General features: G+C 35.7%; 1 protein-coding gene across 4 annotated transcripts; it reads right to left on the reverse strand.

Moving 5' to 3' along the window:
* Positions 1-14824: 14824 nt before the first annotated feature.
* Positions 14825-116339, reverse strand: Hibadh (3-hydroxyisobutyrate dehydrogenase). 4 transcript variants are annotated; one of them, XM_026407476.2, is made up of 8 exons: positions 116153-116339; positions 106735-106895; positions 94662-94771; positions 91771-91892; positions 26520-26653; positions 24770-24846; positions 17718-17874; positions 14825-15793 (listed from the first exon to the last, which is right to left on the reverse strand). In XM_026407476.2, exons 1-8 carry the CDS (start codon positions 116241-116243, stop codon positions 15635-15637), a joined length of 1011 nt encoding a protein of 336 aa, XP_026263261.1. In that variant the 5' UTR covers positions 116244-116339; the 3' UTR covers positions 14825-15634. The 4 variants fall into 4 exon arrangements, with proteins under 4 accessions (XP_026263261.1, XP_026263262.1, XP_077652110.1 ...); XM_026407477.2 differs by having other exon boundaries at positions 106735-106885; positions 116153-116233; XM_077795984.1 differs by lacking the exon at positions 116153-116339 and adding an exon at positions 104535-104639 and having other exon boundaries at positions 94662-94767; positions 106735-106823.
* Positions 116340-144179: the final 27840 nt, after the last annotated feature.

Raw genomic sequence — 144179 nt, forward strand, 5'->3', positions numbered from 1 at the left:
AAGATCCTGAAGACTATGCCCACTATTTAAACCAGGTCATTCAAATCTGGGACATAAAATGTTTAAGAGATGTCACGGGGATCATGCTTTCTGAATTTGAAATCAACACCCCTTATGCAATACATAGTGTCCTTAAGGAGACAACAGGAAAAAAAATATTTGAAAATGGAACTCACTTTTAGTGAGCACCTTCCACAGCTCAGATGCTTTACGTGGACTCTGATTTCATTTGATTTCCCAGTATAAGTTCTATGAATTGCTTCTCAATTTCATAGCTAAGAAAGCCAAGCTACAGAAATTTTTCTTTTTATTGGCAATGCTATTATTCACACATAAGTCTGCTGTATTCCAAAGCCCTGATTCTTTTCCTTGTCTCCCAAGATACTATCCCAAATGATGGAGGTTCTCTCTCTAATCATCTATCCTTCTCCTTTCACTCCCCTCTCCTTCCCCTCCTGGATACACACAGTAGCTCTATTTTATTTTCTGTGGCTCTGTTATTTTAGAACCATGTTTGGTTGCCTATATGCAATTATTTGTATTCCTTGTCTAACAACTAGGAGAGCTGGAGGTGGCTACAATGAGGCTGATAGATAATCACTAGCCACGTCATGACTCCATCGACAATTTTTAGCAGATGTAGGGAACATTCCATAGCTCCTAGAATTCCAACTTCACTGCTTTGTCAGAAAAAAAAACTTCATTCTGAACCTGATAAAGCTCAGTTAGAAAGAGCCTGATAAGAAGCCCAAAGTATGGAAAAGAATCTGTCAATATTATAAAACAAGTTAAGATAAAAAATAATTTGAAATTATAAACAAGTCTTTATTTCTTTAATCTACTAGCAAATTGCTCTCCAGAAAAGTTTTGTTTTTTTAAAAAAAAATACACACACACACACTCACACTTGCAGTACACAAACTGTGGCAATACATTTGCTAACATTTTGCTAGCAATCTTGAAACTGTCTTAGAAAAAGGTCTGCTTGACTGGCAGCTCCAGAATTTCTAGATGGGAAAGACTCGGTGGGGGGGTGGGAAGCAATCTCATTGGATGGAGATGGGAGTGTGTGTTGACACCACATTTGCATAGCACTTTACATAAGATTGAGAAAATATCCATTTTCCACATCAAAGAATGGAGAAGGGGAGGGTCAGGCAGGGGACTAAGATGACAAGTCACCATTTGCCCCCCTGGGTTGACCATTTACAGACCTGATATGTGCCCAAGATCCAGCTGTGAGGTTGGACTCCATTCACAAGATTTATCTCCCAGGGCACGAACTTGTCAACCATTTTGTCTGTCTTAGCAGATGTAGCCAGGGAGTCTAGCACATTTCTGGCTGATTCTCTTCTGCCAGGTTTTGAGAGAACCAGGCTTCCTCTCACTGTCTCCACTGCGACCCATAGGTACGTCCTGTTATCATCCCTACTTTAAGATGAGAAGACTAACACTGAAAGAGGTTAAGTCACTTGCTCAAGACCCAGACTAGGAAATGGCACAAAACTGGAATTAAAACTCAGGCATGACCCCTTCATGGCTTGACTTTTATTTATTTATCTATTTATTCATCGAGGTGCTGGGGATGAACCCACCATCCTGCACATGCTAAACACCCACTTGACAACTTAGCTAAGCTCCCAACCCCCACCTGATTTTTAATAGTGCCTTAATGTTTCCACATTAAAAGATGCAGGAGAACAGCAGTAGATGATTTTCAGCATTATTCTCAAAAGTTTAATGACAAGTTTCTGAAATAAAGGAGGATTTTAAAATGTATTCCACTCATACATATTAACTCAAGAAAACAAGATGAAGCAAAGATTCTGGCCTCTTGACACAGTGGGTTTGTGTATCTTCTGAGCATGAGGATCACAGCAGCATTTCAATGTGATAAGAGGTTTGTGAGTCCTGTCAAAGATTCTACCTGCCAGCATCCAGTGCAGTCCCACTGGGAGCAGGGACAGGAACATATATTGAGCATCTTCTACAGATAAGTGATTGTCCTAGCAGCCTGTGCATGCAACCGTGTTTACAGGGGCATTTCCTGATGCTCTGGAATTGTTATGGGGTCCATAATAAGAGGCATGGTTCTAACTGAAGAACAACTTCCAAACTTTGGAGCCAGGCTTCCTAAGATTGGCAAACTCCTACTTCCTAAAAATGGGTAAAGCTACTTTGTCACAATCAGTTCTCCTTTCTTCCAGTCCCACCCCAGTGCCATGGCTTTGGATCTGTTTCTGATGAGCCAAAGAAAGTAGAGTGTCAAGAGAATTACTAATAAAAATTAGGGGTGCATATCAGAGAAAATGGTTATCCCATTCATTTCTTAATCTATTCATTCATTCACCCAACAAATGCAGTATTTGGTGATCCCAGGCACTGTACTGGATGCTTGCAATCCCTCAGTGACAAAGCTGTGCTCCCTCCCATCATGGAGCTCAATTTGGACAACTCTAGGTCTTGCTGATTTGCCTCATGCCAGCCTGTGGTGAAGGTAAAGACTTGGGTACTATCGCACGTCAAGAGTGGTTGGTTTGGGTCTTTTTGTCAGTGACCATCTAGAGGGCTGCGCCCAGGCAAGGACCCCTGTCTGCATATGTTCAGAAAGATATATGACACTAAGTTGAGACAGAAGTGGAAAGGGCTAGCTGGAGGAGATCTCCCCATCAGGAAATAGTGGGCCTGGAGGGAGGTGCTGGAAAGAGAGCTGCTTAGTCCCAGGCCTCATATATGTCCCCTGATGGACCAAGATTCCTGTGACCCAGTCCACCTATGGATAGGTGCAGGTGTCTTACTTGGTCTTAAATGGATTTTACTAGAACCATCTCCTAAGGAGGCAACCTAAGGAGTCTCCTCTTCCTCCTCAGCCTAATCAAATCCATCTAGAGAAGCAGAGGGCACGGCCTCCCTGACACCCCCATCCATCTGAATTACCTGGACAGGACCTGGAGTCCTGCTAGAGTCAGTATGAAATTGTCCTCAGTCTCTCTTCTAACACTTTCCAGGACTGCAATGTGTCCTCTCAAGTGGAATGCATCCAAGGTGACATTTATAGGAGTGTGCTGATTGGATCTCGCTTCTAGGAAGCAGGGTAAGGCTGGGGTCCTTGGCCTTGAGAAGACAGGACACAAAAGCCAAAGGTTGTTATTTCAACCCAAGTTCAGAACTGAGCAGGTCAGTGTCACCAGTGCTAACAATATTTAAAAACATTGTGTGTCAGTGGGACACTGCCAACAACAAAGAAGCGTACCACTACCACCTTCGCCTCCCTGAACTTCTGGCAGTCAGAGTTGAAAACTTCAGATATCGTTTCATTTTACTTAGAATTACCCCCTGACTCCACTGAGCTGCGCTATTTGTTATTTTCAGTGATCAGAATAAGAAAAGATTTTCTTTTGACTTTTCACTCCAAAATTTAAGGAGAAGACATTTTTCCTGGTTACTGATGGAAGACGATTACTAGTTATTCTGAAAGTAACAAAAACTAAAGTGCAGGGCTAGGGGTACAGCTCTATGGTAGATTGTTTGCCTAGCATTCATGAGTAGATTTGATCCCTAGCACACTAAAAAAAAAAAAAAAAAAAAAAAAAAAAAAAGATTCAACCAGTTTACCAGATTAACAAGAAGATCCATTTCCTCTAGAAAAGCTATTTCTGCTGTCTCTCAAGCCAATGGCTGCTACCTGGTGGAGATTTCAGAACCTGTGCTTACACAGGCTGAACTCTTTTGTCCTCTGTTCCAGCTTCTCCCTTTGGTAGGGTCTGCAAAAACAGCCTTTGGTAGGTTCCGAGGCCAGAGGCTTTGCCTGCCTTGAGCACCAGGATCCCTGGCCTAGAGCACAGCTTAGCTCCAGGGCCCTCAACAAGCATCTGTGAATAAATATATTTCTGGTCTGCCTCTGCAGTCATTTACCTTTTCTCTTATAATCCAGATTAATCTCCCTTTAGTTCTCAAACAATGGAAAACCTTGTTTGTAACCTAATCTTACACTCATAACTTATTTCCTCCACCATTTAGAGCAAACAAAGCAAACCTTAGGTCATCATTTTCCCATTAGCTGAGGAGGAGAGGGTTCATTTTATATGAATATTCTCTCCCTTTGCTGCAAAAATAATTATCTAAGATTTCTAGCTAAAGTGAAAAAAAAAATAATAAATAAATAAATAATGGTTTTTGTTTTTTTTTTTTCCCAACCTGGAAATGGTATTGCTCATTAAGGTTGAAAAAGTGACTGGGGCTCCCTGAATCCTATGCAAATCAGTCCTGATGAGCCCTTAACTAATCTGTTTACAAACCAGACCTGCTAGACAGGCCTCAGTGATTTTCTATCAAAGCAAAGCACTGCTCTTTATGGGCATCTGGCTGTTCCTGAATGGGTAGTTTAAACATAGACTCTTTCCTTCAAAGTAAGATCAAAGGCTTTATTACTCCTAAATGAGTGCATTATTTCCACTTACTACCTTCTTGTTTGCAATTTGTGTTTATTAACAGCACTGTCTCAGGTTTACTTTGTGAATTACTAGTTTCTGAAAACAGTATGGCAGTTTTATGGACCGCAGTATACATTTGTGGAGATTATGTAGCATATAATACACAGAATGGCCCATCAGATAGGACATTAGGCAAAGAAAATTCTCTGCAAAGATGACAATACCTGACCATGCAGAATGCATTTATGATTTTTTTTAAAAGGAAACCATCTGGCATAACAGGGCTAACACAAGAAAAAATTCCTCAACTCTGAAGAGCTGGAGATTTGATAACTCTTTGACTGCCTTGGGAAGAATTTTCTTTGAAGTTTTCTTTTTATTTTTTCAGAAGAGGTTAAGTATGTAAAGCTATGCTATAGAAGAGGGTGCCACCAGTTCCGTTCAAGAAACAAAATCAGAGAACAAGCAGATGGTTTAAAAAGACAAGAATTTCTGTGCAACCAATGCTACTTACTGTAGCCTTCTTTCCTGGTCTTTTGGTCAGCGGTTTTCCCGGATGGGGACGCTGAAGACCTCCCTCCCTGATCCTAACACTGAGATTAGAACCCTGTCCTTCACGCCCACCCTCCAATTCATTTTAGGAGGATGAAGCTGCCAAGAAAATTGCATCTTTTTAAGATTTGTGGTGACACAGGTATACAAGCTTCCGGGTGTCAGTGACCTATAAAAGGAGCTAGACTAAACTGCTATGAGTACAGTGCCACGCAGGGAACACCCAGCCTTGGAAGGGGCAGCTTTTAATGTCACTAGATGGTCCTGTCAGAAATTAAATGGGATGGCCAGGAAGGGCCATAATCAGGGATCAAGCCACTGTTCAAAGTCATATCAGTTTTTTATAGTTTTTTTTTTTTTGACACTGAAGCAAGCATAAATTTCACAAGGATAAAGACACATTTGTCAGAACCCTGTGGACAGACCAATCCAAAACGAATTGGGCTGAAAGTCTCAAGCTGGACAACAGGGAATCCAAACCTATCATAAATCTTCCCTTTAAGAGTCTCTTCCTGCTTATTACCTTCTAAGTGTCCTTGATGGCCCAGTTCTACTACTGTAACTTAGGGAGAAGAAAAAAACATGAGATACTCTGTATTAAATGCACATGAAAAGAAAGCATCCCCGCACACACTGACAGTATCAGAAAAATAAAGACTTTCAGATGATAAAGTCTCAAACACAAAAAAAGAACTCGGAGATAGGATGATTCCTAGAACCTCCAAGAGGAAAAGAGGCCTGCAGCAGGCCGGGCATTTCTGCTACATCTCTCACACTAATGTCACATGGGATGCACCCACACTCTGCTTCTCCTAAAAGCTGCCTTATCTTTCATTCAAGGTAGTTGTCTGCTCTTGACTCTCTTGTTTACCTGAACTGTTTGCAGCTCTTTGTTTAAAATATGGACCTGTCATCTCACAGACAAAGGGTCAATTCTAGGCAAAAGTAAAAGCCAAATAAATGAGTTAGGAGTTAACTAGCAGAGCATACTTACATTAGCACAAATAAGCTATCAGGTCTCCCTAGCCATCTTGGCTCATTAAAGGAACAAAACTAAACCAAGCAAGGAGCATGAATCAAGTTTGGCACTTATAGAGAGCAGGCCTCAGGTCAGGGTTAAGGTTATTAAGAGGAGACAGAGAGACAGACAAGAGATTAAAGCTACATTTGCTCTCAGGGTCTCTGAGATGGAAACTCTGAGGTGAAATTTCTGGAAAAAGGTCTCAAATAGTCTAAAAGGACCAAAGAATACTTCAAATTCTACCCATAATTGGAATGAAAATGAAGTTCAAGAGGCTCAAAACAAATGTAAAAGAAAGGTGAACTTGATATCATCTGAACTCTGCTCACGGGGCTGGAAAGCTCCATCTGAAAGTGGATTAACTCTTTCAGGGCACGAGGCTATCTCTTAATGAAGCTGGGAGGAGAAATTCACTTGCAAAGAGCCCAGACCATTAGTTTTCCCAAGGAGAATAAATTACAATTATGTCTAATTTCAAATGATTAAAGGAAAGTAGGGAAAGATTTTTAATTTTCTGACCTGACAACTTCAGTGAGAAGTTTTCTACTCTGAAATAGTGTTTAGTATTGAAACAATATTTGCTCTAGCCTCCAGTAATCCAAATGCTAAAGTATTTTAGGCATTTATCATTTTTAATGACTATGGCAAATGCCAAATTTTGTCCTTTTGAAGATAAAATGCTATACTCAAAAAGTCACAGGATTTGCATATACAGCCAGCGCTGAGAAACACACCCCAAACCTGCCCTTTGATTTTATGAGTCTGGCTGTGAGGAAGGTTTCCATAGCCTCCCCCTCTGCCAATGTCATTATTTTATAGAGAGGCCTGCCAAAATGCAGCTCGTAGCTAAGCTTGTGTGTCAGGTTTATTCAAGTGGCTCATTCTAGATGAGCTCTCTTGCCATCTCTTTACCAGGCATGACGGACTATCATTAATAAAAATGTATTGATCTCTGAATCTATTCCTGGCTATAAAAAAACCCTAATAAATGAGATGGCTATATGAGCAATAAATAATACCTAACAAGAGAGAGTCCAAAACCTGTCAGAAGAACATGCCTCACATTTTCTCAAACCCTTAACTAAAACGAATCAGAATTTTAAAGTTAAAACAACCTTAGATATCAGTGCAATGCCCTCATTGTCAAGAGAGGGAAACATACCCACCATATCGTGCATCTCAGTGCTGCCTGGGGTGAGAACTTAGGTCTCCAGTTCCCCAGCCCAGGGACAGATCTTAAAACCAAGACATTTAAAAGCACTCCCTGCAGGCTAGTGGCAAGGTGCTTCTGCTTTCCTGTATTTCCTATTAACATTCTGAAAGTGTCTAATTCTAGTCTGAATGAAGAAGTCTTCATCCCTTTTAGGTATTCTTGAATTATTAAATGATGAATACAATTAAATAGTAAAAGGTCATCTTCAATCTGTCTGTCGCCAACGGGAGACGATTGCATGCGTGCATAGCACGATGGACACGCAAGTTTACGGGTCTGACACCTTGCATGGAACGTTACAAATCCCTATGATGTCCTTAAGCTCCCTCTTCAATTGAACTGAAAGATGGCTAAAAACCTCACTCGGGCGGAGGACTCCCCATTGGCTGGCCATTTGAGAATGCTCAAGGGTACAGTTACTGCAGCTAAGGCTGGTAGTAACTCGGGATGTTTTCCTGAGCAGCAGCTGCCTTCTGACAGTAGCCTGGGGAGAATTTATGCCCATGGATAAAGTTGCCTCATTCTCTGCTCAGGTTTGCCTTTCTCCCCTCTACAATGTGGACAGATCATACACATTTTTGATTGCTTAGAAAACAAGATAAAGATCTTCCCGAGAATAGTCAAGGCATAGGACCAGTCCATTTGGTGTTTACTTAAATTTGGACTGTGCTGTGGCTGAGTCAGATCATAATGGTGCCAGATCAGCAGGACAGCAAACAGTCTCTCCAACACGGAACTACTTACAGACTCCCTGGAGCAGGTCAAACCTGTGCTGTTGTGAGATGCACCTTATGCATGTTTTAAAAGCTCACATTTGGAACTATTGTGCTCCATAAAGGAAATAGGTGCAGGCTTCACCTGTATGCAAGTAGATGATTAAAGCACATCAAGGTTAGATGGAGCTTCTACTAACAACACCTACTCTCCTGCCCTCAAAACTTTCTTCAGTTTTCAGAGCATTACACCAAAATTTTGATCAAAAAAACTTCATAAAATGTTCATGTTCTACAAGATTTGGGGGGTAGCTATGTGTAACAAACCGCATTCATTTGAGGCTGAAACCCTAAGTAAAATAAACTCAGTCTGCTTAGCAAGAATCTTAAAGAACAAAAATTTATGCAGTTAGTAATTTCACCTAACACAAATGTTACACTCTAACTTCTACCCATCTATAAATTCACTTATTGAACTCTTACTCAATGCCAGTTTCTGAACTCAATGTGGATATTCAAGGCTGGTATGACACATTCTGTGCCCTCAAGTGCTCTCAGCCTGGTGTGGAAGACAGATGAGCAAAGCAGTAAATATAAGGTAACAGGGTAAGTCCTGCAATGTGAGAGATCAACAAGGAGGTATGAAACAGAGGGAAAATGACTCAGCCTGAAGCAGCTGAGGAAGGCTGTTTAGAAGATAAGGTGCCTGAGCCAGCCAGTCAGTTAGAGGAGGTGAATACTCAGGTGAAGAAATGGCATGTGCAAAGGAACTGGGGTGTGAGAAACATGGCAAATTTGGAAAATGGCAAGAACTATAGACAGAGGTGCTGGTGGAGTAAAATAGAAGCCAGAGCACAAAGAGACTTGAATACCATGCTTAGGAGTTCAGTCTGCATTGCAGACTAAAGTATTTTAAGTAGGGGAACCACTGGATTAAATTTCTGTCTTAGAAGGACCTCTCTTGAGGCAGTGTGAAGGGTGAATTGTGAAAGATCCATGGCTAAGAAGAAGCTGTGAATATAGACAGAAAGATTATTGGTTGTCCATGACGGGAGCAGAGAAGGAGAAAGAATAGGGAGTGACTGCAGATGAACCCAAGGGATTTTAGAGGGTCGATGGAAATATTCTAAAACTGGATTGTGGTGATGGTTGTATAATTCTAAACTTACTAAAAGCCATAAAGTTGTATAAAAGGAGAACATTTTACTATATAAAGATAACAACAACAAAACTATTTAAGAATTTAAAAAGAACAGTTACAGATACCGAAGTAGCCTACATTAATACAAGGAAAGGCCTGCAATAGACATTGAAGATTTAGAATTAGCTGTGGAGAGAGGATGAAGGAGAGGGAGGATTTGGAGATGGTTCCTGGCAATCTGGATGAACAGGGTCCAGGAGGAGAAGCGGGTCTGCTAGTGAAGCTGGCGACCAAAATGTTTTAATATGCAGGTTTGGGACAGGGGTCAATGCAAAACCTTAGAAAAGGGTTTCTAGAATCCTGCATTACTGACATTTTGGACAGGATAATTCTGGTTGTGGGTGTTGTTCTGGATTATGGGATGTTTAGCAGATTCCTTGGCCTCTTATCCACTAAATTTCAATAGAGTGTGACCACAAAAATGTCTCTAGACATTGCCATGTATGTCCTGCGGGTGGGGGGATGCTGAGACAAGTTGAGAAAGACTTACCAAGACACAGAACATAACTTGTGATTTTTTCCCCTCAAATAATAAATATATATTTTAAAATTGTACAACCCACTGTTTTAAAAATACACTTGCAAAGCTGTGCAACCACCACTACTAATTCCAGAATCTTTTCATCACCCCGGAAAGAAACATTATACCCATTAGCAGTCATCCCCATAGCCCCTCCCTTCAGTCCCTGGGAACCACCCATCTACCACAAAAATCTATGAATTTGCCTTTTCTGACACTTTGTGTAAATACAAACATAGAATATGTAGTCTTTTGTGTCTATCTTCTTCAGTTGGCATGCTTTCAGAGTTCACCCATGTTGTAGCATGTATCAGCACTTTCTTTTTTAGTTTTATTGAATTTATTTTTTAAAAATACACGACAGTGGAATGCATTACAGTTCTTATTACACATATAGAGTACAATTTTTCATATCTTTGTATATACAGTATGTTCACGCCAATTCATGCCTTTATACATTTTTTTGTATTATAATTCTTATTACACATATATACCAAAATTTTTCGTATCTGTTTTTATATAAAGTATGATGACACCCAATTTGAGTCTTCATACATGTACTTTGGATAATGATGTCCATCACTTCCACCGCCCTTGCTAATCCCCTGCCCACTCCTTATCCTTCCACCCCTCTTCCTTATCTAGAATTCATCTATTCCTCCCAAGCTCCCCCTCCCTACCCAGTTATGAGCCAGCCTCCTTATATCAAAGAAAATATTCGGCATTTGTTTTTTGGGGATTGGCTAATTTCGCTTAATGTTACCTTCTCCAACGCCATCCATTTACCTGCAAATGCCATGATTTTATTCTCTTTTAATGCTGAGTAATATTCCATTGTGTATATATGCCACATTTTTTTAATCCATTCATCCACTGAAGGGCATCTAGGTTGGCTCCACAGTTTAGCTATTGTGAATTGTGCTGCTGAGTCCCTGTAGTATGTTGTTTTTAAGTCCTTTGGGTATAGTCCAAGGACAGGGATAGCTGGGTCAAATGGTTATTCCATTCCCAGATTTCCAAGGAATCTCCATACTGCTTTCATATTGGCTGTACCAATTTGTAGTCCCACCAGCTATATCCTCACCAACACTTATTGTTGTTTGTCTTCGTAATAACTGCCATTCTGACTGGAGTGAGATAATATCTGATTTGCATCTCTGATTGCTAGAGATGATGATCATTTTTTCATATATTTGTTGATTGATTGTATATCCTCTTCTGAGAAGTGTCTGTTCTTGTCCTTGACCCGTTTATTGATTGGGTCATTTGTTTTTTTGGTGCTTAGCTTTTTGAGTTCTTTACATATCCTAGGGATTAGTGCTCTGATATGTGAGGGGTAAAAATTTGCTCCCAGGATGTAGGCTCTCTGTTCACCTCACAGATTGTTTCTTTTGCTGAGAAGAAACTTTTTAGTTTGATTCCATCTCATTTATTGATTCTTGGTTTTAATTCTTGCGCTATAGGAGTCCTATTAAGGAAGCTGGGGCCTAATCCCACATGATGAAGATTAGGAACTACTTTTTCTTCTATTAGACACAGAGTCTCTGGTGTAATTCCTAGGTCCTTGATCCATTTTGAGTTAAATTTTGGCAGCACTTTCTTTTTATAGCCAAATAATCTTTCATTGCATGGCTATACCACAGTTCATCTAATTGTAAGTTGAAAGATATATGGGATTGTTTCCATTTGTCATCTGTTATGAATGATGCTTCTATGACTACTTGATTACATTTTTGTGTGTGGATATATGTTTTCATTTTGCGAGTACACACATGGGACAGAAGTATTGGATCACTTGTCAACTCTAATGTTTAACCACTTGAGAAGCCACCAAACTACTTTTCAGAAACACCATCTAAGGGTTCCAATTTTGCCACATGCCCACCATCACTTGTGACTGTCTGTTATCTGATATCTGTTGGACTTTCAAGTTTCTAACCAAGCACTTCATGTTAGGTTACATGGTTTATGACAATTTTATGGATGAGAAAATGAACGGTGAAAGGAGGGTGACTTGCACAAGATCACACTTAGAGGTCACTAAATTCCTTTCCAGAATGAATATTCATTGTTCTATGTTAAAAGCTGTATAATTAATTACAATTCTATACTTCATGCAGGATGCTCACAGTCTGACATGTAATCTGTTTTTGCTGGCTTTTTAATTTTAAAAGATCCAGCCACGATTATACCCCTCCCCTCTCAACAACTTGAGATCACATAGCAGGTGTCCTCTCTCATTATCATTGCTTTTCTTTCTTTATTAGACCATTCCTCTCCCAACAGTATAATCCTGAAATATTTTCCATATATATATATATATATATATATATATATATATATATACACACACACACACACACACTAAAACTTTCCTTGGTCCCTATTCCCTGTTTTTATACTTTTATTTTTATGCAGTGCCGATGAACCCAGTGCCTCACACGTGCTAGGCCAGCACTCTACCACTGAGGGACACCCCAGTCCCCATCCTTATTCTCTTTTGCATCCAACTCCTGAAGAGTTGTCTCTAAACCTATCATTTCCAATTCCTCTCTTCCCATCCTGTCATTCTCAATCACCCTCATTTCCAAGACTTTTCAAAAACTTACCAATGACCTCTCATTTGCCAAATTCAAATGATCAGTGTTCAGCCTTAGTATTACTCATCAATGGCTTTTGAAACCATCATTGCCTCCTTAAAACAGTTTTCATTTGGCTTTTAGGACAATGCTCCCATATTCCCAGCCCCTGCCCCTCTATTTTACTGGTCACCCTCAGTTGCATTTGCTTGTTCTACCTTATTTTCTCAACTATTAAAAGTTTGAATGCTGCAGGGCTTGGTTCCTGGAAACTTAATTCTTCTCTTAGGTGTCTATTGAACATCTCGGGTAAACTCCTGTATTTTCTACCATCCTCCCCAAATGTTCCTCCCATAATGACAACTCCTTTCTTCCAATTTCTCAGCCACTAACCATGGTGTGTCATCCTTGACTCTTCCCTTTCTCCCTGGCCCCATTTGTTAGTCAGTGGTTCTATCTTTTATGTTTAGAATCTGAGTACTTTTTTTTTTGGGGGGGGGTGTTGGCTTTTCAGACTAGGGGTGGAACCCAAGGGTGCTTTACCACTGAAGCTATACCCCTGGTCTTTTCTTTCCTTTTTTGGTGCTGGGGATTGAGCCCAGGGTTCTAAACCACTAAGCCATATCTCCCACCCTTTCTTTATTTAGAGACAGGTCTCACTTAGTTGCTTAGGGCCCTGCTAAATTGCTCACTGGCCTTTAACTTGAGATCCTCCTGTCTCAGCCTCTTGAGTGGCTGGGATTACAGGCATGTGCCACCATGCCAAGCTACCCCTGGTTCTTTCTGTTTTTATTTTGACATATGGTCTTGCTAAGTTGCTGAGGCTGACCTCAAACCTGTGATCCTCCTGCCTCAGCCTTCTGAGTAGCTAGTATCACAGGTGTGTGCTAGTACACCAGAGTTCTGATGGCTTCTTGCTCCCTGTTATAATACTTTGGTCCCAATTACCATTCTCTCTCATTTGGATTGTTACACTCACCTCCTAACTGGACCCTTTGTTTCCCTTTGTGCTCCTGTCAACTATTCTCCATGTGGCATCCAGTGGGATTCTTTTAAAAAGTAGATCAGATCATTGTTCTGAACAAAACCCTCCACCCACATAGGTTGTTTGAAGAATGGCTGCCATCATGCCTCCCTGTGTCCACATGCTCACTTCCTATGCTAACTCAGGGCTTGGCCGTGTGACTTACTTTAGCCAACAGGACAGTACAAATACAAAGCAAGCCAAGAGTTGAAAAGTGCTTGTTCATCGTGGCTTGTCCTATGTTGCTGCAGGGAATGCCACCATGTGAACAAACTCAGGCTGTCTTCCTGCTGGGGTAAGTGACCATGTGGAGAGAAGTCCCAACCATTCCAGCTGTCCAGCAGAGTGAGACCCTTCAGTTCCAGATGAATTAACCTGCTCCAGAATATGAAAGCAAACCTAGAGGATCTTCAAAAAATAATAAATGTGTTGTTTGAGCCACTAAATATTGGGGTGGTTTGTCACCCAGCAAAAGCTAACTGATAAACTACTCATCTCAATGTATCAGAATAAAAGCCAATATCTTACCGTAACCTACAAGGCCCAACACAGACTCCTTCAACCTGAGTCACTTCCCTCACAGGCCCCTTGTTATTCCTCATGTCTAGCATTATCTTGCTTCTTAGCTTCTGTACTTTGTTAGCTTTTGTACTTTGCCTGGAATATTCTTTCTCAGATACCTGCATGGCTTGTTCTCTGACTTCTTTCTTTTGGTGGTGCTGGGGATCAAGGGCCTCACAGATGCTAGGCAAGCACTCTATCACTGAGCTATAGTGGTATAGCTATATACCACTATATAGTGGTATATAGTGGTATAGTCCATTCCTTTTTTTTTTTTTTTTTTTTGAGACAGGGACTTACTAAATTGCCCATCCTGACTTTGAACTTGAGATCCTCCTGCTTCAGTCTCTCAAGTAGCTATGATTAGAGGTATGTGCCACCATGCCCAGCTCCCTGACTTCTTATTTCTGCTCAAATGCCAACTTATCAGAAAGAGCTTTGCTTACCACCCTAACAAATACACCTGGAACTTCTTATCCATGCCCTTTATCCTGTTTTATTATTCATTTTGTCCTTATTATCACCTGACATATAAACATTTACTTCTTGTTTATTAGAATATGCACACACCAGGATTTATGGTCCATAAGAGCAGGAATTCTGTCTTGTTCATCACTGTATCCCTAGGACTTATAGTAGTGCCTGGAACTTTTTATCACCAGGAAAACGATGGAAGTAGTAATACTTTTGCCAATTTGATATCTAGGTCTATCACCTGGAATGTTTCTCGGGGCTGAGATAGGAAAAGTGGGGACTGTTCTCCATAATGGGGCGTGCATGTTACACTTAAGGCAGGCTGAATTTCTACAGCTTCTTGATACGGGGAAAAAAAAATTCAAACCAATGACAACAAAGGATTCAGGCAGAGCAGCAGGAGGCTGGCCTGCTGCTGTCCAAGATGTTCCCTTCACCCTCCCTTCCTTCCTCATTCTTACCTTCCTTTTCCCATTAGTCTATAAAGCCAGCCTTTTTTTTTTTTTAAAGAAGAAACAAAAACTCCAAGAAGATATTATCAGCATATAAATTTATTTAAATTCAAAATAATATGGTTATTTTTAGAATAATGTAATAATTTCTAAAGCAAATATCATCATTGGCTCTGAAACAGTCTAAAGATATCATTCTTTGAAGTCAAAAAATATGTAATAAGAATGTATACAGAAGCAAAAAAATATAGAAATAAATCTGCTGAGTACTAGGAGTTGTGACAAGAGGGGAACACTGAGACATTGTAACAGAGTCCAAATTATAAAACAAGCAGCAACAAGTCCTCTGGCTTTATTAACTCCCTGGAAAATAAATCTGTAACCTCAGGAATGCAAGATACCAGCTCGTGGTTAACAGGACAAACTTCCTGAGGAACACAGGTAGTAATTCACTATACTTCCTTTCTCTAACACCTTTCCTCACAGCAATTTCTTTTCTTTCCTTTAAGATGGGTTTCATCCTATTAACAAAACATTTGGCAATATTTTATTTTATTTGCTAAGTATATTTCCTGTTCAAAGTATTCAACGATTTAGTAGAAGATACTCAAAGATCAAACTTTTTTAAAAAGGTTAATTCAGCTACTTAGCGGAAACCATCAGTGGCCAGCAGAAAAAAAAAAAAAAATGTTTTCCCCCCAATAATATGTTTGCTAAATAGACAAAAAGAATAAGCAGTTAAAAATGGGTGGAAAATCCTAGGGAGTACTTAACACAGATAATCAAAAAAGACTGATGACCTTTGATTAAACCCATTTACTTGTGGAGTGAGCTAGGAGGTGGCTCTAAGATAGTCTGGTTCCCAACAGTGTCCACAGCCAAAGGGCATGTTCAGAAGTTCTCCTCCTCCCGTAGAAACTGGAACACAGATGAGAAGTCTTTTTTGGAATAGCCCTTTGCACACATCATTCTGTAGATCTGATGGGCTAGACTGCCCAGAAGGATTGGGCTCTTTGTGCTGGTAGCAGAGTCTTGTGCCAATCCCAGATCCTAAATCAAACAAGGGCAGGAGGGAATACAGAATACATTAGGACTGGTGGTAAAGGCGCACTTTGAACTGTGGTTCCTAATGCTTTGGTTTCAGAGAAGGAAAAACAGATTCTGAAAAACTGTTTCTTACAAACATTGTTTCCTCTCTATATATCCATACATATGTATGTATGTATACCTATATATATCTACACATATACATATAATATGTAATAAATATAAATATATACATATAATATATATGTATATATTTTTTTCTTTTCTTCCACCCCCTCCACCCCACAATTTGGTAAGCTGGGAATTGAGCCCAGGGCTTTGCATATACCAGGCAAGCACTCTACCACAATATTTTTATATATTTTTATAAGTACTGGCACATAGCTGCAAAGCTGTTCCAAACAGAAACCTTGATTTCTGAGTGTCTCCTTCATTACCCCATCCTCTATAAGACCTGTTTATTTCTGGATAAGAGTTACTATGCAAATAGGACTACACAAAGAAATGATTTTCAAATCTGTAGAAGTCTGTAAGATTGCCATACAAAAATTCTAACACAAACGAAAATAAACTGCAAAATAGGAAACAGAGTTTCAAATATTACTTCTTCGAATAAATACTGAAAGTGTACTTACAATGTACAAGAAGCTGGGATTCAATAATGAACAAGATAGCCACAGCCCACCCAAACTCAGTCTACCGAGGAATAACAACAACTAAATAAACATTTATATGATTTGGAGAAGTACCCACCATGGGAGCCTGGGAGGCATAGTGTGTGGGTGCTGGATCAAGTCTTCCAGAGGAAGAAATGGCTAAGCAAAGATCTGAAGGAGGATTGGTGTAAGCCAGGTAAAAGGGGGAAGGGGCAAGGAAGAATGATCTTGGCAGTGGGAACAGCAAACAGGAAGGTTTCAGAGTGAGAACCCAGGTGGAAATGAGTTCAGCATGGCTGAAGCAAAGAGAGGGAATGAGAAAGCAAAAATGAGTCTAGTGAGGCATGCAGTCCAAATCACCAAGGGGCTTATTTGAAAATTGTGGAGATGGACTTTAATCTGTAAGTTACAGAAACTCTTAAAGGAAATTTATGGGAGAAGTGACACAATCAGGTCTATACATTTGAGAAAGTCCATTTTTGCTATGGTATAAAAAATGAATTGGAAAAGATGAGGTCAAAAAGCAAGGAGACCAGCTAAGGACACCTGTGGTATAGCTAAATGAGCTGCAGCCAAGATACCAGTGGAAGAAGAAAAGGGAAGTGGATGAATTCAAGGTATATTCAAGAAGTCCAATGGACAAATGCCACGAGGCATGAGGGAGAGTAAGCCAAGTGTGGCATCCAGGCGTGCCTGTTATTATTTTTGTAATCAGAAAAAAAAATCAATTGGCGAAAAATAAGCTTTATACAGAAATCTGAAAGTCTGCTGGTCTAAAGAGTATTTTCTACAGTTAAGATCACAAATGAAAGGAAGCCCAAAACTTGCTTTGCAAATGACTTAACTAATTTACACATAAATCTATATATATTCTTAAACAGGAAGATGTATTTAGAAACCATGGGAAAGATTCCCTGGCACTGTGTATGTACAGTGTTAACTATCAGGAAAGTCACTGCTCCCACTCTAGGGAGTTGGTAAATTATCATAAATGTATGATGAAGAACAAAACTGTACCAGCTCATGTTACAAACAAACCCAAGGACAAAAGAAAAATCCTTGCTTATTCTTCTGAAAGCCCAGGAATAAAGATAAGGATTTTTTTTAATATAAATTTTTACTAATTTCTGGTGGGAAAGTAAACCACTATTCTACTAATTTTACATTCTAGCATAGACATATTTTGTTAGAAGGAGGAAGAGAAATCAGACCACTAAGCATCCCCCCGCCCTCCCTGCCACCCCATGGGTTAGCCTCAGCATTTACCATACCTTAGCCATGAGTGTTGTTCCAAATCCACCCTGATAGTTATTAGCGGAGGGAACTCCATCCATCACTCCAGGAACAGGATTATAAGTGTCACTTGACCAACACCGTCCTGAACTCATATTTAGGATTTTAGCCAATAGTTTTGGGTCAAGCCCTAACCTGTCAAAGGTCAAAGAAAAAAGTGTTAAATGTCAAAATGTACAAGTCATGCATGACTTATTTACACATGAGGATGCTCCATCTTCTCTCTCCATTTATTACATGTCTTTTAAAATCAAAGCAGATTGATTTGAGAGTGAAGAATTTAATCTTGAATTATAGGATATTAAAAGCTATTGATTGATTAAACATGATCATTTCTGAGCCAAGACATTTCATATTTAGAGAAAACCTGTACTACTGTACAATTGACAAGAAATAATAATACATAATTGCATGAAAATGTGGTTGGTTTGTCACACTAGGGGTTTTCTAGTTTTTTGAACATTACTGCTTTTATGTGTTACTTATGAACTTTAAACCAATATGAAAATCTAAATGCTACATTCTTTACACACAAATGATATATCAGAAATACTAACAGATAAATGATACATCATGGGAGTCCTTGTGGATGCATTCATATATGTGTTTATTACTTTTGTGAGAATAAATGCAAGAGGTCAGCTTTGAGTAGTACAATGAGCTTTAGAGAAGTTATCTTTATAAGGAAGACATTTCTTGCTGCAAACTTTTCTTTATTTATTAAATCTTCATTAGATAATGTTGCTTATGAAGCAAGTCTGCCCAGAGCTGTGACATATGCTATCTATTTAGAGACATGCATTATAGTTCTGGGTCAACTGCTGATAAGGTTACTGATCCTGATAAAACAAAGCTTGCCCAAGCGGAAACATCATTTGTTCTACCACTGGGCTGATGGCATAGTGGCTGTTCAATATAGACCCTAGAAAAATATCAAAATGTTGTATTACTTTGATTTTAGAGATCTTAACAGTTTGAGAAGCATAGTTTTGTCAAGTATCACTGAATAAAGTTTCAAATAAAACTTTATACCCAGCAATTTATTGGTTTCTTTCATGCAAAGGGCCATTATAAAACAATTTTCATAAAAGCTTTCTATGTTTTGTTAAAATCAATCTCTTTTAGAAAATAAAGAATTGAAAAAAGACACTTAAGGTTAAACAAACTGTGCATTCTGGCATGCTTAAGTTCTTGCTTATTCTGTGTTTGAAATATGTTTTGCTCATTTCAAAATCTGAATATCATGAACAGTAAAACATTTTTCTGATGCTAGAGCAAGGGCTACCGCCAACAGGATATGTATGGAATATATAATCTGGCTTTTAAGGGGTAGCAGTGGTTCATGGAAGGCTATGTGGCATGCTACATATCTGAATTCATATGGTGGCCCCTTTTAAAATGATGGGTTTTTACTAAAGAGTATAGATACAGAAGATTCCATCTAAATCAGCTATCATACATTGTTCAGTGGTAGACTACCAAAGAGAAACCCAACAGTTTCATTAATTCTTTTATAAAGAACAAAGTTTGTTTCATGTGTAATTTGCTGTGTAATTTTCTTTCCCCTTTTAAATAAAATTAGACTATCAGTATGATGTTGTGCACATGACTTAGGAAAAGATAAAGCCAATGTGCTTAGGAAATAACTGTGAAAAGAAAAATCACAATTATTAACAACCAGTTAATTTGCTGTAACTGAAAATCTAGTCTCTAAGCATAAATGTCCAAGAACATATACATCTGATGTGTTCCATAAAGACAGAATGTTTTTAAAGACCCCCAAACACTGCTTTTCCTACCCATTGAAATATGTATGGGCTTCCTATCTTAGATTTTTCTTTAAGATGATTCATCATCTAAAGCAGCAGAGTTACATCCTTCTTTATAATCTACCAGATTATACTTGGCAGTATTTCCTAAGAATCTTTACTGCTAAGGAAACTTACACTCTATAACCCACCAAAATGGTGAGTAAAGCTTATTATCTAACTTTGTGAAATCCTTCATTTTTTTTTTTTGAACATTCAAGGAAAAATACTGGCACTGATTTGTGGAAACCCGTTTTGGTGAACACAGTACTATTTAGGAGCATCCTGAGGGGCACACACATTAAAAAAAAAAAAAAATCAGGTGGCAGTTGTTCCAAGCTCACTTTTCAAATCTGAAGCTTCCCCTGCTGTGCAGATTCCCTTCAGGAAATGGCTACTCCCTCCCGGCTTTTACTCCCCTGCCCCCCACTCTGCAGCAAAGTGTATCATTAAAAAGAGCAAGTGAGAAGTGTTTTGCATTTCATCTTTCGGAGGATTCTTTCCCTGGCACATACATAACTGACAGTTAGAATTAGACATGATATTAAAATCAGTTACTGAAGTCCTCTGTCTTCCACTGTGCCCAAGGCTTGTAATGGTCTGAAACCAGCTAGAATACACAGTAATTGTCATTCAGAGAGTCTATCCTAGAACGTCATGCTTCACTGGAGAAGACTGAGTTTCCATTTGAAATCAACAAATTAATCCAAGACAGGTATCTGAAAGGGCAAGTTTAATAGGAAGCAGCTACTGGGCTCTCAACCATGATAAAATGTTATTGCTGTTTCCCTGTAAATTGGCTGGGAACATATGATACTTTCTGCATAAGAGCCCCATTGCTGTTCAGGAGATATACAGCTCAAGCCATCAAAAGGATGACAGTCTGTCAGTCCCCATAATAACTTGCCACTGGATATGGTTCGAGAGTACGTGTGTGCATGCATGTGCCTTTACAGTTGCTGGAATGTTCTCTGATATAAACAGAGAATGAATTCATTGCTCTGATTGCATATATAATGCAATTCAAACATCACAGTGTCAAATCTACTCACCTCTAAAACACAAGAATGTTAAATGAACTTTTGAGACAAATAAAAATGATTCATAAATTCTAAAAACAAAAATTAAAAAGAATCCAAACCTTTTGCCTTCACTGTAATCATAGTTTTAAGGATCAAAAAAGTTTTATTCTCTTAAGTGTTTTTACTACTCAGTTTAATATAAGAACAACAACTGGGAAGTTTGTATCACAGGAACTGATCTGGAAACAAAACATCTAAAACCATGTCAATCTTAATCAGTCGTTCATTTATTCACCAAGGGTTACTCAGATTGTCCATGTGGGAGAAAAGCATAGAGCGGAGGAGACAATAAAGAAGTTAAGGAGAAGCAGTGCCTGCAAGTCAGGAGGGTGTGAGTTAAGACACATGCCCAGATAACTGTGACTGAGGCAGAGGTGCCATATCCTGTCCCCTCACTCACCCCTCCCTCCTCTCCTCATTCATTTAATTTGGTCTTCATTGAGTGCATGTTATCTGCCAGGAATGTTCTTAAGATACAGCCATGAGTAAATAGTCATTCTCTTTCGTGGAGCTTACTTTCTAGATGGAAAGACAAGCAATAAACAAACAAATAAATGTATAGTGCCAGGTAGTGAGAAGTGTTAGGAAGAAAAAAACCATTCACTTCAAATACCCCCTCACAACAACCACAAATAGCAATGACTACCATACCCAGAGTACCAACTGTGCCAATAACTGTTTTAAAAGATTTACATGAATTAACTCACTTAATCTTCAGTACAACACAGTAAATACATACTATTCCCATATAAATGAGAAAATTGAAGTCTGTAGCACAACTGAAATGCAGAACTGGACAGATACCCTCTAACCAGCTTGAGGCTCACTGAGTATCATGTGGTTCGTGAATTGGCCAATACGATGGCATTTTATCAGATTATTTAGAAATCTGTTTGAATTTTTATTACAACTGTCTATATTACAAATAGAAAAAATGGCAAAGAGGCTTTAGTCATCACATAAAAGAAAAGACAACCATTAAGGGTGTCTTTTTGCTGTTCAGGAGATATACAGCTCCTGAAAAATTATGCTTATGGAAAAGTTCGCATCTTGAACAGCTTTCAATTGTTCAAAATGTCTACTACTTCAGCTTCCCTGGGTAGAAGAAGACAAGATGGTGGTTGTTGGAGGGGCTTGGGACCTTACTGGAAATGCAAAGAACATATTACACTACTAATATTTAAGAAGAAATCCATTCTCAATGGGGCAAAAATAAAAACAAAACAAAAAAACTCACATTAAAATGTTGTTTCTAGGTGATGCATAAGAACAAATCTTTGTAATGCAAGCAGAGGACTCTCAGGCCATAAAACTACTTCTAAGGCCTAACTAGGAACCCAATTAGAAAGTGGAAAGGTCTAATAAAAAAGAATTTCAAAATATATTATATACCAATATTTTTCACTCTTTACTTTTTTTTTTTTACAACATTTTAAAATTTCACTAACATCCATAAAGGCTCACTGTAAAAGAATATAGGGTCAATAAGAATTTTAAATGGTAAGATTTTATTCTTCTATTAAAAAAACAAAGTCCCAGAAAAAACACTGACTTACAAGAATGAAATTAATCAGAAATGATCACTTCTCAGGAATAGGTAACTCAATTTATAAATACTGACACTAAATACTCTAAAAGAATTCACTTCAAAGTGAACAGAATATAAATGTGGCTGAACCACTTTGATGCTATACTACTTCGTGGGAATTTACTACTTGGGAATTTATGCTTGCTGATGCCAATTTTCTCTTTCACCTTGCAAAGCTCAATAAATCGTGGTCACTCTCTATACTCTATTAGAGAACAATCCTGTCATTTTAAACCATGTCTGTAAACCATGGAGAAAAGACAATAGCAGAAGCACTCACTTTTAGGGCTTTCAAACCACCGACAATTTTGTAAGATAAAGTGCTAAAATCCTAATGTTATGAAAATGAGTAATTTATTAGTTGTAACACTAGAAACATAAATTATTTTAACAGTTAAATAAAATGAGTAAGTTTTTGTCTTGTGTTCAGACTTTTAGTATATATTTTATGTGTCTGTATGTATTGGAACATATGTAGAATTTTGGAAAAATTACATATTTTAAAGTTTCATATTTCTAAATACTATTTGTGATAGTGTATCAAGGCCACAAGTCAGGGAAACACTAAACTCTATTTATTACTTCTGCTCTTAAATGTCTGTATTTGGAATTATATTACTTTTCATTTTTTTCCTTGAAAACACACACTATTAGTAACCAAAGTTTTTCATTTCATTATATACATTTTATTTAATTGATTTTCTACTCTTCTTTCTTAGCTGATACTTGGAGGAAAACATCCACAAGCACTTTCCTATACAAAACTTCATTTAAGAAGGGCATCTAATCAGAGTTCTAACAGGAAAATTATTCAAGGAATTCCAGAAGATGCCCCACTGTGCCTAAGGAACACCCTAACCCAGTGATGCTGCAGGTACTAAATAAAGACTAAATGGCAGAGACAAGGGCATATGTCATATTATGGTATAACATAGGTCCATCTAGGCTTTAACTTTTTATGATACATTCACTTATATCTAGAAAAATGGGAATAAAATTATAAAGATGCATATGCAGGGGCTGGGTTGTGGCTCAGCAGTAGAGCGTTTTGCTTAGCATGTGTGAGGAGCTGAGTTCGATCCTCAGCACCACATAAAAATAAATAAATAAAATAAAGGTATTATGTTCAACAACAACTAAAAAAAAAGTTAAAAATTAAGAAAACAAAGATGCATATGCATAGTAATCCTGCTGTCAACAACAATTTAATTTTGTATGCAATTTTTTGGTTCCAGAAATTTATATTTTCCTCTTCCAAGAAATTAGTCTAAAGAATGGACATGAAACCAAGTTACTAGAAACCAGTTTTTAAATATGATAAGTGACTCACAGCCTACAACTGGCCACAATACAGACACAAAACTCTGAAGGCCTCCCTATATACTACTAGTTTTATTAAGGTTTTATAAAGATATGCCTTACCATCTTATAGACATTCAATTTTAAAATGTAAATGGTACAGGATATTGATAAACCAATTAGCACTGATGCAAAGCAAATTCCTCTTTTATCTCAATTACAACATGACAACTTAATAGGTCAAGATAGTTTAACATCTGAGACAAGGGCAATTCAATAAAACAACAGTATCTTGATATGGTAATTAAGAGGAAATGTGAATCCATTACCATGTTTTTAAAAATATCTCAAGCACTTTGGCTCATTTTATTGCTTGTATCAAAAGCTGTGATATGAACCACTACTCTGCTTTGTGATATATTTGGTTAGCAGCTTGGTGAATGTGAGTAAGAAAGCACCTGAATAAAACATCTTGCTTACTAAGCATTTTCTAAAGTAAGAAATGTATATTTATTATATTCACAAAATGTAAAATATTCAAAAATTAATTAGGTGATTAATCATTTGTAGCATTCCTAAACCAAAAGATTAAAGGCTAAAATTAAGACATTAACCTTAAGTATTCTAAAAGATGAGCATCTGTAGTAAAAACAGAATTTCTGAGTCACTTTAAGCAAAGTATGAATGACATTTATTTTAAAGACAGATCCTAATGCCAACTAACCAAACTACAGGCAAGTTAAAATGAAAGTTATGCATATGAATTGTAGCTTTATGAATGCAACCAAACTACCAAGAACACTTTTAGTACAGATTTTGGGGACTATATTTAGAATAGGTACATAAAACTAGTCACACTGTAGCATAAACTTGAATTCACATACATTAAAGCTGTGTTTCACACAGATTTTTCCTGACACTGCCAAAGAATGTTTAATTTTTATAGTAAAAGTGTTCCTTGCATTTAACATAATAGAAGAAATGGGACCTTCCATATAAAAAAGGATAATATAACTTAAAATGCACAGTGCAGTACATTTTATGGCTATGGCAAAGAGTATTCATGCTCTCCAGGGTCCTATTGCTTGTCCAATAAGCAAAGTCTATTAAAGTTCAATAATGAAGTGCTTTCAAAATGTCCCTGGATCAATTCATTTATCTCTCACAAACATCAGGTTTTTTTTTAATACCAAAACTCAAATAGGAAAGCCAATAAAAACTGTTAGTATATGAAAATGTACTACTAGACAAACCTGATTCCAAGATTCATAGCTTCAGCAGTTCCAATCATACTAATAGCTAACAGCATGTTGTTGCAGATCTTTGCAGCCTGAAAAAGAATACATGCGAAATATCTCTATTTTCACGTTAAAACACACAGGAAATTTTTCTTTGCCAATTCCATAGATTTCTTTCTAAAGGAAGCAGCTTTCAACTGTTGATTCTCATGCAGCATGCTTCCAAAGCCCAATGGCTACCCCACAGCAGACATGGGGATCTCTTCCACTAGGTCATAAACTCACAGTGGTGACCCAGCACCTACTATGGGCTCAGCACTACAGGGAATATCCCTCCATGTGGTATGACTGCTCTTTAAGGGATGGAACTTAGAACTCACTGGGAATGGGAATAATATGCTACATGGAAGGCAAAAACTGAACAAACAAAACAATAAAATGACACAATATATGGCAGAGGTTATGAGGCAGAGAGAGCATAACTTCAGAGAAACAAGATCACCAAAGACAAGAGGTGGAAATCGTCTCTCAGGAAGCCAAAGGAGGATATAAATAGGCAAGGAAAAGAAAGGAGGAGATTAGAGTAAAAGATAAATATATAAATAAAGGGGATTAAATTTTTAGGAGCATTAGATGTTTCTGGAATTAGTAAGAAAATTACTCATATGTATAGAGTTTAGGAAATGGTGAGAAATTTGATTGTTGAAATTGTCAAGAGCTTGTTACCAGCTATGAAGGCTAAGACAGAGAGCTAAGATTTGATGTTAGGAAACAGGAATCTACTCAAAGTTTCAGAAAAAAGAAGTACATATCATGATACAAGCACCTTGTTAGTCTTGGTTTTGGTTATTGTGTTGCACAGAGTGATACATTTGGCATCTAGAGACCTATTAGGCCCTCTGAGCAGTAAACTAGGTATGAGATAATGAAAGAAAGATTGGACCAGGTCATATGTGGCATGGACAAGATGGTCAGCAATCAGTCACAGAAGCAAAACTCCACAGAGCTTAAAGAATGACATATAAGGTATGGAAACAATAAATGTACCTAGGATAATACAGAAGTCTTGCGTGAGAGAAAGAGAGTACTGGTAACTAAGATTAAAGCCCTGTTTGGGGGCTGGGGATGTGGCTCAAGCAGTAGCGCGCTCGCCTGGCGTGCATGCAGCCCCGGTTCGATCCTCAGCACCACATACAAACAAAGATGTTGTGTCCGCCAAAAACTAAAAAATAAATATTAAAATTCTGTCTCTCTCTTTAAAAAATTTTTTTTTTAAAAAAGCACTGTTTGGAAGAAGGAAGGAAGGAAGAATTGAAGGAGTGTGTGTATGTTAGGAGTGGGAAGGGTACAACTTATTTGACTTCATAGTTCAGTATTGTCAATCACCTCATATTTCTAGATGAAATTATTTGCTTTTCAAGAAAAATATTAAAAGACATAGGTTACTTCTACTTGACTGTAGTATAAATGGAGCTATAGCAAGTAATTACAAAATCAGATGGAGGGCAACAGTTACTCAAACAACACGAGCACCTAAACAGAAATAGTTTTAAGGATGATTTCAGGGGTGACATGCTAAGATCATAATGATGGAAATTTTGATATTTTTTAAAAGTTTTATTTTAATAAGTAAATTGGCTGGCATCTGCTTAAGCCTACCAAGAATGAGCAGAATAAAGAGAAAAGAGAATGTGGTCAGGAAATAGAAAACACCATGAGCCAATTTTGCATCATTATATCAAGGTCATTAATGTGACAATTTTACCTGCCCGGTCCCAACAGCTCCACAATATACCACATTGGAGCCCATGCACCCCAGCAACTCTTGGGCAGCAGCAAATTCCTCTTCGACTCCTCCTACCATAAACGTTAGGTTCCCAGACCGAGCAGCTCCCACACCTGAATCATTTGGGTGTAAAGAGACAGAAGCAAAAGGATACATTTGTTTAAATGTTCAAATAGTAAAAGGAGAGAAAATCCCAAAACCAAATGAAAACATCTGGCCTCCAAATTGTATATATACCACATATGTCTAAGATGCTCTACATCTCCACAAGAATATTTCAATAATCAAGTGCCATGAGGTTAACCACAAACAAAAAGAGACACATAGATTTAATCTTACTCTCATTCTCAATTCATCTTAAACATTTTGGCATGATACATATAGGATTTTGAAATGCGAATTTTATTCTAATTCATCTATTATTCTCCTTAGAAACCTATTCCATGATAGGTTTGCCTGGGCTCTGACAAGCACAGCAGCGGCCAGAAGGATTTGTAAAGAGATATAAAAAGAGAGAACTTGCTCTCTCGCCCATAAACAAGAAGGCATTTCAGGTGGTAAGATTCTTTTTGTTAAGAGAAAGAAAATTTGTTTACTAAGACTGATTATTCCTGTGTGTACTTTCCAGATCTTGCTGAGTTGCTTAAGGTCTTACTAAGTTGCTGAGGCTGGCTTTGAACTCAAAAAAATCCTCCCATCTCAGCCTCCAGAGCCACTGGAATTACAGGTGTGTGGCACGGCGACCAGCCATTCCTGATTTATCTTTTAGGTAATTCATTCCTAGTGATATGAGCAGAAAGTAGAAATAAAATTTAATTTTCTTTGGCTACTTCTTAATTCCTTTAACAAAGACTTCATTGATTAAAATGACTGGAAAAACAACTTCTAATTTGACATATAAAACTTGGCCTAGGCTTGTCTAAAAGGGCACAGAGAGCCTCGCTCATTTTATTAACATTAAAATAAAAGCAAGAGTATCATTACTGCTTTAGTATTGAGAGAAATCTTAATTCATAATTTTCAAGTGAGGTTTTGTTCAAAAATAGGAATGTCTACAAGGCACAGTGCCACACACCTATAATCCCAGCAACTGAGGAGGCTGAAGCAGGAGGACCGCAAGTTTAAGGCCAGCCTCAGGAACTTAACAAGATTCTATCTCAAAATAAAATTTTAAAAAGGGCTAAGGATGTAGCTCAGTGGTAGAATGCCCCTGGGTTCAATCTCTAGTACTGAAGCAGGAAAAAAGGGAGGTAAATGGAAAAACTATCATATTATAATTTTTGCTTTTATAACTTATTTTACATACAGCTAGGAATAAAGGAACTATAGCTGTATTAAGTATTGAACCTTGCCATTAAATAGATAGCTATAAGTAAAGGCCTCCTTTCTGATTTAATTTATTCAATAAAATAAAGCTTTGACATTAAAAAAAGCCAAGAGTTTCTTATTTCATTCAAATGTAATATTTTGCTATTGCCAACTTCAGTAGCTTTCTCTTTTGTAGTTCACTCTATTTTTAACCAATTATTAAAGGCAAAAGAAGGTAGCATTGTTAGTCAACAACCTTGGAGGAAAGAATGCCCACGTTATAAAAGCTGGAAACACTTGCACATACGGTTGAAATTACATTATTTCACAATATCTTCCAACACACTTTGGAATGGATTATGTACAAAAATCCAATTATACAAAAAATACTTTCAATTATCTGACCTATGTCATTTGAATATTTGATAATACTGATGTTTAAGTGGCTGTCATTTTGCTTGTTTCTAACTTACTTCACCAAGATGGTGAAACCATTAATGTTTTACAATTATTTTGTTCAATTTCTTTAGCTATTTTTATTCAAACCACATAACCACTCTTTCTCCTAATCCTGTTGATCTGACCTAGAGAAATTAAGTAGACAATTTAAGTCAAAGCTTACAAACAAATCCAGCACTATCCATCATAGGTCAACAGCTTTGTATCTAGATTACAGACTGCTAAATAGCTTCAGAGAGTCATTTATTAAAGGAAAATTAATGCTGACAATGGTTCTCAGCTGGTTAATCTTTTGACAGGTGCACTTTCTCACTTGTTCAAACACATATTTCAAAAAGAAGAAATAAGTTATTTAAGCAAGAGCAGACCACAAAAGAAAGAATAATTTGTCTTTTAATTCTGAAGTCTCTGGTAGTTCCACTCTTTCTTCCTCTCAAAGAGGTGTTGTAATCATTTCTGACTTTATCATAACCTATATCCTAATGCAAGGGTCTAACTAAACTGGGTAATTTTAAAGTTTGGGCATTTCTTAGGACCAAATCTTATCTTTCCATATATATTATTTTACCCATATGATACTATCAAGTCTAGTCCTATTGCAAAGGCATAACTAGGACCTGAGTTATTCTAAAAGAAACCTAAGCATTTTGGACTAAGGAAAGAACATCTAGGAAGCTGGAACTCAAAAACTGTGTAGACATTTTATGAATTTCAGAAGACATTGTATGGATTTTAATGTCTACCAACAGTAAACAAAAAAATGTATGTATTATATGGCCATACCATTTTAATTCAAATCTGTTTTCCAAAAGAAGATGTGAAATGCATACTCAGTTGCAAGAATACTGAAAGAAGTATTTACAGTTCAAGGATCCCTAATCCAAAAAATGTGAAATCTGGAATGTTCCAAAATTTAAAACATTTTGAGCATCAACATGACACCTCAAGTAGAAAACTCTATACCTGACCTTATGTGACAGGACGCAGTCAAAAATGCAGACGCACTAAAAATACTGTGTAAAATTACCTTCGGGCTATGTCTATAAGGCATATATGAAACAAATGAATTCCTTGTTTAGTAAGCCCCCCAACCCCAAGATATCTCATTACATATAAGCAATATATTCCAAAAATCTGAAAAAATCCCAAATCTAAAACACTTCTGGGCCCACCAGATGAGGGATACTCAACCTATACTTTACTTATGTATTTTAATAGTGGTATATAAAAAACAAAATATATTCTACGCTTAATTTTACTATGGCATTTATCATACTTTATTAAATCTTTGATATTCTTTTCTGAGTTTTCCTATGGGGTCACCACCGGGGTCTTGCTTATGTCAGCTTCCCCATTATCTATCGCAGTATATGATATATTCAATAGACAAGTGGAAAACAGAAGAATAAGCATAGTAGAAAAATAGTTAAGGATCTGGAGATATAATATCTGGGTTTGGGGATATATTATCTGCTGGATGTGTGATAATAAACAAGATTATTTAACTTTTGAGTCTCAGAGTATAAAATTGGAAAAGCATTAATAACTTCTTCATAGAGTATGAATATGTGAACATATGCACTAAAATAAAAATGCCACTTAAATATAAGGGCTTAATATTTTATAAACTTGGGCTTACAAAGTAGGTGTTTAATTCCTATTTGATTATTTAAGTCATGAATTCCTCTGGGATAATCTTGGCCTTGTTTGCTAAATATTAAATGATTTGTTCTACATCCATAAACAACAGAAGCAGGCCAGCCCAAGTTAAGTATTACAGAGCAGTCCATGTTAAGACCGCAACATTGTGAAGACCTCTTGCAAAATCTCTCAATGGGAGCAAAGTATGGGAAAGGTATGAGAAATGTGCATTTGCTTCATCCATTCAACACTATTAATTGGATGCCTGTTAGTATCAGGTCCTGTGATTAGCTATAGTGTCAAGGCTGAATCACCTTTCTCCCTGCTTCTAAGAAGATATAAACCTGTGATCTGGCCACTTCTCTGTCCATCACTACCACCCTAGTCTGAACCACTGCCATCTCTAGTGTGGACTTCTGCAATAGCTCCTATATGATCTCCTTTCTGCTCTTGCCTCCACAGTCTGTTCTCCATATAGCAGCCAGAATAATCCTCCTAAAATATAAACCTAGTTCATGTGTCCTCTCTTTCTCAACCTTCCAAAGGCTTCCCATCACTTCCAATATAAATCCAAAGTTCTACAAAGCCCCAGAGGGCCCTTTAACATGGCCCTTGGCTACTTCTCCTATGATATTTCACATCATTCTTTTCATCACTTGCTGCTTTCTAGCTACCTTGGCTTCCTACCAGTTCCTGAAATAGGTCAAGCATATTCCCATACCACAGCCTTGCATGTGTTCTTCCTTTTGCCTTGAATGTTCTTCTCCCAGGTATTCATGACTTATAGCCTTCACTTCATTCACATCTCTGCTCAAAATTCACCTCTTCCAAGAGGCTTTCCCTGTTCACTCATTGTAACAATCCAAAAGAGCACCTTATCACTCTTGATCTCCTTTTCCTGCCTTAATTTCATTCACAGTACTTACTACCACCTGTTTAAGACCTCTGTTTCAGTTTGTCTTCTCCACATGAACATTTGCTTCTTCAGGGCAGTGACTGCTGGCTCCCTGACCCCATATCCAAAGTCTGATACATAGGGGATGCTCAGTTAACCGATTATTGGTTCAAAGAGAAAAATATGCTGTGGTTTGGTGTGTCCCCCAAAAGGGCACATGTTAGAAACTTATCCCCAATGTGACAGTGCTGAATGGACAAGTTTGAATCTCTCTCACATACTCTCACACTCCTACACACTCTCTTGTCCTATCTTTGCCCTTCTGCCACAGAATGATGCTGCAAGAAGGCCCCCGCCAGATGCTAGCCCCTTGATCTTGAACTTCCCCACTGCAAAAAGTAAATTTGCTTTTCATAAATTATCCAGTCTTAGGTGTTCTGTTATAGCAGCATGAAAAGGTCAAGAAAGTAGACGGTAGGGAAGGAAGACTGAGAAAATGAACAACTACAGCGAGTACTGAGAGCTAACTGCTTTCATGGAGATCTGCCAGATCTGCCCGGGATCACAAAGTGTTTTTGTCATTCTAGCAAGTCACTAAATACCACTTGCCCTAAGTTTTTTTTTAATTATGAAGTGAAGCAGACAAAATAATCACTGAGTTACTTTGAAGCTTTTGAAATTCTATAATAATTTGGGTTTCTCGAATTCATATACATCCACATTTGAACATTCATCAAATTAACACACAAACCAAGGTGATGTTTCACTTTGTACAAATAATATATAAATTGTTTCAAATTAGAAAAAAGAAGCTGGGTGCAGTGGTACATGCCTGTAATCCCAGTGACTCAGGAAACTGAGGCAGGAGAATCGTCAAGTTTGAGGTCACCTTTAGCACTTTACTGAGGCCCTAAGAAACTGAGTAAGACCCTGTCTCAAAATAAAAATTAACAAGAGTTGGGGGTGTGGGTCAGTAGCAAAGTGCCTCTGGGTTCAATTCTCAGTACAAAAAAAAATTAATTTTCTAAGTACATTAATTAAAATCTACCAAGTAGTGTGGTTGCCTATAGGGTTTATCTAACACTTTCTGGTGATGATGTTTCTAGTGATTCCATTCCATGGCCCCAGAATCAGAAAAATTGAACTCATTTGTATAGACAAATAGAAAGATGGATGTACACATCATTTAAAATGGGTAGTTGACTACCCTGCTTTTAAGATGATAGACGTCTACCACTTCTCTTGGCAGTATGTTTTTATTTCAACCAGCCTTACAAGGAAAAGTGCTTTTAAATATAATCAAAGTCTCTTAGTTGACAAAATAAAATTTGATCACCCAAGATTTATATATCTCAGTGGTTTTCAACCCTGGGAATGAAGACATAGTCCTTGCCCTCAAGGAGTTTGAAATCTAGTACATGTGATGGTGGAAGGGGTGGTGGGAGCAGAGCAGGAAATGGGGAAGGGATAAGAAAATTTGAATAATAAAGAGAGATGCATGCCTCAGGAGAGGTATAAATATAGTCAAACACAGGTTCACAAATTAAAAATTCCAACAGCAAGCATCTATTCAGTGCCTTTAACAATTTGCTAAGTCTTTCTGCTAGGTGGAAAGATTCAACAAGTAAGCATATTTTTCTTAATCAAAAAGCAAGACTTATTTTGTGGTAAAGAGGATATTTGAAATATGACTATTCCAGAAAGCCCAAAATGTAAAGCTATGGTAGACATAGAACAATAAAATGTACTTGGGGAAAAGATATGTATACCCAGGTCTAAAATATAATTAGGGAAAAGAGATGTACACCCAGAAATAAGGCTAAAGGTAGTATCTTATTCCAAGTGTCAGATGAATGAGGGCAATCACAATCAAATCCTGATTTCTTCTTTCCATCCATTTTTCAACCCCTGTCATTGAAAGAATAATGAATTCTCAGAAAGAGAAAAGGTGAAAAAGGAAACAAGAAACTATTCTCAAAGAGTAATGGTTTTACTGACAACAGGGCAGGCTTGTGGAAACTTTTATAGGAATATAAGAATTCTGATTCCACTTGCAAATGTGGTTCAGAGCAGTTTAGACTAACATGAATAGAGCAAGAAATTCAGCAGGTTTTACATATGGACACTGAGTTCTGTCTGTTATCTAATGCACACAATGCCCCACCTTCCTTCATAACAGATCTGAGTTTGCTTAGCAAAACAAAATAACTAGAGAAGAGAAAATCAGGAATAAAGAATAAGTTCAAGAGAATTACTGTACAATATAATTATAGGCTTAAAACCTCAGTTATGCATTAACGTAAATATAAGCAGCAGTTAAAAGCATTATTCACTATTCCTCAACATTTCTTCTATAGTCTTAGAACTCCACCCATTTTTTCCCATTAAGTAAGTTATTTTGAAGTACTTGCACTTTCATGTTTCAGCAAAAGAACTATACAACTCACTCTTCCTTCCCTTTTGTCTTTAAGAAGCAATGAACTTCCTTTTTCTCTCTCCTTTATATTGGTTCTGATTTTTAATCTTTGTTTTTCTTGTCAATGAACCTTAATCACTTCTGGGGTTTTTGTTTGTTTGTTTGTTTTGTTTTGTTTTGAATCAACTACCTCAAGAAAAATTGCCTTGCTAAAAAGTATTTGCAGTGGCTTGAATGTACAATGATCCATGCCTTTCCCAGGCTCTTTCCTTATATGAAATTTCTTTTCCTTCCTTCTTTTCCTGGGTAACCACTGCTTATCTTTAAAGACCATATTCATATCAACTCTGAATAGCATTTCATGGCCATAACACCCTTTTCTATTCCTTTTCCTATTCTTATAATGTTCTAAGAGATATTTCTAATAAGCATTTTTACTACCTCCTCTAATTCATGATTTTTCTGGTGTGTCTCGTTAAGATCCTTATACACAGGAATAGTTAGAATCTCACTACTCAATATAAAGCTTGTGTGTGATAAGTGTTAAATTTCTTCTTAGAAAGTAGGCAAAGCAAAATCAGTGATTAATAAAATGACCAAGAATACTAATTAAGATTAATTATGACTTCATGTTTTCTAGTTTATCAAAATAGCTCAACTTTGTTTTTTTGTCCCAGGGATTGAACTCAGGGGTGTTTAATCACTGAGCCACATCCCCAGCACCCCCACCCTTTTTGTATTTTATTTAGAGACAGGGTCTCATTGCCACATCCCCAACCCCCACATATTTTGTATTTTACTTAGAGACAGGGTCTCATTGTGTTGTTTAGGGCCTTGCTAAATTGTTGAGGCTGGCTTTCTTGATCCTCCTGCCTCAGCCTCTGGAGCTGCTGGGATTATCGGCATGCACCACCAGGCCCAGCTTCAAAATAGCTCAACTTTTTAATAAAAATGAATTATATTCTTGAAAACTGTTTAGAGTAGATATTGGTATTCTTATTACACAAAAAATAAGTGTGTGAGGTAATGTACATGTTAATCAGCTCCATATAGCCATCCATAATGTATTTTTATTCTAAAACAACAATGTTATGTGATAAATATATACCATTTTTGTTTGTCAATTAGTCATATTTTTTAAATGTTCAGCTTTGGAGTAGCATGACTCGCCATATGTGGTACTGGCATTTTCACTTACCACTGCATAAACAAGCATGAACATAAGTGCACATGTATGGGAACATTACTATCTAGAGTTAAAAAATGAAAAAGATGTGATTTGAATTAAGAGACCTGGGGTGAAACCATGGTTCAAGGTCACACCACTGGACAAGTCATAGCCCTCTCAGTCTTGATTTCACCATCTGAAAGAGGTAATAAAAACACTTGGCAAATACTTTAAGTTCAAATGAAAGAATACATTGGAAAGGTATTTTATATAGTTATTATACAAGTGTTATAAAAAATTCAAATGTAACAACAAGCTGAATGGCATGTTAGGCTTAAAAATGTTCATTGAGTAGCATTTCTAAGTGATATGTCTAATAGCACTTTGGCCTAACAGTAGCAAATAACTGAAATTTGGAATTTAGCCTTGTTGAAAAGCTGAACCAAAAAATAAACCATGATGCAAGCAAGTGCTGATGACCCAGAATAACCACTTTTAAATCAGAAATGAGGAGATCATTTTTTATTCTATGACTACTGGAAAGAAGCCTTCAAATTCAGAGAGGGAAGAGATGCAAAGCTAAAGCATTACATTTTCTTTACTACTGTAAAAACCTTGCTGCCAAGCACTCCCACTCAAATATAGCAAAACATAGTAAATCACTTAATTTACTCAAAAGAACTTAAATGTTTTAACCAGTCTGCCATCAAAAGAGATCAAGAAGAGGACCAATGGGACTTGGGCTGCAATGTGAGCCGTCTTTAAAATGCAATTGTTCTAATCATTTTCTACAGATGCAGCCTCACAAGGGGCTGCTGTCACAGGGACCATTTACGACTTGTTATGGTGTCTCTATTGTTTACCAGAGACATTCGCTGAAAAAGGCGACAGCTGGGACAGAAAGCTGCTACTCAACGAACAATATAATCCCGTGAAAGTAATCAACAAATTTAAGGGTGTTAATTAACTTTACACTTTATCATGTTCAATTAGTTGTCCTTTCTAGAAAAGATTGCCGTGCACAATCAGTTTAGAGCGTGCCATGTTTGATTTGTAAGTGATCACTGTTTCTGTTTCAGAGTCCATGTCAGATGTTCTCTTGGGTTTTGGTGACACAGATGAATGGCTCTGCACATGTTAGGGGTGATCTGGTTTAACATAAGCCAGCATAACATAACCCCTTGTTAACACTACTTCTGGCATTATCCAAGCTGGAAACAGAAAGCAAAAACATTCAGAGCACCATTCTTAGAGTCAGATAAACAAAGTTTGGTTAGCTTTTCCTGAAATAAACACAGATACAAATACATGGAGAAATAAGCAATTTTTCATCATTATTTTTCAAAGTAAGACTTGTCTTTCAGAGGCATGTTTAGGATCATTTCCTCCCAGCAAGATCCTGAAACTCCGCTGCATTATGCACAAAAAAAGCATCACTGTATCCTCAGATTTTACATAATGCAGATAAGTCTTTTCATAGCAGCTGAATAAATGCTAGAGATGTGTTAAGTACTGGCTTGTACCAAATTCTAGAATGTGACTTTTAAATCCAGAAACTGTATCTTGTGAGTGTGGGAAATCTGCAGGGAAGTATATTTAATCTATGAATGCAATTTGCCGTCTATCTTACCTTTAATGCACCTGTTCCTACTTACTAATAGGACAAGGGAAAGCTCGTGATGGAGTGACAATATATTCAGTATTGCATTTTAATGAAAGTCACTGCAGTTCCTCTGAATTGATGAATAGGGATTTGTATCAAAATATTTTATAAGCCATTGATGAGATGAAGAAAACCCAAAACCAAGGTTTGGCAAGAGGTGTCTATCTTTTAGAAAACAAAAGGAACATGTATCTATCTTTTTTTTTTTTTTTAAAAAGCTGCTATCTACGTAGATTTTGAAATATTTTTACAAGCTACACTTTGTTGTTCTAGACATGCTATTTCCTGCATAATACACAAATTAAATGCATATAAATAATTACAAGTGATTAGCTAGTTATCACATATACAAGGACAAAGCTGAACTTTTTCAAAATAGAAAAGTTAACTCTGTAAGCTAATAATGTCCTAAGTTAAATATTAAAGAAGGAAATTATAGTCTATATCTGAAACAGCTGAAACCACAATACACAGCAGCAGAAAACATTTGTTTTCTGCAGAAGATCTGCAGGGAGAAGAGAAGCGGTCGATAGATCCTTAAATTGGAAGCAATAGCCGTTCTTCTATCCCAAGTTGGCAGCTGCTACATTTGCAGACCTGGTTCATTATTTACCCATAATGACCATCAAGCTGCAGTCAAAGTCAGATCACAACAACTGTCAGCAGCTCTTTTAATTAGCCTTGTTTGAATTCAGATAAATATCACAATAGCCCTGCTTATGCTGAAAGAGCAACAGAATGTTCTGTGTGGAGCTAGGGTGGCTCAAGAAGGACCAGTGCAATACAGAAGCTCAGAAAGAAACGCAAAGCAGAGCTTTAGGGTATAGTAAGTCAATGAATGGAATAGTACGCTTTCATTTTGAAGCTCACTTTTAGAAGTAATTCCCTTGCACAATGCCCAAGGTTCAATCTCTGGCACTGCAAAAATACATACATACATAAATAAGCAACTGACATTTGCCCAGATCAAGATGGTGCCCAATGTCAGGCTGCAATGAAACACAAGGCTCCTGAAGGCCAAATAGCTACAGCCTAAGTAGAAGTGACTTAATGACTTTGGAGAATATGAGTTTTAAAACTCAGTCTTGTGAACATGGGTGTAGTTCAGTGGTTGAACACTTGCCTACACCACAAAAACCAAAACAAAATTCCATCATGTAACCAATATATCTTTCAATTTTAAAAATAATTTTTTAAATGTCAAATAAAGAATCTTTCATTAAATAGCAAGCAATCTTAATGTCCTTCTCATTTTACTTTCTTAACATATTCTGCATGTGGAGTTGGATATTGTCCTAAAAATTTCATATACCTTCCTTTCATTCAGCAATATCAATCACAAAGTAAAATAAGACTAAGAGACAAGTCCTGAGGAATGCAATTACTGTCATATTCCATGCTCCTCTGGATCCACCCTCTCCCAGTTTGATGAGAAGAATAAACAAGCATAATAATCATCTGCCTTCCATTCTATAGAGAACTGATTGTTCACAGGAGGTATTGTAACTGGTAGGGAAAAGGAAGTGGTGGCTGGTAGACAAGAAAGGGTGGAATTAAGGAGTAAGTAAGCTAGGCATAGTGGCCCTTGCCAGTAATCCCAGCAGCTTGGTAAGTTGAGGCAGGAGGATAGCAGTTCAAAGTTCAGCAATTTAGTGAGGCCCTAAGCAACTTAGTGAGACCCTGTCTCAAAAAAAAAAAAAAAAAAAAAAAGGGCTGGGGATGTGGATCACTGGCTAAGCACTTCTGGGTTGAATCCCCAGTTTAAAAAAAAAAAAAAAAAGGAATAAGCAAAAGGCAAGATAATAAACTAATTGCAACAGCCTGTAAACTGTGAATAACAAAAAATTAAAATTAAGTCGATGCAGAACTAGTAAGATGCACGAGACTAACCAGGACCTACCATCTCTGAAATCCACTTGGAAATCCCTTGAGAATCTAAACTGCAAATTTTGTGGGGAAAGCCTAGTTGGAGGTGTCCACTTCCACATAGTATTTGAAAGTGGTCCACTCCTGCCACTCTTGTTAGGACCTCAGCCACTGTGTACCTTTGCAACCACTTACAATGATGCATGACATAAACTGAAGGAAAAGGAGTTAACCAGATTTGCATGAGGAGAAAGGACACATTACTGTTTACACTGTGCATTCCACTTGGTTGTTCCTTACTGAGGGGAAAAAAAAAAAAAACACTCCTATGGGAAGTAATTTTAAAATTATATTTTTAGTCAACTTCAAGCACTAAAACCTTGGAATAAACTTTTATAGCATGCTGTGAACCATATATGTGATAAAGGCAACTATTTACTAAATGTTGATAATGTAAGTGGGGAGAACTCTATCTGGTTTCATGAGAATTAATCATAGCAGAAAGGTATATTTCTTGCTTTACTTTTTTTTTTTTTTAAGAAATGAATAAGCCATATGTATTAACCTATCTTGGATGATAGTCTTCTCCCTCTTCACCCCTTAATACAAATGATCTCCTGACCACATGCACAGCCAACAGCTACAACTTGTTCAGTATACTGAGAACAAAGACCATAGTCAATCTGTGAGTTCCAAATCTAGAGTCAAAATTTCAACTATCTATTGGCCATTCCTTATTGCTGGCCTTCAGAAGCACAACAAATTCAATATATTCTAACAACTTTTGTCTTCCCATTCTCTCTTTCAAACATTTCACTAATTGGCTTCTTTTTCTGCATGTGTATTCTCAGTTTAGACCCTACTACCTATGTGTACTAGAAGTTCTATGAAAGCCTTTCCCAAGGTTAGTTCCTTAGATTGCTAGTTCTACAGGATACTAATGGTGATATAAATTTACACCTATGTTTTGCTTCTGAACAGTAAGTTTTTCCATCCTGTTCTGATAAGAAATCCTGCCCTCTGGCCAAAGAACTATACATGTGGACAATAAGAGTACCCCACGTTCATGGCAACAGTAACTCATCTACTGGGGGCCAAGATAACCAACAGAATTCTGCTCTAAACTGAGGTTGCTAAAGTAGAAATACAAAGGATTAAGTGACACTAACACTATCAGGCAGCTGAGCTCTGGATCCAAAACTAGGCTAAAAAAAAAAAAAAAAAAGCTGATTTTTGAGAGTTTTTAGAAGAGTCAATATAAGTTTTTGATTTTATTTTAAAAACCATTTTGTATCCATTGTTACTTCTTATATTCTATTTTGCTCTTTAGAATCACTTTTCTTTTTACTGAAATACATGATTTAGGAATTTATAAAGTAAGGTTATTCTATTGACTGCCTTTCTCCCTTTTCATGGAATTCTGACTTGTAGGATCATTTTGTTTAATCCTCATTCCTTGACCCACCTTGGCCAGTTTCATTCATTTTTCCCTCTATGTGATTGGTTGATTAATTGATTTAGTACTAAGGAGTGAACCCAGGGGTACTTGTGAAAGACTAAATAAGCAATGCTTGATACAGAATAGTCTTTCTTGGTCCTCCAGCAAAGCTGAGCACCTTTTCATAAAAGCCAATATATACTTCTTCAGTAAATTACTTATCATATATTTCTTTCTTTCCTCCTGATTTCTTGATCTTTACTTGTTCATTTACCATTCTTGTTATGCCTATTTTTTTTATATCTTGAAAATATTTTCTGAAAGCCTATCATTTTTTTTTAACTTTCTTCTTCTGTCAATGTTTTTAAACTTTGTATCTTGTCACACAGATATGTATGTGTGTGTTTAATTCTTGGATTGGTTAATATTTTTCTTTTTTGTTTTTTTGATCATGTGTCATTTCAGAAAGTTTTCTTTATGCAAAGATGAGGGATATATTCTATATTTTTCTCTGGTCTTTTAAAGCTTTTTATTTTTAAAGTTCTTCAATCCATCTGCTATTTATTTTAGTGTACAGTGTTAAGAATTTGCCTTGCAACAATGAACTCAACTGTCCTAATGTAATTCATTAAATAATTCACCAATTCCTCCACTAGTCTGACTACCTTATTCAGATACTAAGTCCCCATATAGACATGGGTCTGTTTGGGGACTCATTTCTGTCTTCTAACCTACTGTATATTCTTGAGCAAACACCATACTGTTTAAATTATTATAACTTAATATTATGTTCAGATATCTAACAGAATCCTAATTGTCTTATTAAAAACTTTCTGGCAATTTGTATTGATGTATTCTTCCAGAAAAGTTTAAGTTTTTTAAAAAGAAACAATATGGTTTTGCTTTAAAATTTATATATTCTCTCGAGACTTCTTTTATATACTTTATCAAGCAGATAAATGATATCTCTTCATTTATTCAGATCCTCTGCTCTTCATTTTAATTAATATCCACATGGTATGACATTTTCCCTTTCCTTTTTAGTCTACCTAAAGTTATAAATATATAACTTATAAAACTTATAGATAGCACATACTTGGGTCTCTTTTTAAAAATTCAATCTGATAATATTTCAACATCTGTATTACATTTATATAGCAAAAATTCTGCTATGTTATACTTTTTATCATAACCATCAGACATATTTTAAAGAACTTAAAAGGAAAAAATAGTTTATCATATTTATCCAATTTCTGTTGCTCTTTTTCATTTCTAAAGTTCCACGGTTCTCTAAGGTGTCATTTACCTTTTGACTGAGGAAATTCTTTTATGATTTTTTGTAGAGCAGGTCAGTCAACAATTAATTTTTTTTTTAGTATTCTTTTAGCTGTAAATCTCTATTTCACTTCATTTCTCTTAAGGTTACTTTTGCCACATAAAAATTCTGATTTTAGCACTTTAAAAATTTTGTTTTACTGCCTTTTGATGTCTGAGATTTTTCTGATCATTCCAATCATTTCCCCTGTAATGCATTATTTTTCTCTGGTTAATTCATGATTATTTTTGTCTCTGGTCCTAAATGGTTAAATTATGATAATTTGGGCATAGATTTCTATCTGGGGCTTACCAAACTTCTTGAACCTGTAAGTTTAAGCTCTTAACCTCTGTTTTCTTCAAATGTTTTCCTGAGCCACACTCATTTCCTTTTGGAATCCCAATGGCACAGACATTAGACTCTTTGATATTGTCTCACAGGATCGTGAGGCTCTGTTCAATTTTTTTTTTAAAGATTTCTTTTTCTTTCCATTGTTCAGATTGGATACTTCAGATTCACTGACTCTTTGTAATACCTACTCTGCTTGTGAACATTCTTCAAATTTCTGATTATTGTACTTTTCAGTTATAAAATTCTCATTTTATTCTTTTTTCAAACTCCTATTTCTTTATTGAGACTTTCTGTCTTCTTCTTCTTCTTTTTTTTTTTTTTTTTTTTTGGTACAGGGATTAAACTTAGGAGCACTCAACCACTGAGCCACATCCCCAGCCCTATATTGTATTTTATCTAGAGATAGGGTCTCACTGAGATGCTTAGTACCTCACCATTGCTGAGGCTGGTTTTGAACCCTGGATCCTCCTGTCTCAGCCTCCAGAGCCACTGGTATTACAGGCATGCACCACCTCACTCAGCTCCTATCTTCTTAACTTTTTGAAGTGTGGTTCTAATAGCTATTTTAAAGTCACTGGCTGATAATGAAGCATCTTGGGGTAATTTTGTGGTTGACAATTTAATTGTTGTTTCCCTTGAGAATTTATCACACTTTCTTGGTTCTTTCTGTGTTGAGTAATTTTTTATAGTATCGTGGACATTTGGAATATCATACATTATGAAACTATGGGTCTTGTTCAGATTCTATGAAGAACAGAATTTCTGTATATACATACAGAAATAGTACGTGTGTGTGTGTGTGTGTGTGTGTGTGTGTGTGTGTGTGTTACCAGGCAATCAACCAGATTAGGGTCAGGTTCTAACCTACTTTCATAGGCTGTAGTTCAAATATCAGTTCAGTTTTCAAGTCTTTTGCAGTGCTATTTGAATCGTCCCACATATGCACCAGCCTGAATCTAGGCTGATATTTAGGAGACTGTCTACTCCATAGCTAAACTCATAAAGCCTTTGGTATGCTCTTTAGGGTCACATTCATGATGTATTCCTCAGGGGCGGCCTCAGAAGATCATACACGTATCATTTTTTTTGATGTTCCTTCTTATCTAAGAACTATTCCCAACCCTCTGACATTCTAGTATCCCACCTCCAATCCCCTTTCTAATGCACTTGACTAGAAAGTCCTATACTTTCTGCCACTGGGTCTGTCTTTAGGGCCAAGCAGCAGGGAAATAAAAGATATATATATATATATATATATATATATATGATTCCTTCACATTGTTTGGACCATAGTTCTTCTGCTACAAGAGAAGGATTCTGCTCTTGGATTTTTAGGTATCTGCTCAGCTATCACTGCCCCCACAGAATAGCAACTTCAGGAGTGAGGCTCCTATGGCAGAGCTATGAAAAGAAAAAACAAACATAAAACTCCCTTCTTTCTTCTCTGTATTATGAAAATCTGCTTCCTGATCTTGGACCAGAATAACTGTAACTTGTGCACCTTTAAATACAGGCTGAAGATACAAAAGATGGTGGTGGCAAGAATGGGGAGGGCCAGAAAACTCACTGCCAGAGCTTTTGTTACTTCAAGTTCATTCAGTCCAAGATTTTTAGTCAGATTCAGTAGGAGAAGAAAAGAATGTATTTACTCCCTCTTAACACACTGGCACCTAGTCATCATTCTTGAAGAAAAGTTTTGCTGGGTGAGAATTCTAAATAGATAGTTGTCTATCAATATTTTGACAATATTGTTCCACTGTCTTCTGGCTTCAATTGATCTTATGAAGTATGCTACTGACACAAAAGACTGCATATTATACAAACTCTACATGCACATTTACATGATACTTGTAAAATATGACATTCTAGAAGAGGTAAAACTACATTGACAGAAAGTAAATCAGTATTTACCCTGTGCTGGGGAAGGTACTGACTACAAAGAAACAAAAGGAAACTTTCTGGGTAACAGAAGCATTTTATATCCGAACCATGATGATAGTTATATGAATATATATAAATAAAATTTGCAGCAATAAATTCATCAATCTCCACATTTAAAATGGATGAATTTTATTATATACAAATTACACATCAATAATGCTGGGACAGGACAGACAGACTTGAGGGCCATTCTACTGTTCTTGCATAGCTGATATTTTTTTCCCCTTGTTGTTTTAAATATTTTTCTCTTGTCTTTGGTACTTTAAAATTTTTCTGGCTACTTAGTAAGATTTCTTTTTCTTGGTACCAGGGGTTGAACCCAGGTATCCTCAACCCTTTCTTTTAATTTTTTTTTATTTTGAGAGAGGATCTTGCTAAGTTGCTGAGGCTGGCTTTGAACTTGCGATCTTCCTGCCTCAGCTTTCCCCATTTGCTGGGGTTACAGGCATGTACCACCATGCCTGACTAAGATTTCTTTTTTTAATTCCTATTTGGCATATCTTGCACTTCCTGTTTCTGTGAACTTATGTCAATTCTAGAAAATTATCAAACACCATGTTGACCACTCCCCCATCCCATCTGAAACCTCAATTAGATGCCTTGTTTAACTTTTTCTTTCTAGCCATGTATCCACGTCTTTTAATCTTTCTTTAATACTTTCCACCTCTGATTCATCTTTACATTTGAATAACTTCTACAGACTTTTCCTTCCTACTTAGTAATTATCTCTTCAGCTTCCATATGCTATTTAACTCATCTACTGACCTTCAGATTTCAATAATTTGTCCAAATACCATCAGTCATTTCTGATATGTGCCAGTTCCTTATTCATTGTTTTCAATTCCATCTTTTATTTCTTTAAATGTTTTATATATTGTGAGTTCATGTTCTTTTTTGGGAATTTCAAATTCTGTAATTCATAAAAATTTTATCTGTTCCTGTTGGCTAGTCTGGTGACTTGTCTTCTTTGTCTCTGGAAATTATTTTTAAATTGTGAGCTTATATTTAATGTACTTAATATTTGTAAACTCTAAGTGTCCTGGATTTAGGATAACTTTCTCCGAGAGGATTTTTATTCTTTCTATGGGCAAAGGCCCTATTAACCCAACTTAGAAGCCCTTAAATTTATTGGTTGGGTATTTTCCCAATCTGGTAATTTAATTATGAACTTTACACCCATGGATTCAGGGCTACTATTACAAAGACTCAAGGGTTAATATACTTTATTTCTCAACTTACATCCAGATAGACAGATTTTCTAGCCTCAACCAGTAGGCAGAACATTCAAAGACTACTCTTTTTCCCTGAGGGTAAGGCCTCTTCTTGGGCGTTATGGCCTATTTTTAGGAGGGGAGATAAGGGTTGCCTTCTTCACTTTGTGTGAGCACAAGGTCTGGGTTCCCATTATCCCATGTTTCATATTTACCCATGAACATTAACCCTCAAAGCCCATGGTTCTCAAAACCAGCATCTGCCCCTAGGCAGTCAAAGCTGCTGGGTTTATGTATCGTTCTTATTTCAGGTTACTATTCAATTAGTTGGTCACTGAAGATTTCTCTTATATTTTGAGGAATCTAAAAAGTATTTAAAGTATGTTTAGGACTGGGGATGTAGCTCAGTGGTAGAGCACTTGCCTATCATGGGTACATGTCTTACCTGGGTTTGATTCCTAGCACTACAGGGAGGAAAAAAAAGAGATGTGTACTGCAATTCATCTTGTACATGGGTATTTTATGGCAGTAGGCTATTTTAATATATCCAGTCCTCCTCCATACTGTCAGATGCAGTACACAGCTTTATAAAGAAAAAAGGAGAGGATGAGTGGGTGGGTTTCTTAAGTGTCAAAGGAAAGATTTGTTTCCTTCTCATTTTTTATGCTAGGATACTTTTCACTCTTTTCTGATAATAAAACAGGTTTCATCTCTACTATTAGCACCAATACTACTCTAAAAATTTACAATAGCATGTTGCTTTCATAGCATCTACTTTTATATGTGAAACCAGGAAGTTTTATCTAACTAGAAATAGCAGTCAATCAAGTTAATGAAGACTTTCTGTGAAAGTAATCTAAAAAATACTAGGTATTTGGAATCTCTAGATCATTTCAATTTGTGCTTTACTTTTTTATTTTACAATATCTTAAAAATATTTACTATCCACTAATTAAGTATTTACTGGATATCTTCTGTATACAAGGAACACACTCCTGGCTCTTCAGATTATACTGAATAATTAAGGTCCAATTCTTGCTCAAATTGTTTTGTGACCCAGACATGCATTGCTGCATTATAAAATTATTTCAATAAAAAGGAAATTCATATAGCTCCGTTGATAGAGTGCTCGCCTCGCATGCAAAGGCCCTGGTTTCAATCCCCAGCAAAACACACACACACACACACACACACACACACACACACTATTCATCACCATTAATAAAAAAAAAAAAGTTAAAATTCTCAAAATTCAAATGATGGAAACATCACATTTGGGGCATAAAACTAGAAGAGGAGAAGCTTCACTGAGAAGATCAGATTAGTGTGAGCCAAGAAAGAGATTAAGATTGTGATGTTCTAGTAGGGAATGACTTGGGACAGACAAAGAAATTCCAGCTGAGGTAAAATGTAAAAGCTAAAACCTGGCATATAAAAGTATGAAAATTATTAATAAAATAATAAATAAATGTATTTTAAAAAAAAACTCCAGAAACACTGACTCATACTTCATCTTCGAATTTGCCATGCACTTTTCCAATTCAGAACCTTTAAACCTTCCTTTTCCTCTTGGAATGTCCTCACCCAACCCCCACAATAAACAGTAAACATCTACCAGTTCTTCAGGAGAGCAAATGGCCTAGAAGTCAGATCTGTTAAATGTGGATGACCTTAACTATATCTTCAGCTTATCACGGGACTTGTTTATAGCTCTGTTATGACCATTATCAATCCACACAGTAATGCAGTGCACTTTCTACACCCATCTCATTGATTGCAATGTGAGTTCCTCAAGAGCAAGGACTATGACTTATGCTAACAAAGTGCCTCATATATGCATTATTTCAAAAACAGGAATGGAGAAAGTATAGGAGAAAGGGGGAAAAACTGTGAATTTTCTCGCATGCACTGAAGGAACTCTGGCAGACAGTGAAGAGCCATTCTATGTCACTGGCTGAGGAGAGAGGAGCAGTCGCCAACTCTACAGCAGTGCACTGTCCAATACAATAGCTACCAGCCACATGTGGCTCTGAAAATATGTCTAGTTCAAATTCAGATGTGATTTATGTGTGACGCACACCATATTTCAAAGACAGTATGAAGGATCCAAAATACTCCAATAATTTTCAGATTCATTACATCTTGAAATTATAATATTTAGATGCCTGAGTTTAATATAACATGCTATTAAAATTATATTCATACATGTTTCTTATTACTTTATTAATTTTTAATGTAGTTATACAAAATTTAAAATTACATATGTGCCTTAAATTATATTTCCACTGGAAATTTGAACCTGAAAGATTAGAAAAATTGAAACTGTAAAACACTATAAATAGGAATCAAAATAAAGAATTGCTTTTATAGAAAAGATGAGATTTAACTTTAAAACTAAATTAGTGACTTAAGGGGCAAAAAGGTAAAATAAAGGCCTAGAAATCAGAAAAGTCTGTAATGAAAATACAGAATTAATAAAACTCTAGAGATGAGACAGTTGAAATATTTTAAGTAAATTCCCACAGGTCAACTTAGATTCTACAGTTTAGAAGAGGGGAGAAAGAGGCAGTAGGCAGATTTTTCTCGAAGAATGGGAAGGACTAGTTTTCTGGCTTGCATTCCACCCTGGACTACAGAAATTATTTTACACAGAAACATGACACTAATAGTATTATAATTTAGAGATATTCTAGGTTGACTATAGTAGAGGCAAAAATAGGGGCCTAAATTTATTAGAAAATATTGTTTCCAAGGAAAAGCATACCTCAAACTTCAAATAGGTAATTCTCCACCTGTTTGATTTATAAACAAACAAAAAACTCTGCAAGTTTACTTTCTATCATAACAAAGTACATATATAGGTTTAAGCATGAAAAATTTTTTCTTACTGTTCTTCTAGGAGAGGGAAAAAATGGTCATGGACACCTCCTTCTCTAATATGAAATTTATATACAGTACTTAACCACTGGAAATAATATTTTAAAAGAGCTAAAAAATTGAGTTCAAATTCACATATCCTTCATTTTTCTTCTTCTTCTTTTTTAAATAAAGCATAAGAAATTTGGAGCTATTGTAAGCAAAAGATTATTTTAATTAAATTCTCAATTCCCCTAAAAATAAAGCTATGAAAGTATTAGGATAAAATTACATTTGCCTAATATTAATTTAACATATTAGTGTAAGTTACATCTTCCTCTTAGGAGATTTAATAGAGAATTCTTTATAATCCCAATGATTTACAAAGAAGGTAGCACAGGGCAAGTTAACTATTAATCTGATGTTCAGACAAAACCCAACTTATTGGACAAAAGTCCTCCAAAAGTTTATGGAAAAAAGTTCCTGTGAAGTATATTCTACGATCTTCTCTAATATTGCAAACCTTAACATTATAAAATTATTTAAATTTCCCCAGGATAAAATTATAATGCCAAACTCCCTTCCGAGTAGGCTTTTTATTGAAATTTTTAGCACTTCTAATTTATTTTCTAAGAATCTCAAGATTCAATCTATTTACAATGTAGTTAAGGAAAAAAACCTAGGTAACAAAATGATTACAATGGAATTACAATGGATGGTAAGTGCCCTAAATGTCAGTGGTTCGCAAGAAAGGTCACCTCTACCTAAATAGGATATCAGGAGGGGCTGGGCTTCTGGCTCAATGGTGGAGAACTGGCCTAGCACATGGCCTCAGCACCACATAAAAATAAATAAATAAAATAAAGGTACTGTGTCCAACTACAACTAAAAAAAAAATTAAAAAAAGAGAATACCAGGAGGCAATATCTATGTTATACTTAGAAATTTGACAGACCAAAAAAAAAAAAAAAGGAGGCAGAGATTAAAATCCCAGTAAAAGAAAGCATCAATAAGAACTATGGACCTGAGTAAATGAAATATGTAATTTAGGAAATAGTGATGGTTCCAGTCTGGCTAGATTTTAAGGCACATGAAGATAAAAAGCAGGAAACAAAAAGAAAACCTAAGTTGGATTCAGAAGGTGGAAGACCTTGAATGGCAGGCTGAGAAGACTAGACTGGAATGGAACATCAGGAACCAGAGGTTTCTGGACAATGTGCCAGATGCGTACCTTGGGTGGACTGAAGCAAACCCAACAGTGAAGTATTGGAGATAACAGCAGAGCAGTGGCATCTACTAGGGGTGGTAGAGGCAGTAAAAAGTAGAGGAAGTCTGAGCAGCAATGTGCTGATGTACCTGCTTTCTAAACAAGAATGTACAGGATTGTTTTCAAGAAACAAAACACATGTGCATATGTTCAGCTTTTCCCCTATTATTAGAAGACCTCCTCTTGGGCAACCAGCCTAGTCTTTAAAAAAGAAAATCTTTTTTATCACATGAGTAGGGAAATCTGCCTTTTCCTGAATGGATTCCGGCTGGACAGGCTGAGGAAAGCCATCTGCTCTCAGCAGTAACAGCAGCAGCACATTAGCCTACATGCATACCATCTTCCCTTTGCTGGTTAGCTCAGCTCAAACTGCCCACCCTGGGATTCCTTTAACATATGCAGTAAAAGTCACATTCTACTTCTCACTGAATCAAGGATGGAAAGCTTGAGAACATGCAGTCACTGATAAAATAAAATGGCTGATTCCCATTAAAGCTGAAGAGGAATCCAAAGAAGCAAAGAAAGAAATTAGGTGAGATAGAGCAGAGAAAAGGGATGGGTGCAAGAATAATGCATGAAGACTTAAAGGAAAGAAGAAGGAAATGATCAACCATTACACCTATGTTCACTTAAATTTAACTTGTATTACAGCAAAATGTTAATTTTTAAAAATAACTTTTGGCCCACAAAATGGGTGGAGGTAATAACAAAGTTAATTATATCTCATAATTAGTAATTAAGATTATGTTAAGAAAGCCTTTGGCAATGTACTCTCTAATGATGGAGGACTGATATCTGAAATATAATAGTATATTAGCATAACCACATATGCAAAGTACATAGAACCTTGTCCACAGTTAACTTGTCATTGAATGATTAAATATGAATTCATAATTAGAAAAATCCACACTGTAATTTATTGGCTTTCCTGACTGTTCTGGTTCATTAAAAGTTGATTACTAAATAGTGACCTCTAGTGGCTCATAATTTTCTAATGCTATATTATTTCTTAAATCAGCACAGATTTTTTTACCCAAAATAAGATAATTACTTCTCCCTATAAAAAGAAACGTTCCTTTTTCCGTCCTTAAAATAAATTTGGTGTGACAACATAAAATGCTATAAAGCTCTCCTGCTTCTGCCCAAGTATCACACATTCATTAACAAATCACAGCTTAGCACCTATCTGTGAGATCCTGGGCTGAGAGTTAAGGGTATTTTATTACTAATTAGCTACTGATTCACTAATTCTTTTCTATCCAATAAAAAATTAAACCAGCATTGATACAATTGTCATACTACTATCTATTCATTGCTGATTCACAAGACATATGCTGAAAACACACATTTTAAAATTCAAAAAGACAGTAATTTCTGATTCACTGTATACTAAACTTCAAGCTTTCATCTTAAAAAGCAATTGATTAGCAACTGTTTTAAAAGAAAGAGAACTTAATCAATTGGGGGTGTAGCTCAGTAGTAGTGTTTGCCTTCAAGCACTTAGGCCTTGGGTTTCATCCCTAGCATTGCAAAACAAAAACAGGAAATCTAGCTTGTCTTAAAATTTTCTTACAGTGTTTACAACAATAACTTTTCTTAAGATATCTACCTCTTTTTTTGACATGTGAACTTTTCGAACATCATCTCTTCCTTATCTTTTAAAAGGATCCATGTGCTCTCAGTAGTAGTTTTAGATCAAACTCAAGCTACAATTCCATAAAAATATTTGCTTGTATTACTTACAACCCAGATACACTGATTATTAAAACAAGATTTCAGAAAGGCTAACAATATGAAGAGAAGATTTTGAGTATGTTATAAAAAGAATTATATATATATATTCCTTCATCCTACCAAATCATTCAAGCTGTTGACCTTGTTCTCTAAAGTAGTGGCAATGCTGTAGCACCCTTTAAAAATGTGACTAAGCCACAAATACATTGAAGATGTAAACAAAAGAAACATATATACTTCCCTCATATACCACTGCTGCAGAACACATGGGTGTGGAATGCCAGTTGCTTTTCCTGATGATTTAATATACTAGCTGGATAATGAGTTGTACCTTCTGTAACAACTGAATCACCATTTAATGCTATTATCAACAGTTTATGACCCACCAGCAAGAAATGTCAACCTGATTAATCTAAACACTGCTGACCTCAAAAAACAAAACAAAACAAAACAAAACAAAAAAACCTTACTCCTCACAGTAGAATACTGTTATTAACATCTACTGTCCTTTACCACATCATTAAATGAAACAGTATTTTAGAGAGTTTAGTATGCTAACTTTGCAAAGTGAGAGTTAAAGAGCTGAAGACATTAATTAAACAGGACCATTTGTTACAACTATGAGAAACTTGTTTTGAAGATAAATGATTTTATAAGTTCAATATGTCATTTAAAATATTAGCACTATAAATTAGTATTTCAGTAAGATATCATTTTGGTTATAAAAATCAGTGGTAAACTCTTACTTTTTACACATAAGTTTCAAATATAAACAAATTAGAACAGAAAGCTCTAAAAACACAGACTTGGGGATTTCCTCTTTCCTTTCATGAGCACAGATAGAAGAGAATGCTAGCATGAAATATTTCATTTTCATAGTACAACTGAAATACAGCATCCTGCAGGTCAGCCTGTTTCTGTTTTACACAATGGGCCATTTTCATGGGATGTAAACCTGAAATCCTGGCATTTCAGAAGAGATCACTTGATACTGTCATTTCAAGATTCCTATAAGGTCACAGAAAGGCACACATGGGTTTCAGAAAGGCACATTAGACCACAAATTAGATAATTGATTTTTACTAAAAAGAGAAATAAACTTTTGTCATTATAATAAGTTAGGCTTCTAGAACATGCCCAAAGCAAATTCAATTTCAGCTTCCTTGTACCTGGGTTAGGAATTTGGGTCTCTAAGAAAAGCATCTGAGAACAGGCAGACTAAGTAAAAGATTTTCTACAACTAAAAGTTGTGAAATAATTGTTCAAATGATGGAATGAGTGAATGGACTCAGGAAATTAAAGATAACTGCTTCTTCAACTAAAACTAATTTTTTTTTCTTTTGTGAATCAGGCTCCATATGGTTACCAAAAAGATTTAACCTCAAACTAATAGTAAGGAACATAATCAAACAAATCTAGAATAAGGAACATTCTATTGGACAACTAGTCTAGACTAAAAAATATCAGTATCATGAAGGATTTTTTTTAAGGGAGGGCATGGGAACTACTCTAGATTAAAGATGAAGAAACATGACAACCAAATGTAATGTATGAATTTTTATTAGATATTGGACCAAAGAAAATTGAAAAGCCCAGTTACTTGGGGGACAACTGAGAAAACTGGAACATGGGCTATATATTAGATGACACTGAGTCAATGTCAAATTACATGGGTGTGATAGTAGCCTTGGAATTATATAGGAAAATGTCCCTCTTCCCAGAAAAATATATGCTACAAGTCCCTAGGGGTGAATGGTTCAGTCAAAAAGAAAATAGAAATGTGTGCATGAGGAAAATGAAGGGAGAGAAGAATATATAACCTGAAACTAAACACTGAACAAATAATTAGGTAACACAGCACTGATCCACACATAAATGTAACTCTATATACTCAATATTTAGAAATGTTTCATGAATTCTGTTTTCACTGTCTTCTAAAAGGGGACGAAAGAGAAAAATTCTGACCTAAAGATCAATAGAAGTAAATAAACATCTGGACCTACAAGTTAGATACTTTTTGAAACATCTGAGTCAAATTTCTAAAAACAGAATAATTATTAATTAAATTGACTACATCTCCATTTTAAAATCCAGATTTCCATGTTTCTGTCTGAGTCTGAGTCTGCCCTGATAATAGCTTACCAAGTGAATGACTAACCATAGCAATGGGATTTGTTTTAGGATATCTCCTGCAGCATTGTGTATCAAAATCACCTAACTTCCATTTTAGAGTGGTCTTAGAAATAAAAACCACTACCACGACCAAAAAAAAAAAAAAAAAAGGCTAGGGATCTTTATCATAACACTATTTGACCCATATTAGTAAGAAAAGCAGGATTTGCAGACTGGTTCTATAACATATTGCCATGCTACTGAGTTATAGCCCATGAAAATCCATACTGCTTACTCTTATACTAAAACTGCACTGCATGTATATTGCACATGTACATTTTCAAAATACAAAAGAATCTGTTTAAATAGCAACACTTCTACAAATTAAAAACTGGGAAAAGTACAGGACCAAATTAAAACAGATGTGGCTGTTTTTCCTATGGTTTTTCATAAAACAGAAGTATCAAGAAAAAAAAACATGCTTCCCTGGCTTAATTAAAGAAGTGCAAGCAATTATGGTAAGGCCATATAGTCATTTTTCAATAAAAGAACCATCATACTCAGCAGCAGTGATGAATAAAAAGAAGAGAAGCTAGAATTTGTATAGATTCACTCTTTCAATGAAACTCATTTGAAAAGAACTTAACCACTTGAAATTAGAAAAATCCTGGTCCACCAGTAATCAAAATTTGTCCAGATAACTAGAACTGTCTACATAAGAATTCTAGAAAAAAATTTTAAATAATGTTTATAATAATTAGGTAGAAAGCTCCTCATACCAGTATTGTCAGATGAACAGATTTTTAGTTCCCAACTGAACATAAAACACAGGGAAAAGTGATTTATTAGGTGTTTTGTGCTTTTCAGAGCTTACACTGTAATTTATATCTTTTTCTTCTACAGAGATTCATTCATTTATCCATACCAAATAAGTTGGGGTGACTACTATGTGTTAGGTATTGTTACAGGCAGTGAGAATACAGCAGTGAATAAACCAAAACAAATTCTGGCTCTAGTAGAGCTTACATTCTCATAGAGCAGTCTTCAATCCCAATTGAATATGAGGACATACTCCTAGAAATTCTGATTTAATTGGAGAGAAAGTAAAGAGTGGGTGGGAATCACAGCAGAAGTAAGAGGTAGGCTATAGAGAGACCACTGAGTTCATCCTCTGTGACAGAGGGAAGGCAGAGTATATGCAGAAACACATGGGGGCTTGCAGACTTAGTAGTAGGATCACATGGAAGTTCTTTCACCGCTGTGTGCATTCTCTTAGTGAGAGAAGGAAGATCATCAGTTGACACTGGGGAAAGGTACCAGAGGTTTAAAAACAGAAGGTGTGAAATAATTGTTCAGATGATGGAATGAGTGAATGGACTGAGGAAATTAAGGAAAACTGGCAAACAGTACTAAGGGCCCACTGAGATTAGTGACCATTAACTTAAAAGTGAAGCCATGCCAACATGGTCATCCATTTCACTCCAGCCACATTCAGCTACTCGAGGGCAAATGTAGCACAAATGAACAGTTGTATTTGACCAAGGATGGGGTCAAATTCAACAGAGGTAAAGAAGAACAAAGAAGCTAGGAATGTACAATCAGGCACAATAGAAGATATAAGTACAATATGGAAGGAAGGGAGGGCAGGAGAAAGTTAGGGATAAAGAAGCTATTTCATTATTCTGCTTTAGAACTGACTCCAACAGGCACTGCCCTTAACTATGATTGCTTATCTTCCTAACATTTGAAGTCTCCTTCCTTTAAAATTACTTGATTCCTTTTCTTTTACAAAAAGATTTCCTTTTTTCCTGCCAACTTTATTAAGATTTAATTGACAAATAAGAATTTTATATATTTAAGGTATATGAAGTGATGTTCTGATACACACTATAAAATGATAAATCAAAATAACACATTGCAAAATTACCATTGTTTCCTCCATAACACACACACACACACACACACACACACACACACACACACACACACATATATATATATATATATCTTAGTCTTTTTCATAGTTTGGGAGAATTTAGTATTTGTAGATCTTTTAGTACTTAAAAAGACCACAACACAGAATATTATTTTTCAGATATTTTTACTTACATGGAAAGAGATTCTATTGTAAAAAGGAATCTGGAAAAAGAAGACAATTCAAATGGATTTGGCTTTTTATGCTTTCTGTGATAACAGTTAATCCTCTAGAAGAAATACAGTACTTTAGCCCTCAACTTTATTTAAAATGAAGTACATTTATTTGAGAGAAGAAATACCCATTTTCTCTTTGGATTTAATTCTTAGTATTTGAGAATAGGGGTGAAAAAATGCATTGCTTTTAATTAGGACTTAAGAGTCTCTTTTGCAGAATGCTATTACTAGACCATCTTAGTTGATGAGGTAACTGTTGTTTCTTTATTTTCCTTAAAACAGTTCTGTATATTTTACAAGTCTATAATCCCTTCCTTATAACCCTAATATATAATTATAAGTGCTAAGAAGTAACAGGTTTTTTTGTTCACTCATTTGGCAGCACAAGTTTACCTGAACTGATATGAAGCTTTTTAAAATTTTTTTTGGTTTAGATATTAGGTGTCGCCCATGTGAGAGATAATGCAAGAAATCTTACAGGTGAAACAATTGGATTATGTGAACCTTAACCTAATCAGTACATTAATCCATTTGCATGGATTAGCTGGTTAATAACTGTAGGCAGGTAGAGTATGGCTGGAGAAGTTAGGTCACCAGGGATATGCCTTTGGGGTATATATTTTGTCCCTGGTGTGCCAAGTTTAGTCTCTTCGCTTCTTGGTGGCCAAGTCCTAAGCTGTGTTCTTACACCACACTTTTCTGCCTAGCTATTCTTTCTCACCTCGGTTACAAAGCAATAGAAAGTCCATCTGTGGATGGAGAACTCTGAAACTGAGAGCCACAAATAAACTTTCCCTCCTCTACATTGTTCTTGTCAAGGTCTTTTGGTCACTACTGTTTTCCTTTATTTTGGTTAGTGTGAATACTCCTATTTTGCACTGCAGAAATAGTTCATGTATTTGATTACAGGGGCTTCCTTGAACTCTGCTAGGGATGTTATATAATATAGTAAATATAAATACTATCTTTCTATAATCCTGAAATAAAACTCATGGGGCCTCAAGTAAGGAATTATAGACCTATGGGAAATATTTTTTTTCTTCTCCTATTTCATGAACAGAAACTCAAACTTCCATCTTATTTTTAGAATTATTATAATTTGCTTCCAATTGTTAAATGCTTATGCTATACCAGACACTGGGTTTTATATGCATTATTTTAATTTAACTGAACACTAGGGAATGAGTTTTTAAAGCCAAGATAACCTTAAAGACATAAACTTTAATCTAGGCTATTCTCACCTCAAAATCCATTTGGTCTTCCATAGTGAGGAGCTGGGAGCTGTAATTTGAATTCATCAAATGGTTTTTTTATTTCTCTTTTGTTGAAGATAGCATCTTATACAGGTAAAATGCACAAAACTTATAGTAACCCAGATTTAGTTTTAAATTAGTTCCACCTCCACAAATGACTAGGAGAAGTTCCTCAGCCTCTTTATGAGAACATTTCTACCTCAGTAAAATGGAAATAACATTAGATTTTAATTCACAGAGTAGTTATGAGGATTAATGAAATAATGTCAGCAAAGCACCAAGTAATTTTATAAAAGTATCTGGCCTAGGACTTATTATATAACTGCAGGTCATTAAATTTAGTTTCCCTTAACTATTTTTACCAAAATGCAATCATATGACATTTACTTTCCATATTATAGTTATTATTCCATAAAACTTTTTCTTCACAGAAATAAGATAATATTTACATACGCTCCTTTTATTGTCAAAGAAGCTTTATTAGTCACTAAATGTCACAGATACATTGATGTCATACAGAATTTTAGAGCTGAGAGAGATGTTAGAGGGAAGTAAATACTATATACAGCTATTATAAGCCAGGTGCATTATTTCACTTAATCCTTTCAATGAATTGATGAAAGAGGAGTTGTTGTCCTGGTTTTTAAAATAATAATAAGAAAAAAAATACAGGCTAAACAACTTGGCCAGTGTCACAAAATGAGTACAGAAAAAGATGTCTTCATCAAAAGCCAAAAGGAAATAATATCTCATGATGCAGCCTAATATTCTTTCAATCCTACTTAAAAAGGATTTTCTACTTTCCTTCTCCAGAGAAAATGGCTTAATACCCTAGTATTATAGAACAACATTACAATAACTATATAGTATCTTTATAATAATTTTTAACAAAATATAAAATTATTGTCTTATAACCTCTTTTTACAACTTAACAAAATACTATAAAATCTTTTCATGTCAAATATTTATCTACAGTATTTTGATTCATATATAATTTAATCAATTCCCTCATTGAAACATGTAGGTTATTTCCAAGTCTCATCAATATTTTAAATCAGTGGTCCTTAAAGTTTTTGGTCTTAGGACCCCTTTATACTCTAAAGTGTCATTGAGAACTCCAGCACTGCGTTGCTTACTGGTATTTACTATATAAAAAATTAATTAATTTTTGCCAGTTGCACGCCTATAATCCCCGCAGCTCAGGAGACTGACAGAGGATGATCATAATTTCAAAGCCAGACTCAGGAACTTAGTGAGACCCTATCTCAAAATTAAAAAATTAAAAGAAAGAGCTGGGGATGTGGCTCAGTAGTTTAGCACGCATGGGTTCAATTTCTGGTAGGTAGGTAGGAAGGAAGGAAGGAAGGAAGGAAGGAAGGAAGGAAGGAAGGAAGGAAGGAAGGGGAGGGGAGGGAATAAAGAGAGAAAGAGATAAAGAGAAAGAGAGAGAGAATAGAGAGAAAGAGAGAGAATAGAGAGAGAAAGAAAGAGAGAGAAAGAGAGAGAAACAGAAAGAGAAAGAGAGAAAGAAAGAAAAAGAGAGAAAGAGAAAGAGAGAAAGACAACAATTTTTAAAAAATGTTTATATATTGATTCATTTAAAAATATAATAATCAACCCATTATATGTTATATACTTTTATAGCAAAGATTTTTTTAAAAATTACAGTAGTATTATTAAACTCAGGTCTTTGTGTAAATAAGGCAGGCTTCCACTACTAAGGTACATATCCAGCCTTATTTTACATTTTTTATATAATATTTAAAATTTACCAAAGGAGATAGGGCAAAGGGGTGGGAGCGGAAGGGAGGGGACATGAGAGTAGAAAAGATGGTGGAATGAGATGGACGTCATTACCCTAAGTACATATATGAAGACACGAATGATGTGAATATACTTTGTGTACAACCAGAGATATGAAAAATTGTGCTCTATATATGTAATATGAACTGTAATGCATTCTGCTGTCACATATAACAAATTAGAATTTAAAATAAAATTACCAAAGGAAAAAAAATTAAAAGAGTAGCACTATTTTACAACTGCGAATCTTTGGTTCTGGCTTAAAAGAAGGCAGCTAGATTTTCATAATGGATTAAATGCAGAAACAGATATAGATGGTTTTGGTTAAGGTAGATAAGGAAAAGCTGGCCTCATACAGATAATGTAGTTAGAAGATAGTAGGAGTATTTTAATAAGCTTTTCAGATAATACTGGATATTCTTTTTTGATAATGAACCAAACCTGACAAATGATTTCTCAAAGACTATCTCTAATATGGAATCTGAAATTGTTACCAACAAATTTTTATATGGTTGTTAAAATCTTATTTTGTACTTTGTGTCTTTCATGAAAACATAATTAATAACATTATATAATGGTCAGTGAGTTACACAGATCTTCCAAATTCCCAATATATAATATAAAAAATCCACACTATTTAATAGGAACACCAATTTAATCATAAGCATCTTTAAGTAGTAGAAAGCTATTAAGCTCATATAGTTAAGTACAAGTATTCCAAAGATCTAATTTTTACTTGAAGGATCCAGATTTATTGTTAGCAACAAATACTTTCAAGTGGTTTTCCTTGCAATAAAAGCCTAACTTTGTTCTTTTTCTACAAAATGTCTTGTCATTCTTTCAAATAAAAATGATATTCCACAAACCTGACAGTTTAGCTAGTAACTCATAAATATAAATATACATAAATATATAAGTATTTTTCTTCAACAACCATGGAACCAATTATGAACTCTTCATTTCATCAAATAGAATACTAAAAAGAGAAGCACTCAAAAACCAAGATTTAATAAATGGATAATTTTTATTACTTCTTCAAGAACATTAAGTGAAACTGTATGTGTGGCTGTTAAAAATACAACCTTGCCATCTTGATTTATGCTAAGAAATAGCAGTTCTACCCACTATTCCTTCTGCACCACCAATACTACTATATGATTAGAAAAATAATGTTGACCTCAAAGCCCCCCTTCAGGTCCATAAATGGCACATTAAGAACCAATGTTCTGAGGCTGGAGTTGTGGCTCAGTGGTAAAGCACTCGCCTGGCATATGTGAGGAACTGGGTTCAATCCTCAGCACCACATAAAAATGAATAAAATAAAGGTACTATGTCCATCTACAACTAAAAAAAGATTTTTTTAAAAAGAACCAATGTTATACAATGTTCTACAATGTCTACAAGGCTATACATTTCCCCTATCTTTGCTGAGAACAGATTTTTCTCTTTGCCAATCTGAGGATTAAAAATGGTAACTCTCTTAGACCACCCTTAACTGCCTCCAAGTCCAGGTAACCCCACAATTAGCCAAGCAGCAATGCACATTTTCCTTCTTTGTGGCCCTCACTTCACCTTATTAAAATGGAGATATCATCTACCCTGTTTAATATCAGTAGGATGATATAGGACTAAATAAAATATTAGAAAAAGAAAGTAAAAATAGATACAGTGTCAATAACATGCAAAGGAAATTTTTTTTTTTTTTTTGGGCGGTTGAACCCCCACCCCAGGGCCTGGTGCATGCGTGGCAAGAACTCTAGCAACTGAGCTGTATCCCCAGCCCTAAAGGAAACATTTTTCTTTTTCCCACTAGAATTTGATTGTACTAAAAGTGAACTTAGGGCTTATAACAGCAAAATTTTCAATTTAAAGAGATATCTAAGCAGTTTTCCTCCCTTAGGAAAAAAAGTTGTATTAGCTAGATAGTTATGTGATTTTTTTAAGAGAAGAAATGTTACGAGAGTAAATCCTCAATTTAAGAACATAGATATAAAATTTATCAACAGCAGGCTCAAAGTTAGCCTTCCTCCATGCTTACTCATCTGAGAATATGGGTATTTTAAGGCCTTACATAAATGTAATCCACCTGGACATGGGGAAGAGGAGGTAACCTGAACAAACTGACTTCACATACCACCAGTTCACTCATTTTCTCCACAGTTTATTTTTAAACATGTTGTGTTTTTTTCCTATGAATAATAAATCTGTGATAAATTATTAAATTATCACTAGTTAAAAAAAACAAAAAAAAAATATGCCCTTATTGCAAATACCCCCAAACAGAGGGAAAATATGAAAAGGAATACTGATTTCCATCCCAAGTGATGATTCTCATGGGCACCTGGAAGGTTGGCAACCTGGTTTCAATGTGTTATGAAAACTACAAAAACCCAGAACAACTACAGTCTAGAGTAACTGTGGGGAGGGGGAGGATAGTCTGTCCTCTTTGTAAAAGAGGGGAACCACTCTGGGAGGTGTTAGCCTTGTGACTGAAAAAGTGACCACCTCCACTTCCCTGGGACAGATTTCTTTAGCTTAACAACCCTCACTGGTGACTTGTGACATTCTCCTGCAGGTCCCTGCAGGTCCAGTACCCTGACAGGCCATTATGAAAAGGCTCTCTAACAGGGCCACTGACTGTCAGAAGCCACCAGCTGGCCTGCCACAGCCCTGCAGTCGCCAGGGTCCAGCTGCCAGTCTGGGCGGTGCTGTCCATGCTGAGCAACGTGCCACCCAGCTGCTGCGTGGTCACGTCCATCTGGAGCTCTCTAGCTAGACAAATCTCTGTGCCTGTCAGATCTCTTCAGCAAGCCTTGTTATGCAAATTCAATCACTGGAGTGTGCCCTAGTACTGCTGGCTAACTGCTCCTAGAACCCATCTCACGCTGACAGTCAGTTCACAGTTTATGCTCACCAAAAAGTACCTCATTTATTCTTGCTTTGCCATTCCCTTGTATCATTAAAACTGAACAGCTAAAGTCCACGGTGTTCTAACCTCTCTGCAGTGGGCTCCTGTTCTCCACAAGAGCTCAGCGGAAAATTAATTACAAAAGAAACCCTTCTAATCAGACAGGAAGAGGTGTTAAAGCTGCAGATTCCCTACATTGACAGAAATGATTTTACTACCAGAAATAGAAAATTTAAATCTTAACGACTGAAAAGAAAATTGGTATAACAAGTTATATTAAAACCAAAAAAATGAATTATTAGGAGACAAATGCTGTAATAGTATTTTACTAACACTAGTTTTATATGAAAAGGCAATAGGTGACAAGAAATTTCGTTAGGTAATAAGGTTCATGTGGATGTCTCACTGCCTTGTCTCAATTCCCTACACCTCTTCCCAGCCACACCCAGTCATGCACTCCCCACACTGCCTGCACCTCCCCACTACCCCTACAATTAGGAAGCTTCTTTCTCTGTCAATGCTCATTTTAACCAACCAGTGATTTAAATATTATTTGGGAAATAAGTATTCAAAGGCATTTAACTATTTCCAATCTACTCAAAAGACAACTGAGAAAAGATTCTACCAAGGTAAAGCTATAATTTAAAGATTCTCATCAGAGAAATATTAGCTAAAAGCCAGACATTTTAATAACTGAGAAGGTAAAAGCAAAAGATGAGGGTTATCAATAGTTGCTTTTCCAAGCTATCAGTTTTCATGATCTGAGTACCACAGTTTAGGAGGGAAAGGGTCTAAATAAATATCTGGTTAATTATTCAGTGATATACATAGCAAGAGAAATTTAGCTAAAATAGTTATTGCAGAGAAACATAATAGTATCTGGACCCCAGTCCAGATAAGGAAAGTTTCTATATAGGAATGTACAGAATCTTTACTCTGAAAGTAACAATTCACTGTTGGTTATAAAACTGAAAGAATAAAAAGTTTGCTGGCCAGGAACAAGCCAAATGTAAACATTATTTCAGGTTTAAAGCCTGTGGACAAGGGAGAGTTGTTGGGGGGTTTTTATTTGTTTTGCTTCATTTTCTAAGGGAACCTGGAAGACAAGTAAGGAAAGAAGCCATGATAAACACAAGACAAGAAATTTGGATAAATCAGAACACAGTACTTTAAAATATATCATGAAGCCATTCATTTATTCTGCTGAAACAATTTTACTAATGCACAATTCAACAATTTTGCTTCTAGAAATTAGTAAAAATTCCCGAATTTTACCCAAGGACTCAACATTAAAAGCATAAGAGGTTATATTCACTATTTTTATTGTTTTATCCTGCTCTTGATCACATGGGAAAAGAGCAAAGTGCCTATATACTTGGACTTAAATTGCTAAAGCAAACTATCTAACAACCACTTTTCAATCAAGTATTTTTTAACTTTTGAGAGACCAAAACTTAAAAAAAAAAATACACAAGTTAAAATTGAAATTAAAAATAAATTATTTCACTCAAGTATGTAAAAGTGTAAATATATTCAGGAATCATTTACATTATAGAAACAAATAACTATCCAGAGTACTGACATTTTTTAAAATGTGGGAATGACAATATTAAGTAATAGAGGTATACTGAAAATGTGTATTTTTATCTAATGAACTGGATTTATCAGTATATTATATGTATACTTACCAATTCAGGTTAACAAAAAAGCAAAGTATATTTCTGTAAGAGTTAAAAATCACTAACATGCTTACACTTTGATTAGGGGTTCCCTTCCACAAGGGAACTCAGATCTGTCTTCAGATTCTTAATAGAAGTACTCTTTTCAGTAAACTAAATTCACTTCTGTACTATAATTAAATACTTTAATTCCATTCACTAATCAGAATTGAATTTCTGTGTAAATATGTCCACTTAACAAAGCAAAAACAGCAGTCTCCTAATTTTCAAAACTGTTTTAATTTCTATGATAAATAAAACCTTTCCCTACAGCTCTTTGTACATAAAGTGAAAAATCAGTAACTAACGCAACTCATCCTGAAACTACTCTGCTCAAATTCTTACTGACTACATAAGAACTTCACTCTTTTTCCTTTAATAATCCCCAAAGTGATTTTAATTAACACTACTAAGCATATATTATGAATCAGGCACGTTTTTTCATTTCTTTTCTTTTGGTAAGGCGGGGGGGGGGGGGAATAGAACCCAGCAGCACTTTGCCACTGAGCTACATCCCTTTTTATTTTTATTTTGAGGCAGGGTCTCACTAAGTTGCTTAGGCTGGCCTCAAACTTATAATCCTACTGCCTCAGTCTCTAGAGACACTGGAATTACAGTGTCATGCACCACCATGTCCAGCTTCAGGCACCTTTTTCTAAGAGCAACTCTTAGAGCATCTTTTTCTAAGAGCAACTCTTATAATGTCCATTTTACAGATAAGGAAACTGATGTATAGAGATAATAAACAACTTCCTCAAGGTCATAGATCTAATCTATAGCAAAAAAATTGATTATAATTCCCTCTGTCACAAATATGGAAACTAAGAGAAAACCAGAAATCAACTATTTGGTGTAAAACGATCAGTAAACATGCAATCTAGAAAACTACTTCTGTGCATATAAAGTGACAGTCATGTTCTCTGAGCAATTTTCTTTCTAGTAAGGATTCTATGACTCACTTCTGGAAATGTGTGAACATGCCCAAGTCATACAACTAGTAATCAATCTAAACTTGAGTCCTGAACCCAAATCCTATGACACTCCAAGCTGCCTTTTCTCAAAGCTCTAGAAGTCCTGTTTTGTGGACTAGAATTGGAGTTCTCTCCTTGGAAGTAAATTAGGAATTTGGTGAGGACCTGAGACCCCTTGGCTTACTCAGAAAATCACCAAACCCATTGTAAGTTCTGACTACCTCAAGCTAATAACACAGGCAACTTTATTAATACATGCACAATGCTAAAAACATTTAACAAAATCTGTTCTCTTGAAATTTAGTACAATTTACTTGTCAATCTAAGTGGAAAAAAAAGACTTTTTAAAATTGGTGATGTGAGCTTCTAAAAGCTTTAAATATTTGCCATGTTAATTACTCATGCTAGTCTTTTCTTCCACCCAATCAACATAACTGCTTTTCTGAACACAGCAATTCTGGAAGAACCTACATGGTGGATGTTTTGTCAGTTTGGCCAATCTTATTTCTTGCCACTTAAAAATCAGAAATGCCAAGTCCAGAAGTAGCAAACTTCCATTTTCCAGCAAATCATGTGCTATTTCATGTTTCTGTGTCTTTGTATATGGTATATCCTCTTTGTCTAAAAACAACCTCTCTTCCCCACTTGACAAATTTCTGTTAATCTTTTAAATTGCAATTCAGACCTCTTCTATGATGGTCCCAAACAGATCAATAACTTCATTTTGCATGTTTTTATACATTTATTATAGTGTGTTGTTTTATGAAAATGCATCTGCCCCATCTAATACATCTTAAGGCCCTCAAGAGTCTATTCATCTCTTTTCCAATTACTCAACAGAATACAAACTGAATAGGAGGTGCTTGGTTTGGATATGGTTTGACTGTGTCCCCCAAAGGTTCATGTGTTGAAACTTAATCCCCATTGTGAGATATTAAAAAGGTAGAAACTGAATCAAACTATAGTATTTAGAGGTAGAACATTTGGAAGGTGATTAGAACTAGATAAGGTCATCAGGGTAGAGCCCTCCAGATTGAACACAGGTAGTTTTATAAGAAAAGAGAGAGACCAGACAAGACATACATGCATGATTCCTGTTTCTTTACCATATTATGTTCTGCATACCTCCAAACTCTTCCAGCAAGAAGGCCACTACTACATGCAGACCTTCAACTTTGGACTGCCAGACCATGAGTCAAAATATAATTCTTTTTTTTTTTTTAAATAAAGTCATCCATCCCCCTCAAGTATTTCTCTCTTTTTTCAAATGCTTCTAGATTTTAGATTTTTATTTCATGATCTGAGATATTTAACCCCTAGTGCCCCCCCCCCACACACACACACACTTCTTTTTGGTCAGTCACAGATTTGATGATCCAATCCTCTTCATTACCATTGAGAAAGGGCTAAAAGCAAAGCCAGGAACTCTGCTGCTTGACAGCAGACACAACCTTTTGGATAAGCATTGTTCTCCTTCCTATATACTATTCTACATATGCCATTATTCACTGTCATTATCTGCATGCTAGCATCCAAAATAAAGACCTTTAGTAAAGACCTACTAAGAACAAATTATGTGTCAGGCATTGTGTTAAGAGCTTTTACAAATATTAGTTTATTCTTCATTGCATTGCTCAGATAAAAATGTTGTATAGAACAGAGCCCAGATTGCTGGTGTAAAAATTCGTAACACAATGCATGACTCGTGGTTTATTAAATTCATCTGGAAAGTGGAAAAAAATTAAAGTTTTAATATTGATGGTAATGAACTAAATATTTAATACTCAATGCAAATTGAGACTAAAATGATACAGACGGGGAATGCCAAAAGTGGTGAACTGTATTTGGATTTCAAGCCTTCATACTTTAAGTTTAATTGGAAAGAAGAGCTAATCAAAGATTATGCAGATTGTTAGAAGTAACTCCTACAAGATTGTCTCAAGAAGGCAAGATGTACTGGGAATTTTATATTTTCATCATCTCTGATAAAAGAATCTTTTTATGACAAGTAAGTTAATTTTCCAACTCATGGCCTCAATTATTTCTAAAATAACAGAAAGTAGAATAATATTCAGTAAACGTTTACTGAATGAAAGAATGTTTAAAAATAAAGAATAGAAATCTAATGAAGAGAGTCTGATTTGGGGGTCAAGAAATAAAAGGGAGAAAGATGATAATAAATGGAAGACAGGATAAAAACAATAAACAAAGTACTAGGACCAACTTGGATCTTTTTTTTTTTTTAACCAAAAAAGTGGCACTTCACCAAGTTCCATTCAACCTGAGTTATATTCTTGGTGAATTTTATAGGCTGATTTCTTGTAATACCTAAATCCAGTTTTTCTTTAAAAAAAAATAAAATAAAAAGTCATGCTTCCACCTTTTTGTATCTCTCCCAACCATGAATCTAGCTCAAACTACCACCCCTATTGCCTGCACTATTTCAGTAGCCTCCCAATTAGTCTCCTTTTATATACCTGACTCGAAAATTCTTTCCACACCATGGCTATTTCATATTTTAGAAATTCTGATATGATCATGCTTCATTTCTGCTTGAAATTTTCAATGATATCTCACTGTTCTTAGCATAAAGAACAAAATGGGTAGCACTTCAAAAGGACCTTGATAGTCCTGCCTATCCTCTTTCCTAATAGACACAGTTTTATAAATACACCAATTTCCCATAAGTTAACGTTTAACTTCAGTGTAATCCCAATGAAAATATTAATAGAATATTTTGAGAAGAACATGATAAAAGTAACTCATGTTTCTATAGAACAATAACCAGGAAAAGTAGTCTGGAAATTTGGGGGAAATTCTGGGGTGTGGGGCCAATCTGAGAAGACTATCCTCCAAATAATAAAATAAAACCAACAGAAAGTAAAAGGTCCTACTCATGAAAGAATCAACCATGAGATATCAATAGAACACCATAGAGAGTTCAGGGATAAACCCCAATGCTTACAGGAATTGACATCATTAAATTAATGGCATATTGGAACTTCATAGGGTAAAGATAATATTTTTTTCATTAAATAGATTTTAAAAAGAAAAAGTAATCTAGATGTCTACCATCAACTCTGCCACCAAAATAAACTGCATATGGATCAAAGATTTACATTGTTAAAAATGAAGTCATAAAATAACTAAAAAAAATTATCTTTGAAATTTTACAAACTGGGGTAGTCCTTTCCAAATAGAACATAAAACTCAGAAGCCATAAAGGATAAGACTAATAGACTCTACTAATCAATCATTCAAAACTTCTGTAGTTCAAAAAGTACCATAAAAATCAGATTAAAAAAAGGTCAAACTGGCAGAAAATATTTTCAACATTTATATTTTCCCACACATTCTCACATTCATTAAAATATAACTTCCATAACAGCAAATTGTGTGTGTGTATGTGTATGTGCGTGTTTGTGTGTGTTTTCTCACTGCTGTATTCCCAGGCTTAGAATAATACTTAGTACGTGGTAAATACTCATTATCTGCTGAATGAAATAATGAATGAGCAAGCATATCAGTTAGAAAAGATCAATACCTACCATAACACTTAACACGCTGTAAGTAATAAACAAGCAGCTGCTGGATGAATGAATCTAATGAAAGTATGTCCAAAGGACAGGAAAAAACAATCATTTTTAAAAAGCAATAAACATTAAAAAGTTTTAAAACATTCTTAAAATGTTCAAAGAAACATAAAAAAATCTTCAGGATACACAGAGGAACACATAATTTGAAAAAAAAAAAAGAAGAAGAGAACTGAAACCATACTATACCATTTTTACCTACCAGATTACAAAAGAAATATAAAGACAGTGTTGGCAAACATGTGAATAAATACTCCGAAGTTTGCACTGCTAAAACAAATTACCTGAGACTGAGTCATTTATAAAGAACAAAATTTTATTTCTCAAAGTTCTAAAGTCCAGAAAGTTCAAGATCAAGGCAGTAGCAGGTTTGTCATCTGGTAAGGGTCTAGTTTCTGCTTCCAAGATGGTGACTTGAACAATGAATCCTTCAAAGGGAAAGATTGTTGTGTTCTCAACAGAATAGGAGGTGGAAAGGCAAAAAAAGAGATCAAGGGACCAACTTCCTTGGTCAAACCTTTTTATAATGGCATTAATCACTGTTGCACTGGGGATTATGTTTCTAACATGTGAATTTTGAGGAACACATTCAGATATTATTCTCCTACACTGTTGGTTGAAATATAAACTTTGGTGAAAAAGTAGTAATATCTGTCAAATTTTAAAATATACATATTCTTTTTAAAAATTCTTCTGATTTTTGTGATACTGGGGATTGTACTCAGGGCCTTTTTACATGCTAGGCAAGCACTCTACCACTGAGCTACATCCCCAACTCTTATACATACTCTTTGACCTAGCAATTCCATTTCTCAGAATTTTTCATACTGATAAGTTTGCATATAGACAAAAACATCTATGGTTAAGAATACTCAGGGTAGCCTCTTGGTAACCAAAGAAGTCTGTCCACTTAATAGAATACTTTGTAGTAATTTAAAAAAGTATACAGCAAATCTACTATATACTAAAAGATATATAAAGTGGAGGGGCTGGGATTTGGCTCAGTGGTAAAGCACTCACCTAGCATGGATAAGGCACTGGGTTTGATCCTCAGCACCACATGAAGATAAGTAAATAAAGGTATTGTGTCCATCTACAACTAAAAAATATTTTTAAAAAAGATATTAAGTGGAAAGGAGTTGTAAAAGAGAATTTCATTTTTGTTTTTATATGTATATACACATATAAACAATAAAGTATTTTTTAAATGTTAACACAGTCTTCATTTATAATATACAGAAGCTTTAAAAAGAAAAAGGAGGGAGGAAGTCTTCATTTCATTTTTAAAATAGAAGGAAAAACAAGCAAAGAAAATGATAATAAAGGCAAGAATAAAAGTACACTGAGGCCTGCCATGGTAGTACATGCCTATAATCTCAGTGGCTAACTTGGGAGGTTAAAGCAGAAGGAAGTCAAGTTCAAAGCCAGTCTCTGAGCAACTTAGTGAGACCCTGTCTCAAAATAAAAAATAAAACGGTTTAAGCACCCAGGTTCAATCCTTACTACCAAAAAAAAAAAAAGAAAGAAAGAAAGAAAAGAAAGAAAGAAAAGAAAAAAAAATACTGAAGAAAAATTTAAAGAAAAATTATAAGCAAACCTGATGGCTATGAGTACATATTTATGATTAAATCCTTACTTCCAAAATGGATTTTGAGTTAGTTTCTAAGATGACATAAACACATGGACTATAAGTACTAAGAGAAGGAAACATATTCCCAGTGTCTAGCAGATTTAATAGAAACTAAAAATTTTAAGCTAAAGACACAAGTGAAATGTAAATCTTACAGAAAAAGGGAAGAGCAGAGGAAATGATGATTATTACTGGGTCCCAAAAGCTCTGGGCCTCCTAGCAGTCTCAGTAAAAAGAAAAATATGATGCCTTTTGTCAATAATCTTCCAACAGTACCACCAGAATCCCCCATACCAGATTCCTCTGCATTTTACATCTCAAGTGTTGTAACTACAACCAAAGAGTGAAGTCCAGACACCACTAAGACTATCTACTATTTTGTTTTTCTTTTTTGGTGCTGGGGATTAAATCCAGGGCTTTGCACATGCTAAGCACAAATACTGTCAATGAGCTGTACCCCAAGCTGCCAACTATTCTTTTGAATGTAAGTCAACTTTTTTCCTAAATACAAGTAAAAATAGGAGCTTCTGACTATTTTTACTTATATACTGTCATGATACTGTCATGACCCTTTCTTATGTTTCTCCTAACTATTGAAGATGGGAATACATAAAAGCTAGAACATGAAACATAAAAGAGCTTGAAGAGGAAGTTTCAGAATCAAGAATCACCATCAATCTATATTAATGTAAGGAACTATAAATGCAAATAACTGACATGTAAGGATAATAATTTGCAAATTATATCACAGATTCAATGCAGGATATAAATTTGTTCTTCACTGTATCAGAGTACATCTGCAGTGCAAATCACACAAAAAAGAAGAAAATTCTGCCTTCGAATTTGATTAGACTTTCCTGTTTTTAGTAAAAAGTTTATTTGTTGGGAGAACTCAAATCAATTAAATTTATTTCAATCCATTAGCAAAGTGGTGACTAGCATATTTCAGCACCAGTGTAGATTAAACACAGATTGCATCAAAGCTATTAGAAGTATGTATTATCTAAAATACTATTACTCAAGATAGAATTAAACTAACAAAGACAAGGGAAAAGAGGGAAATACCTCTTAGAATGTAAGAAATATACATAATGTCTTTTTCTAGAAAACAAAGGACGCCTACTTTGTATAGAAGACTTGAAAATTTGTTCCTAGAATAATCTTTCTATAACATAAGAGAATCACATAACTTCTTTGCTTTCATTATTCTTTTATAAAATAGGGATGATTCTTCATTATCTAGACATTTCTCCCTGGAAGCTCTGAAGAAAGAGGTTTTACTATTTATATTATTTCTGATAAAATTGTCATTATTTCTGGTTAAACCTTTGTTTAAAAGGAAGAAAAAAATTACAAGATTCAATGAGAAATACATATTATTATTGCTGATCTGCCGATGGGCCTATTTGTTTAATAACTTGAATACTGTGATTCCATTTTCTTCATGAAACTGAAAGACACAGTTAACTTTCCAGATCAAACTTCCAACAAGCACAGTTTTAGTATGACATTTATCATACCTAGCAAAACCACCAGAGTACAACTCCATCTGCTGCAACAAAACAAAGATAAAGGTCTCCAAACACTTAATAGCACTTTCCCCAAAAAAAAAGGGCCATAAACCTAACACCACTGAAAGAGAAATGCAATCTGCACTTTGCAGACCTAGACAGGAATTGCTTCAATACTATCTTTTCCCCTCTTCCTCACCATAAAAACTACCCACCCTTGGTTGTGATGTACAAATCTACATCCCAAGACTCTTAGGAGATTAGGAATCCACAAATACCAACAAAGACAGGAAACACGAACTTCTTTCCCACAGAAACTTTGTCACCATTTCACTTCAATAATTATGTATTGAGTACATTGATAAAAAACACTGAAAAGAAAAAAATATAATCCCCAATATAATCAAGGCAAAGTGGGTACAACTGAAACTAGACATAATAACACAATTGTCTCTGTCAAAGGTTAAATGGAGAACCTCTTGAGAGAACAAGTGATTAATCCCTCCATCCCTTTTAAATCATTACTGAAAGAGAATAACTAAGGAGCCCTTCAGAAAGCAATCACCGTATCAAATATAGGTATCCATGAATAAGGCATATACCAATAAAAGTTGTGGTTTAGGGCTAAACATCTCCCCCAAAAGGTCTTTTTTTGGAGGTCCAATTAAAAGAAGAGTCAAAAGTAAGCACATTTATTTAAGAACTTTCAGTAGGAATTGGAAAAAAAATGAATCCAATAGATAAAATTTACATCCTAAACTTTACTTCGATTCTTTCATATTTAAAATGTTTTATTTATTTAAAAATTTATTAAAATCAAGCAGGCCAAAGCAAAATAACAGCAATAAAATTAAATACCAATTACTCAAAACAAAGTTTTGTTTTTAGGAAAGGTTTGTTTTTCTCTCAAAAGATATGCATGAAAAATTATAAGTCAATGTTTGTTGGTTCTTTATAATTATACATTCTGGAGTATTATCATATAAAAAATACAACATTTAAAATTCAGACATAAGTAAAAGGAAGGCACATCACCTTCATTTTGTCATCAATGAAAAAATGGGATGTGGAGCAAAAACAGAGATAACTTATTTCTTAGACAATAAAACTGTTTTGATGGGCTAGGGGAGAAGAACCAAGCATAGTCGCCCAGCTACATGGTTGTTCATCTCTAGTTTGCAACAGGAAGTACATGGGAAATAGTAAATGGCTAGGGCATGAAACCACAGGAGCCTCATTCCCACAGTACCTTTTCCCAAAACTCATTCCCAAGTTGTAACCCTCATAGCCACAAGACACATACTACAAATTAAAATATGTGTCAACAATTCCTTAGTTTATTTTGGCATTTAACTGTATTGCAAAGATACTTAATAAAAGGTGCTCAGTTCAGACATCAAAATTTTACCATTCTGCACAGTTGTTTTAACTTCTCATCCCCATATAATTGATAATGCACATAAATCCCATAGTTCTAGCCCTTAAACAACAAAAACAGAATTCTTTAAGCTCCCTTCCTTTTCTTCACCCTCATTACTATAGTTTCCCATATCATCTCCCCTTCATGAAAACACAGCTGTATGTTTACATTAGCATACTCCTGGAATATGAGGACTCACCCTTTAAAGTCACAATTTCTACCTTCAAAAAAGCACCCTGACTTAAAAATGAAGCACAGAAAAGATCAAGAATTGTTCATTTTTTTTTTCCTGGTAAAGAATCTCATTATCATTTAGCACTTTGATTAGAAAAGATAACTCACCAAAGTCAAGCAAAGCTGAATTTGACCGTGGTTCTGCCATAATTAGATAGCCTACTAAATAAAGGTTCCTTACAATCTGATCAACAGAAAAAAGAATGAGCAAAACCACACAAAAATAAGACTGGGCTAAACTCCAGTTCTCATCACTAACTTCTGGGCAATTTTCTAACTAGTAATAATAATTATTCCCTTGGAATTTTGGGATTAGGGTCAAAATATCTGTTTAAAAGGCTTTTTTTCCACAGAAATTTCTTGCTAATCTTTTCTAAAAGGATACTAGTTAGGGCTGGGTTGTAGCTCAGTGGTAGAGTAGTTGCCTAGCATGTGTGAGGCACTGGGTTCAATTTTCAGCACCATAAAATAAATAAGTAAAATGATGGTCCACAGACAATTAAAAAAATAAAAAAATATTGATTAGGGCCTCCTCCTCACTCTTCTTTCCAAACTGCTGCCAATCATTTTAGAGCTAGAAATCTGAATCATAAACCAGACTTATCAGGCTATTTAAATACTTGAAATTCTCACTCTTAGAATACTTAAAAATAGGAGTTGGGTGGGGTTCTGTTTGTTTCCAAAATATGCACTTAAGCATTTCCACTTTAGCATACTTGATCCTATAAAATTCAGAGAAATACAATATTCAGAGAAAGCAAAATGTCATAAACATCAGATTCTTACAGTTTTCAATGAAAATTATGTGGTTACACCATGGAAAGTATGGATTAGTTGTACTTTTTTTTTTTTAAACATAATCTGAACTAAGTACAGAAAGTATCTTTCATTGCATTGTCTTCAAGGTAGAACACTCACACACACCACTCTTAAAAATCCTGTTACAAGCTGCTGAAGGATTGTGTTTGAGAGTGCTTAAAAATACTAATAAGATGAAAATCATCAAAATCCCTAATGTATTATATAGTTCTTTCAGTAAAATATGAAATGATAGTTGTGATGTCAAATTAGAACTGAATGATGTGTTTTTATTGTTCTTACTGACTGATAAGCTTGGCACACTGTTATTCACAAGTCTTAATGCTGAATTCTGTAAACATTTAAAAAAGTATGTCACTGATCAATCATGCACACTGAAATTCACACTGATATTTTGTAAAGGCTAATTTTTGGTATTTGAAAACTTATAAAAACCTATAATCTTATACATTCAACTGAAAAAGACAAACGTGAACTCATATGACTATATAACTTAATAAGACAGATTCTTTTTTAATACTTCAACTCCTAAACAACCTACAAAGAAAGTTATTTCAGAAGTTTTTTTTTTTTTTTTAATTTCTGGTTTTCACTTCTGGTTCTACATTTTCTTACCCCTTTTGTCCCTCTCCTTTAATAGATTCAAGCACATAAAAACAAAAAGAAAACTATGCTAATTCATTTAATTTGACTTTTAAAATTTTGCTAATAGTTCTTCCCATAGTCGCGGGTAGCATGTGTGAGCGGGGAGGATGTCACTGAATGGTGTTGTGCATTTTCGTTATTCTAGCAACCAAAAGAAACTCTTAACTTGAAGATAATAGTCCTACCATAGTATTTGGAAATCCTCTACCTAAAATGTCTTCTTTGAGCTAAGTCAAGCTAATTCTTTTTTTTTTTTTTTTTAAGAGAGAGTGAGAGAGGAGAGAGAGATAGAGAGAGAGAATTTTTAATATTTATTTTTTAGTTCTTGGCGGACACAACATCTTTGTTGGTATGTGGTGCAGAGGATCGAACCCAGGCCGCACGCATGCCAGGCGAGCGCGCTACCGCTTGAGCCACATCCCCAGCCCAAGCTAATTCTTACAATAATTGCATGTGGTCCTTCATCCCTTCCAAAGTGAGCTCAACTTCCTCACTAAAATATGAGAAGAATCTGTATTTCATAGGGATGTTTTAAGAATTGGTGTTTTAAAAAACATAACTCACATAAACACTCAGCATGACAGCCTGACTCACAAAAGGTACTTTAATCAATATTAAAATTGACTTCTTCTAGGAAATTCTCTATTATGTAACTGTCTTAAGATGATTAAAATTGAAAATATGTTTAACATTCTTATTGATAAGATTGTATGCATTTTAATGTTTTTCACTCTGTTAAGATTGTCAGACTTTGTTCCAAGGAAGAATGGAGGAAAGAACGCAGCAAGCAAAAACTAAAACAGAAAACAACACAATATTGCTCTTATTTTCATTCTCTCAGCAATTTTTTTAAATAAACATAATTTTTTATCCCTCTTGTTACCTATATTTCCAAGAAATTTAATTTTGCAGTCCTTTCTTTTTTAGAAGCAGAACAGTATGCCAAAAGTCCGCTTAAAAGTGGGTATCTTCATTGCTGAATGTTTTATACTAGAAAGCCACAGTCTCTTATTAAAAAAAAAAATGATTACTGACAACTAGGCATTTCTAAAATTAGGAATTATTTCACACCACTCAAAGGTTTCACTTGGTCAATTTTCTACACAAACACACTTTCTCATTCTTTATTCTTGTTTTTATGTTTTTCACCCTGAAAAATCCACTGATAACTGAACTTTCTGCATGCCAGTTCACTTCTCAAGGATCTCTATGAAACCAACACTCAGCCACCCCCAGAGATACCCAGAATTGTTTATCTGGGGTTGAAAACAATACACTTTCCAGGGCTGGCTCCTTATATCATATGCAAGCAGGCCCAGGAAGCAGAGTTTGTCTTTCATGCCCTCTTTTTTCACCCCTTCAGCCCCTTTAAACTATTCTTTTTCATTTAAAAACTTCTCAATAGCTTTACTTTTTCTCCAACTTGACTAAAAAGATAAATTTAAACCATTTGTCAGGTTAGTGTCTTTTCTTCTTTTACATTATATCTGACACGTTAAATCTCGATGATGATGATGATGATGATGATGATGATGATGATATTGTTGTTGTTGCTGCTGCTGCTGCTTTTTACCATGCTCATTCATGTTGGGTACAATTTCATTGTTTTTTGTAACTTAAATATACAAAAAAAATTTATTTTGCATACAGTTAAGGTATTTGATTTCAAATCACCTTTATCAGAGTTGCACATGTGTTCCTAAAGGATATAAAAGGATTTGATGCTTGGTTTTTTGCCCCCCCCTTTAAAAAAAAAACCCCACACATTATATATGCAGACACAGTAAGCCATTGTTTCCTGCCTAAATATGCACTGAAAATGTTTAAATTTTAAAAGCTAATATTAAAAACACAATAATACCTAAATCCCAACTTTCTCCTGAAAGCCACATTAGCTGTCTCCTAGTCAGTTTAATTTTTAAAACATTTCAGATATTTGAAAAAGAATTAAATGAAAAAGCCACCAGTAAAATTAAAGCCATCTCAAAGACCTAAAACCTTTGAGCCAGGAAATTTCACTGAATTAAACACTTTTATCAAAAGTCAAATCAAGTTAAACATATTCCACAGATGTAGTTATAAAATAATGTATAAGAAGAAGACTCCCCAACATATGTAAATGACACAAATAAATAAGAATCGTATTTTAAACACCTCCACCTGAGACTATGAAAGTATAAATAGATGGTTTTAACTCTTTAACATTTACTTTCTGCACTACTTTCTCTCCCTTTCTCATGTTAGCTACACCCCTCCCCATCAACACATATGTAAAATAGATCATTTAGGCCCACCAGTATTTTAGAACATTGCCTCTCCTCTTCCACTTAAGACAGCCTTGCCTTTTATATCTATGTGGAGGTTCCCATAGCAGCACTCACTCACACCAATACTATTTTCAACTGAAAGGAGAGCAGCCCAGCCAAATCTAAATGTTTCATCACTAAACAGCATGCACTCTAACAAGTAGGACTGTTTTCTAATAACTTCTTTTAATGAAAAAGTAGATTTCTGGAATTTTGGCAAAAGAGTTATTTAATATTAAAGAAATAACTAGAAAAATACAGTCATTATATGCAATTACACATATGCATATCATTACATGAGATTTGCATTTGCTTACTCTTACTACATAAATGCCAGGCCATGAAGATTACTTCAATTATAATTATGAATAGTGAGTATAATTTGTGCTAATTCAGTTTACTGTGTCAAATTTGATTTTTAAAAAAAATGTTGGTTATATAAAATCACAAAAACCCTAGCGAGAAATTCTAATACAACAAGCCATGAAGCAATTCATGGACAGCAGGAGGCAATTCCAGAACACAGGCATAATCTATAAAGAGAAACCACTACAGCTTTTTGATGTTAAATAAGTAGAAATATTAGCATACAACAAAGCTAGGAAGCAGACTGTTGTATCAAGTTTAAAAGTAAAATATTGAGGGTCAAATGTCATGAGTACCTGTGTCTAGACTACTTTCAAATGTGAAATCATAATTTTTAAAATAAAAAAGATCTCTCTTATAATACTAGAGGGTACACATATTTAGTTTTAGGATAGCACACATTCCAATCAAATTCAAAATAGAAGGGAAAAAAGTTTTTTGTTTTGTTTTTAAATGGGACCATCAAGGTGGGAGGTCAAACATTTACTTTGAAAACATATACATTTCTTAAACAGGCTGTGCACATTAAGAAGCCTCAGAGAAGAGGCAAGAGTATACAATGAGTAACATTTCATAAAGCTTTTTGAGAAATGATCAAAGCCAAGCATTAAACATCTCTCTGTATGGTGAACGCACTTTTTAAAAGAATAAGAATTGGGGCTGGGGATGTGGCTCAAGCGGTAGCGCACTCGCCTGGCATGCGTGCGACCCGGGTTCGATCCTCAGCACCACATACCAACAAAGATGTTGTTATTTAAAAATAAATATTATTAAAAAAAAAAAAAATAAAAAATAAAAGAATAAGAATTAATATAATATACACTCAATCTTATTTATTCTGACAACATACTGAGGCATCTGGATAGTTATATTAAATAATTTAATTGTTTCTGCTATAGTTTATTAACTTATATTTATAGATTCATAAAAATAGAACATAAATATGATTTTGATGAAAGTATATTACTTTTATAAAATTTATAACTTTTTTTTTGCTTTTATATTATCACTTTTAAAATGAGCTGATTCTGAAACTATAAAAACTCCCTGAAAACCAGTACAGGAAACTCAAGAACTTACTTTCCCAAAAACAGCTTTTAAGACATGAACATGAACTGCCTAATGAATCTCATAGTTAGCCTTGTGAAAAGGACCAACTTGCACCTTTCAAAGGTCTCTCCCTCTTTTTAAAAATTCCCATACAGTGAAACCTGCTGACACTTTTTTACAAGGGCCTGGGAGAATGTGTGTAGGGGTGTGCAGGGTGTGTAATTTGCAGCACTGGGGGGGGTGTTCAAAATATTTGTGAGGACTTTTATAAGCAGGATCCCTTCTCTACTGTTATGACAAATAAAGCAAAAAAAAAAAGTAACCCAATGTAATACAAAATAATGATAGCAATATAACCAATTGTTTATTTTACTTTAAAAAAAGGTAATTCCTGAAAATGTTTCATTTTAATTTACTTTCATTTCAATATCAACAAACTAAAAACACATACTTGCAGAAAAAATAAACCTTTTCAATTATTTGGATACATTTGATCAACCCTGATATCAGATGTATTTTTAAGCCAACTTCAAAAGCAAAATGTAGAAGTATTATGTCCTCTCAAAAACAAAATAATGTTTTTTTTAAATTCTCCTTTTATCACAAGCAGGTTTGGATGCAATGCCACCTGGTGGCATAGATAAACTCTTAAACCCGGCTCTGGTTTTTAGAAACTGAGCTGGTTGGTAAAATACCAAACCTTTTGACAATTCTACCTTTATCCCAAAGAAGCTATTCATTCCATAATTGAAAAATAATTTTTGTTTTAAAATTTATGCTTTTTAATGCTATTAACTACATGCATACACATGACAATTTCCTTAGTGTTTAAATACCATAAAATAAGCAAAATATTTTTTCATAAACCAAAATTGTATCAAAACTTCAATTTTTAAATAATGAAATGTTTAAAGAGGAGTACGGATGGAATAATCAGGTTGCTTTGTAAAATTACACTGTATAATTAATTCCATGGTAAGAATGTTTTTATGGTGTGTTTTGGTGACCTTTTATTACCATCAAGTTCACAATGCTGGTGGGCTGCCTTTTAATCCCTCTGCAGACAAAGGCCCTAAATAAACACAGATCCCTTCCTGGGAAAAAGTCCACTCTGGTTAAATGGTAAGGAAATGAGTAAATCATTAGTAATCTTTAAAGCCAAAGCTATAAACTCAAGTTACCTTAAGTTGAAATGAAAGTGTCCTGCAAGAGTTTCAAAGTTCTGTCACAGATAGAAATCTCCAGCTCTTGACTCCAGACTAGGCGCCAGCTGATAAACAAACAATTTAAGTCAAGAGCTGGAGAATTCCCAGCTTTTTCATTTAATGGCTTTGGCCAAGAGTATTTATTGCCTGCAGTTTTATTCTCACTTAGCTCTAAGAGGAAATTTAAACTCATCATTATCTTAAAGCCCCATATGGGTAGCAGTCAGCTCACCTGATGCAACTCCTCTTACTCTGTACTAGTTTGAATCTCTACTAGAAGTGATGTAATAATATAAACTAATTAATTAGTTTTATGTTGACTTTTAACAAGCTAAATAAATTTTGTTCAATATACTTTATATTCCCACTTGGGGTAGTAACAATTCCAAAAAGTTTAACTTTACAATTTGCAGTACAAATGGAAAAGGACAAAGTCATCTCTCACTCCAACCTTGCTCATGCTCAAGTTCCTGCTCATTCACTCTATCTATCATTCTCTCTGGTCTGTTAGTCCTTGAACATCATGTAAGGTAACTTTTTGTATCAAATGTAGACTCTCCCACTTAACTTCAAAGTATATGGTGTTGAGCCGTCTATTTCCTTATAGAGCAGAGTGCAAGATTTAAGATGTAAATGACTGATCATGAAAACCTGTTGATTTTATATGAGTACTAATAAGAGTATAAAAGTTTAGCCCAATTAGAAACCACAAGATATCATCAAATGTTTCTAAATGCTATTTTTAAAAGTTTGCTATTAAAGATTATAGGTCTCAAAGTCAGAATTATGTGGTTGCTCTTTTTTTTTTTCAAAATTATCACTTATATTTAGAAAAAAAAACTACCCAGGATTTGAGATTAAAATAATTTTTCACTATTTGAATGTTTGCAGAAAGATATTCAACAATTATAGTAAATAAACTATCTTTCTTCCTCCAGTTGCTTATCTAGTAAAAGAACACTACAAAAAAATTTGTACAGCTAAGGTAAAGGGTTAATAAAATATGTCATTAGTGCAAAGAAAAATTCTTTTCCTCCATTTCTTAATTTTCAGAAAGTTTTACAAACCTATCTTGGCTGGAAAAGCCAATTAACTATTTCAGTGTCTGCCAAGACTGTTTTTTCTACTCTTTTACTATATAGACAAAGTACATTAAAAATGTTGGCCACTTGAGAACAAGTATTACTCTCACACATAAGAAGAATTAGGAGCAATAACATTAATTAATGATTAAATTACTTGTATTCCTGGCCTTATATTAAAGTTTCATTTTTTAAAACTCCTTAAGAATAATGCCCTTTTAGAGGCTGCAATGAATAAACAATTATGATAACTACAATAGTGTATAACTCAATAAGAAAAGACATAAGGTGCTAATCTTGAAATTCTTAGTACTCTTCTAAAAAGGGGGGAAAATGCCATATCCCCGGAGATAATTTGAGCTAGATACAAAGCAACAACAGCAACAACCCTCCACCTTCAGGTGAGGTTAAGATACCTTCAAGGCAGGAGGGAGAAGGCATGTCTGTTGCTCTGCCCATCTTGGCACTAAAATAAGGGTAACTGTTATGAAGTTTGCATGTAAACTGAAATATTCACAACTAAAACACCCATCACAATGCAAAACAAAATAGAATTATATGGCAAATATAGAAAGAAGGATTTAAAACTTCATATGCTTCTCATCGCTAATATTATCAAACATAAACATACTTTAAGAAAAATCAGGCACCTAGAAAACTTATATAAAGTCTCTAACAGTTTGGGTTTGATCACAATAACAAGAACTTTGTCAAATCTTAATTCCATCTCTTTGTCCCACCCCCCTCAGTGCTATCCAGGCATCATAAGCAAAATAACATAAGATATGTAGTAGATAAAGTATAAGAGAACTAATTTCACATTGCTTAGGAATCAATAGATGTTAAGAAAAATAAATTATAGATAAATAATAGCTTCAGATTTATTTGCTAAGTCGATTTCACCTTTATATAAACATGACTAGGCAGTCCTAAACTACATGACCAGACCCAATTGTGTCTGGTCTGACTTACATCCTGACTGGCAATTAAAGGACATTAAAAATACCCTGGGATTACTCTAGGCAGGACCCCTACCTTATCCCGTGTACTTTTCAGCATAACCATGTAAAGAGAACACAGTGTCTCTCCACAAGGCAGAGCCTAGCAAAGAGCAACCCTTAAAATGGTTACTTGACTGGAAATTACAATGGAGTTAAAAAATTAGGCCTTCAGAATTGGACATGAAAGAATTACAAATTGAGAGAATAAATTCTTAGAAATAAACTAGGTTGTTAGAAATAATAACTATTACTAACAATAAATAATGATAACAATAAAGAAAATTCTGAATAAAGTGATAAACATGCACCTTCTCTAATCCATTCTACAATTTTCTTAGGAAACAAAACTTTTAAAACTTCCTCAACTTTTCCCATCTCAGGCAATAAGTCAATCAGTCAACAGTCTTCCTTCACTGTTTAAGAACTTATTTACATTTATTCAGAGACTCTTGACTGTGACAACTGTATAAGGGAGTCTTAGTATGCCAAAGAATATAAAAGAGACTTTATGGGCACATCTTCTTCAGGGCTAATTTCAAAGAAAGCCTTGAAATTTATTTACCATATTTCTGAACTACCTGTGCAAATTAGAAAACCCTGGGCAAAAGATACCCTCTAGAGACAAAAAGAAAACCAAATGGCTATCAGGTGATAAATAAAATTATGGGAAATGTAAATGGCTCAGTAACATAATTGACTAACATAATTTTCTGCATTGATACCAATGAGTTTTAAATCATTTCTATGGAAATGGGTTTTTCCATCAAAGTTAAAGTATATTTAACTATTTGAGTTATTAAAACTTAAAATAATACCAAATTTAAATAAGACCAGAGTCTTTTTACTTAATTTTCAAGACAGAGTAAGTCAAGTCTTTCCAATAAAAATGAATGCTACAATTCACTTTTAAATTTTATAATATATAGGAAATGCTAATTGAAAAGTTAACTTTAAAAACATCATAACAATTAATATAAGCTCATACTGGGGACTGAACTAAGGATCTTGCACATGCTAGACAAATATTCTACCACTGAGTTATACCTCCAGATCTGCAATACACCTCTTGAAAGGGAGGGCCCATGAAAATAAATTATTTGTCCAACTTATTTCACAATTAAAAATTTATTTTAATAGCTTTATTAATTGATATACCAAAACCCATACATATTTAATGTCTACAATTTGATGCATACACCTATGAAACTACCAGCACAATCAAGGTAGTAAATATTCTATCACTTCCCAAAATTTCCTCATCTTCCTACCCTATTACTGCTGCTTCTGCTGCTGTTATTGTTTTGCAGTAAGAACACTGAACATGAGATCTACCCTCTTATCAAATGTTTAAGTACAGAATACAGTGTTAATTATAGGTACCATGTTGTAACAGCAACTCTATAGAACTCATTCATCTTCCATAACAAAAATAAATAAATTCTTACTGAGGGAACAAAGATTACTGTGTAATCAAAGAGCTTCTGAGACTATAAAAAAAAAAGACCTATTATGATATTCCCTCCCAACCTCAACACGTTATAAACCACAGAAAACTCAGTTCTATGAAATTTGATAAAAGAATTTGCTTTTGGACAGAAATAGCAATGTTTCAGTCCAAAGCCAAGTAAAACTGCCAAGTTATAAACTTCTCTAAGAAAACATTTTAATAGAAATGCCAACAGACCCTTAACTATAATAGCAATAGGTGCCAAAACAGAAATAATTTTTGTTTTTGTGGTCCTTTTAACATGAATTAGATTCAGATCTGGTGGGAAAACAGTAGGTATATAGCTCAGTGAACAGTAAAGGTGAAGACTGTGCACTTGATTTTAAAAACAATAATGAAATCTATGTGAAACTTTCACTGAGATTTAGCAAGCAAATCTAACACTCCAAGGGAAATTTAATAGGTTTTGTGCTTACTATTCCATATTCTAAGAATACCTCAAATTACTAAAACTTAACCCAGCCAAGTAGAGTATAAAATTTGGTTTCCTGGTAGGGAGCTGCTATATAAACACATACACACAAGTTCAATTATTTAATTTTGACATTAATTCCTAACTGGAACAATAGCGTTTGGTGAATCAATGAGGCTTGCCAGCCTGGGGCTAAGTACTTCAGAATCACTTCAACTTACATTCTCTGTGCAAACCTATAGATATATTAAGCAATCAGTGGGTTTAGCTTAATTGTTCAAGCACAGTTAAGTGCTATAATGATGTCTTTGGAGCAAACTGAACAGTATTTGGTCATGAGTCACCAACAATAGTTTTAAATTTGCTTTCTGTCTAGCATTTGCTATAGAGGAGAGCTGATAAATTGGAACCAATTCTGTGGCAACACATCCACTCCCTCCACCCAAAGAAGTACATGTATCCAAAATGGTACAACTTAACATTTGTATTAAATGAGGATTACAAATTTCATAATGACATGATTTGTACAACACAAATAGATTAGGGCATAATACTTATGAGAGCAGTGTCAAAGGTTAATTTACATGAAGCTCAGTTAGCTCTACTTTTAAAACTACATGAAGTGTTAAACAAAGGCACAGTATGAGACATATGGAAAGTCAAGTATACGTTATTCAATTTAACAACCTTCAAGTAAAACTACCAGCTAAATCCTAGTGGTGAAACAATAAAAGTTCCAGAAACCTGCCAGTTTGTTCATGCCTCACAGTCTGAACAAAGCAGCTCCCTCCACTGAAACACACTATTTCCTGGACCTTTGCATTCACATCTCTGCTTAAATGTCATTTTCCCCCAAAAAATTAAGGGCATCCACCTACATTATGTAAGAGCCCTCTTTTTACTCTCCACCTCAACTAATACTTGCCTTTTTTCTTCACAGCACTTCTCACTGAAATTATTTTTATTTACATTCTCTATTCCTATTAAACAAAAATTCCAAAAGGCATAGTGCTAACCCTAGTGGCTATAGCACACTTAGCACAGAAAAGGTACTCAGGAAATGTTTATTGAATGAAATGGGAGATTGAGGCATGTCCCTTGTGGTCAAGGTGCTGTCAGCATAAGAAGAAAGATCAGATATAGTAGGTAATCTTGTAACAATTATATAAATACAATAATTTTAAGTGCAAAGTAATTCACTGAAGAAAGAAATGTAGACCTTGATTTCGATAATTTGCCTTCTCTTTCTGAAAGTTCCTTCTTTTAATTTCTTCATTAACATAAGTACAACAGCACTAACAAAAATAAAACTAAAGGTAGTAAGAGAATGATATGAATTAACCAATTCCCTTTCTTCTTTAAGAATATTTACTGAAGGGCTGGGATTGTGGCTCAGTGGTAGAGTGCTTGCCTAGTGCAGGTGAGGCACTGGGTTCGATTCTCAGCACCACATAAAAATAAAAATAAATTTAAAAATAAAGGCATTACGTCCACCTACAGTTTTTAAAAAAAGAATATTTACTAAAGAGCTATCAAGTCTAAATCTAAATACCACAGGTTCCCTTGAGTTATTACTGGGAATCATCTGTGAGTTTTCAGTTGACTTTCCATATACTTTCCATTTCCAGATGTAAAATTTTTCTGTTGTCCCAGAGTTAGCTGTATAAGTTAAATCTGATGTTACTCTCTCTTTAAATATCCATAAAGTTGAATATGAGATAAAAAGTATTAACCATTTTATCATATGCTCCCAGATGTGGAACACATATAAAAACTCAAATATAGGGCTAAGGTTGTGGCTCAGCAGTAGAGCGCTCGCCTAGCACATGCGAGGCCCTGGGTTTGATCCTCAGTACCACATAAAAATAAATGAATAAAGGTAATGTGTCCAACTACAACTAAAAAAAAATACATATTTTTTTAAAAACTCTTAAAAAAAAACCCTCAAATATTGGGGTTGGGGTTGGGGTTGTGGCTCAGAGGTAGAGTATTCACCTAGCAAGCGTGAGGTCCTGGGTTCAATCCTCAGCACCACATAAAAAAATAAAATAAAGGTATTGTGTCCACCTACACTTAGAAAAATAAATCTTTAAAAACTCAAATATAGTATGTAATTATGTAATAATAAGAATGTAATTATAATATACTAATAATATAATTACATATATAAATTCTAGGTTATATTTTCCAACCTCTTTTAATGCAACTGTGTCAATATTGTTGAAATATATGCAGAAGTGAAAACTTGGTTAACAGCTAACTCAGCATGAACAATGTTTCTCTACAATGCCTAGAATGCTGCTGGAGAACAAACTGTTAATAATAAGTTCTCTTTCTGGTTGTTAAGTACTGGGAATACTACTATATTTCATTATTCTTCAACTATTCACACATTATTAGTATGTTTTCCTAAATTTTAAACTTGTAATATAGGGACTTCCTCTGTATTGTTCTAATATTATATAGTTTGAGAGGGAGGAATAATTGCAGGAAGTCCCCAAATATTTAACATTGGTCTTGAATTTCAAAAACAGAAAAGGGGCTGAAGATGTGGTTCAGTGGCATGCTTGCACAGCATGGACAAGGCCCTGGATCTGAGCTCCAGCACCACACACATACACATACAAAAGATTCTTGATTCAATCAGCCATACTTTTAAAAATGCCCACTAGAAGTACCTAATGGGGATAAAGATTGAATAAAACTGTTTGCCCTCTTCAGAGTCTAATAGAAAAAAAAACAGGAACAAACATAAGCATAAGACAGGGTTCCTTAAAATAACAGAGATGATAATACAATAAGAACAGAGAAGAAGGGTATGGAAAAATTAACATTATTATCATCATGTTCTTTTCATTATATGTTACATAATTATATAATATTATATACTATATTTTAAGTTTTTATATATGTGTTCCACATCTGGGAAAACAGTCTCATTGTTGCTATATAAAATAATCTTCTCATTCCTCTGCTTTCAGGTATACTCATGTTCAACTCCCAAGTCTTTATAACTCAGAACAGATTCTGTCCCAGTTAAACTCAAACATGAGAGGGATATGTCAAAACAGCACTTTCTTTTTATTTCTCTGGAGGTTTATCTGATTAAACAGCACCAGCCAGGGAACACTTAAAAGACCCCAAAAACTGGTTCTATCTCAATCTATCAGAAGAACAAAGACTCCCTGGAACCAGTTAATAGGAATGATCTGACCTCTTATTCCTTCAAATTCTAGAATAACAGTTTCTCAACTACTTCTTCTCAAGTGACTCTGGAACAGAAATGTTAAGCTTTTTCAGGTTAGAAAATAAGGCAATTCCCCCTATTTTTTCACTACATGCCAGTGCCTATCACCCAGCAAAATAGAGAAGGGACTAGTCACTGAGGTAATGAAACAGTTGGAAAAGAGTCCTCAGAAAGGAATTGCTGTGAAAAAGGGAGGAAACCACCATAAAAAGAGACTGAAGGGAAGTCTGGCAGAGTGTATCAAGAGTCCTAGACTGAGCAGGAAAACTAGGATTCTAGTCCTAGATTTGTTAAAAGATGGCAAACCCCAAGCAAATCACTTACCCTTTTTGAACTTCAATTTCTCCATATGTTAAATAACAGTAAAAACTAAATTGCTGAGAAGTCCCCTTCTAACAATAAAACTCAATTCTAAGAGCACGAGACACTTAAAAGATAGATACACTATTTAACCTCAGCAGTCATAAGAAGATTTAAAAATTTTTATTGATTTTTATCAACTACTCTTCCAGATCTTACTAATATGGATTATCTCATATCAGCTCTTCAGGGTAGATGCTTAGGTAACATTCAGTAAAAGATCATGGTACTCAGAAATATAGACATAGGAAACAAATAACTCTTTTCTGGACTCAGCTCATTTCTCCAGCTTATTACTGAATGTTGGACTAGAATTCTAGTTTTCCAGCTCAATCAGTTATCAATTGCTACATAACACCTATTCCCAAAACTTTATGGGTAACTTTTCTTTCTCACAATCTGTTAGGTAAACAATTTTGACTTGGCCTAGTTGGTCAGGCTTGAGGTCACTAATGTGGCTGTAGACATCTGACGCACCTTGACTGGAGCCCAGTGGTGAAGATGGCCTCACTCAGATGCTTGGTGGTTTAGTACACATATCTCCAGCAAGCTAGCCCAGGCTCTTCTGTTGGTGGGTTTTCAGTAGCAAGAGAAGGCACACATCAATGTATTAAGTGCTTTCAAAAAGCCACTTCTTGCCTAATATTTACAAAAATACCACTAGCTAAAGCAAATCAGATGGCTAAGCCCAGAGTCAATGTAGGGAATACAGAGTAGAGATACAAGAGGTCATTAGAGGTGGTTACTATAACAGTGTATCACATCAGTTGTTAGTTATTTTAACCAATTAATGAGAAAAAATATATAATTTTTTAAAGATAGAGAGAAGAGAGAAAGAGACAGAGAGAGAATTTTTTAATATTTATTTTTCAGTTTTTGGTGGACACAACATCTTTATTTTATTTTTTTATGTGGTGCTGAGGATTGAACCTAGCGCCCTGTGCATGCTAGGCAAGCGTGTTACCACTTGAGCCACATCCCCAGCCCAAAAATATATAATTTAAAGGGCATTCCTCCATTTTACAATCTTTATTTCCTCCTGGAATAAATCAGAACTCTTTGGAAATAATATTCCTTAAAACAGCAGAATATGAAACATCATTACACTAGTCTTCAACTCTGCCACTAAATAACAGTATGATCTTGAGATAAATTACTTAAAACATCCCTGAGTGCTATTTCCAATGTTGGTAAAATATCTCCACTTATAAAAATATCAACACTGCCTATTTATCTCATGTGGTTGTTTTTCCACTTGAACTCAGAAGTTTTTGAACACTGTTCAAGACCAACCATGTTCCAAGCATTATGCTGGAGAAACCAAAGACTGAAAAGTCAGATGCACTTCTGTGATGTATAAGAATATGAATAACACAAAAAAGGGAAACAATACAAATATATAACACAATAGAAAAGATGAAAGTATGATGTATTTATATAGAAGAATGTCATACAGCTGCTGAAAGTAATGAGCTATACTTAATGACCATATAAAGGCAAGATTATCTATTCACTGCCCATGGACATCCCACCAGGCATATCAGTAAGGGCTACATTCTTTTTTTAAAAAGTCATTTCTTTTTAGTTACACATGACAACAGAATTTATTTTGACATAATTATAGAAGCATGGAATATAATTTGTTCTAATTCAGTCCTTGGTACTTCCCCTTCCCCTCCTGTCTCCCACCCTCTATTCTATTGATAGTTCGGCTATTTGCTTATAGTTTTTGTTTGTTTAAACTAATGTCTTGTGGATGTACCTGATAGTGAGATTCACTGTGGTATATTCATATATGTACATAAGAATGTTAGATCAGAGTCATTCTACTGTTTTTTCTATCCTGTCCCTCCTCCCTTCCCTTCATTCCCCTTTGTCTACTCCAATAGTCTTTTTTTTTTTTTTTTTTGGTAGATACTAAATTCAATCCACAGTTTGCCAGACTATAAACCTTCCTGCAGGGATACATCTGTTCAGAAAAAAAAAATAATACAAAGGTGAATCTGGCTCACCTAGGAGCTGTTTCAGTGCAAAGGGGGTGCCTCTTTCCAATTCTCACAAAGGCACTGAGTAAGCTAGTGGCTCTCCCAACACCATGGATGAAATTCAGGAACAGATCATGAAAAAGCAAGTCACAGAACATATGCATAATTCCATTTCTATAATGTTCCAAATCATGGAAAATAAAACTACTATAAAGAGATTTTAAAAATGAGGCTAAACTGTAAAGAAAATCATGAGAATGAGACACAAAATTCATGATACTGGTTACCTCTAATCAGGGAGAAAATAGGATTGGAGGAAACATGTAAGAATTGCATTTAATATGTTTGAAGTAACAGACATACCATTTTCCCTGTTCTGATCATTATATATTGTTTGGTCATTATCTGTCATATACCTGTACTTAAGAAATGTTATACTATATCCATAAATATGTACAATTACTATGTGTTAATTAGAAATAAAAATATATTAAAAATAACTTCAAAGGTAGAGAAGTCTATTTCTTAAACTGGGTGATACAGATTAGTTCAACATGTACTTATGATTTATACCTTACACATATCTGATATTTTCATTCATATTCAGTATTTAATAAAAATAAGGAACAACAAAGGACTCCCTATACTCAAAAAACTTAAACTTCAGAAGAGAAAGGGAATTTGTGGCAAAATATGGGCTTTGATAAGGCCACACGTACAGTTTGGCATCTTCAAAAAGAAGCACCAAATAGGTTAAAGCATGCTAGAGTGCCTTATAAAAAATATCTATACTATACAGTGAAAATTATGCAAGTATATATTGGTTCCTCATACTGTGAGTCATAGAGCACTTAAGTAAAGTTATATTATTTACATTAAGAATAATGTACAGGGCTGGTGACGTAATTCAGTGGTAGAGCATTTACCCAGCATTGTAAGGCCCTTGATTTAATCCCCAGAATTATCAAAAAATAAAACAAGAATGATGTACACAGGAGCCATTTGTGATGGGTCTAATAAATACTGAAATGAAATGTGAGGAAAACCTTCAATCTGTTACTCTATGGACTAATAAATAATATAATAATGACTCTTTTTACTTCCTCTCCAGAAGCAAAGGAAAATGTTGGATTTAGGAAACCATTCACTTCTCAAAAATCTTTTAAATTCATCTGGAGTTAAAAAAAAAAAAAAACTCTTTAAAATGAAAATGCTAACCACAAAGTAATAAGTACACTATGGTTCCATTATGATACTAATATATTTGTGTGTATATGCGAATATACTACACATATATATACACACACATACATATTTTCGTTTACGTTTTTTTTGAGATAAGAAACAAAATTAAGCTTGGGAAAAAGATAACATACAGGAGAAATTTTTTTTAAGGTTTTGTTCAAATGATCCTAAATATCTAATACTTCAAGGTTGATGAATTTAGAACATCTATAAAACTGTGGGTCCACAATGGGTATCTAAGCTATGCTTTTCCCATATCCCTCTTATTCAATTTTAATTTGTTAAGATATAATGATTTTTTAAAACCAGACTATTTAACATACAGGAAGTTTTATCTATTTTAACTGTGAAAGTGGAATTTTTTAACCCATCATAGCTATGATATTAATAACTATGAGATTACCAATATAAACAAGGTGGTAATATATACTAATTAATCTCATAATGAACCTGTGTCAACCAATAAATTCCTACACAAACTTTTAATCAACAATATAATGCAGATTCACATGTGTTCACAGTTATAGTAGGGTTTTAAACAGATTGATAAGAACAAAAGAGTATTTCAAAGTGTTCACACAAATAAGACTGCATTTTGAAAGTTAAAACAACACTTAAAAATCAAATTTGCCTGCCTTGCACACACCTATAATTCCAGCTACAAAGGAGGGGAAGCAGAGGTAGGAGGATCTTTGAGTTCAAGGCCAGCCTGGGCAATATAATTTCAAATTGTGCTCATGAAATAAAAGATCAAACAATAAGATCACACAGCAAAGAAAACAATCAACAGAGCAGAACAACCTACAGAATGGGAGAAATGATGTGCAAAGTATACATCTGACAAGGGGTCAAACAACTCAATAGCAAAAAAACAAGAAAGAAACACAACACAAGGTAATCTGATTTAAATTAGGCTGGGGAGAATAAGGAGGGAGGTAGGGAGGGCAAAAGGTTGACCACAAGGTAATAAACTATACTTAGGAAAAATAAGTTCCCATGTTCCTTGTACAATAGAATGACTATATACAATAATAATGTAATGCATATCTCAAAAAAGTTAGATGAAAGCATTTTTTAATGTTTTTCCCACACACAAAAAATAAATGTTTGAGAAGATACATTTACCTTGATTTGAACATTACTACTACAATGTACCCAGGTATCAAAACATCAGGTGTACCCCATAAATATGTGTCAATTTTTCAAACTTTTAAAAATTTTTAAAAGTCAACAGTAAGATCAAATGTACCATACCAATTTTCTTTTTATTTTCATATTTTTTGTTGTAGATGGAAACAATATCTTTATTTTATTTATTTATTTTTATGTGGTGTTGAGGATCGAACCCAGTGCCTCACATGTACTAGCCAAGCACTCCATTTCACTGAGCTACAACCCCAGTTCCCACCATACCAATTTTCAAAGTCAACTACAGATCCACTCAAAAGAAAGAATTGTTCAGTTTATTAATTTCATCCTATAAAAGCCACACCAACACAAAGCTTACTAGTATTTTGTGATCAAATTGCCTATGTCCACTCAATATAACAATAAAAGCTAATAATTATTTATTCCTCCATCTATATTCAAAATACTTTGGGGGAAAAATTGTTGGAAATATAAGATCTTTTCAACAAACATCATTCAGTTTTTTTATGGAAAATATAGAAACTGATTTGAATTATTATATTTTACTTATTACCTCCAAAGCTTTCAGTCAAGTTTAACACAACTGGAATAAAACTCATATTCTATTGTCTACACTAAAAATACACGTACACATGGGGCTAGGGTGGTGGCTCAGTTGTAGAGCACTTGCCTGGCATGTGTAAGGCCCTGGACTGGATGCTCAGTACCTCGTATGTATAAATAAATAAATAAATAAATGCCCATTAACAGCTAAAAATATGTGTGGGGGGGGGGGGCACAGAGTAATTTTGATCACACAGTAATTTTGAAAAATTTGGGAATTACACAAAGTCTTATCTGTAATCCTGCCATTCCAAAATACCCAGATCCTTCTATTATTTGGTACAATATGATTTTAGAATTCTATTAGTGGGTCTCCTTCTCTTACAGAGATGATCATATGATGTCTAAGTATGTTGTATGGTGAATTACATTTACAAATTTTCTGATATTAAGCCATCTCTGCATACACAGGCTAAATCAATCTTGGTTGTAGTGTTTGATCTCCTTCATTCATGGTTGGATGTAGTTTACTAATACACTTTTTAAAAGTTTTTAACTTCTACATCATGACTAAAACAGACCTCCGTGTAACTTTTCTCTACTACTGTTTCTGTCTTAAATATCAAGAGTTATATACGTCTTGTAGAGTAAGTTGAGATGTATTTCCCCATTTTCTTTTTTTTTTTTTAATTTTGTAGTTGTACAGAATGCCTTTATTTTATTCATTTATTTTTATGTGGTGCTAAGGTTCGAACCCAGGGCCTCGCATGTGCAAGGCAAGCACTCTGCCATTGAGCTACAGCCCCAACCCCTATTTCCCCATTTTCTATTGTCTGGAAAAGTCTGTATAAATTTTAGGTGATCTGCTCCTTGAAAATTTGGTAGACAATCATCTGTAAAACCATGAGGGCCTGTTTTCCTTGTGAGATGACTTTTTTCTTTTTACCACTTCTTTACTTTCTTCAACAGTGAAAGAACCACTCAAGCTAATTCTTGAATTCGTTCTTAAAAGTTAAATTTTGTACAGTGGTGCATACCTGTAATCCCAGCAATTTAAGAGGCTGAGGCAAAAGGATCACAAGTTTGATGCTAGCTGGGTAACTTATTTCAAAACTCTGTCTCAAAAATAAAATTTCAAAAGTCTGAGGATATAGCTTAGAGGTAGAATACCCCTGGGTTCAATCTCTAGTATTAAAAAAAAAAAATAGTTAAATTTCTAGGAACTTATCTATCTCTAACCATAGTAATGAGACCAAAAATTTACAACTATTCAAGCTATAATCTCCTTGTGTCTAAATTGAGAACAATGTATCTCAAGAGTACTAAATATGCCTGTTTTGTTTTTATTTTTAATGTGAGATTAAGAATCTTTAAACAGGTCTAAAAATAACTGGAAATTATTGAGTAGCACAAAATCATAATAGCTACTTTTGATAAATAGAAATAGGTATGCATATATTTTAGCTACCACTTACCACCAGAAACAGGGGCATCCATGAAAACTGCTCCCATTTTCTCAACTTCTTTGGCCAATTCTTTTGAAACTGAAGGATCAATAGTACTGGAATCTATTAATAATGAGCCTTTCTTCACTTTTCTAAGTAAATAAATAAAAATATTCATAGTTTACAACTTTGAATAAACATTGCATACAACTACTTATATAGTTCAAATCAGCTAAAATATGCCAGATATCAAGGTGGGGGGGGGTCTTTGGCTTAGTATTAAAAACATTATTAGTTTGAACTGGTTCAAAAAATCTCATATTCATTTCCAGATCAATTATAGTTCAAAGTAAACCCAAGCTCTTCCAAATAAGCCCAAAAGAATCTAATAAACTACATGGTACACATTCTGGTTTCAGGTAAAGTACACAGTAACCATATAATATAGGTAAAGCTAAAATGTAAGCAATTTAAAACAACTATTAACTTTAAAAGGGTATTTAATAGGATTTAAAATTTTGTTTGTAAAGTCACTGAGTCTTAAAAGAGTAATTTATTTGTCTTTAACAAGCCATACTACAAATTTCACATATCTATGTAATTTCTACTAGATTAACTAAACACAAGTGAAATCTAGCCATTTGCTTTAGGATTATATATTTGTTTTATAAGTAAAACTTTTTGCAGGGAGGGGGGTACTGGGGATTGAATTCAGGGACACTCGACCACTGAGCCACATCCCCAGCCCTATTTTGTATTTTATTTAGAGACAGGGTCTTACTGAGTTGCTTAGTACCTCGCCATTGCTGAGGCTGACTTTGAGCTCGCAATCTTCTTGTCTCAGCCTCAAGTAATACATTTTTAAAGACAAAAATATCAAACAAGTAGGAAAACACAAGAATAAATCTGGAAATTTCACGAAGTTTTTTGTTCTTTGTAGGAAATTAAAACATACATACAAAGAGGAAGCAGTGTTTTTGTACATCTTACCTCAATATTCAAATGACATTCTTGTAGTAAAATGTTTCTACTTTTACTACAAGAATATATATACCTACACTGTTCCCTTATTATCTAAAAAGCAGTGCATATTTTTACTGGCTAAAATACTATGACCTCAATTATAATTTATTTAAGGGCAATGGCTAGCCCTTAATTCAAATTTCCGGAAGTTCTTACTACAAGATAATATTAACTCAGCCAGGAATCATGACTGGAAAAGAGAACTCAGCAAGTATAAATATTAAAGAAGAAAATGGGGGGGGGGGGAATCACTGATAAGAATTACTAAAAAGAAAAGTAAAATCTTTCTATAGGAAAAAATAGCATACAACATGATTTAAACAACAATCTTAGACATACAAATTGTTCTAGTTCCAAAGCTTGGGTATATTCCATAGAAGGACATAGCAAACTATTAGAGATCACCTCTGTGTAGGTTTTACTTTATGTAATCTAAAAAATAAGAATTAAGTTTATCAGTCTTTTGTAATCTTCCTATTTTTAAGATATTAAATCTTTTTTAAAAATATTTTTAGTTTTAGATGGACATGATACCTTTACTTTATTCATTTATTTTTATGTGATGCTGAGGATCAAACCCAGTGCCTCACACGTGCTAGGCAAGCACTCTGCCACTGATCCATAACCCCAGCCCAGATATTAAATCTTTAAACAAACTGGAAATCATCTAAAAAATTACACATGCACTGGATATAGGAAACTGATCCTTATCCAGAAGAAAATAAAGAACCATCCATGAGAGGCAAATTATAGTTCAATGTAAAGCCAAACTCTTTCAAAGCACCCCCTGGACAAAATTAGTTTGGTGGCTGGCCACCACCCTCCAAAATAAAGGATATTAATACAGATAGGGTCCTGTCTCCACACAAGTTTTTGCAACTTTTCCCTGAGAGGTAAGGCAGGGCCTTAACTGAAACAGGCGGGACAATGAGTCAGCAAGAGTGCCTCTGGACCACACACACCGAGGGCCTGCCTGCTGGCTTCATCCAGAAGGAGTGTCTTTCAACCATCCCTGAAATCTAAACATTTATCTTATCAGTTTTCTGCCTAATATCCAAGTGTCTTTTGCTTCCAACTTTATTAGTTTTCCAAAGTAATTCAATTTCCAAAAACCTCAAATTTCATGTATTACAATTTCCTGGAATTCAACCCTTTCTTGATGTGTCCATAGAATCCACTAGTTTGTACAAGCTCTTTGCTGAAATTCAACAACAAAAGAAGTTAGGAATAGGAACCAGTTAAGACCAGAAAACTAAGTTGGAAATTCAAGCACTAGCATCCTAACATAACCACAAGGGTTTGGCAACAGGCGCCAATCAACCAAAAGGTGCACAGAGCCAGGGAAGATAGGTACTGGCTAGGAAACTCTGACCTAAATTATGTTTTATTTAAAGAACTGCTGCAAACCTTTAATTCCAACTTCCTGAAGTTCTTACTACAGATACACTAACCCAGAGGACATACAGTAACTTTTTATTATATAATAAAATGTTAAATAACAGTGTTCTTTCCAGTGTTTGGTTTTATTTTTCATAGAACCCTTTTTCTGAATTCCTAAAAGCCATAAGAAAATTATACTTTTAATAGTTGTATAGTTTAAAATGCAAACTTTAAAAACCTCTTAAATTTTACCAATGAAAGTGTAATTTTAATGCAAGAGTTAAAGAAAAGAAACAGAAGCAAAAAAACTTATTTCCAAAAGTCACATACTTGACTCCAGTGGAAAAAATAAACCCTTTACAATGAGGGGGGAAAAAACCACACTATTCACTTTATGGAAGAAGAAAATAGTATAGAAAGTTTAAACAAATATAATTGTAAATTCTTAACAGTTCTAACAAAAGTGAAATTCATGAACTAGCATAACAAGAAAATATCCATAGTTGAAAAATACATACTTTAGAATTCCGTTTGTTCCAGAATAGGCTTCTACAGCATTGATACTGGTAGGCAGCATTGTAATAATCCTGTCAGCCTTTTCAGCTACATCTGCTGGGGAAGACACTACCTTTAAAAAAAATTGCGAAGGCATGTTATTAAATTAAAATGCAAGCAGTTTCTAAAACACAAGTATATTTTGTATATGTGCTTAAGTAACAGAACACAAAAATCAAATCTTGTTTACAAATGACAAAAATAAAAAGCTTATTGTCCAAAATAAGGAGTCCATTTTTTTATCCATGAACTGATGCAGTTTCTGTAGAATCAAATCTACTGTTTGTTTTTAAAAATGTGAAGGGAGTAAATGGGAAAAGGGCAAAATTTTAAAAATATTTATTTTTTTACAACAAAGCTGGTAGCACTACTACAGGATACTGAGTAATCTGGTGGGCAACAAAATCCGTTAGCAAAATCTCTATACAAACAACCACCATCCTCTACTTTCTATTTTCAAACTAACAAAAAAAAAAAAAAATCACTCCATTTCACAAAAGTCAGGACAGGACATGAACACTTCCTGTAATGACAGTGAGTACTACCAGGATATGGGGAGTTATCCGAACTCATGGGGAAACTGTATGTACAAGAGACACAGGAATAGTTATCAGGGTACCCTCTCAATTCTCGTTTCTGCTTTAAAATGACTATAAACATACTATAGAGGAAAGATGCTCTGTATATATGTGTGTGCAAGCATGCATACACACTCTCACTCACACTCTCCCCCTGCTCTCGGCTCTCTCTCTTTCTCACATGTACAGTTTGATACACATGGCCAGACAGTTGGGAACCAAAGAGGTCAGGACAGACTGAGAATGTACTATTTGACTCAAATTCTCCTTTAACAGAAGTGGAGCCCATCACCCCAACTGTCACAAAACTTTCTCTAAAGTCTTTTGTTTTTCCATGTAAAAAAAGATGAAGGACTATCAATCAAATAATTGAAGACTTTTCTCTAGGATGACTTACACATGTAAAAACTGACACTATTCAACAAACATCATGTATGGAGAAACTGACCTGTTTTCTATCAGAAAATGTGAAGTGACGAGAAAGCATCTTAGGAATGGGAATGTCTCTGCTTTTCATGTGGTAGAAGTTTATATAACATTTTCTTTTTATCTTCTATGTGCATTTGATGAAAGTCAAAGAATGGAAAACCAAACACAGTGTGTAATCTAAATATTATTATGAGCTAGAAATAATCACATTTCAATTTTTCTTAAAATATAAGCTTCTAAATCAAATTCTGGACAAAGCAATTTTAAAAACCATTCTTTAAGTTTTCAGACAATTAGTATCCTAGCAATTTGTGTATTAAGTCCAGAGAAGAAATACTCTAAAACAAAACAAAGATATTCTCTGTCAATGTTGCGATCTAACAACAATGGAACATTTTAAAGTCTACAGTGAGGTACATTCAACATGTATATTTTGATGTGTAACAGGGATAGGCCACAAAGAATTTGAAAACTTTTTAACTTTCCATGAAATTACAAAGAAATGTTAACATGAAAACTTTTCTTACACACAAGCAAATACTGAGATTCAAAAAAAGAGGTAACCATTTCCTGGAAACCCATTCAAGTTTACTCAAGAAAAATACAGCTCAGTAGTAACATGAAGAGATAAGAAATGGGAGCCAAAAGAGTTGTAATTCTCTACTCCTAGACTCTCAAGAACATGGTTACTTAGAGAGCCCCATTTGTTCATCTCCATTTTAGTATAGTAAATACAATGCAAATGATAGCATATCTTTCAGTGGCCTTTCCTTCTACTGTAGATCCATCTCTAGATCTTTCAGAGATATCAGTAAGTCCTGAGGTCTAAGAGTCAATTTTAGGCTTCCTCGCAGGAATTGAGTTCTCTTCCATTGAAAGAAATTCAATTTCATATAGATAACTCCTTGAGAGTCCCTAAAGGGCAGTAGCAATTAGCTTACAGATCTAAGGGTACTTCACACCTCCAAGCTTCTCATGACCATGAACTGGCAGTGCCAATTCATCCAACTGCCAAGTGCACGGGGTGCCAAATCAGCCCCCTGCATCCCTAGCATCTGCTTCGTGGGATGCTTGGGTTTCCAGAGCACTGATAAACCCCTCAATTATATACTAAAGTAGTGTCAAAGCTCACAGGCCTGGAAAAAACACACAATGATAGCGAAAGCTGAAATGTCACCACTATAGTGGCCACAACTGCTCCGTGTCTCATGATGACATACACTGGTATATTATAATAACAGCCTTTAATTTGCATTACAAAGGCATGTTTATCAGACAGATAGACAAACACTCAAATAATCTTGCCATCAATGTGATGACTTCAAGACTGAAATAATTGACGAAATTTGGCCACAACTCAAAATCTAAGGGGAAAAAAAAACAACCTCTTGCCAATCTGACACTAACCACAAAAGCCTTTAGGAGCTGAACTAATTAGAGTCCCTTCAATTACATTTGCTAATTGAGTGGATAAGCAAAGACAGCATGGATCAGAGAAAAGAACACTAATTTGGGGAAGCCAGAGAACCAGGTTCAGTTGTAGCTCAGCCAAGAAGTCATGTGCTATTTTGCACAAATCACTTAACCTCTGGCTTCGGTTTCCCAATCAATCTATAAGATAAAAATAGTAATTTTGGTTATCTTTAAGGGTTTCTATCTACAAAATAAAAAAGGAAACTTGGGCAGTAACATTAAATTTAGTAACATTAAATTCAAGGACATGTGTGGCCCCGTAAGAAAGGGCTGATGGGGCTGGAACACCTGCAGGGACTCAATACAAATGGACAGCATTAGCAGGACTCACGCTGTGCAGGTCTTCAATACCTCCACATCTGTGGACAATTCCTAGCCTGGCTGACTGAATCTTGGCTCTGCTATGACTGCCCAGGCTGTCCAGACAGATCTCCTGCTAATCACAACAGCCTCATTTTTATACCATTATGAATTAAGATGAGTCTACTTTTTTATTATCACAATTTTGACTATAGGAAATTGGTTTCCATGTATATCTCAATATCTACAGTAAGAATTCTTACAGCCAGTTTCTCTGGACTTTACCTTAATTAATCTGTCTGCCAGGATACCTCAATGGCAACTGTGTAATATAAAGAGTAAAAGACTGGATGGATTCAAGACAAAATATGCTCTGCTGAAGGGGGGAAAAGGAAAAGGACCAAGAGTAATCTGAAGGAAATGTACCTCTTTTTTACAAATCCACTGGAAGGAGATAACTGTTGCCTAGTTACTTTCTATGAAGAGAAAAATCTTGCTGTCTCTTCTAGGCAAAAGTCAGGAAAGTCAAGCTCAGCATTGTTTCCAAATAAATGGGTAACAGAAACTTGCAAAGAAACAATATGAACATGACCTTGTTACACCTCTACTCCAGTGGTTTTTAATCTTTGGAAGTAGAAAAACACACTGTTACTTCAAAATTGCACTACATTTGACTGATAAAAACGTTTTGTGCATGTATCTTGAAACATCTGGTCAACAATGATAGAGCAAGAGGCTTTTAAAGTTCTTATTTAACAAGATGTGAGTGGATGCCAGATTAGAGCCCAAGAGATTTACTTAACCAAACATGTTCAGCCTTCCAATCCAGGAACAACAAAATGGTTTCCAACTTTTTAAAGGGAAAACAAAAGAGGATCTAATTAAGCCTCGTTCAACCAGAAAACTCATACGAAAATGATGCATACGTCGGGACTTTTGGCACATATCAGCATCTCCATGGAAAATCCTAGACAATGAAAATGAAGCACAAGTTGCATGCCCTTCATGCTAAGCCTTAAATTACAAAAAGAGACGAGCATCTTCTTATCATAAAAGTAGGAGAGAAGGGACAGTGCAGAATAGATCCATAAAAAGGGATGCTGTCAAATGATCATATAGTTTAATTTTAATTTTTATCATTGTTCTTTCATTTAAAAGTATGTCTACAATTTTCTTCCAAAATACTTTGGACTTAGTGATTCAGCCAAGTCAGTGTATAAGCCAAGACAGTGGTATAAAAGTGTGTTGAGAAACATGGTATAGATACAACAACCAGCACCACAGGAAGAGTAGCAGTGGCAGTAATAGCACTCTTCATGTGCCAGCTCCCCTAGGACTAAGAGGGAGTTATTGTTATTATCTCTATTTTATAAGATAAAGAAATTTAAGCAAAAGAGAGGTGAATAGTCTACTTGAAACCACACAGATAGCACATAGCAGAACTGGGAGTTGGGTCCAGGCAATCTCAGGTTTTTAAAACACTACACTGACTATGTATTGATTTTTTTTATTTCTAATATATACAAGCCTAATGGTTATCATTAGTTACATTGTTATCAAAGGTGCTAAAAGTTGTGATGATGCGTTGTAGGTCAAATCTAAATTTCCAACAGAAACAAGGATATAATAACAGGATACTAAATCAGGAAAGTCCAAATTTTTAATGGAAATGTCATGTCCACAAATAACAAATTTGATAAATTATAAATGCCTCATTAGGTTAACATTTGGAGGCATAAATAAGCTAATTAGTCATGTAAAATACTGAACATGTCAAAATTTTTATTTCCTTAGTAACCCATGAAATAATTTTTTTTTTTTTTTTTTGGCATGGGGAGGGATGCAACCCAAGGCTTCACACATACTAGGCAAGGTCTCTACCACTGAATTACACTCCCAGACCCATATGGTACTTTTTATGAGGATCTTGAAAACTAGCTGATTTCTCTTTGAGTTAGATTCCTTGAGTTAAATATTTTACAACTTTTTCATCCCTGCTAATCTCTCACTGAAAGCACAGTGAACATCAGAAATCAACTTGGCAAGGTTTTGCAATTTGGGAGATGGGGGAGATACTTTAGTTTACTTTGGCTTTCACCTCATCAGCTTCACTTAATATTGTAACATTGGTGGAAGGGTGGGGCAAGGTGAATATCTAGCATTAAAATGTCCGAATCAACTAAAATTCACCCAGAATTCTTTAACCTTTAATCCCTTCAGGGCACTGTTTTACAAAACAGCAAGAAGTTTCATGGTTTTCACATACATTTCTCATTCCAAGTCTTGTCTTTGCCTTATAGTGTAGAATGGAGTTCATTTTTTTCTTTTATCCAACACTTTGAAAAATTAAACATAGCCACAAAATAATATTAGCATATTAATATATCTGAACTTATTCATTTGAATTATTGTTCATTTGAATTACTATTACCTATTAAAGGGGTGTTCCTAGAAAATCACAATCGTTCAAATGATACTGCCACCGTTCAAAATATTTTCTTAGTTGCCAACATAAATCATTTATCAATAAATAAATTTTATTTTCATTTTATTATGAAATAATTAAAAAAGAACAGGATACTTCCTCTCAGGCCCAAAGCTTCTTCACTCTCTATCTTTCTCACTTCATTTATACACATTTTATTCTCCTACCCTCCACTGCTGATACAATCAATACTCGAGTACAGACCCTTAAGACAACCAGAGATGGGAGGAAGATGACATGTAGGTCAAGAGAATTCCATCTTCCAGGCTTCTGGGCTCAGTGTGAACCACACACAATACTTCCCACTGCAGAGGTCAGAGGGGCACACAAGAAGTAAAGGCAAGTCTTCATTCACTAATTTCAAAGGAACAGTTATCCAGAATCCATCTTCTTTCCTTACACCCACTTACATATCACAAGGAAGAAGAAAAAGAAAAACCTGGTCATTAAATCTATAATCTATTATTTGTATAGTTCTCCATGAGAAATGACTCTTAATAGTTTTTCCCCTCCTCAAAAACTGCTTCATTAGCATATTATAGTCAAATTAATTACAATTTTAATAGAAATTTCCTTGTAATATTAATTTGGCTTGCCTCCTGAGACATATCCAACACCTTGTCACTTTCAACTCAACCTGTTTTATTCACTACTGCACTAGGTGATCTGTTAGACAAATGGCAGGTATTCAAGTGTTATCTGTTGACCTAAAGTAAAATATCTCACAAATGGAGACTAAAACTCCTCTTTTTGAAGAAATTGCTCCTTCAATCCCATTCTTATCTTAGATAGATCCTATGTATTCTGCTGTCTGACTAAATGTCAGGTCTTTAAAGAGAACGCCCCTAATCTGCTTTCTCACCTAAGATAATGCACATTTTTAAAAAATGATATTTTACTTTTTTTCTTTTTACCTATACAATTTGGAATCACATATTTGTGTGTTTCAATAATCTAAGACCAACTACTGATCCCCAAAGGCAAGGACTATGAATCATTCTGGGCTACAGTTCCAGTGCCTAGCACACGGAAGTACTCAAGAAATATCTGTTAAGTTAATGACTTAATGAAGGTCATCACCTGGGATTTTGTTTGTTTTTCAGTTCTGGAAACTAAACCCAGGACCTTGTTCATATTAGACAAGAACTCTAAAGCTGAGCAATATTCCCAGCCCTGTCATCTGTTTTGCTACAGTAATCTATAGGAACTTTATAATCAGAGCAATAGAAAGTTAACTTTCTTCATTAAGAAGTGAGGAGAGGGGCTGGGGTTGTGGCTCAGCGGTACAGCGCTCGCCTAGCATGTGCAAGGCACTGGGTTCAAGCCTCAGCACCACATAAAAATAAATAAATAAAATAAAGGTACTGTGTACAACTACACTAAAAAAAAACAAATAAAGAAAGAAAGAAAGAAGTCAAGAGACTCTGACATGCCATCTGAATGGAGAGCATCAGAAGAGGGATAACAGATGTGTACAGTTGAAATGCATCTAAGGTCTTTTGTTTTTGGTTTTGGTTTTGGTTTTTTTTGGTACCAAGGATTGAACCCAGAAGCACTTAACCACTGAGTCAGATCCTCAGCCCTTTTTAAATATTTTATTTATAGAGAGGGTCTCTAAGTTGCTTGGGCCTCACTAAGTTGCTAAGGCTGGCTTTGAACTCACAATCCTCCTGCCTCAGCCTCCCAAGTTGCCAGGATTACAGGTACACATCATCCCGTCCTATGCATCTAAGGATTACAGAAGCTAATTTCTGGCTAACACTGGTTAACCTTGTAACAAACACGATTTTAAGTTCTTTGCGCATATTGACTCATTTAATCCTCATAATATCTCCATGAAAAAGGTATGATTATTATCCTTATTTCACACATGGGAAAACAGAGTTAGAGGTAATTTTAAAAAACTTTCCCATGTTTACACAGATGCTAAGTGGTGAAGACAAATCCCAAACCCAGGCATTCTATAGACTCCCAACATTTGCTGTATCAGTTTCCCTTGGCTGCTACAACAAATTACTATAAGCATGGTGGCTTGAAACAGAAATTTACTCTCACAGCTCAGAAGACCAAAGTCTGAAATCAAGGTGTCAGCAGGTCCTCACTACCTCCAAAGTCTCTAGGGGAGGGATCTTCTTTGCCTCTTCCAGCTTCAGGTGGCTCATGGAATAGCTCAGCATGCAGTAGCATAACTCTAAAGTCCACTTCCATCTTCACATGGCATTCATCTCTGGGTCTTTACGTCTTCTTTCCTGTCTATTGGAAGGACACTTGTGACTGGTTTTAGAGCCCACTCTAAATCCAGGATGATCTCATCTCAAGAGCCTTAATTTTTTATCTTCAAATACCCTGTTTCCAAAAAAGTCACATTCATAGGTACCAGGAGTTAGGACTTGGATTTTTTTTTTTTTAAGGTCATGCTGGGGATTGACCCAGGTCCTTACACATGCTAAACACATACTCCACCAATGAGCTATACCTCAAGACCTCAGTTTTTAAGTGACTTTATTGAGCCATAATTCACATACCATACAGTTTGTCCATTAAAATGTATAATTTGAAGGCTTCTGGTATAGTCACAGGTATGTGCTACCATCACCACAGTCAATTTCAGAACATTTTCAAGAAGAAACTCTATACCCATTAGCTATCACTCCTCTGTGTCCACCTCCACCTCATCCCCAGCACTAAGTAACAGGGTACTTTCTATCTCTATAGATTTTCTTATTCTAGACTTCTATATGAATGGACTTGTACAGAATCTGGTCCTTGAAACTGACTTCTTTGATTTAGCATGTTTTCAGAGTTCTATATTGTAGCAAATATGAGTACTTCATTCCTTTTAATTATTGAATAATGTTCCATCATATAGACATAATACATTTTGTTTAACCATTCATCTATTGCTATACATTTGGGTTGCTGCTATCTTTTGGCTGTTATGAATAATGCTGTTATACAGAAGTTTCTGTGTGGATACAAGTTTTCACTTCTCTTGTGCATATACCTATGAGTAGAATTGCTAGATCATATCATAACTCTATACTTAGTTTTCTGAGGAACTCCTACTAAGTAGCTATACCATTTTACATTTTATGAGGGTTCTAATTTCTTCACATCCTCACCAAAACTTGCTGTTCTCTAATGTTTTTATTCTAGCCATCCTAGTATGCATACCTCATGGTTTTGACTGCACTTCTCTGATAACTAATGATGTTGAGAATCTTTTTGTGTGTTTACTGGCCATTTGTATAACTTCCTTGAAGAAACACTTCTTCAGATCTTTTGCCCATTTAATTACCTGCCTTTTATGTTTGGGTTATAAGACTTCTGTTATGGTTTATCTAAACCATTTGAAGAGTCCCCCAAAAGCTCATGTGTGAGAGACAATGCAAAAATTTTCAGGGGTGAAATGATTGGATTATAAAAGCTTGCTAGCCACGACTGAGAGTGGATTAACTGGGTAGTAACTATAGGTATGTAGGGTGCAGCTAGAGGAAATAGGTTACTGGGGGTGTGCCTTTAGAGTTTATATATTATCCTTGGAAAGCAGAGCTCTCTCTCCTTCCAGGTTGCCATGTCCTGAGCTGCTTTCCTCCATCGTGCCCTTTCACCTTGATGTTCTGCCTCTCCTTGGCTCCAGAGCTATGGATTCAATCAACCATAAACTGAATCTCTAAAACCATAAGCCAAAATAAACTTTTCCTCCTCTAAGTTGTTCTTTTCAGGTCTTTTGTTCATAGCAATGAAAAAGGCAACTAAAACAACTTCTTTATAATTCAAGATATAAGTCCCATATCAGATATAAATATTTATCAGATTCTGTGGATTGCCTTTTCACTTGCTTGATGGTGTTCTTTAGAGCACAAGTTTTTACTTTGATGCAGTCCAATTTATCTGTTTTTAATTTTACTGCTCATATTCTTGCTGTCAGATCTAAAACTTCTTTGCCAAATCCAAGATCATGAATAATAACTCCTGTGTCTTGTATTAAGATATACTTAACCTCTGTATACCCACTAAACAACCCATTATAATGGATAATTATTAATTAATTCCAACAAACTCCAAGAGTACAGAACCACACATTAAAGAGAGAATGGGACAGGGGATATATGATCAGTGACCTGAGACTACGTATTCAAAAAGCATCTAGGCACTTTATTTTTCAGAAACCTAGTTTATAAATAGATAACAAGCTGCTTTATTTCAGAATCAAGGAAGATGCTCCAAAATATCTGATACATTAATTTCACTATTTAGTGACTATGCACCATGTAATTAAGAGCCAAAGCTCTGAAGTCAAAGACAAATCTTTGTTTAGATCCTGGCTCTTGCTATTCACCCACTGTATACCTTGGGATATTATTTAATTTCCCCACAAATGAGTTTCCTGATAATAAAATGATAAAATGAGATAAGATAAAATGTTACAAAGATAAAAAATAGTTGGAAAAAGACCTGACACACAAGAGGTGCTCACTAAATATTAGAGTTTTTCCTTTCCCTTTTATATGTAAATATCTCCTGTACTCACGAATAAGCCTTATTGTTAAAGTAGGCTTGCCTCATACCTACCTAAAATTAACAAAGAACAAGAATTTTGTTGGGAAATGGAGATAAGGGGGTAACTTCGGAATATGAGATAATTCAGGCAGAGCATCAGAAATATCTGGAATCTAGGAAGAAGCAGAAAAGATTCACAAAGTAGTGACAATCATTTTAGTTATTCCATAGGTAAGGTCTAAAGGCTATAGGCATAAAGGGAAAAGTAACAGCAATAATAATAACTTAAAAGGCCATGAGCTTCTGCTTTGCCAGTCCAGGTATCTTTCTCTTTAGTTAAATTCTGAATTCAATTGAAGATATTTCCTCAGTTTAGAGACTGAGTAGCACTGCTACTCTTACAAATATATAAGCTATTATAAAATGACAACACCACAGATGTGTTATTTCTAAAAGTAAAATCTATCTCTTCAAAATAACTGCTAATTGATTCATCTCAGACTGAATAACAGCTTAAAATGCTTACCATATCTGAAGATGGCAAAAGGCTACCTTTCCAGATTTTCTAGCAAAATTATTGATCAAATCTTTCAAATAAGGTTACTAAGTTTCTAAGTTACTTCAGGTCATCTACAAGCCTACTGCACTAGGAGGACAGGGTCAGTTATCACAGACTACATGGGCGTAAGTAAGCTTCAATGTTACTGACAAGTTCCAAGATCACACTGACATTCTCATACCAGACTGCTGCCATTTCCAGACAGCTTACAACCATGGGAGGAAGAATATACAGGATGTCCAGTTATGCAAATGGATTCTAAGTTACCTAAATCTGTCCTTTATCTGGGCATTGCATTTCACAGTATTTACTTTCAAGTCTACCATCCAGAAGTTGACTGTTAAATTTTGTTTTTATTTATTTATTTTTGGTAACAGGCATTGAACCAGGGACACTTGACCACTGAGCCACATCCCTAGCCCTTTTTTATATTTTATTTAGAGACAGAGTCTCACTAGATTGATGAAAATGACTTTGAACTCATGATCCTCCTGCCTCAGCCTCCCAAGCCCTTGGGATTACAAGTGTGCACCACTGCACCCAGCTAAATTTTATTTTTCTCTCATCTTTTTCTATAGTTCTCAGGAGGTTTATAGATTTTTCCTAGTTCTGGAATCACGTTCTCCTTCTATTACCACTCTACAACTTGCTCCATATCTAAAAAAATCAAAACTCTAAATTCAGATACTAACACATGGTCTCTTGTCATCTGAGTTACTAATAAAGTTCAATAAATCCAAACAATATACAAGACTTAACCAGCAGATGCTATCATTCAACGTGATAAACTCCAATCTCCAAATTCTTGAAACACAAATGGTAGCCTCCTAAAACAACACTCTAGAGATCTTTTATAACTCAATTCTTCACTATAACACACAGTGTTTTTAGGTCATCTCCAGGTTTATAGCCAATAGCTAAAAGGTATTCACAAAGTGCTATCATGAAATATATTACAAAATATATTCACATATATTCTCTCATTGGAGTTTCACAGTCTAATGACATAGGTTTTCATCATGCACATTTTACAAATGAGGAAACCATCAGATGTAAGTAACTTGCCACCATTAAGACAGCATGTAACTATCTGATCCAGGACTCAAGATAAGTTTTGTATCTCTTAAGACTATTCTAAGACAATCTTGCCTGTCTTTCACTAACTTGGAAGGCTATTTCCACTAAATGAATTGCTTTAACAGCATAATCAATAAAGTTACTACTTTGGGAAACTAGTAGGGCAAAACAAGACCCTCTGACCAAATTTGGGAAATCTTCCAGGTCACCTGTTAAAGGACAGATAGACCCTCTTCCCCCAAGTAGCTAATGGAAGTGCTCCTTTCTTGTATATCTGGATCCTGAAAAAATGTTAAATAGCTAATGAAATAAAGTTAACAATTAATTAGGTTTACAACTTCATTGGGTATACTTCCAAGAAGATGTCACTTATTTGAATGTACATTCTGGTTTTCGGTTTTTGGTTTTATTTTAATACTGGGGATTAAACCCAGGGGTGCTTTACCACTAAGCTACATCCCCAGTTCTTTTTTTACTTTTTATTTTGAGACAGTTACTGAGGCTGGTCTTGAACATGCAATACTCCTGCCTCCACCTTGCAAGTTGCTGGATTACATGTGTGAGCCACTGTACCTGGCATACATTCATTTTTAATTATCAAAATCTAAAACAATATGCAAAAAATACCTTACCTGTTCACCTGCCTCTTGAAACTCTTTGCATGCATCAGGGAATACATCATAAATAATGAGCGGATAACCATGTTTCATGAGGTTTTTTGCCATTGGATTCCCCATGTTGCCCAGTCCAATGAATCCAACTGGAGTCTTAGAAGCCATTGACCTAGAACACACTGATTTCAATATATTACTTTCAATAGGGGCAGATAACATTTTTCATTGTAAACATTCTTTCAGTATTTATAAGTCAGTTGTCATTTATGTTTACTATAAAAGAGACTTCTAAAAGAGTAGTTTAAAAATAATAACCTAACTCCATTTAAAGGTATCAACAATGTGCAAGCAAATTTTACTTCTAATTATTTAGTTCTCCATGAAACATTCATAAAGTTTAAGCAATTTTTTCTATTTTCTACCTCTATAACATCTTTTTGCCATTTTGAACAATAAATTTTAAAATGTTACCATTTGTAAATCTTCTCTTATCAGTTACCCACAATGTAAAGCATTTTAGTTCCTTATATCTATATTATCTCCGGTAATGATATGGGTAGGACAGATCTTAGGTTGGAGGTGTAGCTTAATGGTAAAACATATGCTTAACAAGCCAAGACAGTATGTTCAATAACCAAAATTTAAAAAGAAAAAAATCTTAATATAATGTTAAATCTAGGAGAATATACTTCAACCAAAGTTACTACTTTACAAAAGTGGTCCTAGGGGAGGGGAGGAGAAAGGAGGCGAGGTAAATGCTTCCATGGGCTTTTAAATAGCAAAGGTAACAATATCAGGACCTGGGCTCAACAACTTTGCACCTTCAGAAAAGAGGGATTTCCAGAGGTGGCAAGAAAATGAAGGGAGGGAAGGAGGGTGGCAAGGGAAAAAGGAGGGAGGGAAGGGGGGCTCTTTAACTATATACAAGACTGATTTTTGTTTCTCATAAAATTACACTGGGGGCTCATTATTCAAAGTAAAGTTTTAGAGTAAAAAAAAGTTTTATCCTAACACAAAAATAACATTAGATACAATGTCTCAGTTTTTAGAACTCCACTCAACCAACACCACTCAACAAATATTCATTGCATATGAAGTACTGAGGAGCTCCAGAGCAGACAAAGCAGGGTCCTTGCCCTGGAAAAGCTCCATCAAAGGAAGGAAGAAATAGAAATAACTCCACTTGCCCTTTCATTTGCCAGTTTTCTTTTCATTTTTTCTTTGAAAGACTCCAGTTCCAAAATTGTTTAGTACAACTAATCAGTCACCCTCTCATGTTACAGATCCTCTCAAATTATTGATTCCTGCTCTTCCTTGAACTTAATCTGAATATGACATTTTTCTAAAAGTAAATTATTTGAAGCTCTAATGATTAAGAAATAGGGGCCTTATTGGGTTAGAAGCATATTTAAATCATTTTAATTTGATTATTGTCTCTACCACTTTTATTAAATGTGAGTGTCAAGTAAGATCAAGCAAGATAACCATTACTAGTGCTAAGTTTACATGCTGAGTAAAAACAGGATCCCTCTGCCTGATTTTCTGGCCACAGGGGTTCAATGACAAAGAAATGACACTTATCTAACAATAAATTTTATTTTGAAATTAAACAGAATGAGAGGTATACATTATAAGAGGATTATTATTATTCTTTTGTACCAGGGAATGAACCCAGGGGTGCTTAACCACTGAGCCATCCTAAGCCCTTTTTTATATTTTTTTTTAGAGACAGGGTCTCAGTAGGTTGCTCAGTGCCTCACTAAATTGCTGAGGCTGGCTTTGAACTCATGATCCTCCTACCTAAGCCTCCAGAATCGCTGGGATTACAGATGTAGACCACTGCACTTGGCTTGTAAAAGGATTCTGATGCTCATAGCACACTGACAAAAATGGCCTGAGAGAAAATTTAGTCCTATTGTTCCAGACTATCGTGTTAAGGTTGGAAAGGTATAATTTAAAAAAAAATTCTATTCTATTTGATAATTTTTACATTTTTTAATTTTAAGTGGACACAATATTTTCATTTTATATTTATGTGGTGTTGAGGATCAAACCAGTGCCTCATGCATGCTAGATGAGCACAGTACCAATAAGCCACAACCCCAGCCCCTGGAAAGGTATAATTTAAAAATCTAGGGCTGGGGATGTGGCTCAGTGGTACAGCGCTTGCCTTAGCAAGTGTGAGGCACTGGGTTCAATTCTCCGCATCACATATAAATAAAGTCCATTGACAACTAAAAAAAAAAAAAAAAAATCTAAAAACATTAGAAACTAACAAGACTATATTTTAAAGGACATTAATTTAGCAGGCAACTGTTTTAGGTCAAACATGTCAGTATGACAAGGACAAATCGTAAATCCTTCCCATACTCAACAAATATTAAGCACATGTCCCACGCCAGATGACATGGAAGACACTAATGAAACACAGTTCTTGCCTTCAACAGCCTTAAAATCCAAGATGATGTACACTATGCAATCTAATACTAATATAAGACAGTCGGGATAAAATATTGTTTAAAAATACTACTAAAAGAGAAGGAAAATTCATGATCTGGGAAACTTGAAGAAGGAAGCATTTGACCTGGGTATTATTGAATAGGTAATATTTCAAATAGGGAGAACAGAAAGGAAGTAAATGTCAGAGAAAAAGAACATGAGCATATGTAAGGAACTAGGAAAGCCAGAAGTGAATGATAACAGTAATCATTAATGTTTATTGCAAATTTACTACATGCCAGACACTGAAAACTTTATAGATAACATTGTCATTATACACTATCATCTTTCAGTAAATACCTAAGAATTTATTAAATTGTAACATCAATATTCAAATGAGGTCAGTATGACTAGATTCTTCAATTGTATGACACTGTCCTCCATTATTCCTATGGCATTCCCAAAGAAATGAAACAGTAGATTTAAATTAGAAGAAATAATGTGACCATAATATGGAAAACTAAAGCATGCTAAACAATGTGACTGCATTTTGGAGGCAAGAGATAGTTACTGAAGGTGGGATAAAGAAAATGATATGATCACACTTATGCTTTAGAAAGAAATGAGGCAGCATTATACAATAGATGAACTGGAGGAAAGAGTCTGAATTCAAGAAGACCAATATAAAAGTAATAGAAATCCTCTAGATCTTAGTTCAGGCTGCTACAACAAATATTCAGGCTGTTGTGGCTTAAACAATAGTTCTGAAGGAAAGTCCAAAATGAAGGTAAGAAAGATGCCAGAGGGCTAGGGATGTGGCTCAGCGGTAGCGCGCTCGCCTGGCATGCGTGCGGCCCGGGTTCGATCCTCAGCACCACATACAAACAAAGATGTTGTGTCTGCCTAAAACTAAAAATAAATATTAAAAATTCTCTCTCTCTCTCTCTCTCTCTCTTGAAAGAAAGAAAGAAAGAAAGAAAGAAAGAAAGAAAGAAAGATGCCAGAACAAGTGTCTTGGTTTGCAAATGGCCATTGTCTCTTTGTATTCTCACAAGGCAGAAAAAGAAAGGACACGAGCTCATGTCTCTGATTATATAAGCTCTAATTTTATGACCTAATTCCCTCCCAAAGGTCCCACCCTTCAAATCCATCACCTTAAAGGTATGAAATCCAATCTATGAATCTTGAAGATATACAAACATTCTGTCCATAAAAGACAGTTAAAAGAAAGTTAAAGATAGTAACAGGTAGAAACTATGGGGAAAGACAAATAGGAAAAATTATTCAAAGACAGACCTAAAAAAAAGTAACAAATTGGATTATGGGCTGAAACAAGGCAAAGGCCAAAAATGACACTAAAAGAATAGTAGTATCAATACCCTAGGTAGAGAAATAAAAAAGGAGAGTTGGCTTAGTTTTAAATAGGGTAACTATGAGCTGTCCGTGAGGTCAAAGATGTCCAGCAAACTTAGAAACATTATAACCAAGGCTGTAGGGACAGAACAATGAGAAAAGAGAGAGACAGAGAGAAAGAGAGGGGAAGATCTGTTGACCATCTATTTCAAAATTAGAGTTGAAATTGTGAGAGTCAGCAAACTAAACAAGAACAAAGAGGCTGAAGCCCAAAGGTTGAACTTCTTTGAAGTTCAGGGAATAAGTACACTTAGAAGTCAAAAAGATAAAACCAACCCTGAAAATGACACAGATGTTAGAATTAAAAATTATTATAACTACGGTCCAAACATTTCAAAAGTAGAGATATGGAAGATAGTTTTAAAAATCCAAATGTAAATTAATTGAGATGAAATCTTCAATGTGTAAGATGAACATTTCACTGGAAGATTAGCAGCAGAATAGATACTGTGGAAGAAAAGATCAATAACTTCATTGGCATAGCAAAAGAAACTACCCAAAGCAAAACAGAGAAAAAAATAATTCTAAAAATGAGAAGAGCATTAATGAGCTGAGACAGTTTAACCAGCCAAATGCATATGCAATGCGAGTCCTCAAAATAGAAAAGTGAAGAAAGAAAACTATGGGAAGAACTAATGGCATTATGGAAAGACCCACTGGCCAAAACTCTTCCAAATTTGTTAAAAACTATAAACTCCATGCCTCCAAGAAGCTTAATGAATCCCAATACAACAAATAAGAAAACTATGCCAAGACACATCAGAATCAAAATGCTAAAAGCAGCCAGAGGGAAAGCATGGAAGCATATTTCTTATCAGAAATATACAACTGGAGCAACATCTTTAAAATATTGAGGGGGAAAAAACTGTCAAGCTAGAAATCTGAAACCAGTAAAAATATACAAATATTCTTATTTATATATACAAAGATGCACAAGGAAATTTAAGGCAGTGGTACCAGATGCATTGACTGTGATGATGGTTTCTCAGGTACCTAGACATCAAACTTACCAAATTGTAGAGTTTAAATAGATGTGGTTTATTGTACGTCAACTACATTGCAAATAGCTGTTTTTAAAACATCAATATCATACACTTAGAACATTATAAAAACAAACATTAGAGTTCTCAATTTTAAATAATATAATGAAAGTAATGTATCAATCAAATGTGATGTATGAAACCTGAATAAATCCTGATGACATTGATAAGAAGGAGAGAGTCAAATAGTAAATTATTTTTAGCTTTGCAAGCCATAAGGCTTGTGTCACAACTGTACCACTCATCCATTCTAGTTTGAAAGCAGCTATAGGCAATACAAATATAACTGGGTGTGCCTGTGTTCTGATACAACTTTATTTATAAAACTTTATTTAAAAGTTTTATAAACTTTATTTATAAAAACAGGTTATTATACACTAAATTCTGAATAACAAATATACAGTTTATTGTAGAACTGTTTGTTACAACAGAAAACCCACATAGGCCACTTAATTCATAATATGCATTAAAAGATTACTTGATAATTTATATTAAATGCAATGTAAATTATACCAATATTTAAAATAATATGATATATCTATCTAAAAGCATAGGGAAAATCTCCAAGACAAGTTATTGAGTGAGGGGGGGGAGGCAAGATGCAAAACTTTATAAATAATATATAGTGTTCTTACTTTTCTGGTTTTCTATATAGATATATAATAAATGGTAGTTACACCTGGAGAGTTAGAGTAATGGATGAGATTTGAAGAAAAGATTCTGACTTTTCATATCCTTTTGAGTTTTTATCACATATACATAACTTTTATAACTACTTTCACAAGAAAATGAACTGGCATACAATGAGTGCTGAATAAGCAGTATGTGAATAAATAACTACTAACCAGAAAGGTTTCATCAAAGTGTTTATGGGGATAAAAGCCAGTCCAATCACAATTACAGAGAAACTAAGGTGACAAAGTGGATCCAGCAAAGGTAAACCATTGCAGCAACCATTACATATTGCAGGTTGACTCCCAAGTTCAGGGTCAGGTTCCAAACTGCCTAAACCAGTACATGGTAATGCCATTTCTGCCAAATGTCTGGTTCAGGGGCTGCCAGCCCTAAGTCAAAGCTGTGGGAAATCTGAAAATGTAACAATAAATGAACAAGACAAAGCATTGCATTCAATCAGCAAACTTCTGTGACTCTCCATATCACTACCGAGGTGGCAGCCAGAGGGAAGGCACAAACCAAAGGCAATGGATATTACCCAGAACTAAAGCAGAAGACTGAAAAAAATATTAGGATACTATCAAAGGCATCAGTAAAACTGCTAATTATAAATAAGTTTGAGGTTGGATATAAATCTAGAAAGGTACTTAATGAAATAAGACGAGAAAGTATGTCCATGTATTAGAGGGTGACAAGGAGGAGTCAAAGTCAAGGTGTAATAATGATGCTGGTTGGTTAACAGAATGAGAATCATAGAGTTAAATCAATCAGATGACTAGTTCTTGTGTAATCCTAGCAAGAAAAATTCTGCCAAATTCTGTGATAAGACCTAGAAGAACTGATGTAGAATGCTGATGTTGCTGAGGTTGAGGCCATCAAGAACAATAAGGCCCATGTTGATGAGCCAACATGAATACCAATGAAGATGATGCTTTCAATGATAGACTCAGTTATCTTTATTTCATCTTGGGTTATGACAAAGTTAGAGAAAGGGTGGTAATATAACTAGCTGAGCTGATATCAAAAGAGAAGTTGTTTATTGATGGTGATAATATTTAAAATCAACAAGAGTATCTACTGTCTATCAACAAGAGCACCTACATGAGAAAATGATTATAAAGGTTACTTGAGATAATTATGTAAAGCATTAAGCAATGTTTAGCACACGACAGTCAATAAATATTAGTTCCTTTTATTAACAATAATCATGAAGTAGCACTATGGGACAAGTCCTATGCCAAATGCCCCTTTTTGCCTGCCCAGTGGGTTAGACGAAAGAAATGGAGAGAATAAAGAACATATAGATGCATTTAGGTAATGAACCATATATGGGAAAAGACAACATTTAGCGAAAATTAAGCAAGAGAAGGAGTGTTTGGCAAATAAAGAAGAATTTGCTCCCAAAAGGGCAGAAATCCAAAGGAATATAATGGCATTATGATTACCCTAAAAATTTTCAAACCTAAAGAATACATCTTCCTTTAAGTAAGTCCTGACAGTAGTATGTGGAAATAGCAAAGTTAGACTGCAAATATATAAAGCTGGAGTAAAAAAAAAAAAAAAATCAGACAACATAATAAAAAGGTGATATTCATTGATCAACTGGTAAACTAACTAGCTAGAAAATTTGGCAACATTAGTTTCTAAATTTAAAGATGCAAGTTTACAGATTTTGATCTCTCAAATGTAACATGATCCAAAGTTATCCATTTCTTGGTAGTCTAAAATGCCAACAAAAATCATCTAAATTTCTTTTTTTTTTAATTTTATTTTTTATTATTTATTTTTTTATTTTTTTATTGTTGGTTGTTCAAAACATTACATAGTTCTTGTCATATAATATTTCACACTTTGAATCAAGTGGGTTATGAACTCCCATTTTTACCCCATATACAGATTGCAGAATCACATCAGTTACACTTCCATTGATTTACATATTGCCATACTAGTGTCTGTTGTATTCTGCTGCCTTTCCTATCCTCTACTATCCCCCAAATCATCTAAATTTCAAAATTAAGGTGTGGTATTAACTGATAACTTTTATGTTTTTTTAATAATAAATTATATGGATCTTTAGAACATTGCCATCCATATGTTATAAACATGTAACATACTATGAAGGTAAATAGCCTACAAAATTCAGAATACTAAATAATGTTACTATTTTTTAAAGTATTTTTTTAGTTGTAGATGGGGCACAATATCTTTATTTATTAGTTTATATGTGGTGCTGAAGATCAAACCCAGTGCCTCACACATGCAAGACGAGCGCTCTACCACTGAGCTATAGCCCCAGCCCTAAATAATGTTACTATTTAATCATGGTTCTTTTTAGTAATGTCCCTAAACTCCAAATCTACATGTGAAGTTTTATTCTATCCTTTAAGATTTGAACCTCAAAAGAGTTAACTGCTTTGTAGTAAACTAAAATCAACATGAGTATTTAAAACAATTCCACAGAATAAAAAACAATTGCTGATCTGTTTTAAACATTTCATCACAAAAGAACTATTTAAAAGTTTTTCATAACTCTATATTCTTACAACTTTGTGCCAAAAAACCTAATGATCACATGCCAAAGTAGTCTAACCAGCATTGTGAGGTAGGTCCTTCCAATTTCTAAAAGCAAGTATTATAGTCTTAGGCCTCAGATTCTTCTACCAGGAATTGTAAGAACCTTCACAACTCTTAAGAGTTCTTTCAAATATCATTAGAACATCTTGTAAAATCATTAAACAGCAAATACATCTTACTCATCTAATGAAATATGAAATACTTGTGAGTTTCCTCTCTTGGAGGGCAGGAGATGGGGGCTATTGAGGTCCAAACAAGGTCTAGTGCATGCTAGACAAGTGCTCTACTGCTGAGCTACAACCCCATCCCCATTAGTAAGGCTTTGTTAATCCTGAATATGATCATACTAAATAGTGCATCGTTAAAACTCAATTTTACAGAAACACAAGGGCAGTATCCCCACAAATCAACATTTTTTCAATATAAGAGGAGCCCTGGTGTCCTAGAAAATGCAGGCACTAAGAAGAATCAAGGACTACTTTTTAGATCCTGCTAGGGAGATCCTAATTTATTTATCCAAAAAGGGTCTCAGGTTCCTCAGGGGAAAAATGAAGGACTGAATTAGTTTTCTGTGGATCTTCATGTAGCTCTCAAAACTGCCTCTTCCTAAGTCCCTGGTTAGTGTTCAAAACTTTTAACTGTATGGGGGAAGGACTCTGGAAAGGTTCAATTTGGCTGGACGTTTTGAAGCTACAATTTTGAGGATGTTCAAAGTGTTTGGGTTAATAATTTGACAGAAGTGACTCTTCCAGGCAGCAGTTACAGAAGAGGGGTAAATCCACCCTGCTAGTCAAGGGTGACAAACTTTGCTGGAAAGCTGGGATGTTATTCATCCATCTCTCCCAATTAAGGTGGTTAAACACAAACCGTTGTGGGCCCGAGAGTGTTTTCACTGACTGTGCAACCTGGGACGTCAGGATGGGCAGGGGTCGCAGGGGTGAATGCGGGGTCGCCCCTATTGTTTGGTCCTCCAAATGTCCTCGGAGCCCAAACTCCAAAGAAGCATGTCCTGGGCCCAAATACTCCTCCCTTCACCCCAACTCCTTGCCCACCTCTTCCTAAGTTCTGAACCCCGCACATCTGGAGCCAAGTGAGGGGACTGCGGCAGAAGAGACAGAACTACAGGCAGGAGGGGTGGCCGCAGTGGAGGCCAGGCCTTTGGAACAAGTCAAAATTTTGTTTTTTAAACCCCAACCCAACCGCAGCAACCTTGGGTGAAAAGACCTCTTCAGCCCTCTGGTCGCCAGTAGCCGGCGGCCAGACGAGAACCTGGGGAAGAGGCGCGAGGTCCTTACCCGCTGCAAGGCTGGCTGCTGCCGGCCGCTGCCTGTGGCTCCAGTACCGGAGGCCGGAGGTGGCTCCTCGGAGCCGCAAGGAAGCTGCCATGCTGCCCCCGCCCCGCCTCCCCGCGGTGACCTCCACCGCCTCCCAGCTAGCCCACAGACTGCGAGAATGCGCGAATGCGCAACCCGGCGGGCGGGCTGGCGCGATCTCTGCGTGGGGCCGCTCGCGCATGCGCTCTCAATGATCTAGAAGTGCGTCCGCCCGCAAGGGGAGGAGCGTGGTGCCGAGAGGCGCGGCCCGGGATCGGGGGCGGAGACTGTCAACTCCCTTATTGACAGGGAGTGAACCAATAGCAACTCCCAGATACCCCCACCCCCCGCCCCGCGCCCTGGCCCCTCCCTCAGGCTCCATCTACGTTTTTGGCCTGAGAGCGTGAGTCTCCTTGTTTACTAAGACGTGGAGGCTGTGTGGGAGGAGGTGTCTGTCGCTCACTCCCGTCTCCTCAGAGCACCTGTACCCAGAAACCCTCTTTCCAAGAGCTGTAGCTCTGCGTTTCTACGTTGCAGGCAAGGACAAACTTTGACTCGCAGCAGCTGCAAAAATTTTTAGGCAAGAGATGAAATTTCCAGCCTTTCTAAGTATGGATCTTATAATTTAGCGTTTGTATTTTTAGTGCCTATTGAAAATGAGCAATCTACCATGGAGCTGGGGCTGGGGCTTGGCGGCAGGGCGCTTGCCTGGAGTGCGTGAGGCACTGGGTTCGATCCTCAGTACCACATAAAAATAAACAAATAAAACAAAGGACATTCGAATGTCCATATACAACTGCAAAAAATTTTTTTAAAGAAATCTGTGTATGTAATAATTCCAAAATTGATTTGATGTTGTATAACCCGATAATTTCTCAGTAAACTTGAAAAATAGGAAACCAATTTGATAATTGTTCTTTCTGGAAGCAGAATTTCCAGGAACTTGCTCTTTCTAGTCCAAGACATATTTCTTTAATGTTTGAAAATTTCACGGCCTGCCTCAATTTGGTAAGCAAAACGTAAAGGTAAATTAAAAACGGAGAAAATAGTCTATACGAATGCATGTTACGTGTTAGAGAAACAGACATCTATTCTTTATTCTTTGGGTGCTTGGTGTGCATAAGAAACTCGGGGATTCATATCTTCACCAAAGGTTTGGGAGCCACAAGACTTGTAGTTTTTAGAGAAAGGTAGTAAAAGAGAAGAGAGTGAGGTGTAGCTTGGGCAATAGGAATCCCGAAGTTGTCCATCCCACCCCCACTCCCAAATTTATTTTTTATTCATTTGCCTAGGGTTATATTCATTCTAACCTACGTAGCAGAAATAAGGAATTTGACTTAGATTGTCTTTTTTTTTTTTTTTAACTTTGCCCAGTAACCCTTGGAGCTAGAAACTGCTAAAGGGAAAGCAAATAATTGGATAACTTCCAAGCACAGCTTTTCATGTTTCTGGGCATGTTTCCAGGGCAAGGACCCATCTGTAACTAGTAGAAAACAATTCCCTTCATTGTGACACTCTGCCACAACCTTCTACCCTATACCTACTGAAAAGAAGGAAGGAATGATGGGGAGAAAGATAGGAAAACATTTTAACTATCAGACAATCTCCAAGATTTGGGACCCCACCACTAATAGGACTGTTAATTAATTTCAGGAGCATTTCATTTCTCTTTTATTGGGTTCTTTAGAGTTTAACTGGAATGGACCTGCAATCGATAAATGTAGCCTTGCAGTTTTCTACATTTACTTGCTGAAGTGCAATAACCTACCAACTTTGTCAACCCAAAGAGAGCTGTTTACAGCACAAACAACACATCACTCATCTCTCCAGCTCTTTATATCCCAGTCCTCTTGAAATTTTATACACAATCAGATCACTTTTGTCATTTTTATTATGAGCTACTGATCTTGCTTCTCTAGATTGTTTATGGGGCTTTTTTCTTGAGTGTGTGTGTGTGTGTGTGTGTGTGTATGTGTGTGTGTGGTTTTTTTTTTTTTTTTTTTTTTTTTTTTATACAGAAGGCTGCCTCCTGTGAACAGCATTTTCCCAAGGTTAGAAAGATGGAGCTCAGGAAGAGCAGGCAGACCTAAGTTGGGCAGGACGTCATTTTTTTAATTTTCTTTTTTCACAGTGGTGATGGCTTTGAAACATGAATGGTATTGAAAGTTTGATTCCTTTTACTCCAATATGATCATTGGATAAATTATAATGTTTCCATATCTCTACATCATGTAGGCTGTTGCCTTCTCCCAGAAGTTCTATATTGATTGATAATTTAAGGAATGTTCACAGAAGGTTTCCAAAAAGCATTATGATTTTTTTAGTAATTCTTAATATTTAAAAGTGCTCACAGATATTGCATTTGCAAAGGCAGTTACTGCCTATGCCTCGCTTGTTTTGATTGCCTTCCTGATACCTTAATTTGAAAGGCACTGGCAACTTCACTCTATGTCTTTGCCACACATTTTTGTCTGAAGTTATGTTTCAAAGCATCGGAGTGGCTGTTCTGATTCCAGAAGGATGTTGCAGATGTAATTTTTTTTTCCTTTCACTAAGTACAGCGGAAAATCCTGGACATTATATAGATGCTATCTAATTACAATGGGGTTATATGCCAAGCCCATCAAAAGTTTAAAATATTATTAAATTGAAAATGTATTTCAGGGCTGGGGATGTGGCTCAAGCGGTAGCGCGCTCGCCTGGCATGCGTGCGGCCCGGGTTCGATCCTCAGCACCACATACCAACAAAAATGTTGTGTCCGCCGGGAACTAAAAAATAAATATTTAAAAAAAAAAAAAAGAAAGAAAATGTATTTCATATACCTGACCTTTAGAACAGTAGTACAAAGGTGCTGCTAAGCATTTTTTCCCCCGTTTTAACATTTTCCCCTTATTGGTTCTTTTTAGTTATGTATAATATTAGGATTCATTTTGACATAAGAAATGTAGTATGTAAACACAAGCATGAAATATAAAAAAGCATGGAATACAATTTGCTCTAATTCAGTCCCCAGTACTTCCCTCTCCCCTCCTCTTCTCTCTCTCCATATTCCCTTCTTTCTACTCCACAAACCTCCCTGCTGTTGACTTTGAGGAGGGTTTATTGTTCTTCTTTTTAGTTATACATGACAGTAAAATCTATTTTCATATATTTATACAAACATGAAATATATCTCATTCTAATTAGGATCTCAATCTTGTGGATGTTGAGATTCACTGTGGTATATATGTACACAGGAAAGTCATAACAGATTCATTCCACTGTCTTTGCTATTTCTATCCTCCACCCTTCCCTTCATAACCTTTTGCCTAATCCACTGAACTATTGTTCTTTCTCCCCCATTACAGTTTGTGTGTTAACATCCACATATCAGAGAAAACATTTGACCTTTGTTTTTTTGGGATTGGCTTATTTCACTTTCCATGATAGGCTCCAGATCCATTTACTGTCAAAATGTCCTAAAGTAATTCTTCTTTATGGCTAAGTAATATTCCATCATATATATATATATATATATATATATATATATATCTCCCCCACATTTTCTTTATTCCTTGATCTATTGATGGGCATTTAGATTGGTTCTGTAGCTTAGCTATTGTGAATTGTGCTGCTATAAACACCAATGTACCTGTGTTACCATAGTATGCTGATTTTTAACTCCTTTGAATATACACCAAGGAGTGAGATAACTGGGTCAAATGGTGATTCCATTCCTAGTTTTTTGAGGAATCTCCATTCTGCTTTCCAGAGTGGTTGTACCAATCAATGTCTGAATGTACCCCTTTTCCCCACGTCCTGACCAACACTTACTTTTGTTTGTATTCTTGATAATTGCCATTCTAATTGGGTGAGGTAAAAATCTGTGTAGTTTTAATTTGCATTTCTCTTATTGCTAAAGATTATGAGCATTTTTTCATATATTTGTTGACTGTTCATATTTTGGGAGGTAGGGTTTTGAGTCTTGAACTCAGGGGCACTCAATTACTGAACCACATCATCAGCCCTATTTTGTATTTTATTTAGAGACAGTGTCTCTTTTCTATTTCATGGGATAATTTGAGGAGGATTGGTGTTAGTTCTTCTTTGAAGGTCTGGCAGGACTCAGCTGAGAATCCATCTGGTCCTGGGCTTTTCTTTGTTGGTAGGCTTTTGGTGGTGCATTCAATTTCACTACTTGAAATTGATCTGTTTAATTTTCTATATCCTCCTGTTTCAACTTGGGTAGGCCATATATCTCTAGAAATTTGTGAATGTCTTCAAGATTTTCTAATTTATTAGAGTATGAATTTTCAAAATAGTTTTTGATTATGGTCTATATTTCAGTATGTCTGTAGTGATATTTCCTTTTTCATCATGTATTTTAATAACTTAAGTTTTTCCCCTCCTTCTTTTAATTAGCTTGGTTAACGGTCTATTCATTTTGTTTATTTTTTCAAAGAACCAACTTTTTGTTTTGTTGATTTTTCAGAATTTTCTATTTTAATTCATTGATTTTGGGGTGACTTTAATTATTTCCTGTTTCCTGATGATTTTGGTGTTGATTTGTTCTTTTTTTAGGGCCTTGAGATGAAATGATAGATTATTTATTTGGTGTCTTTCTATTCTTTAATGAATGAACTTGATGCTGTGAACTTTCCTCTTAGAACTGCTTTCAAAGTGTCCCAGCGATTTTGATGTGTTGTATCACTATTCTCATTTATCTCTAAGTACTTTTTTACTTCACCCTTGATTTCTTCTGCTATCCATTCATCATCCAATACTGTATTATTTAGTTTCCAAGTGTTAGAGTAGCTTCTTTTATCTTAATGATTTCTAATTTTATTCCATTATGATCTGATAGAATGCAATGTATTATCTCTATTTTCTTTATTAAGAGTTGCTTTGTGGCCTAAGATATGGTCTATTTTAGAAAATGATCCATGTGCTGCTGAAAAGAAAGTATATTCAGTCATTGGTAGATGAAATATTCTATATCTGTCTGTTAAGTCTAAACTATTCATTGTATTTTTTAGTTCTGTAGTGTCTTCATCTTGTTTTTGTTCGGAAAATCTATCCAGTGATAAGAGAGGTGTATTAAAGTCACCTTTTTGTGTTGTGGTCTATTTGAGTTTTTATATTGAGGTTTTGTTTGATATATGTAGATGCTCCATTGTTTGGAGCATAAATATTTATGATTATTATTTCTTGTTACTGTATAATTTCCTTAAGCAGCATGAAATGACCTTCTTAGTCTCTTCTGATTAACTTTGGCTTGAAGTCCTCTTTATTCAATATGAGAATAGAAATCCCTGTTTATTTACAAGATTCACGATTCTTTCACCTTTAGTCTGTGTATGTCTTTGTTTATGAGATGAGTCTCTAGGATACAGCATATTATTGAGTCTTGTTTTTTAATCTGATCTGCCTACATCTTTTTTTTTCTCGGCGGGGTGGGGGGGGTACTGAGAATTGAACTCAGGGGCACTCAACCACTGAATCAATCAGTTCCCAGCCCTATTTTGTAGTTAATTTAGAGACAGGATCTCACTGATTTGCTTAGTACCTCACTTTTCCTGAGGCTGGCTTTAACTTGTAATCTTCCTGCCTCAGCTTCCCAAGCTGCTGGGATTATAGGCGTGCACCATTGCATCAGGCTGCTTATTGTCTTTTGATTGATGATTTATATTCATTGTTATTATTGAGAGATGATTTTTATTCCCTGTCATTTTGATTTATTTCTAGATTTTAATTTAGATTTTTTTTCCTTTGATTTACTATTCTTCTACTGTAGTTCCTCCCTCTGGTGGTTTATATTTTTATGTTTTTTCTTTCTTCTTTATGAAATATTTTTTGTGTGTGTTTTGTAGTGTAGACTTCTAGCTGTGAATTTGTTAACTTTTATTTATCATAGGTTTTTATTTCATCGTCAATTCTGAATTTTGCTTTGTATAGTATTCTTGGTTGGCATCCATTTTCTTTCAAAGATTGGTAAATATTAGTCTAGGACTTCCTAACTTTAAGGATCTGGGTTGAGATATCATCTGAAATATGGATTGGTTTACCTCTAAATGTGAGTTGTCATTTTTCTCTATCAGCCTTTAAAATTCTATCCTTATTTTGTATGTTAGGTAATTTCATAATAATGTATCTTGATATGGTCTATTATAATTTTGTGTATTTGGAATCCTGTTTGCCTCCTGTATTTGATTTTCCATTTCACTAGTAAGGTTTGGGAAATTTTCTGAAATTATTTTATTGAAACAATTGTGCATTCCTTGAGTTTGTATTTAAGGGCCTTCATCTATCCTGATGAATCCTAAATTTGGCCTTCTCTTGTTATCCGATATTTCTTGAAAATTCTGTTCATGGTCCTTTAACTTCTTTTCTCCATGGTCAACTTTACTTTCAAGACTAAATATTTTGTCTTTGTTGCCTGGAACTCTGTCTTCCAAGTGATCTAGTCTGTAGGTGATGCTTTCCATTGAATTTTTAATTTGATTCATTGATTACTTCATTTCAAGGATTTCCATTTGATTCTTTTTCAGAATCTCTATCTCTTTATTGAAGTGATCTTTTAGTTCCTGTATTTTCTTTCTGATTTCACTCTTCACATTGTCTTTTACCTCACAGATCAGTTTAATTATGAACATTCTAAATTCCTTCTCTGACATTTCCTCTACTGTTGTGTCAATGGATTCCATTACTGGAGTATGTGGGTTTGTTTGGGATATTTTATGTGTGTCTACCCATTTTATCAGTGTGAATATGAGGCAGCATGCTGAGGGCCATTACCAAGTAGGTATGACGCATCGTAATCCTTGCCAGTGTACCCCATGTTAAATGGACTTGCCTTGGAAATTTGCTGCGACCTTGCTTGTGTGTTTGAGAAAGGTGACCCTGCTCAATCACCAGGGTGGATCCAGGATTAGGGTGTATTCCTGCAGGAAGTATCTCCGTCCTTGGGTTTAGGGCGTGACAATAGGAGTTTTAGGGAAGTTGAGGTTGAAGATTATTGATGCTGGGATTAGGGTGTTCCTACTGCTTGAGTTCTCGTGAGATTAAAATGGGATTTGGAAAAAGCCTCGTGGAGTAGGATTTGGGATCGGACATATTGGAATTGCCCCTGAACGTGTGTGGAGGCTGGTGTGAGATCGGGAATAAAGAATTGCTGTTTGAACCTACAAAGCTGTGTGGTGGCTCGTGATTCTGTGCCAAGCCGAGACATTGGCACTTGGCTTTTGGCAGCAGCAGAGTTTTTACCCTGTGAACTTGTAGTGTCCCTGAAGTTTTCTAGTATCTCACAGTTAAGGGGGAGACAAATAATAACAACCACCAATGCAAACAATATACAACATTAGATTAAATACTTAGTTCCCATTATTACATCTACAATGTTAATTGGCACAATAAGCAGAAATGGTATGATAAGCAATTGCCAACAGTAAAAACAGTAAGTTTGCAAAAGGGTTTGCTATATCAAAAGGTGAACATGGAGAATGCAGAAGAGATATAGGATGTGATGATTATGAGGGAGGAGAGAAAGTAGAAGTGAAAAATTAAAGGAAGTGTGAAAGAACAAATAACCAAAAAGAAAGAGAGACAGAGTTTCTTGATGAAAAATTGAGAAATTATTTCCATTGTGGTGGTCAAAAATTGTCACTGATGTTTGTTGTCTGTTCCCAAATATCCTTCTTTTCCTCTTTTCTTGGGGTATATATGGCCCACAAGAGTAGTAGCCACGGGCTATCAAGTCTTTCCTTTTTGGGTTGCTCATCAAGTTGCCAGTTGGAGTTCAAAAATTCTCTGCTTCCCTTCTTGGCAGCAGGCAGGTTGGAGAGTGTTGTCTGCTCCACTCTCAGGGTGCGGTCACTTTAGTGTTCTGTGAGAGCAGCTCCTGTAGGTGGAGATCCTGAAGGCAGAGTTTAGGTCTAGATAAACCCTTAGGTGCTTTTTTTTTTTTTTTTTTTTTTGATGGCAGTTGGTCTGAATATTTTAAATCAATGCACCTCCATGGTCTGGCATCTGCATGTCCACACTGGGCAAAACACTCTCTGATTTCTCCATTCTAATATACCCCCCATGTTACCTGAAATAAGTTTTTTAGTCCCCCTCCCCACTTTGCCCATGGTGAATCAGTTCCAGCAGCTGCCAGTAGTATATTTCCTTTTGTTTTTATTGTATCCAACCTTCTGAGTCCCAAAGCTGTTCTGTGTGTCCAGTATTAAATCACAGTAATAACACACTGGGAGACTACGCCCAGGAGTCTCCCCTTTATTCCACTCCTGTGAAGGAAGAGCCAATCCTTTGCCCCCTCTGCCGCCTACAAATCCTGTCCTTCCCAGCAGCTGGGCTCAATCCCCAAGTGCACAGTCATTTCCACCCACCCATTTGCATTTACAGCCCACTACAGCTGGTCATGCAAGCCACCAGACTCAGAGAGGGAAGAGACCCAGGATCTTTCAGGTCTTAACACCCTCTATTGCCCTGGGCAAAACACTCTCTGTGCCTGAATTTCTCCTGGTCTCTTAGGCACACTCTGAGTCACATGGCAGGCATCTGCCAGATCTGGTTTTCAACCTGATCTCAGATTACCCAGGTCTGGGCTCCTGTACTTGCTCCCATAGCTGCTGGCCACAATGGCACAGCAGGAATTTGGCCCCTGCCTTTGTTCTCTGCAGACAACTGGGAGATACACACCATCCTTCTTGCAGGAGGATATAGTGTAGATCACTCTCTGGATCAATCCAGCAGTGTCCTTAATCTCTGATTTCTCCATACTAAGATACTCCCCCATGTTACCTGAAATAAGTTTTTTAGTCCCCCTCCCCACTTTGCCCATGGTGAATCAGTTCCAGCAGCTATCAGTGGTATATTTTCTTTTGTTTTATTGTATCCAACCTTCTGAGTCCCAAAGCTGTTCTGAGTGTCCAGTATTAAATCACAGTAATAACCCTCTTTCACTCACCTCATTGAGAAACTATTTATCTACTTTCTTGGTCTCATACCATGGAGCAACTTGGAAAGCAACCTCCTCTACTCCACCTTCTCTAAGTATCTTGAAGAAGGATCATACCACATATTGGTAGTCCTGGAAAAGATGCAAATTCACAATTTGATGTACAGTTTCTACTAAATTTGTGTTGCTTTCTTTCCGTCATTAAGTTGAAATATCATCAAACCATCATAATTTAGGGTTCATTTGTATATAAAACAAATATAAGATAATTTGAAAGGGGGAGAAAGGAAACCATCCTAACTAGGGACTTCAGGACCCAAAGTAAAACACAGTAGTAGTAAATTCCTGGGTTTTTTTTTTTTAATCTTTATCTTATTTATTTATTTTTGTATGTGGTGCTGAGGATTGAACCCAGTGCCTCACGCATGCAAGGCAAGTGCTCAACCTCTGAACTACAGCCCAGCCCCTCCTGGGTTTTTATTTAGCCTAATATATCCCAAAGTGGTGGTTGGAGAAGCCAAAAAACAGAAATACCAAAGTGCAAAAAGAGACATAGACCAAAAATGTCCTAATAAAAGACTGCTCTATATAGCCAAAGAATGTAAAATGAGCATGCTAGCAAGACAAAAACATGCCAGGATGGAAGAGAGGCACATACACATACCCAAACAGTGGGCCTAACCCACAAAGCAAAGGCCAAGTGGAAAGCCTAGACTTTTATAGTTTCCAGGAGGCAAGGAGACACCTCAGCATTCCAACACCTCAACCTCCCTCCCTCTCAACCCCTCTGAGGTGCTGAGACTTCCATCACCAACCCTGGGCAGTAATGAGTTCTCCACACACGCACCTCCCCTTGCACTTGAAGTTACTGGAGACCAACTCGGGGAACCCAGGCTCTCACACTTACTTTACAGGAATGAGGCACTCCTGCCTTTCTCTGCTGTGGTCTGTAAGCAGACACGGAGTGAAGAGTCAGGACTTCTACCACTGCCCAGCAAGAAGGTTATCATCCCTTCGGCCATCATGGTTACTGGAGGCCACGAAGGGAACATTAAGGAGGCATTCCAATCCCTGCCCCAAGTAGGGGAGTATCACTGCCAGCTTTAGGGAAGCCGAAACTCACACCCTTGCCTAGCAATAATGAGACATCCCCCACATTGGCAGTAACAGAGGTAGAATAGCTAACCTCTATCACCATGTGTCATTTAAAAGTCCCCATCCCCTTTCAGTCCCTTGCAAGAGCCATGTTAGGAAAAACTGATTAAAATACAATGTTTAAACAAGACTCAACATGTCCTCATACCCAAACATTCAGATTTCAGTCAAAATCTACTCATCAAACCAAAACCCAAGAAGATCTCAAGCCTAATGAAAAAAAAAGACAATCAGCAGATGCCAAACCCCAAGTTAAACTTGTCTGACAAAGACCAACAATCATCAGAAAAAAATATTTCAATGAGCAATTAAAAAGTTTTTGAAGAAAATGAAAAAGTAAACAATCTCAACAAAGAAACAGAAAGTCTCAGCAAAGAAGTAGAAGATGGAAGAAATAAATGGAAGTTTTAGGACTGAAAGTTGCAGTAACTGAAACAAAACTCAGCTAATGGGCTCAACAGCAGAATGAAGGAGAAATTCAGTGAACAGGAAAATAGAACCATAGAAATTACCCAATTTAAACAGCATAAAAACAGACTGATAGAAAGGAAACATAGCTTAGAAGCTTACCGTTGAGGATAACGAAAGAATGTGGGAGGGAAAGGAAAGACAGTTTCCCAAAAAGGCCCACACTCTCTAATCCTTTTTGCACCTATCCTGAAGATATGATTTTGTTTAGTCACTTCCATGAGGATACGACTTCACTCTGACTTCCCCAGGTTCTGTCCTTTCCTTCTTCCCTGTATTCTTCTCATCTTCCCTACCTTTCCTCCTTCCTTCCTCTTCTGTTTTTTCTTTTCTTTTTCACAACAATTTCTAATATACCTTCTCTATGCCCCAGTGTTTAGGATTCAACTCAATATAACCTTATATATTATTTCTTTGATAATATATAAGCAGTCATGAAAATAATTTAGATATAGAAGAAACTATCTCTGGGCTAAAAGTGCTTGCTTAACATGTGTAAGGTCCTATTTGGATCCCCAGCACTGGAAAAGGGAGAAAGAGAAAGAGGTGGTCAAAAAGAAGGAGGAAACTATAAAGTCACTTTAAAAAATTATTGGTTTGCATCAGATTTAGCTGGATGGAACATAAAGTCCAAATGATAGCAATTTGTTTTCTCCACGCTTAAAAGAAGTCTGCACGGGGGGTATATCTCAGTGGTAGAGCACCTATTTAGCATGTGTAAGGCCTTGGGTTCAATACCTAGCACAATAAAAGAGAGAGAGAGAAGAAAGAAAAATCTAGTGATAAGCAGACAAGGGCCAGTGTAATCAAAAATCCAGGCTTCTCTTTCTGTTTTACTACCTGGCACTTTTTTCTAGCTTCACATTTTATCTTGAATCCAAGGCAAAAGGAAGAAGAAAGGCAGTAAAGGATGTGCCATCTGCCTATCCTTATTTTCAGAAGTTTTCATGTAAATTCCACCCTCCAATTTCCTTCCCACTGGCTGGCCAGAACGTAGTCGTGTAGCAATATGTACCTGAAAAGAAAGATTAGAAATATAGCTGAGAGCAAAAATGGAGAATGTGTTTGGATTGGCATGACCAATCTTTGCCACAATCAATTTCAAACATAAACCAATAAGATAATTGAATTGTGTCACAAGTAGAGAGCATATCAAAGTTCACAAAACTTGTTTATTTCAAAGGATTAGAGTTGGAGACATCAGTATGAATTTGAGCTTAATATAAGAACAGATGGTTACATATGAAGTATTTATCAATGTGTACACAGGTTAGTGTACACACTCATATGTCCTTACTCTGTCATCTGAGGGAGCCTAGTAGCACAGATACCATAGTAGCAATGAGCATACCTGGTATCATGTGTTTTTCAGTTCCTTTACTTTTGACTTTGATGGTCAACAAATATCTATCCTAATAAATAGGGATTACAAGAAGGAATTAAATAAGTTTGATTACCATGTAATAAATGTGTTGATTCTGCCAACAATTATAATTATACAACTAATTCATATTTATAGTTTTTTTACTTACTATATGATTCCCAATATGTGAATTCAGCATAAATATTTAATCAAATTTATTATGTCCCTCAGTTTTTGTGAGATGAAACATACCAAACTTGTTAATGCTTATCAATACATAGACAATATGCTACATAATTTCTAATGACTTGATAAGAACACGACTGAGGGCTGGGGTTGTAGCTCAGTGGTAGAGCACTTGCTTGGATGTGTGAGGCACTGGGTTTGATCCTCAGCACCACATAAAAAAATAAACACATAAAACAAAGGTATTCTGTCCAGCTGCAACTACCAAAAAAAAAAAAAAAAAAAGAAAGAAAAGAAAAAAAAGAACACGACTGAGTCTTACCCATATCCACTGTATCTATGATTTAAAGGTGTTACAAGTCCACAAAAATTTCCATTATATTTTACCTTGATGATTTTGTTCCTCAATCATGGGCCTGAATTTTTATGACCCCTGAGAAAGGAAAAGTTTAGAATCATGCTTACCTTTTTATCAGTTACTTAACATAACAGGTAGAATTAACAACATTAGAAAGGAATACGTAAAATTATGAATATTTTAATCCTAATAATTAAGATAGCACATCAGCTGAGCACAGTGGTGCACACCTGTAATCCCAGCAAATCAGGAGGCTGAGGCAGCAGAATCGCAAGTTCAAAGCCAGCCTTAACAACTTAGAGAGATTCTGTCTCAAAATAAAAAATAAAAAGGGCTGGGGATGTGGCTCTTGGTTAAGTGCCTCTGGATTCAATCCCGGTATCATCCCTCCACCCAGCCAAAAAAAAAAGAAAAAGAAAGAAAGAAAGAAAGAAAGAAAAGACAGCACATCATTTTAGTATTCCTGTCTCAAGTTGTCTTAGTCTGTTTTGTGTTTTCCTGAATGGAATACTACAGCCTAGTTAATCTAAACAAAACAGAAATTCGTTTCCTATAGTTCTAGGGTCTGCGATGACCTAGATCAAGACACCCACATCTGGTGCAGGCCTTATTGCTATGTCCTCACATAGAAGAGGCCAGAGGGCAAGAGAAGATAAACTTTGTGTATTCACATGGCAGAAGAACAAAAGAGGGTGAACTAACTCCCACAAAGTATTTTGTAACAGCATTAATTCATTATATAATGAATAATTCACCTTCAGGACCTAAACTTTAAACTGCCCCAAAGTTCTAGCTTTCACACTGTTGCCTTAACTTAAGCTTCTAAATCCACCTGGGAGTGTACCTCATCGAGAGAGTGCTTCCCTAGCATTTCAGCACTGAAATTTTTCTGTGGTGGTCAACAATTATTTAACCTTGTAAATAGGGATTACGAAAAGTAATTGAATAAACTGAATACAAATAAGTTTGAGGTGAGGTCTTGAATTTCAGCCTGACAGTTTTCTGCACGTGAATTTTGGGGGACACATTCAGACCATGGCACAAATGGTTTTAAATGTTTAATTTGCTTAAAGAAATAAAATGAATGTCTCACTCTTTTAAAGGGCTTGGCTTTAAGAGAGACGTGTTCTCCCTGGGCCTCCTGCCGCCTGCCACGGTGTTGGCTTCATCTTCAGGCATCCTGCCTTGCTCTCGGTGCTCTCCTGTTTCCAGTAACTTTGAGATGACCAATCTGCTTTTGCTTTTTATTCCTGCTTCTTCAAGCCCTTTTCTTTCTAAGTTTGGAACCCTTTTTTTCTTTTCTGGAATGAAATGTGTTTAATTCTAGAATCAAAAATAAAGCCCAGTAAGTTTTTTAAGCTAAATTATTTTAATATTGTCCTTTGATACAATGAAAAGAGAAATGGGGAACTTTCTTACACAGCTGGAAGGAGTGTAAATTGGGTCAATGACAGTGGACAACTGCTTGCCATTACCTAATAAATTTGCAAAAAATCTGATTCCACTCTTAAATATTTATCTTAAGAGAAATACACACATATTTTCAGCAGGAAAGATCACAACACAACTTCTCCGAATGACAAAGAACTGGGGAGGAGAGGCCAGATATCCAACAAAATACGTAAAACATTGTGGTATATGCACAAAATGGAAAACTATCATAGCAGTATGAATGAAGGCAATATAGCTATTCTTGTCAACCTGGATGACCCTCAAAAGCATCATTGAACAAGTCACAAAATTATGTAGATGGCACTCAAACAGGTAGAACAGAAAGAATTTCTTTTATGAACACATATCCATGTATTAAAAATACTTAAAGCAAGAAAATGACTAACACAGATTTCAGTACAGGGTTTACCTCCATTTGAAAGGAAGGGGAGACAGGTTTATTAGTATTATTCTTTTATTTTGACACAGATTTTCACTTTATTTCCCAGCTGGTCTCAAGCTCCTGAGTTCAAGTGAACCCTCAGCTTCTGGAGGAAGATCCTAGGCACATACCACTGTACCCATCCTTTTGTTCTTCTTTCCATAATAATAAGATTAGGTCACATTTCACAGGTGTCATTCAAAAGTCCAGATAAGTTATTCAGAGCAATCAAGGTATTTTCTGTGCTTGGTTGTAGCACATGACACTCAGCAGAACATTTCCAGTCTCCCTTGCAACAAGATGTAGTTATATGATGAAATTCCAATAAGATATGAACAGAAAAAAATGTTTGCACCTTCCAGATCTTTCCTTAAACCTGGAGTCTTGCCCTGGACATTTTCTTTTTCCATTCCCACAAACTGGAATATAAGCATGGAAGCAACCAGATTCAACTGTGTGGATAAAGACAACACCCAGCAGATAATGAAGACGCAGAGGTCCCTGAAAGAAGCCTGAACATCTGCTCTCGTGGAGCAGAGCCCCCAGACCATCCCTGGTTTAGACTAATGAGAGAGAAAAAAAAACCTTCTACCTTCTTGAAGTTTCTACATTTTAGAGTCTCTTTATTACAGCAATTTAGCCTGTACTTTATGTTTTCCTTGTAAATGTCTTAGTAGATAAACATGACTCTGAAAATGGAACAGTGTGTACGTGACATTGTCTACAAGAAGAGTGTTTGCTTCCACAATCTAGAAATTTCATTTCCTCTGTGGTTAGAAGTAATCAGGTCCTGAGGGACTGGAACAAGTTAACTAAAAAGCACAAGAGACTGAAATAGACACCAGGATGCAAATTTATTAGTATACTAGGAAAAATAAAACAGCAATACCCTTCTGTGGGCATAATCAGCACATTCTCTCTCCTATAACAAAGCTACATGGGAAGCTCATCATAGTCAGAAACCATTTCAGTGATTTGCCAGAAATATTTTAAGTTCATGTGGTCAACCCATTGTCTCCCTGTGGAAGGACCCACACTGGAATTCCAAGGTTGCTTCATGGGCATGAAATCAAAACAATGGGAAGCAAACAAATCAAATGTCTAGTGAATGTGCTGTCACTTTGGTGACCTTCCTAACTGGAAGTACTCAAAGTCAATGCCTAAATCTCCATGTTTCTCTTCACTTTGGAAATGATGTTGCAACTGGAGACAATAGGCCAAAGTTAGATGGTATGGTTTCCTTTTCCTTGTTTATCTCTATGACTTTTCCTATCCCACGGGCTGGATCAGAGAGTGTTGCTTATCTTTAAAGAAACTTCCAACTGTTTTTGAGGAAAAGAAAAAAAAATATTTCTCTAGATGAGTAGACTTCTGGGAAGGGATGTCTTTGTTCTGAAAATATGCTATTTCTTATTTTTTCATGGTAAAGCATCTTTTGTTGGGGACAACTAGTGACCATAGACTGTTGGATCTTTCTTATGCCCATCTTTTGTAAATTGGAAAGTTGGCAGCCCTTCATCAGGTCTTCCAATTTTTTTCTAACAAAGTCATAAAATTCAAAGTCCTGGACCTTATGTTTTATCTTGCCACAGTTGAATAGCAACTTTTTATGACTGATACACTCTTAAGATAACAACTAGCCTGGCATGGTGGTGCACACCTGTAATCCCAGCAACTTGGAAAGCTGAGGCAGGAGCATTACCAACCTGAGAAATTTATGACTCTGTCTCTAAATAAATAAATAAACAAATAGGCCTGGTGATGCAGCTCAGTGCTTGGCTAGCATGTGCAAAGCCCAGAGTTCAATCACCAGTACTTCATACACACACACACACACACACACACACACACACACAGATATGATCATAACTTCAAACTGATTTCATTGACATTTCTAGGCCTTCTAACTATCTCCTAGCTATCCTCCCAATGATTCCTTTTTGTCATTTGTATAGTCAAATTCTTAGAGGACATTCTCTTTTATTTCATTTACAAGTTACTGAGACATATCATGTTCTTACGACATCCTATGAATTTACTTTCTAAGAGCACAGGAATCACTTTTACAATAATAACAATAACAACAATGATAATGGTAGCTATCATTTCTTGATCACATACTATATGTCAGGAACTATATAAGTTTTTTATAGGGTTTAATTCAGGTTGTCCTTCTAGCAACCTTATGAAATAATTATAATTATTATTTGCATTTGAGGAGGAGACTATTTGCAATTAAAACATAAAGAGGTTATTAATTTGTCCACGGTCACATACCTAGCAGCTAGCCCTAGAACTCAAAAACAGGTATCTGATCCTAATATCTATACCCTTAACCACTTTCAAAAAATTAGAAACTGCCTTCTTTTTTTTTTTTTTCTAAATACAGAAGGGATGATCCGACAGTGGGGCCCCAGGTGAAAACCTACCCTCCATAAGTTCCCTTCAAACCAGGTGAGATGGCCTCGTTGCTGAGGTTTTTATTTTTTTTTATTTTTATTTTTTTTAAAGAGAGAGAGAGAGAGAGAGAGAGAGAAAATTTTTTAATATTTATTTTTTAGTTCTCGGCGGACACAACATCTTTGTTGGTATGTGGTGCTGAGGATCGAACCCGGGCCGCACGCATGCCAGGCAAGCGCGCTACCGCTTGAGCCACATCCCCAGCCCCAGAAACTGCCTTCTTATTGGGAATTTGAACCCAGATTTTCTATGAGACAACAAAATTAATGAAACTGAACAGGGCTTTGTTTAATATTTTTTAAATGTTTGGTGCTAAACCTAATCCACCCCATCCATATACAAATAACTTGCATTTTCTATGGTAGAATAATTTTAAAACTTCTCTATAATGCCATCCTCTTTTTCACACTCCATTTGTGAATTTTGTGTCACTAAAATGATTCCTGAGAAAAGTTTTATCAAAAACATACTACAGTGACACAGCCACATAAGTGTTTATAGCAGCACGCTTCACAATAGCTAAGCTATGGAGCCAACCCAGATGCCCTTCAACAGATAATGGATAAGGAAAATGTGGTACATATACACAATTGAATATTACTCAGCCATAAAGAAGAATGACTTTATGACCTTTGCCAGTAAATGGAGGGATCTAGAGACTGCCATACTAAGTGAAACAACCCAGTCCCCAAAAAACCAAAGGTCCAGTGTTTTCTCTGATATGTGGAAGCTAACCCACACCAAGGCGGAAAGAACAGAAGTTCATTGGATTAAACAAAGGGGAATAAACATAAGGGAGAAGGATAGGAAAAGGAAAGACAGTGGAATGAATCTGACTTAACTTTCTTATGTTCATATGTGAATACAACGAAGTAAATCTCACCACTGTGTTGCCCTACTCTGTCAATGTGGCTGAGAAATGTTTATTTCCCTTTCTGGGATATGGCCTTGGATTCTATTTAAGGAATATCTTTCTTCCATACTGAATCCTCCAAACTTTCTTTTATCTTCCTTCACTGATCTCTTTAGAGTGTACCCTAGGTAAACTTTCCTAACAAGTGTCTTTTGAGAAGTCTACATCATCTGCCAATTTTCCACATACTAGTGCTTTGGGTCTCCCAAGACCAGAATGGTACCATAATGTAAGCACTCGGAACCTCAATATATCCAGGAGCCCAATTCTTTAACTCTTTTTGAAGGACAATCAAACTAAAAATTGCTTATATTCAGATTTTCCTCTAGTAAGTTCTATATATTATATGTCAAGGGTCTCTGAGACCACTCTCAGATTTAGTTATTTACTAGGACTCAGGAGTCTGCATATGGTCATACTCATGGCTATAATTTATTACAGCAAAAAAGATACAAAGCAAACTCATGTAAAAGGCACATGGGGCAAAGTCTAGAAGAAACCAAGCATAAGATTGTAATTCTTCTCTGCCAATGTAGTTACACAAGACATTAAATTAAGCATTTAATTCCTCATCAAGGAGTCGTGGTGACACAGGTGAAATGTTGTCACCATGACAACCAGAAAAGCTCATTGTAGACTTAGAACCTGGAGTTTTTAATGGGGGCTTGTCTCATAGAACCCTCTGCCTATCACAGAATTTTGGAGTCCTAGAGAGAAAAAGTTGTTTGGCATAAAAATGCATTGCTTGCACAAACAGTTTAGATACAGCAAGCCATCTTTTCTTTATTTATAAGTCAGTGTGGTAAGAATCTTTCCCAATTTCTAGTTCCCAGATGCTGGGAGGTGTTTGCAAAGATAGCAATCAGAACTGCTATGTTAGCTCTTTTCCCCTCCTCCTCCTCCTCCTCCTCCTCCTCCTCCTCCTCCTCCTCCTCCTCCTCCTCCTCCTCTTTTAATACCAGAGGAGATCTAGTAGAACAGGTCTAAAGCAAAGTTCTTTAGGGAAAGTTAAGATTATCAAATGCAAAGGTCTATAGCTAGACAGAGAATGAAAAAGAAGGCCAAAAATGGGAAACCAATGGACTGGGGTTGTAGATCAGTGGTATAGCTCCTGTCTGTCATGTGTGAGGCACTAGGTTTGATCCTTAGCACCACATAAAAATAAATAAATAAAATAGAGGTATTGTGTCCATCTTCAACTAAAAATCATTTTTTAAAAAAAAATGGGAAACCAAGCAAGAACCTGATTAAGAAAATCCACTGACTTTGTTGATGAGAGGTGATTGATCCTGTATTCGTCAACATAATGTTACTATAATGAAACATCTGAGGCAACTAACTTTATAAAGATAAAAAGGTTATTTGGTTCAGTAATGGAAGTTCAAGGTCCAAGATTAGACAAGCCCTGTTGGTTTGACCTCAGATGAGGGCAGTGGATGGTAATGTCAGGAGTGCATGTCATAGTGAGCACTCGTATTTCCAACTGAAGGAGGAAGGTCGGAAGGGTGGAGATAGGCAGGGTCCCACAGTCCTTTCCAATGGCACACTCCCAATGATCTAAGGACCTCTCACTAGTCCCCATCTCTTAAATATTCCACCATCTCTCTATGGCACCACCATGGGACCAAGCCTTTAACACATGGGACTTTGGGGGACATTTGACATCCGAACCATAGCAGATCCCAAATGCTGCTGTGCACAGCCGAATCAGGCACGTAGCTGAATCAAGCTGCTGAAAGGCACAGAATCAAGATTGGCAAATGCTCTCCAGGCGCCTCCACAACATGGCAAGATTACATCAGGGAACAAAGACTGAAATTGGTGACTGAAGTGAGTGCTTATGTCAGAAAGTCAGTGCCATGAGTCTCTCTGTTCCAACTGTCCCAACTTCCTTGTTGGTAGCCAGCGTCTAATATCTCTATAGTATCTGAGATGGACTCAATCAACTTTCCAAGGTGCATTTGTGGCAAATGCTGACTTAAAATATAGTATTCCCACAGCATGTAGCCAACTGTTCTTGGAGAAAATTCCCCTTCAAATTCAAATCAGGCTGCCAGATTCCCTTGTTCCTTGGGGAAAATGAGACCCTCTATCAGGAGCACTGTTGCCTACACAGTGACCAGAGGGCACCACAACCTGCTTGCCTCTTCCCTATCAAGCACTAAATCTGATACATTCATCAGATAGTAAGAGCTCTAAGGAGCTAAAGTCTTGGGCATATTTCTCAGGAAATAGAGCTATTTGTCCAAGCTTATTTTAGTTGTTTGCGAGCTGGTTTCAAATACTATAATTTTTATGTTAGTCAGATTTTCATCTAAGATACCTGACAAAAACAACTTAGAAGAGGAAAAGTTTGTTTTAAGGTCATTGTTTTCGAGGTTTCTCTCCATGGTCAGCTGACTCCATGGGCTCTGGGCCCAAAAGTCAGGCCAAACATCATGGTAGAAGGGTATGGTGGAGGAAAACTGCTGTACTCGTGGCATCCAGAAAACAGAGAGAGCACACATAAGGAGCCAAGGACAAAATGTATTCCCAAAAGGCATGCCCCCAGTGACCTACTTCCTCCATCCATGCTCCGCCTGCCTGGTAACCACCCACCAACACATTCAGATTATTAATCCAACAAATTGATTAATGCAATGATTAGGTTACAGCTCTTGTAATCCAATCATTTCACTTTTGAACATTTCTGTTAATATTGACACATGAGTTTTTGGAGGGATATCTCATATCCAAACCATAACCATTTCCTAGCATTAATTAACAATATGATTATGACTCTCTGAATTGATAGGTTTATTTGATTCCTGGATCTTGTCTCTCAAAAAAGCACCAAAAAATTTTTGGGTGCTCAAAATCCAGGACTAAAATGGATGTGGTATGCCCATCTCTGAAACAACCCAGGGAAAATCCATTTTGAATGCCTTGAATGTAGAGAGAGCCTCCTCATATGTGAGAATTATTTATAAATTTTGGATTTTGCAGCCTTTGGCCACATCTTCACTGCCTAACTCTCCCACTATCACTGTGCTAATGAAACATGATGAGAGCCACATGCTATTACAAATCTTCCAGGGTCACATTTTAAAAATATATAGAGAAGTAAGTGAAATTGTTTTAATAATTTTAAACATATTATTTAATAATATGTCAAACATATTATTAAAATATGATATTTAAAATATTACCATTTCTTCATATAACCAATACTAAAAATTATTAATGAGATATTTTACATTCTTTTGGTCAGACTAAATCTCCAAAATCTGGGGTCTATTTTGTACCTAAAGTCCATCTTAATTCAGATGGGTCACTTTTCAAGTGCTCAGTAGCCACGGGTAGCCTGTGGCTACCATATTATACAGTTTTAGACGAAAGCCAAGAGAGCACACAGAATTCAGTTACTGCCACAGCAGTCAGGAAGCTAGAGGCCCTGTAATGTACCCTACACCCTAGCATTCATTTGCAATAGAGACTGATTCCTCTAAAGCCATTGTCCCCAGGATACACCTGGACAAATGTTCTGCTACGAGCTCAGCAATTTCAGAGACTGATACCAGAGAAGCTTAATTACTAGGATAGAAAAGGTCTCCTCACCCTGAAATTCACCTTCAACTCCAAAAGGACCAATCTAAAAAACAAAAACAAAACAAAACAAAAACCTGGTACTCTTAGTTAACTCAAAATGAAGACCCAAGAGGATATGAGTCCCTAGAAATTTAAACCAGAGATTTAATCAACCCCTGTTTTTAATGGTCAATTTCAAGTTTTAGTATGTTTGAAGACAAAGAAATCAGAAAGCTGTCTCCATCCCAGACCATCCATTCAAAAACCTCCATAGTCCTACAGCCTCAGAAGGACTGGCAAACTTCGCCTAGCGCCATTAAAACAAAATTCCTACACCTGTCCATGTTTGCAAGGCTCTGGCCATACTCTGCCAGTCAGCTGCTTGAACTGGGAGTAAAGAAGATTTCCATTGCAACGACAGGCAGTTACATGTCCCAGAAGACAAGGCCTGGATCCAGGGCTTCCTGTTGTGCCAGGATGCAATTGAGAGAGCCACAGGGGCCCTTTCCAGAAAACTAATTTGGCCCATTAGGGACTCTAATGTTCCCATGTGTAACATAACCTCTTTCATTAGTCAGATAAATGCAAAGGATACTCTTGGCCAAAAGATAAACTGGTAACTTTTGAAGAGCTATAATTCTGTTTTCCCTAAGCATTCTAGGCAACAATGTCATGCAATTTAATCATAAACCTCTCCTTCTCTCTGAGTCTATCTCAGGGGCAATGTGGCTATTGATAAAGACACTTATTTATCACTTGCATCTGACCACTTTTAACCCTAAACACTCAACTATGCACCTGCAGAATGTGACTACCCAATAGGTTCCTATCATCAGGAGTCCTATATTTATAAAATCAGGGGACCCATATTTATAACCATCTCCTATGATATTTCAAACCCAGGTCCTATAAACTCTAAATTCATGACTAAGAAAGTATGAATCAAGTACTACATTATTTCAGATTTAGGGCATCTTTTAAGCAGGACAGTTGACCTTAACAGTACATACATTTTTTGTAACTCCATTTGCCAATAATAAAAAATACTTGCTATAGCCTGGTTTGGTAGTGCTTTCCTGTAATCCTAGTGGCTCAGGAGGCTGAGGCAGAAGGACTGAAAGTTCAAAGCCAGCCTCAGCAACCTGGTGAGGTCCTAAACAACTTAGCAAGACCCTGTCTCAAAATAAAACATAAAAAAAGGGAATGTGGCTCAGTAGTTAAGCTTCTGCATTCAATCCCTGGTACAAAAACAAACAAAAACCCTGCAAAGATTTTGTGTCATTTCACACACAATGGAATATTATTTAGCCTTTAAAAAGAGATATTGCCACCAAGCACAGTGCCACACACCTGTAATCTCAGAGCTCTGGAGGCTAAGACAGGAGGATCACGAGTTCAAAGCCAGGCTCAGTAACAGCAAGGTGCTAAGCAACTCAGTAAGATCCTGTCTTTAAGTAAAATACAAAATAGGGCTGGGGATGTGGCTCAGTGATTGAATGCCCCTTAGTTCAATCCCTAGTACCCCCCCAAAAAAAAAGAGAGATTGCCATTTGCTATAAGATGGCTGAAATTCGAGGGCATGATAAGTGAAATAAGCTAGAGATAGAAAAATTTGTATGTTCCCACTTATATGGAATCTTAAAATAGGTCAAATATATGGATTCAGGGAATAAAACAGGGGTTACTGAGGGCAGGGAGGGAAGGAAATAGGGAGATATTGATTAGTGGTATTTACAAAGTAGTAAATATGTAGAATGAACAAGTCCTGAGATCTAATGGACAACACGAGTAATACAGTTAATAATACTGTACTGTTTTGAGGATTCTTGCTAAGTGAGTAGACTTACCATAACATCATGTTGTATACTTTAAACACACCCAATAAAATGTATTTTTAATGCCATAAATTAAGTACCTTATAAACGATGAAAAAAAAAATGTATTGCTCACAGTCCCTGAGGTTGGGAAGTCCAAGATTAAGGGCCTAGGAGACTTGGTGAGAATGTGGTGAGAGTTTGTTTTCTCATTCATGTGCTTGTTCTCACAGGGTGAAGGGGAAAGGAACCTGGTGCCTTTTTTGCAAGGGATCTGTCCCATTTACGGGTGCTCTGCCCTCGTGATCTAATCACCTCCCAATGGTCCTACATCCAAATACCATCACGTTGGGTGTTAGGGAAGGGGCACAAAATTTAGTCCTCTGAACACTCCACGTGATTCTTCATTACTTCTATCACTAGTCCAGCAACCCATCTAGAAGAATTTGTTGCAACTTTGGAGAAGCATGAGACAAATGGGATTTGAAAGACAGGACTCCATCTTAAATATGGCCAACAATAATTGTCTTGTATATGGTGCCCAAGACACTTTCAACTTTCTTTGCATTATGCAGTCCTCCAGGAATATTATCTTTGTCTAGGCAATCATTAGTGAAAGAAAGTTAAACCCAATGAATCCCTTTATTATACACTCATTATGATGATAATTACTCTATATTGTCTTCAAGCCTGACATTCTAAAAGAATGTACTTCCATCCTCCCAATGGTTGTATTCCAAGTAATAGGATAATCTAACAGATGGTATAGTCTATATCAAATGTAAGATCTCCTATAAATTATATCTTTTCAAAGGATGTATTACAATCATTATTTCAGGCTTACTCTATTGCCATAGAAGAGAAACTAATTTCTTTTTCTTTGATAATAATCTTATGAACAAGGATAATTTTGTGGAAGCAATCATGGAAAGCCTTTATATCAGCATTGAGGAAGTTTGGAGTGGGTTTCATGGTCCCTGTCAGACTGGCATGGCATTTGGTCATGAGAAAAGTCAAAATAAGAACCAACATTAAAAAAAATAAATAAATAAAAAGAAAAAAAAAACTAACAAAAAAAAAAAAAAAAAAAGAACCAATTCAATGAAGAAGGAAATTACGGTCCTGGCAATCTGGACCAGGCTGAATCTGAACTGTCCTGCTCTGGACTTCCATGATGTAGGCCAATGAATTCCTAGTAATGAGGCAATTAAAAGGCTATGGAGCCTAGTTTTCTGGGACTTTCTGGCAAAAGCATCCAAACGGAAATCGTGAGTTGTAATTTTATTTCACATTTATATTATCATAAAAAAATTTGTGTGTGACTATATGGTAAAATTCAAACAGTAACACAACCAGTGAAATTCCACATTATGTACAACCACAAGAATGGAATCCAGTTAGAATGTTATACTCCATATATTTATAATATGCCAAAATACACTCCACTGTCATGTACATCTAAAAAGAACAAATTAAAAAATTTGAACAGTATGTAAAGACAAAGTAAATGTCTTCCTCATTTTAGACATCACTTACCTCTTCAGAGTCAACCCAGAATAAGTTTCATGCGTGGGTGTGTGTGTGTGTGTATGTGTGTGTGTGTGTCTGCGTCCTCATTTTTACTCAAATAGAAGCACAATTTACACATTGTTTTGCATCTTGCTTATCGTACCTTATCTATCTTGGAAATGATCTCAAATCAGTACATATAGATCTACCTTATTTTTTTTAAAGACTGTGGTTTTCTATTTTATGGTTAGACCACAATTCATTTAAACAATTTCTAATTTTCTAATTTGTTGCCACTATAAATAGTGATGCAATTAACATCTTCAAATTTATATCATTGAACAAAAATGTGAATATAAATCTGAGGATAAATTCCTAGAAATGGAATAAATAGTTGCTTCAAAAAATGTGTTTTGCATTTTAATAGCTGTCAGAAAAATCCCTTCTAAAACTAGGCGTAGGGACAGCATACTTGTAATCCTAGCAATTTAGAAAGATGTGACAAGAAGATTGCAAATTAGAGGACAGCCTCAGCAGTTTAGGAAGACTCTATCCCAAAATTAAAAATGTAAAAAGGACTGCAAATGCACTTCAGTGATAGAGCAACCCTAAGTACAACCTCCAGTTTAAAAAATAAAATTCTTCTAAAGAGGTTCTACCAATATATGCTCAAGGAAATATTTAGACAATAGAAAGTCCCCCATACTCCTCCCACAGATTAATAGAAGATTTGGTTGTTGTCTAGTAGATGACAATATGGACATTTGCCATATACTGAACACTTTGCTAAGTATTTTATATAAAATGATAAGGAATAAAGTAACATTCTCAAGGTCACCTAAATAGTGAATGGTTGGGCTGAAATTAAACATGCACAAACTGACTTCAGAGCTCATGTATGAGATATTATCCTTTCTCATTGCTTTCTTTAAATGAAATTTTTCCTTTTTCTTTTCTTTTTTATTTTTCCCCGGTGCTGGTGTTCAAACCCAGGGTTTCACTAATGCAGCAACTATTTTACCAATGAACTACAACCTCAGTCCAACTTTCTCATGTTGCAGAATTGTAGCTGAGAGGTAGTGTGTTTTCCAAGCATGTGCAAGGACTTGAGTTTTATCCCCAGCACCACAAAAAGAAAAGCAATTATGATAATGGACAATAGTTCTTTACACCCAAGAAGCTACAACTTTTAGCCATTTTGCTTTTATTTTTAGTATAGACTTCTATAAACTTGGCTAATATGTTGATATAACCACTTCTTGATTTATTGGTTGATCTCTTATTCTAAGAGATGAGGATTTGACTCATTCAACTTATATCTACACCTCTATATCTCTTCTTGTTTTTCCTTTTCAGACATTTGATTGTTTTATCATTGTTTAAACGTTGTAATATTTAAATGGTTTCTTGTTGCTTTTTAAAATTATTTTATTTTATTTTTAGGTGGTTTCTTGTTTCTTAATTCAAGACAGCACTTCTGGATTCCCCTGAAAAGAAGCTAATAGTACACCTATACTTCCTTTAATGTCTCATTGTCAACTTTTTCTTTTTTCTATGACTGGATTGAACCTACTGAGCTCATCCCCAGGCATTTTTTTTTATTTTTAAATTTTGAAACAAAGTCTCATTAAATCAATGAGGCTGGCCTTGAACTTGTGATCCTCCTGCCTCAGCCTCCCAAGTAGCTGGGATTACAACAATGTGCCACCAACTGGCTTCTTAAACTTTCACCTACCAATTTCTATCAGTTTATCTTTCTTTTATAGTCTCAAAAGTGATTTATATTCTATTTTATGGCCATAATTAAGTTTTTACTGTTTTATCTGCAAATTGATTCCAAAAGTTGGATCATAATTAATAACATATCTATTACTGAGGCCATAGAAGAATTTTTCATCATAGAGCCAAGAAGTCTGCTTATAGCAACATTTGTTTTCACTATTGATGCAATGGAGGATCCCTGTACTACATGAAGGAGAATGTTTCTGACCTGAGAGTCAAGTACTCTACCTTGTGCGTTACTGTGTTTCCTTATACTTTAAGTATAGTATAACTGCTGAAAACTGTTCTGTATTTTAGACTGAGTAAGACTTGGAACACAACTTTATTTCAGCTTTTTTTTGTTTGTTTGTTTTGCTAGAGATTCTAATTGCTTTTTTATTTTTTCCTGAGACAGAACATGTTTGCTTTACCTTATCCAAATACCTTCCAACACTTTATTTATTCCATCAATACCATGGAATTATTCCTTTCTTACTAAATATATTCCTTTTGGTCTCCACTGGATTCTTGTGGAGAATTCTTGGAAAGACTCTTTTTTCTAGCAACACTAGCAGGCATTTAGAATTCCTTTTATTTTTTTAAATTTTTTTTAATATTTATTTTTTAGTTGTAGTTGGACACAATATCTTTATTTATTCATTCGTTTATTTTTATGTGGTGCTGAGGATCAAACCCAGGGCCTCACACGTGCAAGGCGAACGTTCTACCGCTGAGCCACAATCCCAGCCCCTAGGATTCCTTTTCATTGAATCCTTGGTTAGTTCTATGTTTTCTGTATTCAAGATTTCCTTTTGGATGTCATACCATCTGTTTTTTTTCTTATATATATCAAGTAACTTCCTAAGAAAAGGAGTATGAGTCTTCACATATCTTCATCTTTTCTTCAATTTAACACACACACAAACACACACACACAAAAAAAACAAACCACTAATCTGTTGGTGATTCTTATTCTCTTCATTTTTTGTGATTTTCTTTCTTTTCTGACTTCTATCCCTTTACTGTTATTCTAATGGCACTTAGATCCAATACCTGTATTCAGCTTGCCATTCAAAGTGGAAACTTCTTTCTTAATCCTTATTTTTTTGAGTCTCAAGAGATTATGTTGGTTGTCACTATGCAGAAGAATCCACCTACCTGCTCTTTACATAAAAAAGAAAAAGCTTATGGTGATATTTAATCTCTTAAACAAAACATAAGGTTGAACATTTATAATGGGAATAAAATGTCACTCTCCAGAACTATTAGGCACTTGTACTTTAGGATGGTTTTTAAGCATCTCCAGAGATCTCATAGGAGTTCACTTGATTTTTCACAGAGGAATTTAAGGAAACAACTGAATAGGAGTTCCTATTGGGCACTGCAAACCACCTGAACTCTTTGTCACAGTAGTCTGGAAGTGAGTGTGAGTGAAATAAAATGATGCATTATTCATATTCTGTTATTGTTGTTATTATTATTATTATTATTAACATATAACTAGAAATAGTGGTGTGCTAGTCAGTGTTTTTAATGATAAATTCTTTAGGGAAAAAATATGCATATATATATTCGTGTGTATGTGTTTATATGTATGTAAGTTTATTAGAAATTTTATGATGTAAAATATGTGTGTCATACAA

Source organism: Urocitellus parryii, chromosome 3 (assembly GCF_045843805.1).
Source record: "Urocitellus parryii isolate mUroPar1 chromosome 3, mUroPar1.hap1, whole genome shotgun sequence".
In the NCBI taxonomy this organism is placed as follows: Eukaryota; Metazoa; Chordata; class Mammalia; order Rodentia; family Sciuridae; genus Urocitellus; species Urocitellus parryii.

What these genes read in the sequence shown, in the direction of transcription:
- Hibadh (XM_026407476.2), bottom strand. Translation starts at nt 116,243, where the DNA reads ATGGCAGCTTCCTTGCGGCTCCGAGGAGCCACCTCCGGCCTCCGGTAC. An exon ending in GAGCTGTTGGGACCGGGCAG is followed by an intron (nt 24,847 to 26,519) that starts GTAAAATTGTCA and finishes ATTCTTTTTCAG; the next exon opens with GCTGCAAAGATCTGCAACAA. An exon ending in GAACAACACTCATGGCTAAG is followed by an intron (nt 15,794 to 17,717) that starts GTATGGTAAATG and finishes TGTTTGATTTAG; the next exon opens with GATCTGGGATTGGCACAAGA.